The sequence below is a fragment of the Emydura macquarii genome, unplaced genomic scaffold, assembly GCF_026122565.2.
Source record: "Emydura macquarii macquarii isolate MOO-44397 ecotype Brisbane River unplaced genomic scaffold, CSIRO-AGI_Emac_v2 contig_719, whole genome shotgun sequence".
In the NCBI taxonomy this organism is placed as follows: Eukaryota; Metazoa; Chordata; order Testudines; family Chelidae; genus Emydura; species Emydura macquarii.
This window is the reverse complement of record NW_027130856.1, coordinates 6,917,674-7,061,852: the sequence shown is the minus strand read 5'-3', so window position 1 is coordinate 7,061,852 and position 144,179 is coordinate 6,917,674.

Below are 144,179 nucleotides of genomic sequence, written 5' to 3'. Positions count from 1 at the left end.
AGGAAGGACGGGCTCCACCTAAACCAAAATAGAACCAGATTGCTGACATGTAAAATTAAAAAAGGTTGTAGAGGAGTTTTTAAACTAAGGGCAGGAGAAAAGCCAACAGGTGCAGAGAAGCATGCTGTTTGGACAGAATATCACTTAGGGGAGGGTTTATTAAAGGGGATACTCTATATCCTTGTAAAAAGGAGAGGATAGAAGTTCCTAAAAATATTGGCAGGAATTGAAGAGAAACAGTCAAACAAAAAAGTCCAATTCAATTGAATTACATGAAGGGAGACAACTAAATATTGACAAATTTTATAAGTGCTTGTATACAAATTCTAGAAGTCTAATACTAATATGGGTGAACTTGAGTGCCTTTTATTAAATGAGGATACTGATACAACAGGCATCAAAGAAACTTGGTGGAACAATGATAATCAATGGGACACAGTAATACCAGGGTACATAATATATAGGAAAGACAGTAGTTTATGCTGTTAAGAAGTGACGCTATATGTGAAGGAAAGCACAGAGTCAAATATAGTTTGATTCATTTACAGTATTTACTGTCTCTGTGGATAGAAGTTCCATGCTAGAATAATAAGAGTATAGCAGCAGGAATATACTGGGGATTTCAACTATCCCTATATTGGCTGGGTACACGTCACCTCAGGACAGAATGCAGAAATACCATTTCTAAACACAATAATTACTGTTTCATGGAGCAGCTAGTCCTGGAACCAACAAGGTGAGAGGCAATTCTTGATTTAGTCCTAAGTGCAGCACAGGATCTGTACATCTGTACATAGCTGTATTCCTCAGTAATAGCAACCTTATTGTGGTGGAGAGACTTGAGTGTCCCAATTACCCTCTGAACTATGTTGTCTTGTACCCCTGGTAGGTTCACCTTTGGCAAACAGTTCTGAGGTGAGGTTCCAGACAAAGTGCGGTCCAAATTTCTGAAGATCCTAACAGCAAAACAGGTACATTTGAGGACTTGTCAGTTCTCTGCAGTTGTGAAGGTAGATGAGGGCTGTAGCAGGAAAGAGACCTCCAGTTGTCTCAAATTTCCCTGCTACTGAGTCCAAGGCTCCTTTCTGTCAAGTTTCATGAGGTTGCCGCCTGCACACTGGCTCCCCCATGTTAAAAGATTTCACATGTAGGCCTCTGCCAAGGGTGTTAACATCTCCCATTGAGTGGTGGTAGGGACAGGAGCAGTGATCTATGTGGGTCCCTAGCCACAAATATGCACACAGGTGTCGGCTGTGTGTTGGTTATCTTGCACTTGGACTTGTGAGACAGAAGCACAATTTGGCAGCTGTGGCTGTGACTGAGCTGTCCTTTTCAGATCCCCCTCTGCTCACCCTGAAAGGCACCCTAAATATAGGCTGTCTCAACTCCCTCTGTCCCACTCTCGGCTGGATGGCTGTGTCCAGAGGGATCATTCTATCTATTGTCAGAACATATGAAGCAACGTAATGAAGTTCACCACTTGGAATGTTCTCATTCTCATAAATTCCCCAAGAAGTGACTGTCCTGAAAGAAGAAGTGCCATAATATCTGGAGAACTTGTAAGATGTGACATGGATATTGCTGCCCTAAATGAGACCTGTCGGGCAGATGAAGGCCAACTGAAAGAAGATGGAGGTGGCTATACCTTCTTTTGGAAAGGAAAGCCATCTGAAGAGCGGCATATTCATGGTGTTGGTTTTGCCATCAAGAACAAAATTGCTAGCCAGCTTTTAGAACTTGTTATGAGTATTAATGAATGTCTCATGACTCTTTGTCTTAAGCTTAGTAACAACTAGTATGCCATGGTCATTAATGCATAAGCTCCCACACTTGATGATGATGAAGACAACAACAAGCAGTTCTACTGTGTTCTTGATGCCGTTCTCACTGCCACAGCCAAGGAAGAAAGCTTATTCTCATAAGTGACTTTAGTGCAAGAGTTGGGCGAGATCCCAAACTCTGGAGAGTCACCATTGGGAAAGAAAGGGTGGAGAAATTTAACTCTAATGGCATTCTTCTCCTCAGCAAATGTGAGGAGCATGATTTGCTTATCACAAACACGAATCTTTAGACAGAGGGACAAATAGAATACCACTTGGAAACATCCACGTTCCAAACACTGACATCTTCTTGGCTATGTCATTGTCAGAGTCTATGATCATACTGATGTCCATATTACATGATCCATGAGAGGTACGGATGACTGCTGGACAGACCATTGTTTAGTCAGATCTATCATGAACATGTGACTTGCACCACAATACCGTAAACAACCAAAAGGATTGTAGAAGAGATTTAATATCAAGGCACTTCAAAATTATGCTAGTCATGAGATTCCTAAGCAATGCCTCACTGAGAGGTTCTTTGACCTATCTGACAACATCAATGACATCCAAACAGGAGTTCAAGACCATTATTCACCAGACGTGCTGAATTGATTAGATATTCCGCTTACCGCTATCAGGGTTGGTTTGGTGAGAACAATGAGGAAATCCTGGCACATATTCATCAGAAGAGAAGCACATATTGCACTGGGCAAAATGAACCCTCTAATCAGAAAAAACTAGAGACTTATCAGCTAAAACCCGTAGTTCAAAGGAGGCTGCGTGACATCAAGAAACAGTGGTGGCAAGCAAAGAGTATGGAGATCCAGAAATTCACCGATTAACATGACATAAGCTTTTTTCAAGCAATGAAAGTCATCTATGGCTTTCAGCTCAAGCGGCACAACCCCTCTGTGATCCCAGGACAACACCCTTCTTAAGGACAATGTAGCCCCCAAGCACCATTGAAAGGAGCATTTTGAGACTCTATTGAACTGCGAGTTTGAAGTCTCAGCTGCCACCATCAAGTCCATTCTCAGAATCCAGCAATAGAACCTCTTGCTGACCGCCCCATCTTCTGAGGAAGGTTGGCACGCCATTACTCAGAATAGAAACAATAAGGCATCAGGTCCAGATAGCATCCGTGTGGAGATCTTTAATGCTGGTGGAATGACACTTACGCAAAAACTTCATCAACTTCTTGTTAGAATTTGGGTTAATGAGGAAATTCCACCTAATCTAAAAAATGTCAGTATTGTGACCATTTTAAAGAAAGGAGACAAGTCAATGTGTGTGGGAATTACCGAGGTATTGCCTTCTTCTCTGTTGCTGGGAAGATTCTTGGTTACATCCTTTTGAACCGTCTCCTCCCTGTTGCCGAAGACATCCTTCTGGAATCCCAATATGGTTTCAGACTGTCTTGGGGTACTACCTACATGATTTTTGTTGCATGACAGATCCAAAAGAAGTGTAGATAACAACACCAGTCATTGTTTATGGTATTTATTGACCTAACTAAGGCCTTTCATTCCATCAGTCATGAAGCATTATGGAAGGTGCTCTCTAGGTTGGGTGGTCCAATGAAGTTCATTTGTGTTCCCAGGCTACTTCATGATTGAATGACTGCTACCATCATCTGTAATGGGTTGGAGACGTATTAATTATCTGTATTGATGTTAAGCAGGACTGTGTTATTGCCCCAACGCTCTTTTCCATCTATTTTGCCATAATCTTGATTCTTGTTCATTATTGCCTTTCTTTTGGAATTGGGATTGAGAATCGCATGGATGACCAGCTCTTAAATCTGCAGCATCTTCATTCCAAAACTATAGTCACCAGGACTGTTATTATCAACCTTCAGTATGCTGAGGACTGTGCTACCCTTGTGCATACTGAGGCTGACTTGAAATCTACCCTATAACTCTTCTCAAGCACCTATCAAAGCCTGAGATTTTACCTCAATACTGGGAAGACTAAGGTGCTCCACCAGCCTTCCCCAGCACAAGTTGCCCCCTTCTCCTACAAATTATTATCGCTGGTGAACCCGTGGAAAACATTGAGCAGTTCCCTTTCCTTGGTAGCCACCTCTCCCAGACAGCCAATCTTCATGTGAAGATTAAACATAGGCTCCATTGTGCCAGCGTATCTTTCAGAAAATTGCTCCATCATGTTTTTATTGATAGAGATCTGCAGATGGAAACTAAGATCCTGGTCTACAATGCAGTAGTGATCCCCACTTTTCTTTATGGGTATGAGCCATCAAAGCCATCTTAAGCATCTGGAGTGGTACCAACAATGCTGCCTTAGAAAGATTTTCCATATCAGATGGGAAGACCATTGCACCAATGCCAGCATTCTCTCTGCAGCTACCATCACGTGTTGAGGTGAAAATGATGAAACATCAACTTCACTGAGCTGGTCATTTTGTGCAGATAGCTGATTCTCGTCTTCCGAAGCAAGTCCTCTTTTCTCAACTTAGTCATGGTAAGAGCAGCCAGGGGGAACAAAGGAAACACTACAAGGACACCCTGACAGTACATTTTAAGAAGCGAGATATTGACCCCACTAACTGGGAAAAGCTGGCTGGCAATGGACTGCAAAAGCGTCACATCATACATCAAGTCTCAGTATCTTGTGAAGATCGCCTTGCTCAAGAGGCTGAGAAATGGCAGAGGAGGAAGGAAAGGGTACATCATCCCGGCCAGCAGTTGTACTCTCTCCAAGGAACCACCTGTCACACGTGGAAAAATCTGTGGAGCATGAATTGGACTCCTCAATCATCTTAATTCCCATCAATGACTTTTCCTCCTGGCAGACATCATCCTGGTATTGAGGGATAGCTGATGATAAGTAATTAAATTTAACATCCTTGTAGGGGGAAAAATACTAAAGAAACCACCTACAGTAGCATTTAACTTTAAAAGGGGAAACTATACAAAAATGAGGAAGCTAGTCAAATGGGAATTAAAAGGAACAGGTGCAAGAATTAAATGCTTGCAAGCTGCATGGAAACTATTTAAAAACACCACAATAAAGGCTCAAACTAAGCCTATTCCCCAAATAAAAACAAATAGTAAGAGAACCAATAAAATGCATCCATGGCTAAACAGCAAAGTAAAAGATGCGAGTAGAGGCAAAAAGATAACCTTTAAAAATTGGAAGTCAAATCCTCCTGTGCAAAAAAAAAAAAAAAAAAAAAAAAAAAAAGAGCATAAACTCTGGCAAGTCAAGTATAATTAGGCAGGACAAAAAAAAATTTGAAGAGCAAATAGAATGAGAGAAAATCTAACAGCAATTTTTTTAATGTGTATCAGGAGCAGGAAGCCTGCCAAACAATCAGAGGGGTTACTGAACAATCAAGGTGCTAAAGAAGCACTCAAGGAAGACAAGTCCATTGTGGAGAAGCTAAATGCATCGGTTTCACTGCAGAGGATGTGAAGGATATTCTCGCACCCGAGGAACTGTCCCAGATTGAGAGATCCAAATATTTTGGAACAAATTGAAAAATTAAACAGTAATAAATCACCAGGACCTAACAATTTTCACCCAAGTGTTCTGAAGGACCTCAGATATGAAAGTGCAGAACTACTAACTGTGGTATCACTTAACCTATCACTTAAATCACCATACTACATGACTGGAGGATAGTTAATATAACGCTGATGTTTAAAAAGACTCCAGAGGTGATTCTGGTAATTACAGGCCAGTAAGTCTAACTTCAGTACCAGGTAAGTTGGTTGAAACTATAGTGAAGAACAGAACTATCAGCTGCATAGATGAACAGAATATGTTGGGGAAGAATCATCATGGCTTTTGTAAAGGGAAATCAGGCCACACCAACCTATGTTCTTATGAACTTGTGATTCCAGAGAATTTATGTATTCCAGATTTAGTCCTAAGATCATAAGCCTTTGAATACAATGGAAATATTCTCCCCATCCTCCAACACCATTACTTACATGAATGAAAAACTCTGTCCATGTGGATATAAAGTTATGGACTGTGACAGAGAAAACTGTCTCATTTGCATAAGACTGTGACCATTAACTGGATCATTAAATTAAAAATTATTCTACTTCTAAAACACTGAGATGAATATCTTTAAGTCCTTTTTCATCAGTGAACTAAGAGCCTAAATTACACTGTCAAATACATTACAAAATGCCATATTATCTCAAATTAGCCAATTTAATTAATCTAACTAAGCTCACAACTGCATTAATCTGAATTTTAAGCACTTTGTTAGGGAAAGGAAATGTCTCTTTTGGGCAGATCTATATTGATGCACATGATAGCATTGACATGTTTATTATTGTGCCAAAAGGTTTTGAATTCAAAGCCACACTTCCTCTATTCCTATTCCTCTATTGTTCGCTATAGAGAGTACACTGAAGAGTTCTCTCTCTCTTTTTCATTCTTGGATGTTATTCTTTGCCCCAAATTGCTTTTTAGGCATCATGCTCAATGAAGGTGAATTTCACGCCATGCACAGGATTAGCAGAAAGTCTATGCCTCATTTAAGCTTCTCATAAGCCTGGTGCAGGACCTCTTCATAGGGATGAGTTTCACATGATATGATGTTTTCCCCCTGTATGACCCTTGTGATGTTGGCCTCTAAGGGAGCCACGCTGAGATTGCTTAATTAGGGCAAAACTGCAAAGAATGGGGCAGGCAAACCTCCAAACACTGGTGGATATTTCTGAAAATAAGACTCAACAGTCCAGCAACAAATAGCTTCTAATTACCTCATGGGTTATCCAGAAGTCCAAAAACAAAGTTCCCTTAAAACCTTCCAGCCCTCTGGCTCCACCCAGACAGCCAAGTCAAATATGATGAGAATTACTGAAAATCTTGTTCATCATATAAAAAAAAAATTCTACCGATCCCAAAGGACCAGACACATTACACACCAGGTCAACGAATATTTCAGAGCTTACCCAAATACACACTTGCAGTCAATACTTATAAACTAATATTTATTAAAAAAGAAGAGAGTATTGGTTAAAACATTATTATACCTACAGATAAGAATAAAGTCCATAGGTCAATTTCATAATACAAATGGTGATCTGAGTTGCAAAAGTTCTTTCAGGATCAGTTTAGAAGCAGTGGTGGACTGAACTATTAATTTGCAAAGTCTCTCTGAAAATTACCCAAACAGTTTGGAGATCATCAGTTCTTGTTTAGAACTTCCTTGTTAGAAATCCAATCCTGAGAAATGAAGCAGGAAATGAAGACAAAATGGAGATGTTTCCAGTGTCTTTTATACCTTCTTCTATGTGGGTGCATGTTCTTAGCCTTAGCTTGTGGAAATTTACAGGCATAGGATGGAGTCCAGGGTCACATAAGCAAGTCACATGCCCTTGCATGCCTTGTGGAGTCATAGGAACAACCATTACGCATATTCTGGCTAAAACATCCAAAGAAAGGCTCACCAGATGAGGACAAGCTTCTTCCACGACCTATTGTGAGAGCTAAGTATGGCCTTTAATGAGACCATGTGAGCTTTAATGGGCCATCAACTTGCATAGTTCATTCACAATCTGTTGGCTTGACTGTATACAAACTACCTTGTGGATGTTACCCCAGGAGCAAACATGTTTGAAATAAAGGTAAAGAGTTAATATTAATAACTTCAGATATAAAGACAATACATGCATAAAATGGGATATTCATATCTGATAGATTGTATCTTCTCCATTGATACCTTACATGACATACATTGTATAAGACTTGTTGCAATTATACTATACATGGTCATATTTTAATCATACAACATCACAACCCTCTTAGACCAGCAGCATCGAACCTAAAAGAGACAATCTTTCCTCTCCTTCTCTGCTTTCATATATTATAAATTAACACTTTGTGAAGGGGGTGGAGGAGAAGACATATCTCATGGTCTAGACCAGAATCCTGAGGCCATTTTGATTTTCTAGAAAATTTGGATGTTTTAACCATCCCTGGTATTATTGAACTGAAGCCTTTATTGCAATATTTTTGACTGGTGGAGACAGAAGGAAGTATTAAAATAAAGTGAAGGGGATTGTTCATGTTTGAAGAATATTGATCAAGATAGAACTCCTTTGTCCTCTCTCGTCTTTGTACCTCTGTGTTTTTCGTTCCCCCCATTGTACTACATGCAGCAGATTATTATTATAATTATAAGCAGATATTGACTTCTGCTGAGGTGATATCAAGACTTACTGAACAATGGAGTAAATATTGACTAAGGTAAAGCTGGGGTCCATAGATATTAGGGGGCACAATAGATCTTGGTATTCATAATACAAGAAAAGGTCTATATGTCTTGTTACTTTCTGTGCATCCTGATCAGCAAAATTCTATTCTTGGCACTGCCATTGACTCAAGGTGTGACATTGGGTCAGTAACCTTTCTGTGCCTCAGTTTCCCAACATGTACAATAGAGATAGCAATGATTACTTTAAAGATGTGAAAAAAGTTACTATTATTCTCTCTCTAGAAATCTCTCCATATGCATTACGGCTGTTGGTTTCTTCAGTATATGTGTGTATCTATCTATATCTATATACACAAACATAAACTAAGGCCAAAATTTTGCAAATTAGGTTCCAAAAGATAGCTTCCCTAGCGTAAATTCTGACTTAGACACGGAGATAAGTGGCCTAATATTCGAGAGTGCTGAGCACTCAGGAGCTCCAATTGATTTCTCATTGTTGGCATACTGACGCTCTTTAACCATGGAACATATCCTTATATATGTTATCTTATAATATATGAATGCAAAGAAGGAGAGGAATGACCATCTCTTTTTGGCCTGGAGACTGTTAGAATCGGAGAGTCCTATTTTGAGATAAACAGCACTGGCTGCACATAATGATTAAAACATAGATCTGGCAGAGAATGGTAATTCCAGTTCACAGAGGACTGAGAGATTGAGATGTGGTTTCATAGCAATTTGGAACACCCTTCCCCACACCTCCCCCAGGTTTTGAAATTCTCCACAAAACAGAATTACCAGTCTTCAACCTGTTCTATTGGGAGCCCTGCCCTGGGGCACTCCCCATGGCAGACTGCCCCAGAGCCAGGAAACCTGCAATTCTTGGGAGGATTCTGAGGAGCTGTGAGTCTGAGAGATTGGGAGCTGGGACTTCCAGGCTCCTGTTTTCCTGTCAGCCCACAAGCCAGTTGCTGAGTAGCCTTCAGGGGAAGTGGCAGGCAGAGAAGCAGGGTCCTAACAGAAGGCTGCCTGGCAGGCAGGCCTTCATTAGAAAACGGCCTGGTTTCGGGAAGAATTTCACTAAAATCTACATGACCTCGTGTAAGGTTAGGATTAGACGAATCAACAAGTTCCAATGAAAAAATGCTTCATTGACATTTTTCCAACCATTTCTATTAAAGAGCAATTAGTTTCAGTGGGAGTTTCTGGGCATTCAGAGCTTTTGAAAAAAGCAGGCCATTCATATAGTTGCCAAAGGTTGGACTTCTGAGCCTACTCTAGGCATCCAAGTTAGAAAACTGGGCCAGATTTGCAAAAAGGGTAATAACCCAAAATAGTTACATTACAGACTACATCGTCTATGATGCTCCTGAGGTCATAACTCCCATAATGTACTAGGTGGCTCAATCAGAAGTATCATGAGAGATGTAGCTGGCCCAGAGTGAAAAATGAGGGTCTGAGGCACTCAAACTATAACTCCCAAAGGGGCTGCAGCATCCTTAAGCAGATGCAGCTTAATGTTAATTAACTCAAAACCAAAACTTTTGTTTAGTTCAATAAACCAATGTGATTTTGGTCAAAACATGAAATGAAATATTTTGTTTTGATTTTTCATTAGAAAAGATCAAAAATCATTTCAGCAAAATTAGAATTTTACTATGAAAAAGAGCTCCTTTGAAGAGACTGATTTCCTTTGACAAATCATTTGGACAAAGTTCCTGACCATCTCTACAAAATACTTTCATTATATTCAGTACAGCCATTTAAGTACTGAAGGATTTGGAAATTATCTCAAAGGTTCCACCAGACACCTGAAATGACATCATCTGTAGCGCATCGTACATTTGGATAGCACATCAAAATGAAAAATAAAGATTTGCTTGTGAAAGAAATCTTAAGTCAATCACCCACAGAAGGAGAATTATTTGAAGCCCTTCCAGATAGGGCCTGATTCTGATCTTGATTGTGCCAAATTTACATTAGTGTAAATCAATGGCCTTTACTGGAGTTACTTCTGACTGAGACTGGAGTAGGTGAGAGAACCATAATGTTCACTGGCATAATTGGTTTTGGCTGATTGTTGGTCTCATTTTCTTGATTTTCAGGGAGTAGATGTGATGATAGGTAGCATAAGGCAATGGTTTTTGCTTTAACTACATGAGCTCCCTCCAACAGTAATGTACTTTTATAACTATGGAAAATGAAAAAGGACCCAAAATACAACATGAGATAGGAGACCTAGTTTTTGTCTGAATCCCTGCTTGGTTGACTCATGCTGGTTGACTAACATGCGGTTTACCCTCTGGCCATCTTCAGGATGGTCAAAAGTTTCTGATTAAATGCTTTCCCCTTGGAAAAGGGGGTTTCACTGAAGTGGATTTTCCCATGGGGCAGAGATAAATTCAGTCAGGAACATCAAAATGAAGAGTGTTTGTTTGAGTCATTAATCTGGCTGCTTGAGGTGTTGTAAGGCCTAATGGAAGCTGTAGTTCTGGGTGCTTCAGGCACCCATCTCCACTATGGGCCCAACTCCCTGGTCAGATTACCTCCCATGATACACTGTAGTCTCTCTGTTGCACATGCTCTCTCTCCCTACACACATATGGCTCAATACTGCTTCCATTGAAGTTAGTATCAAAACTTCCATTGATGTCAAAGGATGGAGGATTGAGCAAATAGTATGTTTAGTGCTTTGGATCTTTGAAGATGAAAGACTCTACCTCATTCTTTTAATTAAAGAAACATTTTGTGACATAATTACTCAATTTATAATCCTTTTACCAATATTTTTATGGTTTACTGCACAAAACAAAGTCAACAAAAGAGGTTTACATTTACAAGATATCTAGATGAAGATATGAAACCTGCACTCTTATTGTAACAGGTGGTTAGTGAAATTGGTTATAAGAAGATAAGATATAAATATGTATGAAATATGACCCTGGCTCTCAAGAGCCTTTTGATGGTAGGGAAAAATATTGAGAGGGTTCTTTAAATTAAATTCATATAAATTATGATATCTTCGGCACCTGTGTAGTAAGATCAGCAGAAAACATGTTCTGTTTGGGATTAAGGCATCGGAAACCAAAGATGCAAAAAAACAACAACAAACAAACAAACCCCAAACAAACAAACAAAAAAGAAAATACACATTTCAGTATTCTCAGCAGCAAAAATATCAGTGACATCTTGAGCCTGAGAGCTGGAGTGTGTTTTTTGTTCATGATAATATCCTGAGGAAATATCTACTTTCCTTCAATTTCCTGCAATAGTCATAGGTAAAACTAATGATGAGTGAACCTGAGAAGATTTAGATTTGGGGTTTTCTTCAGAGGAGTAGCCAAACTATCCAAATTTCCTGAGTCAGTAACATAAGTCTGGAAGTCTCATGACAATAGGCTTTCTTGTGAGTTACCTGTCACTCCTACCTCTGATCACAACTGGAAATACAGGGTATAGTTTGATACCTCTAGTTCCAGGCCCGTCTAACTGAAAATGGGGTTAGAAGCCAAACCTTTGGCTCAGTTTGAGCTTGGTTCTAGAAATGGATGAAGGCCCATGGGGACTGGTTTGTAAAGAATAACAGTTTATCTATCCCTAAGTAAAAGTGGTACCCATGTAGATTATACGTTAACTGGATCCTGCAGTCACCACATGCAAGCCTCCCACTGGCTTCATTAGGAATTTCCCGCACGGAATGGTGATAGCTCCCAGTTGTAGATTTGTACTTTGAGCACCATTAATGAGAAAAAATGGTGTTTTCCTTCTAAAGATATACACAATGTTTGCTCAGTGAACATTATTCAAGGCCCCACTTGGATGACGATGTATTACATTAGAAGCACAGAACAGATTACGGACGTGTTAAGCCATATAAGCTCTGTCCACATTAACACTTTTAAGGAACTAAATATGGGAGGCAATTTGGGCTGTATGATAGTGTACTCGGACTTGGGATAGTTGGATTCTGTCCCCAGCATTGCCACCCTTCTGCCCCGTGAGCTTGGGCGAGTCTCTGGGCCTCAGTTTTCTCCTTCCACCATTTCTCTCTTTAAATTGTAAACCCTTCAGGATAGACAGTCTCTCTCCTTATGGTGTTTGCCCAGCACAGTGGAGTCACTTCTTGGTTGAGGGCTACTGAAAAATAATAATTGTAAATACAAGGTTTAAAAATGGTTGTGGCTGCACTACGTAAATAAAAGTCATGTTAGAATAATTACAGATCTGTATTTGAAACCTATTGGAGAGAGAGACTCAAGCAGCCTCTTTTGACTCTAATACAGGTTAGCACACTGCTCTATTCACTGATCAGTCAATTAAATGTGATAACAATATGAAGCTGAAAAATGGCTTCATATTTCCTTTATGTCTTCATGTCATCAAGGATAGAAAGTTCTGTCACCAAAAAAAGACCTGATCTGTCTTGTCACCTCACACCAGCTGTGCCTTTCTTGTGTTGCATATTCAAGTCAGTAGATTCCATTGTAGATACTGATAATTTAACAGCATTTCTTTCAGATGAGATTATATTAGATAGCTTGGAAAATGCTGTTTGACCCCTCAGAATGAAAGAAGTCATAACAGTTTATCATTGTTTCCTACTGCATCCCAGGTGTGACTGAATTAGGGATCTGGATAAGAACCAGATGTCTAAAACACAATGGTGAATGGTGATGCTAGTAGGCACAGAAGAGCTGTATGGGAAGATAGTAGTAGCCATAACCTAACAAGGATAACTGCCCCCCAGTCATTAAGGTAGAATGCAACCAAGGTTTTCTTCTGGACATCCCACTACTTGTAACAACTAAATATGGAAAATTTCACATTGGAAAGTTACAGAATAACCTAAAAATAGAAATTTCTTCCTGCCACCCATCATTAACTGATGTGCTGATTAACTCATTAACAGTTAATGCTTTGGGTATGGCCTGAAACATGTTAAGATTAAATAATGCTTTGGTTTAAGGAAGCTGCCTTATCACCTGTGTTAGCCACTGATCACAAACTCCTAAAGGGAAATGTAAAAGGGCTAAATGCACCATTACAGCACCTCCTCATGGCCAGACATGGCATAGCAGTTCTTTCCCCATCTACCACCTGCTGCTGACTGCTGCTCTGGCTCTGTGGTGGTCTCTTTTCTTGTGACATGGTGGTCCAGCCAGGTTACTTTAAAGTCTCTGCCCCCCTCTCCCACCGTGACCCACATGGACAGCATCCAACAAATAAACAGTCCAAAGGTCTTCACCAGATGGGTCTTCATCCCCAACTCTGGGACCTGTGGACCTCACGCCCTTCTTTGGGGCTTTCTGTTGCATCTTATCGCCTTCTCCAGTGCTCCATTCCTCCTTCTCTGGTGGCTGATAGAGGGAAAGCCTGGGTTCTCCTGTACAAGTTTCTAGCCCAGGAACCCTATAATAATGTGACACACTGCGCCCCATGTACACCCTCCTGTGTGATTGTGTATCATTCATGTTCACCCTTATAGTGTGACTGCATATTGTTTAATGCAAAGTATGTCATGTAAGGTGTTTTTGGAATGCTCAGGACAGGTTGAACATTGTTGTTATGGCAGTATGTTTCTTGCAATGTTATATGTATGGTTATGAAACTCTGCTATGTAATATTCCCAAATATGCATCTCACATGGCTTGAAGCAGATCCAGGCAAACACTAAAAGCAGAGAGGTAATTCATGCCTCACTAAGGCATGCATAAAACAACCCAGCTCTTCCAAGGACAATGGACTGGCCTAAGCATCTGGTAAGGGGATGCTCGTTGACTCAGGACGTGGAAAAAACCATGCACGGATACTTTTGTTACCTGACCCTAAAAGGGGAGGGGTGTGGCCCCGGGGGGGGGGGGGGGGTGAGGGAACATGTTAAAAAGGGGGGACACTTTGGCTTTCTGGCTCTCTGTCTTGCAATCCATCTACAACAATATCAGGCAACTGAAAGACTGTTCACAGGGGAAAGGCCTGACTGAAGGAGTCAGCCAGCCTGTGGCGAGCATTATCTAAGATTGGAAAGTTACTGAAAGTATTAAGTTTAGTTTTGAATGCAATTTGCCTTTTATTTACTTTTGATCAAATCTGATTTATATTCCTCTGGTTTATAATAACTGAAAATCTTTCTGTACTTAATAAAATTATTGGTTTGTTTTGTCTAAAGCAGTGCATGCATTTTGGGTGTGTGTAGAGACTTCATTTACAATGAAAGAGCTGGTGCATATCAATTTCTTTGATAAACTGATAGACATGAGCTTGCAGAGTCCACTGGGCAGCACTGAACATTGCAAGATGGCAGTTCCTAGGGTTGTCTCTGGGACTGGGAGTGTTTAGTGAGGTCATTCTATTGCATAATCCCATGAGTGGCTGGCCAGAAGCTGTCAGTCACTTAGGTAAGAGCCCCTTGCTTGCAGGAGGCTGTGCCTGGGCTGACCAGGAATGGGGTCCACACTGTATAGCAAGTGCAAGATAGGCTCCAGGAGTGACACCTATACACCAGTCCAGATTGCAGAGGGGAACATCACAGAAGGTTACTTTAGTCCCGCTCCTTGCTGCTGCTTCCCTGAGCTTCTTCCTTCCCTGAGCTTCTTTGTGCCCAGCCTCTCTCAGGCCCTATGCCTCGCAACCTCTCTAGATTCAGCCTTGTTTGAGGACAGAAACTCTCCAAGCCTTCCCCTGGAATCCCCCAACAAATCCCAGCATAAAAGTATGAACAAAAACCCAGTTTTGCCCTCCCTGGGCTTGACCATCCATCCTTCTCAGTGAAATTCCTCTCAGAGCTCTCTCCCTGGAAGTTCAGTTCTTGCCTGTTTGTTAGGGCTTCCTACCAGAGTCTGCTCCACTCCAATGTCACTCCTGGCTGCTTGCCAGCCTCCTTTATTCAGGTGAGGTTCCCAGGGCTTGCTCTCCCACTGGGCTCTTTTTCTTCTAAACCCAGAGAGTGACTGAAAACTCTGACTGCAGCCCCTTCTACTCTGGGCTTCCTCCCTTTATAGAAACCTCCCAGCTCCTCCCCCAGTTAGGGCTCATCTTTAATTGGGCCCGGCCAGCTGTACAAGTACAACCAGGTGTGTCAATAGGCCTCATTAATCTACATTAACCAATTTACCACCTTTATGGGGTAAACAACCTATCACAGGAAGACTTGCAGATGCTGATCCCAATTGACCTACTGCATAATCACAGTTGATACACAGAATGCTGCAGCCCAGGGCCTGGTCTAAAAGTGGGAGAAATCTCAGATTTCACCCCGGGACAGGTGAAAGCACAAAGCATAACACAGGAGGGAGTGCACTCCAGAACAGGGGACAGACATGCACCTAGCTCTGAACCATGCTATTTAGGCAAGTCACTTAGGACTAGATTTTTAAAAGTATTTAGGTTTGTAAAGATGAATTTATATGTACCTAGTGGGATTTTTAAAAGTCCCTATGAAATTTCTCCAAAAACAATGGGCATTTTTCAACGAGGTCTTTCCGAAACAATATTAGGTATTGATTCCTGAAGAAATTGTCTGTTTCTATGCTCCCCAACACATAAACTGCAATCAGTGGGCAATCCAGGGCAGATGGAATGCAGATTGAAATTTACTGGAGCTAGGGGTAGAGCATTCTCACAGATACTAGTGCATTCAAAACACAGGATCCTCAAAGATTAATGTGGCTCCAAATCTTAGTTATTAGGAAGCCATGCAAAAAAGTGATCTTTTCTACTAAGGCTTCATCTAGAAGATTGGTGGATGGCATTAACCGGAATGGCAGACTCCAGATATGGCTCATCTTTAAGCAGGGTCTTAAACCTATGGTTTCTTTAAATCCTTGTATTTTGCACCCAGTTATCACAGGTGACAAATATAGCATTATCATCATCAGAACATGGCTTTGGAATCACACTCTAAATAATTTTATATGCATGGATGAACACATTTGGAGGAACCCCAGGGGATTGGAAAGAAACTTGTTTTATTTCAATATACAATGTATCTGAAGGGGTGTATGCACTTTAAACCACTGGATCTACAATGATATGGGAAGAAGACACTGAATTATAACAAGCTGGATAGATTTGGATTTGACAGTATTACCACATATACCTTTCTTGAACAAAGCAGACCTTGCTGATTAATTATTTACCCAAAGGGCAATTAGTAAATATTTACCAGTTAAAGCCTAATTAAATTAGAAGCAAGACTACCATATAGTTATGTATCCTATCTTAGAGGTCATTATGAAATTTCTTGGCAAAAGGTTTTATGAGAAAACCATATTTATAAACACATAGCTGAGCACTGGCTATAGCAGATTCTTTTTTATTACAACATGTAAATCATTTAACTCTAATCTTACTAATTGGCTCCAATCAGGCTTATGCTTTTCCGGGAACAAAATGGAATACTGTAATATCTCAGGCCTATGTAAAATTTGATTAGTCACAGAGGAGTGCTGGAAGCAACTCCAGCCTGTTACGTTTATGTGCTGGTTACACAAAGCAGAATTCCAAACTATCACACTTATTTACTGTACATCTTAACATGATACAGAGCACAGAAATATTTTCTAGTCCTCATATCAATAGAAACGGGGCCCCTATTTCTCAGAAAAAAGATTCACTAAAATATATAAATTATTATATTTTATTTTATAATATATATTATATATTTATATATTTTTTCTCTAATTTTCTACAGTATGAGCTAGAGCTGGGATCAAACCAAAATCTTCCATAACAGCAGTCCCAAATGAAGTTAAAATTCAAATAGAATCTAAGCCTGAACTTTGAGGCTGATATTTATTTCTGTAACAGGCCCAAACAAAACCTTGATTCCAAATACCCCTGAGGTTTAAAGAGTTTTTATTTAAACATTTAGAGCCGGTCATAAAATAGTTTTTCTGCCTTGCAAGAATTTGAGATTTTAAAGTTTTTTCCTCATCCTGATTCAGGATTAAAAGTTGTAATCTTGAAAATATTCACATACCAAAATCACCCAGGAGTTTCCTATTGGGTCATTTTGTTTCACTAATTTAAAAATGTTTTGTTTTGATTTCCACCTTTTAAAGTTTTTATTAACATTTTTCTACTTTAAATTAAGTTTTGAAATGAAATATCATTTTGACCTAGAAAACAGATTTTTTTGTTTGTTTTGAAAATGTTAAAAGAGAATGTTTTAAAAAATTCTAAACTTTTTTCCCAAAAAAATTCAAAAATGGAAAGTTTGTCAAAACTGACTCTTTTCTGCAAATAATTTCAGTTTCAATGATCGGGCATTTTCTGATGAAAAAATGTTCAAGGCTGAGAAAATTTGAATAAATTATTCTCTTTCTACTTATGACTTTTCTAAGGCCAACTCTACACTAAAAAGTTATGTTGACCCACCTATGTTGCTTAGGGGAGTGAGAAATCCATAACCCCGAGAGGCATAGTTAAGCTGACTTAACCCATGGTGTAGGCAGTGCTAGGTCGAAGGAAGAATTCTTCTGCCTCTTGGGAAACTGGATTACCCTTCCCGTTGTTGTAGTGAGTGTCTACATTGAAGCACTACAAAGGCACAGCTTCAGTGTTGTAGCTGTGCCACTGCAGTGTTTCTAGTGAAGACATAGGCCAATATACTGATCTCTGGAAGCCTTTTGGAGACTTATTGGCACTATCTATATACATCCCAGTCACAGTTTCAAAAATTTAACTGTGACTACCCCTGTCATCTCAACCCGCAATCTCCTGTCTTACATCAAGCCAAAAATGGTCTCAGGTCTCTGTGTGCAGCTACTCACTTGTATGCGGAAACAAAGAAGTCAAGTGACTAGCTCAAAGTCACACTTATTGAACAAGGGATAGAAACCTTGAAATCCTGGCATCATTGAAGTTAATGGGAGTTTTCCCTGTAAATTCAATAGAGGCACGATTTCATTCTAGGGTTCCGGTTTCCAAACCCCTTCTCTCCCCAATAAATAGGGTTAATTTTTTTTTTTTCAAAGATACAGCAATTTACTTTAGCTGACAATTATTTTAGAGTGAAAGGGAAAAAATGGTTATTAATTAATTGCTCTTCTCTGGACTTCCTCCAGTTTGTCCACATCTTTCCTAAAATGTGGCACCCTGAACTGGACACAATACTCCAGCTAAGCTTAATCAGTGCAAAATAGAGTGGAAGAATTACTTCTCGTGTCTTCCTTACAACACTCCTGCTAATACATCCCAGATCGATGTTTGCTTTTTTTTGCCACAGTGTTATGCTGTTCACTCATATTTAGCTTGTGATCCACTATGGTCCCCAGATTCCTTTCTGTACTTCTCTTTCCTAGGGAATCATTTTCCATTTTGACATGTGCAACTGACTGTTCCTTCCTAAGTGGAGTACTTTCCATTTGTCTTTATTGAATTTCATCCTATTTACTTCAGACCATTTCTCCAGTTTGTCCAGATCATTTTGAATTTTAATCCTCCAAAGCACTTGCAATCCATCCCAGCTTGTTATCTGCTGGAAATTTTATAAGTGTACTCTCTATGCCATTATCTAAATCATAGATGAAGATATCAAACAGAAATGGACCCAGATCTGATTCCTGCAGGACCCCACTCAATATGCCCTGTCAACTTGACTGTGGACCACTGATAACTACTCTCTGGGAACAGTTTTCAAACCAGTTACGCACTCACCTTACAGTAGTTCCATCTAAGTTATATTTCCCTAGTTTGTTAATGAGAAGCCTTACTAAAGTCAAGATACACCACATGTACCACTACCCCCATTCACAAGACTGGTTATCCTGTCAAAGAAAGCTATCAGGTGGTTTGACATGATTTGTTGTTCAGTAACTCTATCCTGTTATGTCAACTGGCTTGCTGCATTGCACTGGTACATGGGAGATGAAAAAATGGTTTCCATAGGAACTGGAAGCATTAATCTCCCATCTTGATAATACATGAACACTGTTGCATCGGCTCATGAGTCATTAATACATAATGCCTGGGTTGTCCCCATTACTGCAGGTACAATATAGCAGTCACTGAAGGGAAAAAAAAATCCCAAAAAAACAGGTAAGGATTTTTTTTAATGGAAAAAGCTGAATAAACAGTAATATAAGGCATACTTAAATTGTTAGGGCATAAGATGTTGCTGAGCCCTTAAGGCATGTCTTGTATTTGACGTAAATGTAGATCTCCTGGGTAATTGCTGAAAACAGACTGCATTCCTTGACCAGCCCTATTACCTCATAGACATACTTGGTCCTGTGGGGTCTGAAGGAGAGGACAATGGAACGATAAGTTACAGACAATGGTCCAAGTGAGAACACATGAAGAAGCTTTGCTTTACTGCATTTATTTTCTCATTTTAAATAGATTCACAGATTCTGCAAAAAATAGCCCAGGAACATGGAGTTCCATGTAGCTCTATTTCTCTTGGAATGCAGTGTTGTCACTTCACAACAAGCACTGGTGCCATTTCAGTATCCTATTACACTTAAAACAATAGTCCATTTCCATACATTTCATGAGAAGGAGGATCTGTTGTTTATTAGAGGTATTCAAATTAATTGGCGGCTGTCACCACCTCTCCAGTTGGTGAAGTGCTAATGTGTCATTAGCTGAGTGTCTGAACATTACATAACTATTGTAAATAGACTTTGTATAAATGATTGTTGCTCATAATGCCAATATTAAGACTGAAAAAATATTAAAATTGAAAAAAATTCCTCTAATGAAGGAGTCTAATAGACTCTGCATTTGATTGAAAGTGTTTTTTGCAATGGTTTGAGTTCTGGACTAAATAATTGGCAATTTCAGACAAGAACTGCAATGAGGACAATAATGGGCTTAACATTCTGTGACTCAAATTTTAACATCTGGACCAAACCATCACTGGGATTTCCTAATGAGACAGAAGGAAGTCTCTGGATTACATTACATTTTTTGTTCTAAAATCTGAAAAAGGTCACTCTAATGGTCTTTGGCAGCAAAGTGATATTCAAATAGAACTTCAAAATAAAGGAGTCAAACCCTTGGTGAAATCCTCATACTGCCAGTCAGGCTGAATTCCACTTTCTGATAACACAGACTAGGCACTTCTGAAGTATTTTTTCTTAGTAATCATTTAAAAATGACAAGCTATCATAACTGTTATTATTCTTTATAGTATGGTAGTGCCTTCTTGTACTGAAAACCTAGTGATCTGAGCAGACAACATGGACAGACAAGTATTCCCAATTTTACAGATAGGGAGCTGAAAGATTAAAAGTTTGGTTTTTACTAGACTTTTTTGCATCAAGTTAATTGATTGCCAGCTAATTCAATGTTGTTAACATGTTTGTAAAGGTTAATCTGGATGTTCGCCAAATGTTGAGTCCAGGATACCAAAGTGTTTTGTTTACCTAGGGTAAATCTAGTTCTGGATCTTAATTTTGCAGTCTAGGACTATCTCCAAAATAAAATTTAAACTGGAAACATTTATCTAAATTGTTATGAACTTTGGGGAATTTAGTTAAATAAGATCCATCTCCAAATTACTCTACTTTTGGTTTTTCATGTCCAAACCTAGGCAAAAAAGACTGTTGTGATAATAAAGCCACCCTCAGTTTTGCCAGCCTCATTTGCACAGAGATAGCCCCAATCCCCAAACGCTTTATCCAAATCTTCCTCTCCTTCCCTAACACCTGCAAACTTTGGGGACTCAAATGAACAGGGTGATTATTTGACCAAGCCCAAGTTATCCCCATCTTTAATCGGGACAAGATTTTCATGTAAAACCTACTGCTAGCACCTCCAAAGTGAAAACCAAGAAAATGACCTCTTAAGATCATGCTTTGGTGAACAACCACAACCAAAACCAAACAACCCCCCGCCCAATGCATACAAACTGGGCTTAGTGTAAGTTTTCTGGTTTGTGTTAGTCTGCCTCATAACTTAATTTCATTGAAATGCAAAGTTTTCTATGACCACTTCCTTGAGTTTATCTCACTGGTTTTAGGACAAAAGCCATATTTCCTATGGAACCATTGCAAAGAGGAAAATCACTTTCAGAAAGGGAATGCCCCTTTGAAAAAAAAAACCCAATAAAACCAATTTTTCCCACACTGCCAAGTACACAGAGAAATGCCTCTTTAAAATATTTTCAATCACTTAGGAGGATTCAATGATCTCAGCACTAAATGGGCGGGGGGGGGGGGGAGGGGAGAAGAACCTATTTCAGCAGAAGCCAGGAACAACCTTTGCCTACTCTCCCTGACTCCTTAGAGAGTTTCTAACATTTCCAGGAAGGAAGCTCTCCTTAGAAAGCTTGTGACATTGTCCAACACAGTGGCCACTTCAATAATAAATACTTTTCTATAAAGTATTTCATGTGAGGATCATAAAGCATTTTACAAACATTAATGAGCTAAGTCATGCAAAAGGTAGGTGAGGTATGTGTGGTAAGTGAATGGTAATAAACATCCTTCTAGAAGAAAAAGGCAGACACAATCTGCTCCTGTGTTGGCAAGGCAGTTTAGGATCATTTGGGAGGAAAGGTGCTATTGTACATGAAAATTACCACAGACTTTTCTTCCCAACACTAACAGATTCTGTTCTTGTTTATGCTACCAGAAATCTAGGGGAACGCCAGTTTTTTCAAGAGTTCTTGTTTTTTATTTATTTATACCAGCCTAAAGCCTAAATCTGGCCCTTTAGTCGTTCCCCTATATTTCCTTCCTTCTTCCTGTCCATAGACTCTCTTAGGGACCAGACCAGAGAGCCTGAGACTCCCACTGAAATCAATAAGAATGGAAGGTAAGCACCTAGCTAAGCATCTTGCAGTGTCATAGCCTTAGGGTATGTCTATATTGACGGCACACCGTTGGCACCACCGGATCAATTCTGCATTGATCCACCCCCACAAAAAGAGTAACGCTGCGTTGACGGGAGGGCATTTCCCATTGGCACAGCATAGTGGGGACGTTGCAGTAGGTAGAAGTTAGGAAGTCGACTGGAGATACGCGAGCTACTCTATGTAGCTTGCATATCTCCCATCAACTACTGCCAAATTTTGCTGGCAGTGTAGACCAGGCATGTGTCAGGTTATTCAAGGAGTTCCTCCCTTCAGGCAGTTGGAGAGAAGGGACAGGGAGGGAAGAAACCCATCTCATTTAACACTGCAAAGAGGGAAGTAGTTTCTTCCACCAGCCTTCTCCCAGCATTAGAAGGGGAGCTCCTTTATGACATATTGGGGAGCATAGCTTCATATCATGACATGGGCTGTAATAAGTACAAGTTAGTGCTGATCATTGCAGTTTATGATAATTCGTAGTAACCATAAATTCATAATATAATTGATCCTTTTATAAATGAGATTGATGGGTGTGGCCTGAGTATAGTTTTTGGCACAGTTATTCATCCAATCCAGGAGAGCTTTGGGCAACTGTGACCTATGTCTGATTTAGTTTGTAAGCTCTTCTGAAGCCCATTCAGCGGAAGCAGAGGGTGGACTGATGCAATCACAACACAGGGTGTTTGCTCCCCAAGGGACTGAGGGTGCTGCATCTATAGTACTCCCAGCACTGCTAGCCCAGGCTCGGACAGAACTAAAACTCAGACTTGGATTCCCCACCCACATGCACACCCACACACACAGAAGCACGCTGTATGATGTGTTGACAGTGCATTGGTGAGCTGGCCTTAAGAAAGAGATTAGATAAATAGTTTTTATCTTGCACATTTATTTTTTTCTGCTCACCATTTTGTGGTGATTAATCATACTGGAGAAGATTGTTAACACACAACAGCACCTCTTTTTGTAAGAAGTTCTTGTTAATAGACGTTCAGGAAGTTAGACAGGGCCGACTTTTCCTGCATGCTTATGTTATAGACTCTCAAATATCTGCTAGTTCCCTGTCTTGCAAGGCCGCTGATGCAGCTCTTGACTCTTGTGAATCATCCTCACTCCTGGCAAATTAAATACTCAAAACTGAGGCGATAACACCGAATATTATTGCCTTGTCTGTGGGTACTGGAGACAGAAGAGACACCACACATTGACCTTCTGCCCTCTGGGAATATTTAGAAAATGAAACCAGTAGAGAAGCAAAAGAATTTCCAGAATTGGGCAGAATGCCTGGTGCATATGCACTGATACTCTTGCAAACAATTGTTCTTGGTCCAATGTAAAACACACATTGATTTTCACTGGGGTCAGGATTTAACTCAACAGCAAAACTCCCATTGACTTCTATGGAGCTAGAACTTCACCCTAATGAGCAACATCACCTTTGCAAGAAATTGAGTGAAGTACATTCTGCCAAGAAATGTGGAGGCAAAACTGAACTAGTTTCTAGAATGCAGATTTCTCAAAGTAATTAATGCAGATGAGAAGATCAAAATCTTAGTGAATGCTGTTCTTCACTCCCCTACGTGATACTAATCTGAACTGTGCTGCAGTTTGTCCAACAAGTTAGGTACTGTGAAAAAGTCAGACCACATGGCTAAAAGAGGGTGCTAACTATTTGAATTCTGGGGAATGGGGGCAGCCCACTGTTAAAGGCCCTTCCCCCAGCCTAAGGGGAGGAGCCACTGGACCTAGGACTCAACTGATTTCAGGGGACAACAAATGAAAAAAAACAGGAAAGAGCATGAAGACCAAAGGGTAAAATGGAGAGAACTGGAAGGGGACACTGAGCAGAGAACTCCGGACAGTGCCCACTGCTCCTGGAAGGTATCTAGGGAGCCAGCAGTCACTGCCCAGAGGAACTGTGCCCAGATGTGTGAACTGAGGGAGGAACGGAAAGTCCCCACAGTCACAGAACACCCCCTCAGCCAACCTCCTCTCCCTGGTGGTATAGATAGCCACTTTAGCCAGGGCTAGGAGGAGGTTGACAAGGAGGTCCTGCAAGTTTGTGGAGCCCTGGATGGGGTGTGCATAGAGGAACAGGCGTGGGGAGAAGTGCAGCCAGAACCTCAGCAGGAGGTTCTGGAGGTGCTGGAACAGGGGCTGCAGCTTGGCGCACTTGAGGTAGATGTGCGCCAGGGTCTCCCTCATGCCACAGAAATGGCAGATGTTGAGGCAAGGGGTGAACTGCACCAAGTAGACACCCATGCTCACGGCTCCATGAAGGAGCTGCCAGCTAATGTCCCCGGCAGGCCATGGGGTCAGGGTGAAATAGAGACTGGCCCATCGGTACAGGAGGGTGCTAGAAAGCCAGTATGTGAGCCCCAGAATGTTAAAGGCCCTTTTCCCTACAAGCTGGGAGGAGATTACCTTAGGCCAATTAGAAGCACCTGAGCCCAGTCAAAGGCAACTCCTGACCTATTAAAACCCCACCTCTGGTAGAGAGAAGGAGGGAAGAGACAAGCTGTTAGAAGGCTTGTGGCAGGAGGGAAGCAGACCTATCTAACCCAGGAGACAGTGCTTCTCTCCATAGGGAAAGGGGAAAACTGAGCACCAACCCAGGGAAAGGACTGACACCCCCTCTCCAAGTCGCACCGCCGTGACTGCAGGGTCACTGAGGGGGACTAGGGAAAGGTATCCTCCCCCCCGCCCCAGGTCTGGGTTTTATAGACTCAACCCCCTTTCCAATGTGTCGGGGCATTCCTTGGGCCCCAACCAAGGCCCACCCCAAATGCTAGAAGCTGAAGCATTCAGGAGAGAAGCTAAGAGACTCATCCAGGGTGGGGCTGATTTACCCCAGGCCCATTTTGCCAGAGGAGGGAGCTCTAACCCAGCAGGACTGAGGGGGTGCTTTGCCACATGACATACATAATGTCGATGCTTGTAATGCATAGGTGTGGTTTTAAATTAGAATACATTAGAATTAGCGTACCATATATAGTTCCTCATGGAACTGTACCTGTACATGGAGAAATCAGAAGATAAATCAGTGTTTTTTAGGGATCAGGTTTTTTGGGCAATTCAGAGTTGGCTAAATTTTACTAATTGCCTTTTTGAGTTATATGTGTGTAAAATAAAAAAATGTTTTAAGACCTTTTTGTAAGTGGCACTCTCCCACCATTGCATAACTCAAACTGGATTTTCCTCAATATCTGGGGGAAATTTTTTAAACATTTGTAAATTTTAAAGGCGGTGATTCTTAATTGGACAGAGTCCAGTAATGATTTTTATTCTAAATGAATCATGTCATGTCACCAAATAGTTAAAAATGTGGTTTAAAAGTCTGAGAATATCTGGGGTGTGTTGAAGGTTTACCTTTATTGGCAGCATGTATGTTTTGTCAGTGGAAAATAGCAAACCTTTAGGTAAACATGACAGATATAATCCCTTGCTTAGATGAATCATACTGTATATTTTGTGTCACTGACAAGGGAACACCCAGAGCCCTGGCTGATTAGGCATTAACTAGAATGTAAATTCATAATTAAATACAAATTCCATTTCTATTTTAGTTCTAAAGAGAACACAACATCAAGTATCTGTTAATCTTTTATTTTTGTACAACACAGAATAGCACTTACTGTAGGTGCAGTAAACATTCACAGTAGACAATGGGAACATAGGAATTGCCATACTGGATCATACCAGTGGGTCATCTAGTCTACTAGCTTGTCTGTGATAGTGCCCAGTTCCAAATGATTCAGAGGAAGATACAAAAAACCCCTGCAATAGGACGTTATGGGATAACCTACCCTCAGAACATTCCCTCCTAACCCGCATAATTAGAATCTGTTGTATGCCCTGAAATATGATTTTACATCCCTTATGAAATTTTTGTTTAAAGATCTTTACTATTATAACTCTAAATATTGCTATGCATATAAATCCAATACTTAGGGGAGCCCAACATTCAGATCTGGATTTTGAACATGCTAAAGTTTGAGGCCTGTTAGCTCCAAATTATTCAATGGCCCAGGCTAAAGACACAGCTCCTTTGAGAAATTCAGATTCAGATCCTCCCTAAAATTCAGGAGATGTTTGGGCCCATCACTAAGGTAAAGGCTTTACATTCTGTGACCTTCTAATTCATGATTTTTTATTCTTCTCATATGTTTCTCAGCATCCTTTCTCCAATGGTCAAAAAGTACTTGGGAGTTTTGCTCCTGCGATGCAGGCAGACCTTCCTCCATCAGGCAGTGGAAGATTTTTCTTTTGGTCCCTGAGTGTAAACTTACCTCACTGATACACAGTCTCTCTCTCTGCTCTCTAATGGTGATTGAAAGAGTTTTCTCTCACATGAGCAAGTTTTGCCTCTGAAAAATATTGGGCTGCATCGTTAGTCCCAATTTACTATAAACAGTTTAGTGATGTCACATGATAATGTAAAAGGCCTTAAAAAAACAAATACATTCAAAGTTTTACTTTATCAACAAAAATCAGATTAGATGGAAGAGGCTGTGTACTTTTCAATTTTACAAGTGTCCTAAAAAACTCTCTACCACTTAACTATTGCTTAGTTTGATAGCCATGGGGGAAAATCTGAAATAGTCATTTTCCTGACAAGAAGAAATTGATAATGCGATTTAAAAAATAAAGTACATTTGAAGTTTAGTCATTTAATTAAAGCCCAGGACTGTATTTTACCTAAGTGAGATACAGAAAGTATCCTCTGAATTAACTATAGTACATTGGCTGAACTTAATACTATGCAAATTTCATAGAATCATAGAATCATAGAATATTAGAGTTGGAAGGGACCTCAGGAGGTCATCTAGTCCAACCCCCTGCTCAAAGCAGGACTAACCTCAGCTATATCATCCCAACCAGGGCTTTGTCAAGCCTCAGCTTAAAAACCTGTAAACCTTTAAACCTTGTTCAGGAACAAGTAGTAAATAAGTACAGAAATAACCAGGTAGCTCTGATATCTAATGTAAAAACACACTTTTGGACGCCTCAAAGGTTCAAGAACTCTACCCCTCCCTCCAAAAATATGAATGTGTGATGGCTTACAAAAGCCAATATTCATGAATTATGAAAATCAAGGTATTTGTTTGTATTTTCAATTTAAATAGGTTTTTTTGGTTTGGATTTAAACATTCCCCATTAGTATTTACAATCCAGACAATGAAGCCCTGCTAGTGCATAAAATTGAAAGTGAAATTGATTAGAAACATAGTGGAACTGACTAATATAGGATTTGTTCAAGCTGCATAAAATGCAAACAGTAAACAGTGTAAATGCTCAACACTGTACTGCCAATACCAATTACTCAAAAACCATGAGTTTCCCAATGGAAACAACAAACAATTGAAAATTCTATTTGGCAGAAACTGTATTTTATATTTAAAAAGTTGATGGAAAAGTCCTGACCAGTTCTAATAATCACAGGAGTCTAAGAAATGGGTCTTTAAGAAAAAGATTAAATATCATGAGATCCATGATAAAATTGTGAGAGTTGGCAACAGTTTGAATAGTAAATTAGATTTTATATAATCTTTCAGTTTTAGCAGTCTAAGAGAGTTGCTTCAGGTCTATTTTTTTTTAAAGCATTCCAGCACAAGATTGGGCTTTTAAAAATGTATCTCACTTTCTTATACTTGAGTAACCAGGACAAATGACATTCTCATTCCTCCAATATTTTACTTTCAAATTGACATTAGGATTTCATTTGAATATGCTTTTTAAAATGTCCACCAAATCCTGAGGACACAATCTTGTGACATGTCTTAGACCCTCCTGCAAAACATTTGGAATTATGAATCCTCATTATGTCATAGAAAGCACTCAGCACCTTGTACAACTGGGACCTAAGGCACCCAAAGAAGAAAAGGTGGCCTAATTTGTCAAGAGTGTGTGATAGACCTGCTCATGGGTCCAAATTCTGAGAGGTGCTGAACCACTGCAATTCCCATTGAAGCACAGGAGTTCTGCACCTTTTAGGATTTGACCCATAATGAAGTTAATTTTTCCCTCAAAGAACTGCATACATTTCACCATGTGTGGATGATACCTGAAACTGCACTCTGTACATTAAAATACATTGGGGTTCCTCTATCAACCTTACCTTCAACAGAGTTCAATTACAACTGAGTGCACTTGTACATGGGTTCCACAATAACTAGTTTGCATAACCTAGAGTTACTACCCAGTCACCTTACTAACGTTGTGAGCATCTCACAGAAATTATGCTATTATTCATCTCTGAATCACTTAAAAATGAGGAAGAACAAATGGCACTATTATGTTTACTCAGCGGATTCATAAACTCCACATTGCACAACTATCTTCAGTATCTCAGGTGCAATCTTGTAGCAAGGATGACCAAGATATTGTTCAGTGGGCGGAATCTGCGTGTCCTTATGTGTATGAATCAATACTCTGGATTATAGGAAGACCTTGATCCTAATAACAGGTAAGGCTCTGAGAGGTTGGGAAATATATCTGTCTTTGTTCCCAAAGTAATGAGTGAGATCATCATCTGCAAAAAGAGCGAAAAACCCGAAACCAAAACAGAAGAGGATAAAAAGTAGGTGTGCTAGAAATTCCACTTAAATGAAGTGCTTTGGAAAAGTACTGACAAATGATCACAGCTAGGGGAATGCATGGAGGATTTATTGTTTCAGCCAGATGAGTAAGACAGCAAAGAAGTGGGTGTGTGGTTAAAAAAAAAAAACTAAACAAAAAATATACTAATTATATGAACCACATTAAGCATGTTTGATGGTCTCAGCTAAGGTATACTTAATTTGATTAACTAAAAAAGCCTGCATAAATCTGATTGGTTCTTCAGGGAAACTTCTGCCAAACAGGGACAGAGAAGCTCACAAAACTACTCAACTGTACAAAACCTACTGAACTTTTTCACATTTTAAGAATTTCCAAAGCATTGTTAAAATGCATTTTCCTCTTTTAACCCTAATTGGAAATGTGCATAGAAAAATTTGAGGTTAGAATTTAAATTATGGGGTTTTGGATGTTCCCTTCTTAATAATAAATCAATATGAATCAGAACTACTGTGGTTAGCCAATTGAAACAGGCAGAGTCCTTTTAAAAAATTGTTACAAGATGACTAAAAGTGACTAAATCATTTATAGAAAAACAGCACATACAAAATCTGACCATGCTAAAACATTGCTGATCTTTTCCATGCTGAATTTTGAAAGCCCCAAGTTCACAGGGGTAAAGATGCTTGTTTGTCTGTTCTTGCAAACATGCAAGGAGGAATAAAACTGATCATTGCTAACAAGCTAAACTCTTGTTTTGTGGTGAGACAGACAATCCATTAACAGAGATGGAGGAAAGTAGGTATAGCAATGCTGAGTAAATAATTACTAACAAGTGAATGGATTGACAAGTGTAGGGTTCTTTTCTTCTCGTGGAATGTCTGCAATCAGATTGCAGCTTCCTTGAACTTATTCATTATCTGAATTTATACTATAGATTTTTTGTAATTTTTTTTCCAACTCTGTCATGAACACCTCATTGACAGTTATAATGTTGAATATCTGAGCTGTGTTGCTGAGTTGTGATTGGTCACATATCGTTTCTATTCTCTGATTGAATAAGCCTAACTCTTAAAATCAGGATAGAGGGTTTTAAGAAGCCATTGGGGGCACGGAATTGCTTAGAGAGAAGTAGCATTGTAGGGAGGAGTAGTAGATAAACAGGAGTAAGGAATTTTAGAACATTTAAATCTCTTCCTTTCGAGGGCACATAAGACTTGCCTTAGGCATTGTTCCTAGAAAAGTTAGGCTATTGTAAGATTGCACAGATGCAGTCATTATATGTGAAAGTGTGGTCCTAGCTGTAAAGAGCACAGAAAGATCCAAGGGTCTTACATTGAGTATTGGGAACTCTGTACCCCTGCTGGGTTAAGCAGTGTCCCTTATCAAACATACTGACCTCCTTCAGTGGTCACCAGTACTCCATGGAGACATTTCCCTAGTAGAGACAGGAGAAATTTAGGGGTAAATTTTCAAAGGCACAATTACAGTCCCACCGATAGCAATTCCTGGCCCCAGGGCAGAACACTCAATGCCTCCCCTCCCCCTCCCCCCCAGGAAGGGATGGCTGAGGTCCGAGTGGGCTTCCGCCAGAAGTTTTTACTTATTTATTACGTGCCATGCAGGTTCCCGGGCAGCTGAGGAGGTGTATCTGCTACTCAGCTTCCCCGATCCCTTGGACTTTCCAGGGAGATTACTAATGAACCTGGGAAGAGGAGAAGCAGATACTGTCTCCTAAGCTGCCTGGGAACCTGCATGATGCATAATAAATAAGTTTTGTTCAGCATAGATTTGTGACTGCAGCATGGTACTCCTTCCTTCCAATATGTGAATGAAAAAGTTTGAAGCTACTTTTGGTGAATGTTTGTGTAAGCAAAATGTCAAATGTTCCCAGGAAGTGCACACCAAAAGAAGTATGAAGATGTTTGTATCAAATTCATTTTCACAAATACTCACAGAACAGTTGGGAGTTTTGTTTTTGTTTGTCACCTTGCTCTGGATTATAATTAGCAACCAAACTCTTTTTAATGTACACCACCTTTAAAATCCTAGCTCTAGTCCATATCCAGGAAAGCAGCACTACAAATGACACAGGGTTTCGTATTTGCAGCTCAATCCTGCTGCAATTGAAACCACTTAGCTGGGAGCAGGATAGGATCCTTATCAACATCAGATGTGCTTTGCTTGCACCTAAAAGATTATTTTCTGCCTGGAATCCCCATGCTAAGTCTGCAGTCTAAAAATCTAACTGTTTTTGGTGTATATAGCTAATAGCTGCTAATAAGCAGCAAGACTATATTTTCATTGAAATTGGCATGCTGCAAGGATCAGGCGTGATTTCACTAGAAGGAGTGTTCTGATTGCACCTGCGTTTTAAATCAGCATCCTGGTCCTGATTTTCATAAGAAAAATCCACATTTAAAAAGAAAAGCCATTTAGATTTCATCACATAAGAAAATACCTCTGTCTGTATCAGACTAAAATTGTTTTTTAAATGCAGAAGTAGCGATGAAATGATATAAGTGCCCTTCAGTGTAATACAATTTATTCCAATGGTTTTTGAAATCATCTCACAGAAACAGCAGCAGAAATTAAAATGTGAGGATCAGTGAGAACGAACTCTAATGAAAACTCTGGGCCTGATTTTTCTCACACTGATGATGGTGGCATTCCCATGGTTTTAGGGGAGATCAGAATCCCATCTACTGTATGCATGATACTACTTCTGGTGGTTTTGCCTTTTTTGCCCACATTCAAGCACAAAATCTCTTTGTGGCACTTTGGGTGTTGAGATTGCAGCTTCCATCTTTAAATGTTACCTAAAACCAGTCAGCCCTTCATATCACAGCTACCTGTCTCTAGCAACATGAGGTAAGATTCTCTTTGAAAGCTTCTGACAATAACTTTCCCCAAAATAAATGAATCAATGGAGTGGTCACTTTAGGTTTTGCTAAAAATAAACACTGCGGGACAGAAAGTGTCTAGTTTGTGTGCATGAGTTGGGGCAAGGGGGCATCAGGACATTTGTGTCAGGAGTATGGTCCTGCAGCTGCACCTGCTCAGTCTCCAGACAGCCTAATGAGTCAGCGAGGCTGACAGAGGAAGCTAGCGGGCAAGTTCTTAAGCCCATCAGCAGCTTGCTGGCTACTCACTGCACATGCCCAGGGATTCTCTTGTGCTCATCTTACTCCAAGCCCTACTCCTGCTTTGCTCCTCCACTGCTCTAGCCTAGACCCCGCCCTGCAGCCAGCCTTGTTCCAATCCTGTGCCAGCCTTGCTCCTGCTTCAGAACCAGCCCTGCTTCTCCCTTCCTTGACTCCTGGTAAGCCAGTTCTGACTCTTGGCTCAGATTCCTAGCTCCAACTCTGTCTTGACCTTTGACACTGGCATTTGGACTCCAACCACTAGGCCTGATTGCCTATGACCTGGTTCCCTCATGCTTTCTCCTATTTTCATCTCTGCAGGGTCACACTCTGTGTCCTCAGGGAATTCAAGGAACTCCCAATATGAGTTCTCAGGCCTGGGTTAAAGCAACCTGAAGGCCTAGACAGGATGCCCCATAGAGCCAATATAGCGACATCCCCATGCCAGGCTCCCACTTTCCACCTAGAGTTATGCAATGGGAGGCAAACACCAGAGGGCTCCCAGCAAGATTTAGGAGCAGAGGGCTGGCATTCCTTAGAGCAATAAGTTTTGGAGTCGATACGCCATTGAGATGCCTGGTGAATTTTACACCTCTCAGGAGCTATTGTTTCAGGCTACCTGCAGACTCAGGCAAATGCCACTGCACTGGTTACACATTTTCAGGCTTATTTTCATAACAGCTAAAATGTACTTTTCTCATTAACCGAAGCTGAGATTTTGATCTCACCATGTGACTCCAGGAGTTAGGGCTCTAGGCACAAGCCTATAATGCCCATTCCATAATCCAGTCCTGCCAGTTCCTACAATGGTACTAGTCTCCTCAATAAGGGTAGGACAAGGCCATTGCCAGGTTTCCCCTCCACACCAGCCAGCAGACGGCCCTTGGTAAATAGGAGCATGGTCTGTACTTTATAAAAGTGTGGAGCAGGTGACATTGTAACCCACGCTGCTCCAGAGCAGTGCTATGTTGTGCTGAGGTGCAGGCAGGAGCAAGGAGCACAGAGCACGTGTGGCTACACAGCATTTAAGGATTTACTAGTGATAACTCAGAAGTGACGCAGATGATCAGAATTACTTCCAAGTAAGAGTAGGACCTACAGTATTAATTCTCTGATGCCCGGATTCTAATATCCTTACTCTGGTTGCGACTAATCCCACTGAAATGAATGAGGCTACAAGAAAGATTTTATTCCATTCCACATGAGTAAAGGTGGTATGCGAATTGAATTTGACCCCCACTGTTCCTTTTTGTACAGCTCCCTTCTTTTAACCTCAGAAACACCCTTCCGGAATTGAAACCACTTTCTTTAAACCACTACTTTACCAAAAAACAAACAAAAAAAAGTCTTTGAACATACATTAATCGCATCATTAGAAAGGTAGTTAATCATCAAGGTTACAAAACCTGTTCATGCTAGTCCTGAAACAAGAAAGTGTTCAGTTAACATTTGCTAACATATCTTAACAGCTCCACATCACACTGTCAAATCACATTAACTGACTGCCTCTCAGAGGAAACTTCCCTGTCTTTCCAGCACATAACGCACATCTTTACCGAATCACATTCTGACATAAACTTTAACTCTGACCTCAGCAAAATTACCATGTCCACCAGTGGTTAAGTGTGCACTGGGATAGAAGAATGACATCAAACTTAAGGTTTTGTGTTGGAATGGGATTTAAAGGAATTTGGTGTGTCCATTGTAGGAAGAATCAAATATTTTTGGTCAAGAGGATAAACAAAAATAGCTTGTGAATCCCTCCTTCATGTTCCTATATAAAGTGGGAAGCATTTGAAAAAGCTGTATAAGAAAAATCACATCTTCAGAATGAAATTACTCCCTATTCCAATACATGCAAACCATTGCTAAACCAAAAAGCCTCAGTCAAATTAATTTTATTAATGTTTCCATCACCTTTTCCTGCCCAAGCACTAAAAAATTGAGTCTGACATTCATTCACCATTTCATGCTCAGATGTAGAGTCCTTATTCAGTCTATATTTCTATTTTAAAAGATTCAGTACACTCAGATTAATATATTTAATAACACACCACCACAACTGAAATCCTGAGTAGCAATTTTCCCTTTGGAGATAGGAAATTATATTTTCTAAACTAAAAAGATAGTGTATTTATTTTAGAGAGCTCGACGGGGTGTAAGCACTGTAAAGTGAGTTGCCAATAAATGTAGGATTTAGCAAGCATGACAGAAAAATAACCATTGTATTAAAAATAGCACTTTTGACAGCAGTCAAGGATCTTCATTCTTTGTGAAATTACACCCTGTTACCAGGAGCAGAAAACAATGGAAGTTTTATTAAACTGGTTAATACACACGCATGCACGCACATGCACACTTTATTACTGGTTGGAGAATAGTAGCTTTCATAAACTATACTAGAATTGCATGATTGCCCTAAACACTTTGAGTGAAATCCTTGCCCCACTGAAGTCAATGGGTGTTTTGCCATTGACTTCATTGGGGGTCAGGATTTTACCCTTAAACCATTCCACTTTGGCTCCAGTACATGATAGATACCTAGAAGCCATAATGCATTCCCAGGTACCTTAAAGCCATAAATCCATATTTAATTAGAAGTGGATGAAATGCTCAAGATAAGATCTCTGTTCCAAAAAGGAAATAAAAACTGGTCCTTTGGCTTTGTTCTCTGACTCCCGGCCATAATTTAATTAAAACTGCATATCATATTCTAAAAAAAAAATCTCATTGACAAGTCTTAGTTGAGGAATTCAGATATCCTTGTGGTACCTGCATCTGTGCTTTCTGTTTCACTGTTATATTGTTTCATATTCTCCTTCCCCTCCTCCTGTATCTTACACTCCTTACTGTCCTGTTTCTCATTAAGAAAGTGAATTCCTTGGTGATTTAATGCTGTAATGCTGAAGTCTGAGTACCAGCATCCTTCTATCTTAATGGATATCTTACTTGACAGCTTTGTGAATTTTAGCTTTCTTCTTTAACAGCATATATTTGTGGGAAAAGGCTGGCATTGAATTTAAGTGCAGGGAGCTCAGGCAGGCTTGAAATGGAAACCTAAGTAAAACAACAATGATTTTTTTCTTATTGCATTAGAGAGTGAAGTGAGGTTTGAACCATTAAAAAGAAAATGGAATATCAATGATGTAACTGGAAAATATGTATGACCTGCATCATACCCCAGACTTTGAATACTCATGTTTTGTTATACCAGTTTGTTAACCACTTTGTTATGCTTCTTTTCTAGTGAAGTCATAGCTCACGACAATGAGATCTTGATTTTCAGCCCAAAGGATTTGAGTGTTTTACAAACTATGGGCAAATGTCTCCTCTTGAATCCATTATACAAATCTCCCATAAGACTGTAGAGTTATGAATTTGAGAGGTAGACACAGGCACAAACAAGTATGTTCAGAGGTCATCATTAAAAACCATCAGTATTTACTAAGAATGTCAGAGAAACAGCAGAATTTCCTTACACTTAGAATAGAAAGTAATGATTGTATCTCTGAAAGCCCATTCTGATCACAGGGGTATACGGGAGTATCTGTAGATAACAGTGTAGTGACTATTTGTAACGATAAGCTATTTATGGCAGCCACTGCGTATGTGTGAGTGAGTGAATGTATGAACATTAGCAGAGGTGTACAGAGAAGCGTGTAAACAGCTGCCTGCAATATGCAAGCTAGTGTTCTTTTGTGAGCACTAAAATTCCATCTAAAATTTTAAGAGAATATCTCATACATAAAATAGAGGTTGTCGCAACTTGTGTTTTCTCTGAGTTGGCCAATTCTGTGGTATGTTACATATGAAGTCAATTCACGTGGTTTTACCAAATAGCTACATATGTCGTTGCAAAGCCGAACTGCAAAGTCCACAAACACTGGACCTAGTTTTTTACTTGCATATGTGCAGCTGAATGGAAGTAAACTACAGAAGATCTTCATTTACACAGGCATCTTCAAAAGCAGTGCCCACATGGTATATCCCTAACAGAAGATATTTACTTTCGGAGAGTATAAATTCTCCTTTCCAATCAGCACGATTAAACTTTTCAGGGTTACTGGACCTGACCCGGGGGCTTCAAATCAAGGGCACCGTGAGCTCTCTGTATGTGCAGAATATCCACTGATGCTAGTAGGTGCATCATACAGCTAAGGAGAGCCCAAGAAAATTGAAGAGATCCACTGTCCAGATTAGACAGGAGCATTTAAGCTATAATTTGAGTTTGAAGTTAGCCACAGAATAACATGATGTGCATGGTAGAGAGCTACATTCTGTGTTCTTATGCCTGTAGGCTGGCCAGTTAGAGTTGCATATACTATACATATCTGAGATCAGAATTAGTGCTTTCAAGGCCTAATCTTGCTTCAGTGAAATCAATGACAACCCTCCCTCCCCCCAGCCTCATTCTCCCCTTGCTTACACTTCGGTGAATCATGAGTAACTCCATTGAAATCTATAGAATCTATAGAGGAGAAACAAGTGCAAGGGAGAGCAGAATCAGTCCATGTTGACTGCAATGGGAGTAGCATCCGGGCTTTGATAAACATGTGGATTTGTGTGTACAAATAAAATGAACGCTCAATATTTGCATGGGAGGACATCAGGAAAGGAATGTAGCAATTAAAGGCTAGATTTTAATAGTATTTAGGTGGTTAAAGATGCAGATAGATACACAGTGGGCTTTTAAAAAGCACAAGGGGAATTCAGGTGCCCAGGCATAGGTCCATGATAACAAGCCAATCAGCCATAGACCCAGCCCTTTGTGTTGCTGTTTTCATCAGCAAAATGTCAGCTAATCAATTCATTTTATACTGGCAATTGTAGTTTTATTTTGCTCTCTTTTTTCCTGCAATAAAACCCATCAGGTAGCAAATAAAAAACTTTTTTTGATACGAATAATTATAACAGAGTAACTATCCCAAAAATCTTTCTGCCAGGATGGTTTAAATAATTCTACCTTAAAAAAAATCTCCAACCCTTCATTTTTATATGGTATGTGATTCTAGTGTTTTGCCACTGCTGTCAGTACATTCTAGCTCAGTGATATTTTCCCTCATGTTTTATTTTTAGTTTTATGGAATTGTCAGCAATTAGCTACTCATGAGTCTCTCTATTTTCTGCTGCTGTTAGTTTCCTTTCATGTAATGCAGCCTCTTCACCTTCATTTGATGCATATTAAATCTTCTTTACAACTGAGGTTGAAATGTCTGTTATTGACTTGACGTCCTTTGTTCTGGGCCAGTATTTTCTTCTTCAGAATTTGATTAAGAGATGTTGTTAGAGTGCAGGTTCCACTTAATAAATAGTTCTGAGAGAGTGCCATAAATATAAGGCCCAATATTGTGAGATGGGGAGTTCCCCCGGAAGCCTCCAATGGACTCACTGGGAGATGAGGGCATCCCACTCTTCAGAGAAATCACTTAGCCCCCCCCACAGGCTTAGGGCCATAGTTTGCATAGACAAATTCTCAAGCAGCAACCATAGAAATACGTAACACTTCTGTAAAGGACTGGGACCTATCGTATAGCATCCCCCTCCTATTAGGTCAGGTTTTGTTCTTCCTGAACCAGCTCACTCTCTGGGGTGATTCTGTCAAGCTCCCACAGAATCCAGGGAAGCAGTTTCCATTAGGTTCATTTGTTTTGTTAAGATGACTTAAAATAAAAACAATCAAAACCTCACAGACTCTTCCCTCTAGGTCTGTGCAGGTTTAGTCATCCCTGCCCCAAATCTTCCCCTCACACTAGTACTTTCAGCAACCTAAAAATTCCTGGCTCTTACCTCATAGCCTCAGTTACAAAGGATATCACATGGTCTCCCTTCTGTCCATTTGGTTTCTGGAGCAATTGCTTTCTGCAGTAGCTTTAGCAACAGTCCATTCAGAGCACAATCCCTAGTCCCTGCCTCTTCCCTGTTGGAGTCACAGTCTCCCTTTCTAGTTCCTGCTGCCCTCTTTTATAAGGATCAGCTAATTAAGTTCCAGATCTTTTCTCAGATGCAGTGGGTGGGGCTAATTAGTTAGCCAGCTGCAGCCCTCTAATCCCAGAGAAATGGTATCCCTTATACCTTCACAATTTCCAACATTGAGTGAGTTAGGGCATTAGCTAGGGACTTGGGAAATCAGAGTTCAGTTCCGTGATTCACCACAGACTTCCTATGTGACATGGACAAGTCATTTACCTTCTCTGTGCTTCAGTTCCCCATCTGTAAAATGGGATAATGGCACTTCCCTACCTCTCAGGAGGAGGTAATTCTGAGGATAAATACATTAAAGGTTGAAGGTGCTGAGATATTACAGTAATGGGGCCATGTAAGTACCTAGAATAGATTTTGGATCAGATTTCTTTTAGCAATAGCACTGGCCATGCAAATTTGCCTTGATTTCTGCAGTTCATGAATATATCATTTATTTCACTTCCTGGTCTACCTCCAGATAAATGGATGCTGACTTGAATTCGGTTTCTAAAAAACCCCAAAACTTAATTTTATTTACATGTTGTCTTCAAAGCTTTACAAGCTTTTTACAGACTCTAGTTATTTCATCCTCACAATGTCCCCAAGAGGTGGGCGATGCTGAACTAAATTATGTTCTTATATACCAGCCCCTAGAACCACATTGACGTCAGTAGGAACAGAATTTGGCCACATATCTGCATTTTACAGATTGTGAAACTTATGCCAGGACAGTTCAGTGACAGCTTGAGGTTGCAGAAGGGATCAGTGTCAGTAAAGAGAATAGAATTAAGGAGTTTCTGGACCTTTGTTCAGACAACATACCTCTATCAAGAGATACTTCTATGGCTAACATTGATTAGCACTCTTTGACAAATAATGTGACTCTGTAGTGATAGATTTATTTGTAGTGTATTATTCAGCCACTTGATATCTCTGTGTGACAGACTTCCACTTGAGGTGTGGTTAACAAGAGAGACAAACTGGAACTCAAATTTTGTGGAAGGCTGTTTGCATCTATAGTTTGTACTTGTTTTCTTTAATAAATGTCTCCTATTTAAGATGGATTGTGGTCTTATTTATCATGTCAGACATCACCGGAGAGGCGATATTTAGTAGGAATAATGAAAAAACATGGCAATTCCTCAGTTCTATTTTTTTATGCATATATATTTGGGTATTCGGTGGCTAGCCCCTATCCTTACTCTGTCTTGACCTATTGATTTATTTTAATTTCAAATTGTAGTATTATGCTGAAAATAATACTTTGTTGTGAACTCATTTGAAAAATTCATTTGCAACCCTAGTACTTTGTGTTTCAAGTAATTGCCTTCTTAATAACTATTTCAAAACCCTGGGGTTTTTTGGCCTGTCCTCACAGCTCTTTTGTTGCTTTTACTATTTACCAACTCCCCTTCTCTCCACATTTTTAAAAAACCTATGCTTTATTATCTTGTAAGCAGGACTGAACACAATATTATAAGTGAAGTCTGGCCAGAGATTTCATTCCTACTTCCTTATATTTATATTCTACATTTATAGCACTATATTGGCTTTTAAATTTATCTTTAAAATTGTCTAGACATTAAGGGACAGAAGTCCACTACTATATCAAGGTCCCTTTCAATGTTCTCTTGCTCTGCTTCATTTCTATATTTTCTACTTTTTTTAAAATTATTTCTAATTGTGCTAGATTTTTCTTTTTGTCTAAGATAAAATTACTTTTCCACTTACCTATCTACTTACAAAGAATTCAACAGGTTCATTATGAGTTTTTTTCCCCATTTTGCTCTCAAGCATTAATTATGGATGCTGGACTAGAAAGACTAGAGTCTGATCTGTTATGCATATGTTATGTTCTATATGGAGAACCTGATCACTCAAGTGCACAAAGTATTTGAGTGACCAGATGATTAATGATCTTCCGGTTAAGTCCCTGGACTGGAACTCAAGAGATCTTTCTTCAGTTTATGGCTCTATCACAGACCTCTTGGGTGACTTTGAACAAAACATTTAATCTTTCTATGCCTCCATTTCTATTCTGTAAAATAGGAATAATACTTCCTTTCCTTTGTCTGTGTTGTCTGTTTTGATTGTATGCTGGTCAGGGTAGGGACTGTCTCTTGTGGAGTGATTATAGAGTTTCTGGTCCTGACCACAGTTACCAGAGAGGACAAGAATGTGTTGTAGTGGAAGCTTAATAAAGAAAGGAACGCCAGTCTGGAGTTCTCTAATTACTGCTTAAAGCATGGCTCTTCGTGTTTGTCCTCACACTATGTGGTATGAGAACTGAGTGAATTCCTCTCTCTAAAGAAGGAATAAGGGAAATAAAAGAGTCACCAGACTGCCAGGGACATGAACGAGTGGGGAAAGTGGAAAATCAGGGAACAGACTAAGTGCAGCAATGGAGCCCATAATGCAAATTATCCTGTTAGGAAAGTCTGATTTTGAAAATTTGGGGAGTTGGTTTTACTAGATCTGGAGATTTGAGTGATTCTGGATGGTTTCTGGTTTAATAGAGAAAGCACAGGAATAGCAGGTAAATGCCCTGATATTTGGCATGAGTGATGCTGCTGATGTTATCCAGTGTGCCCTACACCTTACTGATGAGTAAAGAGAGAATATATCAAAGTATAAGAGGCTTTTGGTGCTCATTTCAAAGGAAGACAGACTATTATATATGAAAGGGCCAAATTTAATATGAGGTACCAGGAACAAGGGGAAAAAAACTGAGGCTTTTATTAATATAGTTTATAGTCTTGCTGAATATTGCAAATATGAAATGTTAAAAGAAGAACTGATAACAGACAGGATAGCTGTTGGTATAAGAGACACCAATTTATCAGCACAGTTTCAGTTAGCTCCAGATCTCACACTGGCAAAAGCTATAACAAAAGTGAGAATGCAAGAAATCATAAAGACACAGCAATATGACCTACATGCTAGTAGCATAGAGGAGAAAATATTGACACAGTAACGAGAAAAGACACAGATGAGAAAGTGGGAGAGTGGGAGCCAAAGAACTTCAATAGGAGGGAAAGTTGGAAAAGCTACGAAAGACATACCAAGACACCAACCCATAACTGGCAACAATGTCCAATAAAAAAGGGAAGAATGTAGGAGATGTCACAAAATGGGATATTTCACAATAGCACGCAGGTCCCCAAGAGTGGTGGAAACAATCCTGGAGGGAATGTTATCATCTGATGGCAATGAGTCTACACTTCTAGAACAAATAACATCTTGGTATACAAGCATTAATCTGAATTCTCGAAAACTTAAATTTAAAATTGATATTAAGGCTGTAGTAACTGCAATTCCAAAAAAAGGTTTTATATATAATCAATCTCTTGATGGAGATCTGCAGAGACCAGATGAGATTCTTCATGGGTCTAGTAATATTACACTGAGTATTTTGTGGCTAGTTACTTTGGAAATTGGAGAAAGGGTGAAAAGTTAACAATTAATATACAAAGACTGACAACTCCCCTATTAACATTGCCAATAATGCAAGGACTACACTTAGAGAAAATGGAATACATTACTGGGAGAACAAAACGAAAACTGGAGATTTATCCATGTCTGCATGTCTTTGCTCTCACAGTCTCTTGCTGCATCCCTATACCTTTGTTAGGGAAAGAAGAAGGATTAAGAGAAAGTTATGGGGTTTATTTCCCAGATAGAAGAACCCACTAACAGGTAAGCAGGGTTCTTTGCGATATCAAAGCCCAATGGCAAAATCTGGATTTGTGTGGATTCTACACAGTTTAGGCCTGGTCTACGCTATGCAGTTAGATTGATGTAAGACACCTTGCATCAACTTACTTGTGCACGTCTAAGTTAAATTTGTCTCCCACCAAAGTAAGTGCCCCGTTACAGTGCCACTCCACCTCCCCAAGTCCATGTATGCTCTTGTATGTATGGTCCATGTATGTAGGTCATGTATGGTCCATGTATGTAGGTCGATGCAGCACAAGTATAGATACTATGTTACCTAAGTCGACCCTAACTGTCATCCAGCTGCTGTCCCACAGTGACTGACACTGACTGCTGTGGTCACACTTGTTAACGCCACTGACTGGGGGGTCACGTAGACCGGAAGCTCCCTGTCACGGGGTCCACTCACTGTGAGCAGCGCCTTCTGCTGCCCATCCTGGAGATTAGCTCTGCCAGCTTGTGCTCTCCCTCCGGTGTTGTCTTTTCCCATCTTGTCTCGCTGTTCTGCCCCACTCACTTCTGGGTTTGCAGCTTCCTCTGTGTGGCTTGGCCTTCCAGCCAGGTCACTAAAGTCCTCCCCTTCTGGGGAATTCACAGTCTTTCCAGATCTGCTGTCTGTCTGGGGCCTCCAACACTACTTGGCTTTCTACAGGCTCCACCTGTACCCTCAATAGGTAAACCTGTGTCTCTAATTAGGGCTTTCTTCTCAACCTCCAATCAACTAGGTTAATTAGCCCATCTGGCTTCCATTAACCCCTTCCACTCCTTTAAAGCCCCATCGATTTTTGAAGTGCCTTTTCCTGATTATCCGGCTGAGTAAGCACTCCTACCAACTCGCCACTGTTGTATGCACCTTCCCAGCTGACCATGCCAGCGACACGCTCGAGACGCACTCCTGTCTAGAGTAGACAGGAGATATCAGATCCCCTGGGCCTGTGGGGAGAAGAGGCGGTGCAGGCACAACTCGGAACCAGCCATAGAAACATGGACAGCTACAAGCAGATTGCTCAGAAGATGCAGGACAGTGACCAGCAGCAGAGCTATAGGAGTAGTGAAGTTCTGGAATAGCCTTCCAAGGCAAGCAGTGGGGGCAAAAAACCTAGCTGGCTTCAAAACTGAGCTTGATAAATGTATGGAGTGGATGGTATGATGGGACAGCCTAGTTTGGCTTTTGACTGATCTTTGACTATTGGTGGTAGATATGCCAATGGCCTGTGAAAGGATGTTAGATGGGGTGGGTTCTGAGTTAGTACAGAAATTCTTTCTTGGATGTCTGGCTGGTGAGTCTTGCCCACATGCTCGGGGTTTAACTGATCACCGTATTTGGGGTCGTGAAGGAATTTTCCCCAAGGGCAGATTGACAAAGGCTCTGGGGGTTTTTCGCCTTCCTCTGTAGCATGGGGCATGGGTCACTTGCTGGTGGATTCTCTGTACCTTAAAGTCTTTAAACTGTGATTGGAGGACTATATGTCAGGGGTCTATTACAGGAGTGGGTGGGTGAGGTTCTTTGGCCTGCATTGTGCAAGAGGTCAGACTAGATGATCATATTGGTCCCTTCTGACCTTAGAGTCTATGAAAAACAAGGAACTGAGGCAGGCATACCAGAAGGCCAGGGAGGTCAACCATCGATCGGGTGCCAAGCCACAGACCTGCTGCTTTTACAAAGAGCTGTGTGCCATACTTGGCGGAGATGCCAGCTTGTTCCTGCCCACCACAGTGGTTACCTCTGAGGACCCCAAGTCACTGGCCCCTGCCATGAACAGAGAGGAGGAGCAGGAGGTGAATGAGGAAGAGGAAGAGGAGTATAGGGAACAGGCAACCAGGGGGGACCAGTTGTGCTATGAGCCAGGACCTGTTTTTGACTCCCCCACAGTTCCGTCAGTCCCTGCAGTCGAGCATGGGTGAGACCAGAGCAGGGGAAGGAACCTCGGATATGTGTATAAATAAAATTCCCATTACACTTATAACTCCTCAAACTTATCAGGACAAAGCTATCGAATTTTTATTAATTTACTTCTTCTAGAAGAGGCAGTGATACAACAAAGAGAGGTAGAGTTGTTATCTGCTTCTTGTTTCCCTCGAGCGTTAGGAGGGGGAAGAGGAGAAATAAAGGCTGTATGGAACCGTTCGTTTAGGTACACAGGGATGTCCCGTAAATCCTCCTGAGAGATCTCGATGAAACTTCCATGAAGGTCCACTGCAATCCATTCCTGAAGCTGTCTCAGGATTGCAGCCTTACTTCTTCCTCCACAGTAGGACACTTTGCCATACTGTGTGGCAATAACTTTGGCAGGCACCATTGCTTTAAACAGATTAGCAGCATATGGTCTTGGGCAACTTTGGGATGCGAGCAGCAGCTATACTCTTTGTTCCTTTGTTACCCTCAGGAATGAGATATCAGCTAAAACCATCACCATTTGTGGAAAATGTAGCTGGTATTCAGTGTCAGTGCCCTATACTCATAGTTTCATACAACCAAGCAATTCCCTCCTCCTTTCCCTCAACCCATCAGGTCATACTCAGCATGACTGGTGCTGTTAGTGGTGCTAGGAACGAGCACTCTGAAGCAGAAAGGCCAATAAGCACATCCTGTTTAACACTGAAGGGGAGCAAGGAAAGGGAGGAGTTCTGAATCTTAAGTTTCACTTTCTGTACATACTATACTGATAATGGAGTACACCTCTGTATACTTTATTTGTAGCTGCTGCTGTTGCAGCCATGGAGGATACCCCCTCCGCACCAGGATAATGACTGACACAGATAAGGAAGAGAAAAAAAGAGGATGCAAGAGGACATGTTCTGTGAGATCTTGCAAGCCAGCGCTGCATCAGACCTTGAACAGAGGAGCTGGAGGATGAATATTGCCGCCTGTATGGAGAAGGAAAGAACAGAGAAGAGAAAGGCACAGGAAAAGGAGGGAGATGCACCAAGACATAGTGGAGCTTCTCCATCAGCAAACACAGATGCTGCAGACTCTTGTGGACCTTAAGGATCAACAATTCTGAGATCAACTGACTTTGCAGTCAGTGGAGACCTGCAGCATAGCACTTCCCTACACGCCCCCCTCTTAGCCACATGGCCTCAGGGCCCGCACACCGACCCTACCACTCCACACTGGGGAAAAGCATAGACAACCACAGCTTCACATATACTGACCTCTTAACGCCATGATTGATGTCCGTGTATCTACAATGGACATCAGGTTCTTTTCCCTTATTTATTAAGGATTCCCAAGTTTTCTGAAGTTAAAAAGTATTAACTATTTGTTCTTCAGATTTTTTGTTAGGTGCTATTTTCGTTACTGAATAATAGTTTTATTTTGAAAATTATTCCAATTATTATTGTTACTAGTATTAGTTTATAACATTTGGGTTTCATTCCTGTGGGCAGTGAAAGTAATGGTCTTGTACACTCACAGCCCATAGGATCAGTGACAAACATAGTGTAATAATCACAAAGGTACAGCAATCACCACAAAATAAATAGGTGCACAGACAGTTATATTCATACATGTACACCAAGCACCACACAATTCCAAACAGGCCCCCAAACAACAGAGCCAAATAGAGCCCAGTACACCACAATGCATTACTGTGGCTCACTGTTAAAGTGCTCTTTCAAAGCCTCCCTGAGCCAAATAGTGCCGCGCTGAACTATTCATATAGCTCTTTTGTCTGACTGTTCAAACTGAGCAGACAGCCACTCCACGTCTGCCCTCCACCCCTGCAACATGTTTTCTTTTTTTGCTTCACAAACATTATGGGGGACAGAGCAGTCAGCTATAACAGTCGAGATATTTTTCACACTGAGATCCAATCTGGTGAGTAAACAACCCCAGCACCCTTTCAGTCTACCAAAAACACTGTCAGTTATCATTCTGTACATGCTGAGCCTCTAGTTAAATCTTTGCTTGGTGCTAACAAGGTGGCTGGGGTACAGCTTCATGAGCCAGGGGAGCAAGGGGGTAGGATGGATCCCCCAACATCAACATTGCCAATGATAATCTCCTGGTCGGGAAAGATGGTGCCTGCTTGTAGCTTTCTGAACAGTCCTGTGTTCTTAAAGATGTGAGCATCATGAACCTTTCCTGACCAACCAACATCGATGTCACTGAAGTGTCCCTGGGGATCCACCAAGACACGAATAATCTTGGAAAAATAGGCCTTTATGTTTATGTACTCTGTGGCAAAAGTGTAGTGGGGCCAAAATAGGGGTGTGTGTGCCATCCACTGCTCTACTGCAGTTCAGGAACACTATATCCACAAAGCCATCCATTGTGTCCTTCACATTGCTGAGATTCACACTCTATATTAGGAGATGATTAATGGCCCTGCACACTTGCGTAACAACAGGCCCCCAGTGGATTTTCCCACTCCTGAATCATTTCTCACTGACCAGTACCAATCCAGCATTGCAAGTTTCCAGAATGTGATAGCCATGCTCTTCTCCCCTGTCAGTGCAGCTCTCAGTTTGATGTCCTTGTGTTGGATGGCTGAAGAGAGCTCAGCATCCAGATCCAGGAACACTGTCTTGTGCACCCAAAAGTTCTTCACCCACTGCTCATCATCCCAAACCTGCATTACTCTATGATCCCACCAGGCTGTGCTCGTTTCTCTTCTTTCAGAAGTGGCACTCCGCCATCTGCAGCTGCTTTGGGAATGCCACCAACAACCGTGAATTGGATCAGACTATGTTCCACAGCAATCTGTCCTGCAAGAAATTGTTATGTTCCCCATGGTTCTTCTGGCAGCTCTGCAAATACTGGAGGATCATATGTTCTGTGCTTGCGGTGCTCATGACAATAGAGCAGAGCTGTGCAGGCTCCATGCTTTGGTCAGAGATTGTGGACAGTGACAAGTCCAGTGAGGGTTCATGGGAAACTCAAAAAAAGTGCAAAAATTATGGGATAGATATAATATTATGGGATGGAGAATATTGCATGATAGGAATTATCACAGTCACCCCACATGACTCGTTTCTGCCCCTCCACGCATTGCCAAAACTATGCAAAAGACAGCGCAGAGAATGGTGGTGCATTGCTCACTGTGCATCTACACAAGCACTGATGGTGAGTGTGTACAGCGCTGTCACAAGGAACCAAGAATACATGTGCACAAGCAATGTACTACCTGCAACAGCTCTATGCCAGCGTAATTTGTGCAGCAAACTTTGTAGTGTAGACATATGTTTAATAAAAGCACGTGCAGAGAAATGATTCCCACAGTTGACCAGACATTAGCTCGGTTATCAGAGGCCAAATTGTTCTCAAAGTTAATTGCTACAGGAGCCTTCTGGTAAATCCCTGTATAGCTTTAATTACATTCATCAACTTTTTTGGAAAGTACTGTTTCAATTGGCTTCCATTCAGCATATCTTCAGCACCAGAACATTTCCAAAAGAGGGTCTCTCAGATTGTGTCAGGTTTAGCTGGCATAGTGTATTGGTATATGGCAGAGATAAAAATGAACATGATGAGATGATGCATACAGTTTTGAGGCACTTCTAAGAAGCCAGCTTCACTTTGAATGAGAAATGTGAATTTGGAAAAGAGCAGATAATATTTGTAGTACACAACGAGCTAACAGGGAATTCAGACATACTGAAAGCATTATTTGCCTTACCTGAACTACAAGACATTTCTGCTGTAAGAAGATTCCTGGGTGTGACACATCATTTTGGGAAATTCTTACCAAATTTATCTCATCTAGCAAAACTTTTAAAAGAGCTACTTAATTGTCTCAAGATGTGGATCTGGGGGAGCACACAACAAAACACATGTAATAAAATAAAAGAACTACTGACATCTCCACTCTGTTTGGCACAATACTCAGTGTACTATCCAAAAACAGTAACAGCAGACACATCTTCTGGTGGTTTAGGGGAATATTCACAGTAAAGCAACCAAAAGGAAACCAGAGACCTGTTGCATTCTATCAAGAAGCCTCACAGAAACGATGTATCAGTACGCTCAAGTGGAAAAGGAACCTCTAGCAGTCACTTGGGCTCAGTTCATATCTGTTAGGCTCAGATTTTATCACAGAAATAGATTACAAGTCCTTAATGGCATTACTGGGTTCACAGCCAATGGATGAACTTCTACCTAGGATCCAAAGATTTCAACTACAGTTGATGCAATTTTCTTTTAACATTGAATACATACCAGGGAAATTACTCACAGCAACAGACACTCTATCTAGCACCCCAATTACACAGCCATCAATGGAATTAAGCAGCCATCAATGGAATAAGAAGAACAGGCTTTAGAAAGATGTCAAAGACTACATGGACCCTGTCCTGGAAGCATTCCAGCATCTGCCAGCCGACTTCAGCAAAGGATCAGATTTGCTAGAAATTTATTCTATTCTGCCAAAACGGGTGGGGTTAAAGGAGACAACTTCCAACAGAACTAGTATCATATTGGCAGGCTAATGGCTTGTTTCTGAAAGGACAGCACATTCTTATCCCTATGGCACTTCAGAAAGAAATGCTGTCCAAAATCCATGAAGGACACTAAGGTATAAAAAAGTCCATGGCATGAGCATAACAATCTATAAGGTGGCACTGTAGTGGTAGGCAAATTCATTCCTTAGTAATGGGCTGCTAGATATGTAACAAGAAAAAAAAATCACCAGAACATTACTCTCTACAAATCTATGTGACAGACCTTGGCAGAAGGTGGCAACAGATTTGTTTTTCTGGAAAGGACACACATACATTATTGCAGTTGATTAATTATCCAGATATATTGACTTGGTGATACTTAGCACAGATTTCATTGACACAGGTTATCCAGAAACTAAAGTCAATATTTGCTATATATGGAGTTCCTAAAGTCCTCATATCAGATAATGGGTCACAATTTACCTCTGAAACATTCCTAGTGTTTGCATAGGACTTTGATTTTAAACACTGAACTAGTACTCTACATTACCCTCAGAACAATGCATAAGTGGAGAAAGTAGTGCAGACTTTAAAAAAAAATCTGCAAAAATCAGTGGACTTGTATACAGTACTCCTGGAATATCAGTCAACACTGCTTCCATCTGGATTTTCTCCAGCAGAACGTCTGACAGGAAGAACACTCAGGGCGCCTCTACCTGTGGCACCAATACAGCTTAAACCCAAATAGCTCAACCTGAAGGAATTTCAAAAACGGGATGCTGAAATAAAAATTCAGTGGCAACAAAATGACAATGCTCAGCACAAAACAAAAGCACTACCTGAATTGAGACCAAGGAACAAGGTTTGGCTCAAAAGCTCCCACACATTTGGTACTGTTCTGAATTGGTCAGAAACTCCCAGATCCTACCTAACGGAGAATTCAGAAGGACTTCTCTGGAGACACTGGGTCCATCGTCAGTATTTTCCAGCACAACAAAGAAAGAATCTGGGACCTGATCTTTAGAATACTGTTCACCACTATTTAAATGGAATAGATAAGCAAACATAGTAGTGTACATAGTTTTAATGAATTTGAAGTTTATTTTCTATTGTTATATAGATACATTGGTTTAGGTAGACTGTATAGATACACTGGTTTATAACTTAAGTTTTAATATTTTATTATAAAGAAAAGGAGAGATGGACTGGCTATAAAGTCCTCCATAGTTACTAAAGAGGGACAGGATGGGTGTTGCAGATGGAAGCTAAAAGGAAACAAGGACTTATGAGCAAGGGAATTCTCTAGTTATTGCTTATGGCAAGACTCATTGCCTTTGCCTTCACATTATACTCTTACTGTACATACGAATAGGGCCTTGCACAGCAGGACCCTGTGTGACAGTATCTAGATTAGGGTGACCATTTATAATATTATTGATATCAATATTGCAAAATGACAACAAATCTTGCAAAATATGCCATGTAAGGTATCATTGGAAAAGTTATGATTTACTGAATATGATAAACTCATCTACATGTGTGTATCATCTTTGTATTGCAAGCTATAAATATGTGTGAGATTTTTATATCTAAAACTTGTGCTGTACTCCTGGGTGACACCCCAACAGATTAGCATCAGCACTGTCTAGCCTGATTGAGGGCCAATCAAGGGCCATCAGCTATACAGTGAGCCCAGGGAGCAAAGCCAGGAGCTGTGTCTATAAGTCATTAGGACATGGACATGTCACTGGACAGGAACTCTAGGAGTTTTTCTCTGCACATGTGCTATGAGCTTGTGTTTGAAACACAGGATGTACAAGCCACATGGCAGAAGTTATAAAATGCAGCTGCGCTATCTCCACTTTGTCTTCATTCCTGTTTCTTGCCTCTGGAACAACATCTCTACAATTGAAGCTTTGAAACAATGGACTGATAGATCCATCCAGGTACTGGATGTACTCCAGAGGAACTGTACACGCCTGCAAACTCCACAATACTAAGAATTTGATATATATGGACTTTGAAGTAATTTGTATGTATCTCATTGCTTTGATCATTTAACATCTCTCATCTTGTTGTTTTTTTCCTTTTATAATAAACCCTTAGATTTAGATAAGAAAGGATTGGCTGGCAGTGAGATATTTTGGGTAAGATCCAAACCTATATTAATCTGGTAATGTGGCTGACCCTTTGGGTCAGTGAGCAGAATTTTAAGTAACTTCTCACTTTACTGGATCTAGTTGCTGACTGAAATGCAATAAAGGGAGCTGTGTAACTTCTTGTTTTACCTTCTTGATAACCAATGTGGGGAATCGGGAGCACTGTTTGTGACAGATTGGGGAATCTAACTTCAATGTTAGCCACCAGTTTTTGGAGAATATGCTCTCTTTTTGCAGCCTGCCCTGATGTTGGCATTTTCAGGTGGCTACCCTAAGCATGTACAGGTCATACCCTGATCTTGATGGTGGCCTCTAAATGTTATTATCAAACAAGTAATAAATAATAAATAAATAATAATAATATATTACTTGGAGGCTGGAGGGTACATTTAGTGAGTGAGAATTGTACCATTGGTGTGCTAGGACAGACACTATCTAAAAAAACAATTAATGATCTACTAGATTTGGAGTCCCTGTAGGAATAAATTAGGGCTGTCAATTAATTTCAGTTAATTTCAAGTGATTAACGCAAAACAAATTAACTAGATTAAAAAAATAGTTGTGATTAATCGCAGTTTTAATCACACTGTTAAATAGCAATAGAATAACAATTTAAATTTATTATAAATATTTGTTAATGTTTTCTCATATTCAAATATATTAATTTCAATTATAATGAAGAATACAAAGTATACAGTGCTTGCTTTATATTATTATTTTTATTACAAATATTTGAAAAAGATAAACAACAGAAAGAGTATTTTTCAATTAACCTTATACACATACTGTACTGCAATCTCTTTATCATGAAAGTGCAATTTACAAATGTAGAATTTTTTTAACTTAACTGCACTCAAAAACAAAACAATGTAAAACTTTAGAGCCTACAAGTCCACTCAGTCCTACTCCTTATTCAGCCAGTTGCTAAGACAAACAAGTTTGTTTACATTTACAGGAGATAATGCTGCCTGCTTCTTATTTACAATGTCACCTGAAAGTGAAAACCGGCAGTTGCATGGCACTGTGGTAGCTGGCATTGCAAGTATTTACGTGCAAGATATGCTAAATATTTGTATGCCTTCTTGCTTTGACTTGTAGATTGCATTATCTTTTTTAATTGTTTTTACAGTGCAAATATTTGTAATAAAAATAATAATATAAATTGAGCACTGTGCACTTTGTATTCTGTGTTGTAATTGAATTCAATGTATTTGAAAATGTAGAAAACATCCAAAAATAATTATAATAAATTTAAATTGATATTTGATTATTGTTTAACAGTGTGATTAAAACTGTGATTAATTGTGACTATTTTTTAAATCTCAAAATCAATTGTGATTATATTTTTTAATCATTTGACAGCCCTAGAATAAATGTTTATTTACTTGAATGGTTTTAGAAATACAGATAATGAACATCTAGATATATAAGATGCATAAGTGCATCATCGGTAATGAACCATCATCACATTCCTCACTATCTGCTCCGGAAGAACACATTCAGTGTCTTGTTTGCAGTATGAAGCAATCTGTGGCTCAAAATTAGCCTCATCCCTTTATAACAATTTTGTATTTCTGTAGCACTGATCAGATTCAGGTAAACCCCCAAAAGCTTTGCAAGATTCCTAACTACATACTATAACTAGGACTCATTACATCCACCACTGAAGTGCAACCACCTTTGGTGAATGCTGCACTTGCTGGTAAAACACATTCAGCTTGAAGTGAAGCATGGCAGTCTTATCCAACTGATTGTATATGCACATGAGAATTGGATCAGCACATCACCGCTCCAGGAAGCCATCAACCTAAACAATAATCTACATTTTAGAAAATACCGTGGGATTCTAAATAACCATTCATAGTCAGAATATAGGATTTATGAGGCAAATCTTCAGCTGATTTAAACTGTCATAGCTCCACTGACTTATACCAGGTGAGGATCTGCCTCTCTGTTTCATTTAAGAAGAGACAGAATCTCCAACAACACTGCACCCCTTGAGCAATACTTGGGGTCCTGAGGCTCTGGTGCAAAATTAACTGAGGAAAGCATGTCACCTACTGAGTCACTCATACTACTTCTTTCAGTACAGGGGTATTTAGGTTTTTTTTACTGGGAATCTCCTACCCAAGTACAAACCCAGTCCAATGCTTTATATTGTATGAGCTCTGAGTATCGCAGCTGAACATGGCATGGCTTTTACTATTTCCCCCAGAAGTGGTCTTTATTTGTTAGTCTTAACTTGGTTTCTTTGTGCTCTTAGACTGATAGCTAAGGTTAAGATTTAGTCATGGGTATTTTTAGTAAAAGTCTTGGACAGGTCATGGGTAGTACACAAAAATTCATGGCCTGATCCGACCATGATTTTTAATATAAATACCCATGACTAAATCTTAGCTGCTCCCAGGGTGCCAATGCCCTGGGGGGCACCAGGGAACCGCTGCTCTGGGGAGGCCACAGGGGCTGACAGCAGGCCTCTGCTCCGGTGGTGGAGGCTGACTGCCTCTGGCTGCCCGCTACTCCAAGGTCCCTGGGGACCACATTCCAACGGCCTCTGGGGTCGCCCCAGGGGCCACTGCTCTGGCCACTGCTTAGGCCTCCCCTGGGACTGCTGCTGCCCCAGCAGTCCCCGGGGCTGCCCCTAGGACTGCTGCTTGGGTGGTCTGTGGGACCAGCCACACCAGCAGCAGCCAGTGAGGCTGGCCAAAGGTCTGCTTCAGCAGCAGCCGGTGCAGCTGCAGAAGTCACGGAGGTCGCGGAATCCATGACTTCCACAACTTCCATAACAGATTCTCAGCCTTAACTATAGAACATCTTAAAATCTATATAAATGTGCCTTTTTCTGCAATAAACACTGAAATTTAGAAAAACTTCCTATGATGATAAGGGAAGAAAAAGTTTGTTACTAAGAGGCAGAAGTTAAAAAAGGAAAGTCCTTTCTGATGCCTTGAACCTGTTTCTCCCTGATCTACTCTGCATCCAGATGAGCAATTACACCATAAACCACCTCACCCAGCTACAAGAGGCATTTGGAACAACAGTAATTGATGACAGGTGTTTCTGTAAGTGAGAAATATTGGGAAACTTCACCACATTCGATAATCCTTAAACCCACACTCGGCACCCGTAGGGCAGTGCATGAGTCTGTTCACTGTTGGAATGGTAAGAGGATTGTAACATAAAAACTGTTGGAATAATGACTAGCTTATGACCTGCTAGAAGTGTTTCCTCCACCTCCACCCCAAGACTATGGCTATGTCTACCCTATGACTTAGGGGTGTGAGTTCCCTGCTCACATACACACTCGTGGTAGCTTTCACTGAGCTAGCACATGTATAAATAGCAGTGAAGTTGCAGTTCCACTGCCACTACCTATCTTACTGTGGCTATACGGGTCTCTATACTCACGGCAGCTCACTGAGAGCTAGTGCAAGTATGTGTATACTAGCAGGGGAACCACAGCTCTAGGTCTTATCATAACCTATGTGTGTAACATCCCCGGCCTTTCCTTCCTGGTTTACTCAAGAGCAGGCCACATTCACTTGTATGCCTGGGTGCCTGATGCTGTTGACAGTAAAGGAGATCCTGAGTCCTTGTGGTAATGTTGGGTAGGTGAGAATCCTCTATCCACCCTTCTGCTGCAGTCCTTTTACTTGTAAATGAATTAATCTTGGTGGTGCCTCAACCTGGCTGGGCCAGTACACACTCACTGGAGTGTCTTGGGAGCCTCCAGGAATAAACCTGAGTTAATCTATGCAATAGGTCTAGCTCAAAAGTACCAGTTATAAACAATATACAACCAATATACTTTAACAATTTAGAAAAACGTTATATAACAGATATAGATTAATTAATACGGCACTACCACTTTGTATCAGTAAGGGGCACGTCAATAAATCAATTAATAAATGCAGTACACGAAACTTAACCAATCTGCATTTACAGTGTCACCATTTACCCCACCCGTGAGTGTGCACTCCTCTGAATTTCGGAGTTCTAGACATTTGCGTGGGTGCGCTTGAAGATGCTGAAGCTGGGGTCAGTGCTCTGTTGGACCAGCAAAAGAGTCCAGCCTAGGCAACAAGGGGCAGAGAGATTCTAACTTGGAATCATTCCAAGCTGCACAACCCTTCTGAATATGGGAGTTCTTACAACCCTAGGTCAGTAACCCTGGATCCCGGTTAGACAATAAGACCACTTCACTTCTTCTCAGAGTCAAGGAAACCCCTTAAAGTCTCTCTTCTCTATCCCCCTTCTCTTGCAAGCAGTTTCCCAAAGAAGAAAGGCAGTAGTAACTCGCACTGCAGGCCAACTTCAGTCAGTGCTGGGCACTGCCATAGTCTCTGGCCTGGCTCCAGTGAAGCCCAGCAATGGACTCCATGACTCCTTGCTTGGTCAAAGCCCCTGCAGCTTCTCAGCAGCAGCTCCTGGTTCGGACAGATATCCACCAAGCAATTTCCACAATCCACTGCCCTGACCAGGATCATGCTCCCACTGCATCCCCTGGAAGTGGAAGTCTCTCTCTTTCTCTTCCCTAAGGCATCATGGGAGTTGTAGTCTCTACGACTGGATTGCACACTAAGGATTCCGCTGACTGGAATGCTCCCAATTAAGTTCAGAGGCCCTTCCTGTAGAGTGTGCCTACATGTGCAGCTTTGTTTATCAAACTGCATTGCTTTGTTCGCTAAATGGAAACTCACCATATTTATAAAGAGGCAGACATATATTTTAGTTCTGTAGAAATTAGAGCCAATGAATGAAAGATATTGACTGCAGAAATGAACTGGCTGAAGGGAACATGAGAATTTCAAGACTGCTCGGGGAAAAATGAAGTGATAAGAAAACAGTTAGGGCAAGAAATAATTCAGAAGATTCAATAAAGATGATTGTGTTGATTTGGACATGTGTCAAGAATGAACCTGGAAAGGATACCTTACAGGGCAATATATACCAGAGTATAAGGAACTAGAAATAGAGGAAGATCGGGGATAATTTGGGTAGACATGGGGAGAATGACATAGAACAAAAAAGTTTAAATATGAATGAAGCTGTGAAGCTGGTACAAGATAAAAAGTGTTGGAAAGACTTCATTCATCCCTGTCATCGGTACTGAGATGACAAACAGGAATCAAAGAAAGAAAAGAAGAAATGAGTGACTATCTGGTCATTTAGTCCATTTCCCTGCAGCATCGCTCCCTACAGTATGCATTATAGTGCTTTGTCCAGTCTCCTGGGCAGGACTGCTTTAACTCAGAGCAACTCCCTCGGGTGCCTAAGTTAGTCTAGGGTCTTTTTTGAATCCCAACCAGTCTAGAATCTTGAGGGCATAAAGGTGTCTTAAAGCCACCTTTGTCTTTCCTTTCCTGGTGCTGTCTCAGTGTATGTTGTGCCTTCTGGGAAGCAGTACAGAATCTCACCCAAAACTGGGTGACCTAGAGGATGGTTCTGCCTGTCTAACAGTGTTGCTTTGTTGATGGTTCATTTTTAGTATAATTGGTAGGTGGATGGCAGATAACCAACTGAGTTAGCATTGGACTTTGTAGAAAAAATGAGATTTGAATCTATTTGAATTTGACATGGGGCACATTGGGCTGGGGAAGGGTTTTTGGTTGAAGGAGGAAGCATGGAAGAAAGTGTGAAAGCAAGAGTGGGAGACAGGAGCAATAAGTGTGATGAGATAGGGGCTGATCCAGTTCCGGCTGAAATCAATGGGAGTTTCTCTGTTAATTTCAATGGCCATTTGACAAGGCTCTAGGGAGCAAATGTTATGAGATTGGAAATATTAAGAAGTAAGAGCAGAATGCGGGAACAAAGTTATGCACAGCCTTGAAGTTCAGAACGAGAAACTTGAACTTGATGCAGAATGTAAGATGAAGTCAATGAAGGCATTTGAAGGGGAGGATGAAACATTTTGAGCAGTGGGAGAGGAAAATTATTTTCACTGGTGTGTTTGGGAATATGTGTCAGTGAAAGTTACAAGTGGTCAGTGAAGCATTCACTGAAAGAATAGGGCTAGGAGAAGGAACATACCAAAGATGTATTTTAAAAAGAATAAATATTATTGTTTTCATGAGATTTCATGTCACTGCTTATTCAGGTGTTTGCTTTTTAGCATGTGATTAGGATATTATTTGTGTATTTGACATAATGATATTAGATTTTTTTTTATTATTTATTATTTTATTTGTATCATGGTCATAGGCCAGGGCCGCATTCTGCTAGAAGCTGTATAAACGCAGAACAAAAAGATCGTCCCTGTCCCAAAAAGCTTACAATCTAACATTGTTGTGTATGGACTGAGATAATTTGCATCTAGATTTATATCTGCTGAGTGTCTGGCCCCATGATTATAAACTACATTGTGTTTTAGGCTCCTTGTTAGAAGCTGGTGTGGCGGGAAGAGTGTTTAAATCAAGTTTAAATACTTTTCCAAAATATATTTGTGAGAGTAGAGAAGAACTTCAGTTATTCCTTTCATTCCATATTGGAAAATAAATTCTGGTATCCTTGGATCTCTGCATCCCTGTCAATCTTCTACTTCCCCATGCTTTCATATGTTCTCTGTTGAGATCTGATAATGTGGTCAACAATCCTTCTGGCCTGGAAGCGTGTGGAACTCCCTTTAAGACCTGTTACGTTTGTTGCTCTTACATGTTAAGGTCTTTATGTTGTTTTAACTTTACTGATGCATGGAGATCCTATGCAAAAAATCTTGTTACATTCATCTCTCTGCTATTGTGTGTGAGTTTGCAAAAAGCTCTTGGTCAAAAAATTTCAGATCTGCTTTTAGAAAACTGATGCACAAGTTATTTCATTGATCTATCTCCCTAAATTCTTATTATTATGGAGTTAGGGAACTGTCCTGATTTACTGAAATTAAATATAGACAGATAGCTCTTTGGAATTCCCGTGTCTGATGCCAACAAATGAATTTAGTCACTATGGCTGCAAAAACAAATATCCGCTAAAAAATGTGGGTGACAAGAGTAAAGGAATTAAGAGAAGTGGAATGATTTACAGCCTGTATTAGATTAACAGCTAGAGTCATCTATATGAGGAACGATGGGACAAGTGGTTAAAAATAAATCATTTATATAACTTTTATAAAAGTCATATATAGACTTACTATAATCCATAACTTAGTGTCTTGACTCCGCAGTATACCTTTATCTTGTATATCTGTCACTCTCTCCGTTACTGCTTATGTAAAGAAACAACTTGTGTTGCCAGCAATTCTATTTATCTTTTGGGGGGGGGGGGGGGGGGGGGAGTAACCAAAAACTCAGTTTTCATCAAGATGCTTTAATTAACAATAGTAAAACTGGAGATCATTCCACTGGGAAAAATTTCTGATAAATGTATTTTTCTGCTCAAAGAGAGAATACATTACAAAGAAACTTTCTCCAAAAATTCTAGCATGTTCAGCTTTATCAGATAGTGTCGTATATGAAAACACAGAAAAGTCTAATTTGTTTATTAAGAATGTATGGACCTTTTCAACACAATGGACCAAAACTTCAATGTTGGCATGATTAAATCAACTGCAGTCAGTGGAATTAGGCCTGAGATAAATTTGGCCCATCAATATTTCGCCTTCTCATTCCCTTAATTATATTATCCTTATTATTTCTGTTTGGCTCCAGTAGAACTTAGAGGCCCTGGCCATAATCAGCACCCCATAGTGCTAGGCACAGGACAGAGTAAGAGACACTCCTTATCCCCACAAGCTTACAATCTAAATAGAAAAGACAAAGGAGGGAAGAAAGGCTGTAGTATCGTCCCAATTTACAAATGGGAACTGAGACATAGGATACATCTATACAGCAAAAAACCCCAAAACCCATGGACGTGAGTCTCAGAGCTCGGGTCAATTGACTCAGGCTTGCAGGGCTTGTACTACGGGACTAAAAATAGCCATGTAGACATTCAGGCTTGGGCTGCAGCCGGGGCTCTGAGACCCTTTCTCCTCACCTGGTCTCATAGCCTAGGCTCCAGCCTGTGCCCAAATGTCTATTTAGTTCTTTAGTTGTTTAGCACAAGCCCTGCAAGCCTGAGTCAATTGACCTGGGTTCTGACACTTACTGCTGCAGGGTTTTTGGGTTTTTTTGCTGTGCAGATGCACCCTGGAGGCCCCAATCAAATAAAATCCATATTCAGGACACTTAAGCATGTACTTAAGATCCATGGAAATTTAAGGGCCAGACAGATTAAGATCCCAATTCAGCAACGTTAGCACTTCTGTAACTTTAGTTATGTCAACCACTGATTTATATGCTTAAATCCTTTGTAGAATTGGGGCCTAACTAACTTGCCCAAGGACAGACAGGAAGTCTGTGGCAGATCCAGAAACTGAACCCAGTTTTTCTGGATCCCACTCTTGTATCTCAACCAGAAGAACATTCTTCCTCCTGGACCATCCTGCCTCACTCATGGACTCACTCATTCTACTAAGACAAGTCAAGTGGTTAGATCCTGTTTTTATATCCTGGTCTCTTCACACTTGTACAATACAGATCTGGAATTATGCTACATAATGTATGTTCAAGCGGATTGATGGGTGTGTGCTCTGCACAGCCAGTACTGGAGAAGCAAACTATTTTCTGGATGGCAAAATGCTAATTTTGTGTAACTTAATCAAGAGACTTGTGTTGCGGCCATTCTCATTAAAATTATATCAAAATCAGAGACACAGCACATGACGCATAACTAATTGCAGAATGAGGCCCTTAGTCTTTTACTTTGCACTTGCTTGGAAAGACTGTTATTGTTCTGCGTGTGTGTGTGTATTTAAATTAAATGTCATGCTTTGTTACATAATAACAACGTTTATAACAACTTGTTTGACAGAGAAGGTTTTGGAGATTTTTTTGCAAAGTTGTAGGAGAGTATAATTAGTAAGAATAGCTGTACAATCCTTATTTCAGAAATAAAATAAAAAATATTTTATGCACAAGGTTAGGCCTTCAATAATTACCAAGTGGCAGAAAATTCTGAAAATAGGTCTACACAGATCCTCTGCTCTTGGAAAGTTTGAAGTGAACAGTTATAATAATCACAGCAGGGAAATTGGTTTCTTTTACATTTGGAGGAGAGTTTTCTTCCTACAGGCGCAAAACCAAGACACTCTGAGACAGCACTATTTGCTTTGGGTCCAATGATGCAGTCTTTGCTCAGTCCAACTGTTGCCTCAGGCAATACTCCCACTGATTTGAGTATAGTACTATTAGAGCCATTTGATTTGTGAAGAAGCATATCAATGGACTATGATTAAGGAATAGGCCAGATTTGAAGTAGTTTAGTTTTTCTATTTTTGCAAAGTTCTGAGTTAACCCACCTCAGATTTTGCACTTTACCAAAAAAGATGAGAAAAATCTTCAAATGGGTAGACTGGCCATGTCTTATTCATTCAGAGTAAAGTTCTAGGACTAATCCCGTGCCAACTGAAGTTGATAGGAATTTTTTCACTGACTTCAGTATGCTTTGGGCTGGACCCTATGCAAGGTGCTGAGTATTTCTTGGGAGGTACTGAGTGCCATCCACTGAGGTTAAGAGCCTCTCAAAGGATTAGAACTGGGTGAGTTTGTTTTGTTGTTGTTGTTTGGTGAATAAGCTATTTGCTGAAAAATGCAGTTTCAGGTTGACCTAAACTCTTCACGAATTTATGTCAGGTCCACCAAATACTTTTGACTGAACTGAAAAAATCATAACATTTCAGTAATGTCAAAATGAAATGTTTTGTTTTGACCCAACTCAAAAGAAACGTTTCGATTTCAGGAACTGAGACAAAAGCAAAGGAAATGAGCACAAAGTGGACAGAGAGGGAAGTTCCCATATAACTTTTAGACTAGAGGTTTGGGCACACACCTGATATGCAGGATACCTTGTTCTATTCCTTCTTCTATCTGATGAAGAGAAGGAATTTGAACATGAGCCTCTCACATTGCAGGAGAGTGCTATGAGATATCCTACTATACAGCTTTCTCCATGTTTCTTGTTGAAGCTCTTCCACTTTGTTTAAATAATTAAATAGTCATTGGAACAGGGATTCAGGTCTCCCATATCCTAGAAGAGCATCCTAGCCCCCAGACTACAGACTTATTCTCATTGTCTTTCCCTGGTCCAATGATTATTCATTATCATCACCAATTACCACTTTTAACTGACACACTGGGGACTGAACACACACTGGATTATTTAGAGATAAAAGCACAAGCACACTTTAGGAAAGATGTGGACAAGTTGGAGAGACTCCAGAGGAGACAACACAAATAATAAAAGGTTTAGAAAACCTGACCGAAGTTTAAAAAACTGGGCATGTGTAGTCTTGAGAAAAGAAGACTGAGGGGAATAACAGTCTTGAAATGTGATAAGGGCTGTTATAAAGAGCAGGGGGATCAATTGTTCTCCATGTTCACTAAAGGTAGGAGAAGCAGTAATGAGCTTAATCTTCAGCCAGGGAGATGTAGGTTAGCTATTAGAAAAAAAAAAACTTTCTAACTATAAGAATAGCTAAGCACTGAAATAGGCTTTCAAGTAAGGATGTGATTGATACACAAACACCTTTCAGGGATGGCCTATGTATACTTGGTCCTGCCTCAGTGTAGAGGGTGGATTAGATCACCTCCTGAGATCCCTTCCAGTTCTACATTTCTGTGCTCATTGAATTTAACTTTCACAGTCTATGTGGGTATTAAGAGAGTTTAAGAACCTTGGCAACAATTTCTATCACACCCTTTCAAGTCAGGCATGTATATCAGATACGGTATGTGTAACTGAAAAAAAATATGCTACATACTTTTTGTACCATGATTATCTCATACTATCATCATAAGACCTTCAGGACCTTAGAGCTTGATTATTGCAGTTGCCTCCAGCAGTGCTTCCTCATTACTTGCAACCTGTTCAAAATGCAACAGCAGTGGAGCTATGCCAATTTACTCAAGCTAACGATTTGACCCCATATAAGGAGAGATTAAAAAGACTGGAACTGTTCAGCTTGGAAAAGAGATGACTGAGGGGGAATATGATAGAGATCTATACAATTATAAATGACGTGGAGAAAGTGAATAAGGAAAAAGGCAGTGTTATTTATCTCTTCATATAACAGAAGAACTAGGGGTCACCAAATGAAATTAATAAGCAGCAGGTTTAAAACCAACATAAGGATGTACTTCTTCATATAACACACAGACAGCCTGTGGAACTCATTGTTAGAAGATGTTGTGAAGGCCAAAAGTATAACTGGGTTCAAAAATTAATTAGAGAAGTTCATGGAGAATAAGTCCATCAATGGCTATTAGCCAAGATGGTGAGGGATGCTACCTGATGCTCTAGGTGTCCCTTAATCTCTGATTGCTAGAAGCTGGGACTAGATGGCAGGGGATGGATCACTCAATAAATTGCCCTATTCTGTTCATTCCCTCTGAAGCATCTGGCACTGGCCACTGCCAGAAGACAGGATACTGGGCTAGAAGGACCATTGGTCTGACCCCATGATGGCTGTTCTTTTGTTATGTTCTTATAGTATTGTCTTAGGAAAATTCTCTTTCATGAAAAGCTTTCTGGTTTAAATTTATTCTGCTGTATCTTTAAATAGCATTAATGCTCAGATACGTTTCCTGTGATATACTATTAAAGAATGCATAAATGAGGAGGTTCCACTACACCACGGCTTCTCCTGTGTTTCCTTACTATCATGGCTGAATTTTCTTCTCAAGGATTATCTTATGTATAAATACCTAGATTCATCCACTTTTTTTACTGTTTTCAAGTAGTTTTTATGGAGAGAAAAATCAGACTAATTTAAGGTAACTAAGGAAAAGGATTGAGTTTCTGTCTTTCTTTTTTTCTAACAAAGAATATGACTCCAAAAGAGACTCTGACTCAAAGCAGTCACTAAGAGTCAGATTATCAAAGTTATATACCTGCATACATATTTGCAGAATCAGGGCCTAGAAAAGGATGTAATTAACCCAATTATCATATACAACTTTACCATAGCAACTCAGTGTGCTCCTCACATGAAAACAATTCCTGTAAGGAATGGATTCACTTTCAGATTGCAAAACAGATTTTCTGGTCAACTGGAATAATATTTTAAAAGAGATAATAATAGATAGAAATAAAAATCACCACATTTGTCCTTTAAATATTCTATTAACTGAAAGGATAGTTACCAGACCAAATCCAATAAAATGAACTAGATAGATTAGCTCAGTTCATTGCCTTTAATTAAATAGATCATGAGCTATCCTCTCAATGAATTAACAAAGAACAGTTTTCTTTCATTTACACCGTTGCTAAGATGGAGGCTGTGGCAACTGTATGCTGGCTATGTTTCCAGAAGGAACAGTACCTAAGAAGATAGGTGCAAGGGGTGCATAGCAAAAACAAAAAAACAAAACAAAAACAAAGATAATCCAAGTTTCAGTCCAAAACCACAGTATATCAATTGACATGTGATCTAGAATGTACTCCTGAATCCCTCTGAAGGGCCAGCTTTCCTAAGAAAATATTATCCTGACCTTTCTCTTACTGTTGCTATGGAAAGGCATGTTTCCTGGCTTCTGGCAGAGGGCCAGAAGTTGTATTTAAATGGAGTGTTGAACAACCATAATATGTGCAGAGTACTATTATTTCTTTGTGGGAGGTTTATTATAGGCTTCTTGTATATAATCCAAATTAGATGTCTGAGGAAAAATAATGCTTTTAAGTTTAGAAATTTTATTCTGTCTTTAAAATTCCCTGATTTTCTGGTTAGACTTTGAAGTCCTTCAAAAGCTATAAATGTTATCTATATTCCTTAATCAAACCATCCTTTCAAACAGCTGCAACTGAATGTCTCTCTTTTATGTTATAGGAACTTGGATGCAATTATTTTACAGAGATGGACATATTATAAACAACCCTATCATTTCTAGACTTTCAAATTTCATTATCTTAAGCACAAATCAACATTGACTCTGCTCCAGTCTGGCTCTGAAATGGTTTTTAAAATTAACATGGGTGGGTGATCTTTTATTCAATTGCATTACATTAGCGAGTAAATTTAGCAAGTAAATTAGCACAGGTTGGGGGACTGCAATTTTTCAAGCCCTTACTAATGCTTATATGTTAGCAGAGCAGCCTTCTTTGAAATATGGAATGTGCCATTTCATCCTACCCTGCAGTGGGTGGCTGGAAATGAATAATTCTCAGAGTAGGATTGTGCTGGTCCTGTGAAGATAACTGAGATAACTGTTGCTGGGATTTCATCTTATGTCTATAGTATCACAAAAACTAACACTGCATATTTGAGTCATCGTTACAGTTTGTAAACCATTCTCGGGTGCTTTGAGGTTAAAGGTACTATATAAATGCATGTTTTCATTTCTGGGTGTATTTGAATGCGTAGTGTCCAAAAATGATAGTGATTTCCTTCACTGACATAAGGATCACCAAAAACTGTGCCAGTGGTGTAACTTAGAGCTGCTCAGAAGCATCTCTTAGCAGTATCAGGGTTGGAGCTGGTCCTCAGAGTCCGGGAACTATAATCTGAATGTCCCCGCCCCCTCTCTCCTGCAAGAGAATTTGGTGCATTAGCTATAGATAGTTCAGATAGAAATTCAAAACCTGTAGACCAGATTATGATACCTACCCTCAAATCAACTACTTATGATGTAAGAATAGTATAAGGTAGTTCTACTCTTTAAGTTGATTCTTCTAAAATGGCATCATAATGGTTAATATTCTGCAATTATTTCCAAATCAAATTTTACAAGTAAATACGTTATTTTTTCTATCTGCCAGCTTGCACACTTACCTGGGAATCTGGAAGAAAAGCTGGATTCTAACCAGCAACAAAGATTTTGCATCAGTGTGTTGTTAATAATTCTGTTGATATTGCCTGAGACAGAATAAAATCTAGTTCACCCTCCAATTGCTGTTATTGACTAACAGGAGTAAAAAAGCAGTGAACATTTAGTTTATCATTAAAGTAAGCTGATCTGACTTTTAATGCATAGAGAGAATAGATCTGTTGAATAACAATATGCACTGTTACCTAGTCACAACAACTTGTAGGTGTATTTAATGTTCAAAAAGTTTTTTAAGTGCCTCATATAAACCTATAACTAGCTTTGGGTGAATAATTATTTTTTTGGTTCGGTGGCAATTTTGAAAAATAAAAAAAAAAGTTTAATTTTGGGTTGAACTGAAAATGATTTTTTTCTATATATGTAGCAAATTGAAAAATAAAAAAAATAATCAGGCATTTTGACAAAAGCGAAGGAAGACTAGATTTATGACAACTGGGGGAGGAGGTGAGGAGACAAAGGGAACATCTGTAGCTCAGGGAAATCAGCTCAAATGTGGGAGACCCAAGCTCAATTAACGCCCCCCCCCACACACACACCTGATGTGGGGAGGGATTTGAACACATCTCCCACACTGCAGGAATATGTCCTTGCAACTGGAATGTGAACTATTGTGATGGGGGAGGGGGCTGCTCTCCCAATCTCTTCTGTTGAAGCTGTTCCACTTTTTATAAATAATTAAATAGACATTGGAACAGGGACTTGAATTTGAGTCTCTCACATCCTAGGTAAGTGCCCTAATCACCAAGCTATCCAGTCATTCTCATTCTCTTCCCCAATGACTATTGATTAACATTATGAATGACAATGAATAGTCTTTGGGCCAGGGAAAAAGTGTGAGAACAATTCTCTAGTCTGGTGACTATGACACTCACCTATAATGTAGGGTACTCAAGTTCCAGAGGGGTAGCCGTGTTAGTCTGTATACAGCAAAAACAACGAGAGTTCTGTGGCACTTTAAAGACTAACAAATTTAATATTTGTAGACATAAGCTTTCGAGAGACTTCAGCTCTCCTCTTCAGATGCAGTAATACAGGTTACCTATTTTCTGTATTTTCTGTATTACTGCATCTGAAGAAGAGAGCTGAAGTCTCTCGAAAGCTTATGTCTACAAATATTAAATTTGTTAGTCTTTAAAGTGCCACAGAACTCTCGTTGTTTTTGTAGGGTACTCAAGTTCACAACTCTGCACAAGGCTATAATGGAGTCCCCCCACACCAGCCATTTTGTGAATCTAGTCCTCCTTTGCTTTTGTCAAAATGCTCCAAATCAAAAGGAAAAAATTCAAGTTGGGTCAAAACAAACAAATATTTTGTATTTTGATTTTTTCAATTCAGTTAAAACTATTTGGAAAATCTGACATATGTTACAAGTAGTTTGGGGCCAGTCAAAACTGCATTTTTTGTTGAATATACTAGCTCTATTTATAACTTATTGTTAGAACTAGCTAAGTAGTAGCTGAAGCTATACGTATTTTTGTCTTTCACGTGGTACTAATAGGGCATGGGGAAAAATGGAAGAACATTGACAAGTTGTATTCAACTGGCTGTTACAAGGTTTTTGTACATCAGGTAAGTAATTGACATCACTCACTTCAATGTATGGTCTGAAGCAACCAGACTAAAAAAATCTGAAGATAAGAGTAGGAAAGCAGCTGGGGGACTGGAGTAAGTGAAGCAAAACATATCAATCTGTGGAAGGTGCCTGACTGTTTCCAATTGTACTGTCATGATCTTCTGATTTATCCTCCAGAGAGGAAGGATTAAAATTATACTCTATCAACAGGTACAAAAATAGCAGGAAAAATACATCTGGAGTATAGTTAAAGATTTGTCAGTTTTATACAAAATCTCCTTTGGGGCCCTTTTAAGCCAGTGATACAATAAAAAAAATTCAACAGCAGTTGTTTTCAATGGTTCACAAACACATAAAGGAACTGAGTTTGTAAGGATTTAGGGTCCCATGAACATATGGATGAATTTGCACTGCCCAGGGCTGGGAAATTAAGAACATCATAATCACTAACAATAATTGTGAGGCACAGAAGTGAACTAAATATTAATAAAATCTACACAGTAGTTACTATTTTATAGGCCTGATTCTTACCTCAGTTACTCCTGATTTACACTAAAGTAACTCCACCTAATTGAATGAAATTACATCTGTTTTATGCTGGTATGAGAAGATAATCAGTCTCTAAATGTTTCAAGTATCTTATAGATATTACACACTACACTTCTGTGCGGTTGGTAGGTTTCTCGCTATTTTATTGATGAGACTAATAAGCCTCAGAATAGTTAAGTTATTTGTACAAGTAAGGCTAGTGTGTCAGTGGTAGGAGTCAATAACAAAACCTCAGTTTCTCAATCCTAGCTCTGTAAGTAGAGCTGGTCAAAAATCTATTCTGGGAAAAGCTGTCCCGCCAAAAAGTATGGCTTTGTGAGAACTAAAATTTTTAGCGTAATAATGTAAATTCTGAGGAAACACTTTGATTTTTCCATGAGAAATGTCAAAATGAATAATTTCATTTCATTCTGACTTAAAATGTCATTGTTTTTTCCTAGTACAAAAAATTGAAACAAAGCCATATGGTAAGTCAAAATGTGAATTCAAACCAAAAATGTTGGTTTAAAAACTAAAACAAAATGACATTTCAAGTCAAAGTAAAATGAAAAAAAATCATTTCATTTAAAAAGTTCTGTTTAAAACAAAATTTTCATTTTGAATTGATTTGAAAATTACAGCAAGTTAAATGAAAATTTTCAAACCGAAAATTCCTTTTGTTCAAAAAAATCACGGGAAATATCGTGGTATTCCAAGCAGCTCTACCTGTGAGCAACTCACTAGATCACATTTATCTGGCATGGAAATACTTATTTGTTCCTCTCCACCACCAATATTTTCATTACACTATTATCAGTTCACTTCACTCTCTTCTTCTGTATACATTTTGGGCCTGGTCTTCAGCTCATCTCTAGTGCCTTTGAATCAGTCTCACAGATCTCACCCTAAGGTGATGTAAAGCTTTAAAGGCACAATTGCACCCTCACTTTTTACTCAGTCATTACCTATTTTGTACTTAATGGGTATAAATTGAGTAAATACCCAGGATTTTTACAATAATTTTGGGGGTGAGATCGGGTGTGTCAGATACTTTCTAGCCCTAAGAGGATGTCACCCCCATCTTCTCAACAGACACAAGTGAAGTTGGTAGGAGTGACCACCTGGTAATGGATAAAGAGGTGTCCTGAGTTATCCCGTCAACATATATACCATCAGAATACCAGAGGAGAGGACCCCTCAGAAGAAAGTGAGATGAAAGTAACAAATCTTGCATTGGATACTAAGAATCAATTATTACACTAATACTTTATTTGAAACCCAGCATAGCCATGAATTGAAATACAGTAAGAGATTGATTAGAATGACTTTATTTATTGCTTAATTACTTTTTTTCTTAGTATAGAACATTCAGAATAAAACCATCCAAACGACCCTTTCAGCTTTCACTGTCATCACCTGAAAATGTGATTCCTTCAAAGTGTTTTTGTAGCTGCTTGAGATGAAAGTAGTGTAATCATGTCAACAGATAACACTCCCGTGATGAATCTCTGTTGCCATTTGGGCCAGAAGAAGTGCTCTTCTCCCCAAGCTTTCATTGATTGTCTGCAAACTGATTGATTAAACAGGCTTGTGCCTTGCTTCCAAATGCAGCCAGCTCTGCATATCATCTGGTTTAACAATGAATCCAATACTAAATGTCCTATTTATGATAGGAGCCATGTGAAAAGTTGTGCTTTTAAAATAATGACTGGTATTTGGTGCATCATTCTACTAAGCAGGTGTTATTCAAATGGAGCAGGACTACCATTGTAAGGCTTGGTTTTATTATTTTTAAGCATATTAAACATATTGCATAAGTTCATCAGTGGGATGTCAAGTTAAAAAGCAAATGCTTCGTGCAGGACAAATTAAACCTACGAGCATGGATGTAAGCAGCAATAAAAGTTTAATAGAGTTGTCATGAATGGGAATGATATAAATTTTATCTGATTTTGTACAATGAGGAATTAAAATCCTCAATATCAGTAGGGCTTTAATGCTACTAAAATAATAGGTTCACCCATGCTTAAAAATGTAGCTTCATCTTAAGTAGGTTTGGTGACCCAGTGGCCTCTGTGTGGTAATCTGAAAATCAATGAAGAACTGAGCCAAATTCTGCTGAGTTACACCCAGCCAGCCTCAGTGAATTTGGAAGAGAATTTAGCCTGCTGTTTTTAGTGAATGATGGAAACAGGTCAGCGTTAGTGTACACACCTAATCAGTTATATGACAGGGCTATAGATAATGAAAGGACTAATATTTTTCTGCCTACAGAGAGCCCAGTTCTTCTCCTTGCAGGCAAGGGAGTGGAAGAAGAAGGTCTAGATTAAACAGGAAAGAAGTAAATCTACTAACATAAATGAAAAAGGCAAAGGATTATGTCCTCATCTGGTGTACATTAGCACAGCTCCATTACTTCAATAAAGGTATACCAGTTTATACCAGCTGAGGATCTAGACCAACATGTTTAGCATATATGTCAAGGTGGCCATTGTGTCCTTAGTTCTTTACACATGAACATGAAGAAACTATATGGGCAAATAACCATGTTTACTAATTATAGATAAATGTGCAAGCCTAGCTAAAGACACACTGCTGCTCTGACTGGTTTCTGGCAACTTCCAAACATAAAACACTGTGTGAACCAGTAGAGGACCCACAAACTATTTAAAGGGATACTACACTATTCCTCTGCACTACAGTGGCTCATTAAAGATTGGCTTTGAGATGCTCTAGGTAGCCCCATTATTACTTTTGTAACCGGGTGCCTGGGCAACCCACAGGTAGGATGGGTAGTTTCTATTCACCTCATCACTTATGTGTGAGGGGAAACTTGCATGCCATTAATGAAAGAAAGTGTATGGCATATTGATAAATTCTCTAGTGTTGTCATGGATTAGTTGAGTGGTTTGAATCACATTCTCTAAAAGCTTCTATTTAGTTACTTAAGAAGCTGCAGAGCCTTTCTGAAACTGCATGTGATGTTTCCCAAGCTTTCACTCTCACAATGATTATGTTAAATGCTGGAAGTAGTGAGCTTCCACTGAAGAGATATTATCTACAAGAATAATGAGGGCTTCCACTATTATGCGGATGACACTCAAATGCATTTTATCAAATCCTGGCATGTCACTCTCCTTGGTTTCTTGTTCAAAGGTTGGAATTCATTCTTGGGTGAACAGAAAGTCAATAGGATTTGCCTAAATCTCTCTCCACCTGAATTGCTGTTGATTGGTAGAAGGCACAAATACAGAAGGGTGATTTTCCTGCGCTTGCATTTTGATGAGCTAGATCTTGAAACATTTGGGCATGTTGTTCCCTCAAGCTTGGTATTTTATCATTTGAAGAATGTAGCAAATGAGGTGTTCATTAGCTGCAAATGACTGGAGATCTTTATTTGTGCTTTAATTACAAGTAGGCTTGATTAGGAGTTTTTATGTTGGCCTTTCTGTCACTAATGTATCCTCTGCACTACGTTGAAATTCACTAGGCAGACTAAAATTGCTGATCATATCACTCCTGGTCCTGTGCTACAGCCACTGCTGTAGCTCTCCGTTAGGCAATGACAAGTTGCTATGGAAATAATTGTGGTGTCACAAATTCAGTGTTATGATTTTAATGGAGGCGCATGCAGAGTGGAAAACATAGGCTGTGAAAGAGCTACATCGTTGATAGCTAGCAAACATGGCAAAGAAAACAGTGAAAAACCCATCCGATAGGAAAATGTTCTCTAGTAGGTCTTTTTAAGGATTTTCTATATAGACCTTCAGTTAGCTTTTAAGGTCCGATTCCAGGTTTTCTGCAATATCCCTGTCATCCAAAATGCCTCATCCACTGCCACAGGCACTCACGAAAGCTCTCTCTATTAATCTTCTAGCTGCTTAGTGCTGTTACCACTTCAGTGAAGTGACAGCAACATTCTATAGCATTCTATAAACATCATTCACAACTACCTAGGACTCTACCAAGTACACCAGGCAGTATTAAAAATGCATTTGGCCCACATACTGTACCTGATACACTGAGTAGCATGACATGGGTGCATTTTTAAGAGTGAACATACAAGTATTGTGCCTAATCCACTGTTAATCCAGTTTTACATCAGTGTAAATCTACTGGCAGACAACTGGAATAATCCAGTTATACGTCAGGCACATCGTTTATAACCAGGCTATGCTTTTTTTCCTTTTGTTTTAATTCAAAGGCACCTTGATAGGGTATTCTACAATTTGTATTTTATTGCATAAAACTGGGCTTGGCAGAATTCAATATTTTAAATAATTTTGAAAGATAATATCAATGTACATTTTAAGCATTTTTTTATTTTTATCAATTTAAATGTTTACAGTTGCAAGAAATTATGGAGGAGAGTCGGACAATAATTGTTTAATGACAGTAGATATTGAACTTCAAATAGCTAAAGCTTTAAAAACACAAATTGTGAACATTACATGTCAAAATATGCAAAGTAAATACCCTTAAATCAAACTATAATAAGCTCTCAAGCAGCATTTGTCTTGCCTTGCCTATCTGCAAATGTCCATTATTATGGATGGAAATATATTGTATTGGTTTGTGTGTGTATGGTGAAATCAATGTTTACTGACATTTTCTGACAAAAATCGAATCCTTCCAAGCCTACATAAGACCTACCTTCTCAGACATGATCTTTTGTGGTGCCAGAAGTACTAGCTGAGAAATACTGAAACATTGTTTACATAAAGTATTGATACTTAGTGATAATAATTATGCAATTAAACTTCAGCACAGCAGCCAAGTGGATATGAAACCATGTGAGGAAACTGGAAATCCATGAACAGGTGTTTTTCTGCCAGCCATTGCACCTGACCCACTCATTTCATCAGGGGTATTTCTCTTTCTTTGGGAGTGTTTGTTGTAAAAACACAATATGCAAAATACAAGCACAGAGAAGTTCTGCCTGATCACTGCTTCTTTATCTAGTTGTGTTCCACTATGAACAACATCCTGATGTGGGTCACTCAGTGTACCAGAAAATTAGATAAGAGCCATAGATATGAGGAAGACTCTCTGATGCTTGAAATAAAAATACTTTAAAACTTTTATGTGTGTCATATATGACAGTATATTTGGGAGGCAAGATGGTCTCGTGGTAAAGGCACTGGGTGGGGAGTTAGGTTTCAATTCCTGCTCTACCACAGACTTTATCCAGGTATGTCTGCACTGCAAGTGAAGGTGTGATTTTAGCATGTGGTGGCACAAGCTTCAGCACAGGCTAGCAACCAAAGTACATGCCTAGGGTTCCCCGCAGTTGCTAACTTGTGTTGAAATCCATGACACCATAGAATCATAGAATATTACAGTTGGAAGGGACCTCAGGAGGTCATCTAGTCCAACCCCCTGCTCAAGGCAGGACTAACCTCAGCTAAATCATCCCAGCCAGGGCTTTGTCAAGCCGCATGTTTAGCCTAATATTGTTATGCATGCTAGCTGGATTAAAGCTAACCCAGGTATGCTTACCTGTGCTGTGCTCACACCTTCACCTGCAGTGTAAACATGCCCTGAGTGACTTAGGACCAGTCACTCTATGTCTTAGTTTCCCATCTGTAATATGGGGGTGATAATGCTCCTGTATCTCACCAGGGTGTTGTGAGGATAAACATAGTAATGATTGTGATGTACTATGCTTATGAGGACAACATAAGTGTCAGGCTGTACGAAGTATGGTTGACCACTTATAATATTATTGATAGCAATATCACAAGATTGCAAGGAACCTTACAAGATATGTCATGTAAAGTATCAATGAAAAAGTTATAATTTGCTAATGATGATAGTATTGTTTATGTGTATGTATCATCTTTGTATTGTGAGTATAAATATGTGTGATACATTTGTATCTCAAACTGGTGCTGTGTTTTTGGGTGACATACCTAGACAAATTGGCAACAGCACTACCTAGCCAGTGTGATGGCCCATCCAGGGCAATCAGCTATATAATGCTCCCAGGGAGAGAAGCCAGAGGCTACACCTATGAGCCATCAGGACATGTAGGGACTTGCCTATGCACAGGAAATTCCAAGTGCTTTTCCATGCTCATGTGCTGTAAGCTTATGTTTTGAACAAGCCACATGGCAAAGGATATAAAAGGCAACTGCAATATCTCCATCTTGCCTTCATTCCTGCTTCTTATCTTTCAATCACCTTCTCTGTAACTGAAGCTTTGAAACAAAAGACTGACAGACCCATCCAGGTACTGGATGTACTCCAGAGGAAATTTACAAGCCAGCAAACTCACCAATACTGTTAAGAACCTGATAAATGGACAGTAAAGTCATATGTATGTATCTGATTGCTTTGATCATTTAATATCTCTCTTCTTGTTTGTTTCTTTTCTTTTATAATAAACCTTTAGTTTTAGATACTAAAGGATTGGTTGGCTGTGTGGTATTTTGGGTAAAATCAAAACATATTAATCTGGTAATGTGGCTGATCCTTTAGGGATCAGGAAAACGTTTTGTAAAGGGAATAGAGTTTTAAATAACTTATCTCTTTAATGGTCCTCATTGCTGATTGGGAGCCAGAGACTGAAAATCAACAAAGGCTGTGTGATTTCTTTTTGGGCTTCTTGATAACCAGTGTGGGGAATCAGAAGCACTGTCTATGACCAGTTGGTGAATCTAACTTCAGTGTTGGCCACCAGTTTTGGGAGAATCTGCTCTCCTTTTTGCATTTTTAGGTGGGCTATCTCTAGGCCCATTGGGTCACAATAAGTACTTAGCTTTCATTTGTTTTAATGGGTCTAATTCATCCCTGGTGTAATTCCATAGATTTCATTAGAGTTGCCCCAGTGTGAATTTCATTAGTTTCAAAGACACAGTCTCTGAAGGCTCCTAATGGCTGACCCTGATATCTCAAAGCCAGGGTTTTAAGTGTCATTGGAAATGTGCCCACAAGATGTCTACCACATACCAGCATGTATTTGGGACAGAGCCATGCTCTCCATAGTTGTGGATCTATATAGAATAATCCTCTTTGTGAGTATTTGCACGCAACAATCAGTTTTCTCTCCTACAGTGACTGCCTTTCATTTTTTAAGGAGAATTCAAGGAAAGAATGAAAAATGTTTCACTTTGTACAAAGCTGCTAAAATGTTTTTAGGTGTTTGTTAGCACTGAGAATTTTTCCACATAGTTACTAGAGCTGTAAGAATCATATATACCCACCGTGAGCCAGATGAGCTGCTTTTAGGCCTTGTCTACGGAAGACTAGTGAGCCTTGATTGATTCTGGGCAAAATTATGGAATGACTGATATGAGATGCAATCCATAAAGACTTAAAAGACGGTACCATAATTAAGACCAATCAACATGGGCATTGTCAAACAAACTAGATATAATTTTTTATATTATAAATTTGGTTGACAAAGGTAACTGTGTTGATATGATACAATTATACTTCTAGAAGACATTTGACTCAGTCCCACATAACATTCTGATTTTTTTTTTTAAAAAAGCACTATACAAAATCAATGTAGCTTGTATTAAATAGTATAAAAACTAGTTAACGGATAGCTCTCAAAAGTAATTGTACATAGGGATTCATCATCCTATGGGGGTGTTTCAAGTGGAGTTCCTATAGGATCTGTTCTTGGCTGAAAGCTAACCAATATCTTTATTGGTGATCTGCAAGAACATGTAATCATTGCTGGTAAAATTTTCTGATGATCCAAAACTTAATGGACTGATAAATAATGATGGGGATACATCAGTTATACAGACTGACCTGGATTGCTTGGTAAAGTGGGCGTGAAGGGACATGTCCTCATCCTGGTATGAAGGAGGCCTGGAGGGGAAGGAGCTTAAAAGGGGAAACTTACCACAGGAAGGGGCAGTGAACAGGAAGAAGGGAACTCCACCCAGGGACTGCTGGCAACAGAGGGAGTCCAGCTGAGGAGGAGACAGCTGCAAATGCACGACTCCCAAAGCCACCCTGACTGATGGTAAAGCAGTTTGCCCCAAGAAGAGGCGTACAAAGTAAACCCCACAAAGGGGCAATAGACTCTGAGAAACTGAGTCTTAGAGCTGACTTTCTAGGGGCTGCCTGAAAGGCTGACACTTGTTCCAGCTAGACCTTCCCTCTTGGAAAGGGAAGGAAAGAGCAGGAGAAGAAGAGGTGAAAAATAGGTTTTCCCCAATGTAGGATGGGTCCCTCCCTGTCAGTTTCTGAGGGAGGCCACACCCACTCCCTACCCTGCTCCAGCAGGGGTTGACCCAACCCGGGGCAGGGGAACAGTCTCCAGGCTCAGGCTGGGCAGCCCAAAGGCAATAGCCCAAGTTCCAATGGTCATTAAATAGTTCAGAGGCCCTAGGCAGGGCAGCAAACAGTCTAGCACCTCAAACAGGGCAGCACATGGTTCAGAGGCCCCAGGCAGGGCAGCAAACAGTTCAGAGGCCACCAGGGTGGTTAGGGAAGTGGGAGAGGGACACAGGCCCACCTGACTCCACTGCATCCCAGCCCACGTCCCTAGCCGTGGCAGAGGGGCATGCCACAGAGTCAGCGGGGTTCCCACCGCAACACACTGACTCACTGTCCAATTCCCCAGTTCCCGGACTGGGTAGCCCCTCCCCTGGGCTACTTCCTGTCCCCTTTCCCTTGGGTACCTGGTGTGCCACCATCCAGCCGACCTCACCGGGGTAGAAGCCCAGGGGCAGGTTGCAGAACCTCTCAATATCGTTAGGGGGTAGTAGGTTGGGCAGCTTGTCGGGGAGGTCGGCAGGGGGCAGTTCTTCCACATCCGGCCCTGTCAGGGCCCACGCCTCATCGTCATCCTCTGGCAACTCCAAGAGCAACCCCTCCGAGTCTGGCACCGGCATGGTCACCTCTTCCTCATCTGCATCCAGCAGCTTTTCCAGGTCCTGGACCCTCTGGATCACCGGGTCTGGTGGGGTGGTCGGATACGGGGGTACCTCTGAGTCCCAGGCCACGTGCTACTCATTCACTGGCACCCAGATGCAGGCCCTGGTCCGCTTGCCCGGGTACCAGGCCACAGGCAGCTCTGGAAGGCAGGGAGGGACATCCTTCCCCTCCAGGAGCTGGCTGCCGACTGAGCTCCTGGGCCTCTCTTTTATACTTCCTGTCCTGACCCCTCACTTCCGGGTGGGTGGACAGGCAGTCTCTGGCTCCACCCCCACAGACCGGGCCTGTTTCTCCCTGTCAGTTTCTGAGGGAGGCCACACCCACTCACTACACCCAGATACAAGGTAAGAAATGTGTATTTCTCTGCTGGGATTTAAATTAAGCATTGCATGCTAACACAATACATATGAAGTCAAATGTTAATAAAGGGATGTAAGTTCAACAGGAAAGGAGCACACAGGAAAATCAAGCTTTGTGTGGTTATCCTGTCTCTGAGTATAGACGAATTTTGGGGGTATATGTAGGAGGAAAAGAAGAGAACCCCTCATCCTGCACTAGCAAGTAAACAGGAAAAATGTTTACATTCATGAAAACGGGATCTCAGCCAGCCTTGATTGAAAATGCTGAAAAGGACTTTTTCCTGAAAAGGAGATAAGCTTCTTTAGATAGGAGAATAACCTGTTATTTAAGTTTAATATCTAGAAAGTAAGTTATGATTTTGTTTTATAGATAGCCATTTGTTTCCAATATCCTTACTTACTACCTCCTGAACCCCTAGATTTTGATCAATTTATTCATGTTTTCACTATAAATATATCTCAATACTGTGTGGTGAGCAAAGTGCTGGTGCTGAGTGATTCTTATAAGCTGCTGTGTATACCGTTCTTTAGGGACAGAAGATCTGGTATTTCTGTGAGTAGTCAATGTCAGGGGCTGGATATCACAAGGGAATGCTTCAAAGGGACTCAGGTATTGGGGTACATCTACTGTTAACCTTCAAGGCAAACTAAGGCCTGACATACCCCAGAGGACCGTGCATGAGTGGCTAACAGGCTGATGGTATTAGGGAGCTGACACAAAGCTAAGTACAACTAAGACTCCCTTACACTGGTAGCAGGGGCTAACAAGGTAACTCACAGTCCTTGGTACCTCAAGACCATGACAGTGGTATAATGTCTGTATATAGCTTTAGCAAGACTATCACTGGAATATTGTGTCCAGTTGTCCCCCGCTTCAAAAAATGTTGGAAAATTGGAAAGGGTTTAATAAAGAGTTACAAGAATGCTTCACGATTTGGAGAACCTGCCTTACAGTGAGAGACTGAAGAAGCTCAATTTATTGGGTTTATCTGAGAGAAGGTAGAGGTGAATTGATTACAGAATACAAGTACCTATATGGGGAAGAGATTTCTGATAGCTGCTGGCGCTTTAATCTAGCAGAAAAAGGCATAACAAGATCCAGTGTGGAAAGCTGCATCTAGACATTTTCAGATTAGAAATAAGGGGCAAGTGTTTATCACTGAAGATTGAACCACTGGAACAATTTATCTAGGAACACGGTGGATCCTCCATCAACTAGTCAAGACTGAATGTCATATAAAAATATGCTATTTTTCAAATAGAAGTTATGGCCATGATGTATGGTCTATGGCCTTTGTGATGCAGGAGATCAGTTAAGATGATCATAATGGTCTCTTTTGGCCTTAAATTCTATGAAAGGTCTGATTTTTAAATTGATTTAATTAAATCAACACCTGCCCCTGTGAATGCACTCTGATTTCAGTGTAAGAGTGGCTTATTTTGATTTATTTTAGTCGATTAGGAATTCAAAATGTTAACACAAAGGTTTACACTGGTTTAGCTAATTGGTTTTAAAACAGGTTTAAGTTGAACCAGTGCAACTTTCTCTCGAGACAAAGTCTTAGATTTTTAACCCTTTCAGGTGAACCAGGGCTGATTCATGGATTTGGATGGAAACGATAAAAATGCTGTGGTTTTGTAGTTTTAATGCAAAACCAGGTGAATCCTGGAGATTTTGGTGAATTTTTGTGCTTTGAGTTTTTGGATTCATTAGAACTAAAGGGGGGGTGACTTGCAGAAGGCATTTAGAAAAAAAATAAGTGACTCACTAGTATAATATACTGTATAATATAACATTTTATTATTGCAAACTCAACAAAATCCTATTCAGAACAAGTTGCTAGAAAGAAATAATTAACAAAAAAACCCACCCCATTTTCTTTTGACATATGGGTTCAGCTTCAGAATCCCACATCCATGGACTGTGCAGTCCATCTTCATTAGCTGGCCCTACCCCAGCCATCTGTTCAGATGCTGTAGGTCATTCCATAATGCCATGAATTGTTAAAGCCACACTATTGCACTCTCATTTTGTGGACTTGTCTCCCGCATAGAGGATGAAATTCTAGCCCCATTTAAGCAAATGAATGGCAAGACTTCTATTGCAGCCAGGATCTCACCCATATTTGAGTAAAATTTCCTAACTTGAACACCTGCTGTTTTCCCCATCCAGCATAATAAAAAAGCAATAGAAGAAGGAAGAGATAGCAGCCAGAGAAACTTCCTGAAGAAATTAGATTAATTCAGGTCTCACCATCTTTAAGGCATATTAGAAAACATATTGACAATACCCATACCCAGAATGACATACACAGCACCAACTTCTCCTCTTTCCGTTCCAATCCCACAAAGAGAGACCCTATCCCAAGGAGAGAGTCCTTACTTTAACCTAATCAAGGATAACTGCACCTCTGACCTCTCCTGTGCTCCCCAAACACACCTCTCTCTACGTCTCAGTCCTCTAGCCATCACCTGCTTGTCAGGGTGAAATCATGCATCATCCTTCCACTCACAGGCCAGGCCCTGGGGTGCAGTCCCCTGTGTATTAACCATGATTTACTTCAACAGATCTGACTTATGCCCAGACCCTGCAATTCTGTTCCCTCCAGAGCAAAAAGCGTGGATCAAATAACCTCATTAAAGCAAAATATCATTTATGTAGGACAAAAGAATTTCAGAGAAAACATACATGTATAGTCTGTTTTAAGGTATCTGCCTTTTCCCGACGGCTGACAATTCCCTGGGTCAGAGAAGGCCCTACTGCTTACACTACCTCCGCAGAATCTCTCTGAGTCTCCCTAGATAGCCACTGACCAGTGACTCCCCCTCATCCTGCTGAGAAAGGATTTTTAATTCTTATGTGTTCTTTTGATCTCTGTTCTTGTGGCACTGGCAAAAACAAGGCTTGCAACCCATTCATTGTGCATATGACTCTTGAAGCTAACAGCATGACCCATTGTCTTTTAGTGGATGTTGGGGTGTCCTTATCTGGATCTGTTGTATGACTGTCCTGTTTGCGCTTCCCCTATTAAGCTAGGATTTGTACAGGAAATTCTAATAATTCTCCCTAGTTACAGAGCAGCTTTACCTCACTGACCAGTTCCTGTGCAGCATTCATACCCTTATTACCAATCATTTCATTATTCATAGATTAATACATAGCAGCTCCATGACTGTCACAGGGAGAAGAGTCAAATACACCATAAAAATCAGTACAGACTTTGTTATTTTGCCAATCCATTTTATGTGAAACATGCCCACATACTACAGTGGTGGGCAACAGTTCAAAACCTTGACATAGATAAAACTGGTAGATAGGCAACAGAGAAAAGAAAGGAAAAGAGGCATATTCAGACAGGATGAATTACTCTGCACTTTTGTTAACACTATAAAAATATCAAACACAAGCTTTTTCCCACTGGGGCAGCTCTTGCCACCTCCATGAAGAGCATGGAGGAGAAGGAGCTCCCATTTTTTTGCAGCAGCTTCCTTTTCCATGATTCTGAAATCCACAGATCACTAACAGTCTCATCCAAAACCCATGAACATCAGTAATCTTTCCACTGACTTCCATGGGCTTTCGATCAGGCTTGAGTCCCTGAAAGGTTACTGATCCACGTCATACCATTACATTCTTAACTGGCAAAAAGGATTATAACACAACCCACTTGAAGTGAAAGCAGAGAAAAGTATTTAATTAATTAGGTTTGTCTCTTGGTCTGTTATGGGCACATCATCCTGTTAGCACTACTATCTTTATTATCTACTGCTGATAATAGTATGAAAACATATGGGACATACATTCAGGATCATATCCTCAGCTGCTGTAAATCAGTTTAACTCCACTTAAGCTAATAGAGATACAGTGATATATGTTAGTTTAGGGTCTAGCAATCTGTGCTGCCATGCCATTTTTTGTGTTTAATGTGATGTGCCATTGTGACTGCACTGCAACCACCTTCAAATGTTTAAAATCTTCAGATTAAATTGGAAATACGTGTGACTACATATACCCAAGTATTTACTTGCATTTTGTAAGCCACAAAGCTTCCACAAATATAGAAGTAGTCATAAGGATGCCTTCCACAAAGGAGTGGGTCTAAAACTGTGGCTGGGATATCCTTAGATCTTGACAGATCTGGAGAACCCTTCAGTTTGCTTTTCAGGTCCAGCACACTTTTCAAATTACAGTACTGTGCAATTGAATCAGAAACAGAAAAAAGTGACTCATTCATATAATCTGGAATTAAATCCATCAATATTATTTAAAATGACAATTATAGATTACATGTGCAGTAAATCAGCCAGCACAGCATGATAAATTGTGCTTTCCTCTATGCCAAAGGTTTTTGGAATCACAATTGAAACATATTCCCTTTATTCAAGTCTAGATTTCCAAAGATCTGGGTCCTAACAGAAAAACCAAGGCCTAGTGTACACACTGCTTGAACTAAAGGTGTGATTTTTAAAATGACTAAGGACTTGTCTACATGGGAATTTATTATAGAATGAGGTAGGGTATGAATTCAAAGAGTTATAGCTATTCTAGGAATAACTCCCCGTGTGGATATTCTTATACAAGTTGTATCAGTTTAACTTGTCTCATTAAATTTACAGATGCAACTGACATAACCAGTTTTAAACTGATATTAATATGTCCACACTGGAATTTGCCAATTTTAGGGCTTGACTATATGCACAATTTCACTATTTTTAATTTAAGATGGGGGATATGGATCAATTCACGTCGCACTGCCCAGCCCAAGCCGGGGAAGCTAATGATCCAACCAGTGGACCAAATTCAGTGACGAATCCTGGTCACATGCCACCTGAGGTACGTTGCGCATACAAGAAGAAGAATTTAAGGTATAATCTTAAATTTAAGGTGCCAGTGCAAGAGACTGTGCAGAACCTCTTATTTTTGGTTAAAGCAAACATCAGCTGATTATGAGCAGGTTTAAGCCACTTTTAATCCAAAATAAGATTTGTCATACAGGGATTTATATCAATGTAAGTAAACCTGCATGTTTGTGTGTAGACGATCCCTCAGTTAAACTGGTACAATTTCTGTGTGTAGACTAGGCCCAAGTCTATGTCCACTACATCCTCCCTGTTTAAAGCGTAGATCTGCAACTAATTGTATGTATCAATAATATATGTCATCAGCACACAAACCATTCCCCTTGGTTTCAATGCCATCGGAAAACAGCCCATATTATGGTCTGGTCTGCCCAAATATATCACTGATGTTATCTGTGCTTGATGCTATAGCTTTCTGTAAAAATATATTCTTTACATTTTCAGTGTGTCAGATACGAACCTCCTTGAAGAATAATATCCTCCTACCTGACATCCTTACACATGCCATATGAAATCAACATAAAGCATTCTTTTAATCCTCTGATTACAGTGCAGATATGCACACACAATATAATATTCTGCTCATTTCTCTGTTGTGTGAAGGAAGTTCTAAAAGAATCTTCTCCCACTGCTAAAAAAAGATAATGACAATTACAATAGATTGGGGGAGGAGAGGGAATATAAATGAGCGGAAAGATGCCAAGATATTAAGTCTAAACCATCTGGCGTAGTGATGGCTCTAAAGTGAATCTCTAATGTGATTTTTTTTTCTTTTTGGTCCTGATTTGAATAGGATCTGTTTTCATGTCCTGTGCAGTATGAACCTCATTCAGAAAGGTCAAGTCAGAGTAAATGAAACATTGTTAAGAGAGACTCTATATTTCACTTCATTGCCACTGCTTTGCTTATCACAAATTCTTGCAAAATCAGATAGCTTGTTAAGAGAGAAAGAAAGGACACTACTTTCCTTGCACACTTGGGCCTTAGCTTTTGTTTTATAATGAATTCCCCTTCATTTCTGCAGTTGTACTCAGGAGAATGCTGGAAGGTTACTTGTCATATGGAACAAAATTTGATAAGTGAAGGGCACATCTGAAAATGTTACTATGAATCTTAAAAGGTGAAACCCAAGTAAGAAGCAGGGTGGGGGTGGAATGGAGAGAAGGGGATGGGAATGGGTTAGTAAGCATGAAGCACAGCTAAGAAAAAATTGGCAGGATAGTGACTTCTTCTGTGAAAGATGAATTACTTTGTTTTAAAGAAAGGTTTTGTAGTGCATATTGATTGACTGTGTGGAGGTTCTTCTTGTCATTACTGCTTGCTTTCTCAGGGAGCTACAGTCTTGCTTCTGCTGGGAATTTCTTACAGTTCTGTATTTCAGCAAGACAGTCTTCAATATTGTTGAGGGTCAACATTTAACAGAGTTGTTGGGGTGGGGTGAGAGGAGAATCACAGCAATAAAAGAATGCCACTCTTGTACAGATCTTGATGCAACAGGTAAAGTAGAGCTTTTTTGACATGTCCTGTCTGGCAAAAGGAAATGAGGGATCTGTGAGTTTAGAATTATAATCACTTTCCCTAGCTCTGTAGTAGTATGTGACTCAAAAAAATCTCTTCAGGGTTTGGGCAGTATAATATCTTGGGTAAAGCTGGGCATGATAGGTCACTTGAATAAAACACTGAATTTTCTTTGCTTGTATTTTTGCTGATCTACTCAGGGTATGCCTACACTGCGGAGTGAAGTCGATGTGTTTTAAATTGACTTTCACCCGCCAAATTTTAGAAGTCACAGGAGCATGATCACACTACACTCATTGTGTAGCAGTATCGTGTCCCCACTAGCTGCACTTGGGTTGACAATCAACATAGCAATCAGCATAGTGGACGAGTTTGCCGCAGTGGGGTTCCCAAACTGTAGAGGGGCGATAGATGGCATGTGTATCCCTATCTTAGCACCGGACTGCCTTGCCACAGAGTACATAAACCGGAAGGGATACTTCTCAATGTTGTTGCAGGCCCTTGTGGATCACAGGGAACATTTCACCGACACCAGTGTGGGGTGGTCTGGAAAGGTGCATGACATGCGCATCTTTAGGAAATCAGGTCTGTTCAAAAAGATGCAGGCGGACACTTTCTTCCCTGACCAAAAAATAAATATTGGTGATGTTGAAATGCCAATAGCAATCCTGGGGGATCCTGCCTACCCCTTGCTCCTCTGGCTAATGAAGCCATTCACTGGGCACTTGGACAGTGAGAAGGAGCATTTCAGTAATAGGCTCAGTAAGTGCAGAATGGTGGTGGAATGTGCATTTGGCCACTTAAAGGGAAGATGGTGCTGCTTGCTCACCAGGTTAGACCTCAGTGAATGCAACATCCCAACTGTTATCTCTGCCTGCTGTGTGCTCCATAATGCTTGTGAAACAAAGGGTGATAAGCTCCCCCAGGATTGGGTCATGCTAATTTTAAGCAGCCAGATTCCGGTACTACACTAAGAGCCAACCGTGGAGCGCTGTGCCTCAGGGAAGCATTGAACACTTGTTTTTGGAACGAACCACAGTAATGTATGTCTCTGTCAGTGCTGTGCCTTTCATTCCCATCCCCCATGCTCGCACCATTGGCCTTCTCCCCTTCTTTCTGCGCCAGCAATCCCCAAGCCCTCCATGAATAAAGAGAAATATTTTTTAAAGTCGTAAAGTTTTATTGGTGATCAGCTACAGGGGAGGAAAAGAAGATAATTTAACAGTCTCATAAGGCTGCTTGGGCAGCCAGTGAAAAGTGTGGCTGTGCAAACAGCAAATCATGCACATTCCTAGTTCTTAAAGTGGCCATTGTCTCTTTCTGCTCACCTCCACTGGCTTGGAGTGCAGCACATATTGCACCCTGCTCAACCTCCTCTTAGAGCGCTTGGGGTGGGGGCTGGGAAACAGCTTGTTGGCTGAGCATTTTGCAGGACCTGCAGAGGGAGTCTGCCCTGCCGCTGCTCTTCCTGAAGCTCTATCAGATGCCTCAGCATGTCAGACTGATCCCTCATAATATGCAACATCTCCTGCTGCATTGCACACTTCTGCTCCTGTGCTGATTTTCTGTGTTCCATGTCCATGTTTAATTTTTCTGACAAGGATATCCTCCACGCACTGAGCTCTGTGTCAGCAGCCGTGGAGGTGTTCATTAGTTCGTTGAACATATCATCCCGAGTTTTTTTTCCTGCTTCCTAATCTGGGAAAGGCATTCTGTGGGACTGGAAGATGGGGTGAAGGCTGAGATGTCCACTGTAAGGCAAGCAAAGCATAAAGTTAGCATTGTTAACTGACCCCATGGAGTAAAAGAAATGTTACAATGTAAAACTAACTCCCTTACATATTCACGAGCAAAGCCAGACCCACATATCAATCTGTACCTATCGCCTGGGTCGGAGTGCCGTTCCAGACCTGGTAAGTAAGGGGCCCTTGCATCCAGTACAGGGAAGCCTGTATAGCACTAATTTCCCCAGTCCACACATAATCAAGGAGAAGGATCATTGGGCTCTCCTTTATCAAAGTCCAGTTTGGGAGGAGTTGATCAAAAGGGATAGGAGGAGGGTGTGGGTGACATGTCGCTGGAGAAAAAAAAAGGGGCACTCGTTCCTGGACCCATAACGCCTGTGCCAACAATATCATGGCTAGGAATTGTCTGTGTAGGGGCCCAGGGACACCATCCGCAGCAGGGGAATAACACACAGTGACTATATTGGTTGGGCACTGTAAACTTGCACCATCTTCCCTAGATGAACATGTGTGATATCAGTCTCCTGAGGGTAACATAGGCAGAAAGGGAAGATTTCCTGCAAGCATCGGGGTACAGGCTTGGCCCTTATCCTGCTATGCTGTGTTCCGCAATGATGCCTGCTCATTTAATAGAGTGTCCTACTGTGGTGGAAAAAATAAGGGTGCCCTCCCCACAAACCTTCTGCAAAGGATTGCAGAGTACCTACATGAAAGTTTCCTGGAGATATCCAAGGAGGATTCTTGGAGAATCCCTGTGCACATAAATAGTCTGTTTAAGTGGTAACCCTCTGCTAAAGTTTACCAACCACCAGGAAGCCCATCCCCACAAAAACACAAACTCCTTTTTCCCCAAAAATAAGAAGCTGGACTGGGGACATGACCACAGAAATGCGATTTATTATACACACTCACCAGATGTGCCTTCCACAGCATCTCGGTCTGTAACGCTGTTCTGTTCCCGGCTGTGCTGCTCTGGGATAAAAAACAGATCCTGGCTCTCTGGGAGAATGGATATCTCGCTCTCCTGCTCTCTTTTCTCCACATCCTCTTCCTCCTCATCCACAGAGTCCTCCTCATTCATCCTGGACTGGGATTCTTCAGAGGTATCAATGCTGCGCGTTGGCACAGTGGTGGGGTCTCTGCCGAGAATTGCATGCAGCTCCTCATAAAAGTGGCACGTCTTTGGTGATGAGCCGGAACAACTGTTCACTTCCCTAGTTTTCTGATATGCCTGCCTCAGCTCTTTGATTTTAACGTGGCATTGATGTACGTCCTTGTTGTGGCCCTTCTCCACCATACTACGCGACATCTTCTCATATATATCCACATTTCTCAGAGCTGAGCCAGAATAGATTCTTCACCCCACAGGCTGATGAAATCCAAGACCTCAGGTTGACTCCAGGCTGAAGCGTGTTTGGGGCGTACAGTCACCATGAGCAGTTCAGTTACAAAGCTCTCTCCAAGCTTACCAAACAGGAAATGGGTATTCAACATTTCCCAGGGCGTGAGGGGAGGAGCTATTTTCTCTTTACTTGGCCACGGTGCAGCAGAGTGAGAATGTCCAGAGCAGTCACAACAGAGCATTATGGGATACCTCCCGGAGGCAAATTACATTGATTTACGTTGTGCTCTGCCTACACTGATGCCCATTCGACCCACAGAATTTGATTTCAATGCTACACCACTTGTGGGGGGTGGTTTTATGAAGTCAAATTTTACCACGATTTAGGTCAGTGGAACTGACGTGCCAGTAGAGAGGCATATTTTAGGTGGCCAACATAAGCCGCGTTATGTTGACAACCATTGTCAGTGTAGATCAGGCCCCAGGCTGTTGTATTGCCACCAACCATTAAGGTATCTGAGTATCTCCACCTTACCTGAACACCCTCTTTGCATTTGTGGTTCCCCAAATATTCTGTCACATGATCTTTCTAGCAGCAAGATCCATAAAAAACAGTGATTGTTAAGCAAATACCACATAATGTTCACCAAAATCAAATTGTGAACTCAGACATGAGGATTTCTTTTCCACCAGAAATGTGATTTTAAGAGTTACTCATCCAACTTAAGAAAAGAAATAATACCATGTGATTTATGTGGCCAGTCAAAACTAATTAACACAGTTCAAATTTCAGATGTTGTATACTTATAAAAACTGTTCATGAGCAAACTAACCAAGAATTATTTGCCAAAACTCCTAAGAGAATAATTAAGATTAACAAACATATTAGAGAAAGTCATAAAGTCACTCCTCAGGGAAAATTAATGAAAAATCTGCTAAATTGTCCTTTGACTATGAGTTATTTACTCAGCTCCAGTGCTGAATCTATACATTAGCTGCAAGTGGAGTAGATTCTCTATATTAGAAATAGTAGGTTGCCGTAGGTAGCCGTTTGACCATCCTCCTGTAACCTCTATAAATTTATCACTTGAAGAACTGCAGGTTTTTTGCATTAAAATGCTCTGTAAACTTTGATATTTCAAAAAAATAGCAATCAAATTCCATAAAAAATGTCATATCAGCTTCTGAATTTAAGAGCAGCCACAGAATATTAGATCAGTAGCTACAGATATTGAGAAACCATGTCTTTTCTGGTGAAGCCTTTTTTTCCAAATTGATGCTTTTTTTGTAATTCATTCTGTTTTCCTGAAGTAAAATCTATAAAAATAATGTCTCAGAGCAGCAAAGGTGAACTGCCCTCTGCAGTTCCTTCTGATGTAACATACCTGAAAACAATGTGAAGGGGAGATACCTACTAAAATATTCTCTAATTTAGGGGGCATTCTTTAACTAAGGGTGAAATCCTGGCCCCACTGACGTCAACGGCAAAACATTCATTGACTTCAGTGGAGCCAGGATTTCATCCTATCATTGAAAATTGCCACTGTGTAGAGGGCCAGCCTTAGGCCTATGTACCTCTGAAGTCTCACATAAGCTTCCAAAAGAGACTTCAGTGGGGCATAGGCCTGTGTGAGCTAGAAAGTGAGGGACCTTTGTGGTTTCAGATGTTTGTTGTTTTGTTTGATCTGTACTTTCCTGTGCTTTACGTGAATAAGTATAAAAGAGCATAAAGGTGTTAGACTGTACAAAGTGTGTGTGTGTTGACAGCTTCACAACTAAAGCATGCCCTGAGATAGTTTAAACTGTAAACCAGAGGCTTCACACCTATGGATGGAGTTCTGGGAAAGATATATGTTTTGAGTAACAGGGTATCTTGGGGGATCGGTGCTGGTCCTGGGGACTAGGGAACATGGGCTAAGGAGCTCCATTTCTGAGAAGGGGTAACAGACTGAGAGTCAGTGCCCAGGAAGTTTCAAAGAGGCCAAGTAAGGAATCTATCTATAATGTATAAGAAAGAAAGATGCTTAATCATGTGGAACTTCAGCTTGAGTGACATATGCTGGAATTTCTAAACATTAATGATGATAATTTCCTAACTCAAAAAACGTTGTATCCAATATGGGGGAATTCTTTGTTAGATCTTGTCCTGCCAAATAAAGAAGAACTTATCACAGAACTAAAAATTAATAGTAACTTAAGTACTTTACAATGTGCAAGCAGAATAAACTCCAGATCAATAATATATATTTCTGATATTTTAATAGGGCCAGTTTCACAAAGCTGAAAACAATTCTGAGCCAAATGAGCTGGAAGGAAGAATTTAATTAGAAAACAGTGAATGATATTTGGGAATCATTTAAGAACACTTTACTAAATGCCCCAAAACCCCACAATCCCACTGCTGAAGAAGTTAAAAAAATGACTTAGTTTAGAGGCAGTGTGAAGGCAGCTATATATATATTTTTAAATATGTATATAACTGATGGAAAAAAGGGGAAGTTGATAGTAATGAATATAAATCAGAAGTTAGGAATTGTAGAAAATTAATGAGGGAAGCAAAGGGACACAAGGCGAAATGTATGGCCAACAGAGCTAAGGACAACAAGAAGGAGTTTCTAAATATATATATATATTAGGAACAAAAAGAATCCTGACAGTAGAATTGGTCTATTACTAGACGGAAATTATAGCATTATCTAGAATGAAGAATTCTCAGCTGGAATACTCTGTCCAGTTCTGGTGTCCACAGTTCAAGAAGGATGTAGATAAATTAGAGAGGGTTCAGAGAAGAGCCATGAAAATGATTAAAGGATTAGAAATTATGCCTTATAGTGATAGACTGAAGGAGCTCAATCTATTTATTTTAACAGAGAGAAAGTTAAGGGGTGACTTGATTATAATCTGTAAGTATCTACCTGCGGAAAAAATATATAATAATTGACTCTTCAGTTTAGCCAAGAAAGATGTAACACAATCCAATAGGAAACAGAAGCTACACAAATTCAGACTGGAAATACAGTGTAAATTTTGACAGTGAGAGTAATTATCCCTTGGAACAGTTTACTAAAGGTCTTGCTGGATTCTCTACCACTGATGTTTTTTATGTTTTTCTAAAAGATCTGCTTTTGGAGTTATTTGGGGGAAGTTCTATGGCTTGTGTTATACAGGAGGTTAGGCTAGATGTTCACAATAGTCCCTTATGGCCTTGTAATCCTTGTGGGATTGGTTAGGTTATTTTGCAGGAACCAATCCCTGTGCAGCATGCTCTGTCCAAGAGCTGTCCATGTTCAACTTTACTCTTTACCTCATCTTTACCTTCTGACTTCTCTTGGCCATTATTATCTTGTTCTTAGTAAATAGTTCTCCGGATGTTCCGCCTTTTAGCTTAGCTAGATCAGACATTCTGTCTTTTAGCTCACTGACCCATTTACTTATCTTAATACAAACATTCTTTTTCAGCCTGCTGATTTAGCTACCCACCTAATCCTGTTTTCCAAGAAATCAGGCATCCCCCATGTTTAATTACTCATGTCAAGCAAAGCTTACATTCCGCTGTCTTTTCTTCCCCCCTCTCCCCCCCACACACAATCATTTGGTTTATTTGCATTATATTCATGTTTGCCTGTGCCTTCTTTTTTAAACTTTATTATCCAGCAACACATTTTGAAGACTGCAATAGCTGTAACTATTTGAACCTTCATAAATACTAGGCTCAAAGTATGAACCAGGGAGTGCAAGTTTACCTCCTATGATATAGCCCATCAAGGTGTAATCCCATATTATAAGATTGCTCTACCTTTAAAGCATTTTTTTTATTTTAACTTCACTTTTATTTTAATTACATTATAATAAATTGGTACAAAATACAAAAATCTTTTCATTTATTACCACAGGAAATTTAGATGTGAAACAGAATGTAGATCAATTAAAATAATATTCCCTGGCTCCATACCAGTAGTGTTCCTTTTTCAGACTCCACACAATAAACTGATCACTCTGTATCTGACCTATCAATCCTCATTCTCAAAGGAAACCTGCACAACAGTTTCAAAAGATGAGCCCGGGAGCTTAAATTCATAATGTTGCTAGACACTAAAAATCATGGACTGAATAGAGACAGTGGATTTATGGTTTATTACAACAATCTATAAACCACCACTAACCCCCACCTTCTTCCAGCTGCTTCCCCCACACCTTCCTTTCCTTCCTAATGACTGGAGGCGGGAAGTGTTAACAGGCCACTTGAATGATCCTGTAATGAGATGTGGTCATCCCTCAGAGTAGGCCTCTGAGGGACGCAATGCCTCCTCATAGTCTGCGTGGTAGGGAAAGTCTCCAGAGACAATAGCAGAGGGTTAGCGACAGGGTGGGGCAACAAACAGTTAGGGTTCTCAGATAGGAGTGAGCACCAACACAGTCCAGGGACTCAGGCAGGGGTGAATAGGCCATACCAGCAGTGGGATGGCAGGGGATAGAGGGACCCGTCCCCACTCTACTCCACCAGGAATCATCCCAGGACCCTCACAGTGGTGGAATGTTCCATCACTGAGTCAGCAGGGCATCAGCCAAAACACGCCAACCGGTGTTCAGGCATGAACACAGCCGGACTATAGGCGGCTATCTCTGGGCTCCTTCCTGTACCCCCTTTGTAGTGTACCTGCAGCAATGGGGTGTCCTCCATCTCTCCTGGGTACATTGTGAGCAGCAGTCCCGGCAGCTCCTCAGTGTCTGTGTGGCCGAGCACCTCCGACGGCTCCAGACAGTCCACGAAGCAGCAAGAGTCTGCTCCGGCTTCCCACTCCTGCAGTGGGTGAGAGACCTCCTCCTCCTCCACTGATTCTCTCCTGACTGAGCTGTGGGGTCTGGCTTTTATACTTCCCCTTTCTGTCTGGCCCCTCAGCTTCCAACATGCAGGTCATGATGCACCCAGTTCTGCCCAGAAGGTGGCATGTGTCAGTCAGGCCATGCCTCCTCATTATAGTCTCTTGAAATATGTGTTTACTTATGCTAAACAATCGGTTCCACCTTGTATTTAGCTGTGGCACTCTGAGTAAATTTCCCAGATCTGCAGAAGAGCTCTGTGTAAGCTCGAAATCTTGTCTCTCTCACCACAGAAGTTGGTCCAATAAAAGATATTACTTCACCCACCTTGTCTCTCTAATTACCAGCAAAGGCAGTTTTTACTTTACCAACATAGAATCATAGAATCATAGAATATTAGAGTTGGAAGGGACCTCAGGAGGTCATCTAGTCCAACCCCCTGCTCAAAGCAGGACTCACCTCAGCTATATCATCCCAACCAGGGCTTTGTCAAGCCTCAGCTTAAAAACCTCTAAGGATGGAGATTCCACCACTTCCCTAGGTAACCTATTCCAGTGCTTCACCACCCTCCTAGTAAAAAACTTTTTCCTAATGTCCAACCTAGACCTCCCGCCCTGCAACTTGAGACCGTTGCTCCTTGTTCTGTCATCTGCCACCACCGAGAACAGCCTAGCCCCATCCTCCCTGGAACCCCCTTTCAGATAGTTAAAGGCCGCTATCAAATCCCCCCTCACTCTTCTCTTTTGCAGACTAAACAAGCCCAGTTGCCTTAGCCTCTCCTCATAAGTCCTGTGCTCCAGCCCCCTAATCATTTTTGTTGCCCTCCGCTGCACTCTCTCCAACTTGTCCACATCCTTTTTGTAGTGGGGGGCCCAAAACTGGGCACAATATTCTAAACATCCCAGCATCCCAACCATATCATACAATTTGGAGACTATTCCCCCAAAGTGAATTAACATGCTGGCAATTCAATCAGTAACACATTACTCCTGCACATGTAAGGTGCAAACAGCAGTACATGTTGGGCTTTCCAGACCTTGCGTTGTCTTCCAAAAGTATTTGAGAAGGGAAAACAATTTTTTTCCCACCGTATGGACTGCAGTGGTTTCACATTTACCTTTACACTATTGGACCCTTGCTAATTTTTTTTTACCCTGTACCAACTGGTGTCATCTCTCTTGTATTAAATTTTTAACTTTTCTGAGGTCATAAAAAAGGGCAAGTTTTCTTGCTCAATAATGCTTAAGGCCATTTTTACTTCATATAGCAAGTATTTGCCCATATATTGCACATGATATTATTATTATCTTAATATTAATAAAATACACTGACTTAATACCATACTTCTTTAAAAGCAATTACAACACCATGTACGTTATATAAAGTTAACAAAGCTTTATTAATGAGTCCTTGGTTTTGCTCATTCAATGGACACAGTACTTTTGCTGCTATCTTCCGTTAAAATGCTTGGTCATGTATCCACAGCATATCAATGTCAGCTTGGTTTCAGAATAACATTCCAATTTTAAACAGTTCAGTTTTCATGCCAGTCCTATTAACTTTCTTTCAGTGTAGTTTCCTCCCACCTTGGCAGTGTTATTCATTTTAAAGTAGGTGAGGTAATATCTTTTATTGGACCAACTTCTGTTGGTGAGAGAGACAAGCTTTCGAACCACACAGAGCTCTTCAAGTTACAACTACAATGCATACATTTTAAAGTATACATTTTTGCCTAGAAAGTTTTTTCAACAATTAGTAACCATATTTCACCAAATTTTTGGGGGCACAATCTTTTAGGTAACTGAAGATTGGTAAAATTCAGTAACACTAATATAAATAAATGTTTATACAATATTTTAATAGGTCTAACTCTACACTATTTGGACCTATTTCCAGTTTAGAACATTTTAATTTCCCAAACTCCACCATATACTTTTTGTTTTTACTGTCTTAGTAACATTTATTTTATACCATAGCTAAACAGAACTTTGAATAGGATTTTAGTGCTTGGACTTTACTTCTTATATTTACAGATTTTCCTTAATGCTGGGTTGATGTCTTCCTTCAAAGCCCACAGACATCTGAAAAAGAAAACCAAACCTATTGCGGCTTCTCTTTGAAGCTGTTATAGGATTTTAATTAAGTAGCATGTCTTATTACTTTTTTAACCCCTTTTTAATGTATACACTGCATGTTTCATTAGCATGCACACTCCTTTCATAATTTAACTTCCACTTTTATTTGCTATAACATTATATTAGCCATATCAATTTAATTATATATTATATATTATACATATAATATGTTATTATTTTATTAATGAGTAGCATGTGATGGTTAGCCGCACATCAGTACACAGGTGTCATAGATGGTTATAAGTAACTTACTGACATATTGGATAGTATAACAATCTATAAGTATTGATTAACCACTTATTAAAATATCTGCTAATAATTTATTAATCCAAATGAAACCTTAACAGCTAGTGTGACCTAACTAATATCAGTGCAGTAATTTCTGCAACAACACCAAGGGTTCTGGGTAGGTGTTTTCTACTAATTATTATTGCATAGGGTTACAGGGAGAGATATATAAGGATTGCTCTTACACGGGGATCCAAGAATATTCTTATTACGGGATCCCAACTCTCTCTTGCTCTCTCTCTCTCTCTCTCTCTCTGAATTAAATTCTTCACTCTAGCCTTGTCCCCCTCCTCCATATGATTTCTACTCCAATAGTTTATGTCTATTAGAAATGCTTCTGAAACAGCCCCCTCCAGGTGAAATAAAGGAAACTTCAATGTTATTATATACACAATTGTAGCACAATGGTAGAGGAGTTAATAGTGCTAAACAAAATCAAATCATTTCCTCCCCTACCCCATATTGAACATAGTTTGGTTTCTAAACCATGTGAATTTCAGATGGACGAAAGTTCTACTTATGGATGTTTTCATTAGCTTTGTCACCATAAATTATTTGTAGCTAGCACTGAACATCTGAACTGCTCTCTCATGAAAGGTGATTGCATTGCAGTTGAGTAAAATCAGCATTTGTTCCAATCTTCTATTTTTAAAATAAATGATTTGTTAAGAATACATTTCTCTAAAGAGATTGTTTAAATATTGGAAGGATCTGGTTGTGTCTTCTGCTGTGGTTGGCTGCCTTTTTAAATAGACTTTTTCCAAGAATGAAAATCTCATTTCTACTATAGAGAAAAATATTTTTCCACGCAAAAATACCACCCTCTGTCGTCTTTCTCTCAAGGATCTTTTTTGTGAGGTCCTGTGTCAGTTTGTGAGCTGACATTACACCATGTCATCCATTAACCTAATGCCCTGGCATAATAGCAGTGCTGTAAATCTGAAAACAAACACTTAAGCAGTAGCTGTTGCTTGCTTTTATTCAGCTATTGATGGCAAAACTTCGTGTGAGACATGCTGCTATGGGTGGGTTTTGGGTTTTATGGTAATGAGATACATCCTGCACAAACCAAAAGCCAGTGTTTGTGCATATGGCCCTTGAATCTATCTCAGAGGGCTTTTCTAAGGCGGTTAAGTGCCATTTTACATAGGGGAAAACAGAGGCACAGATTAAAACCTAACTTGTCAAGTATATAGTCAAGATGGGTGTTTGATTGTCCAGTTTAAGACATCTACGGCTTGCATCCACAGTTCACATTGATTTCAACTAGAGTTGTTGGTTTGAAAATCAAATTAGTCACCAAAATTGAGTAAAGCAAAATTACTATATTCCTAAAAACTTACTGAATAGCCCACAGCAATTCAGTGGCAGAGCCAAGAATCCTGACCCCCTGATCCTGTGCCCTATCCACTGTTTTATCCTGTCTCTTATTTGGGTACCAGAAGCCTTATCAGATCTGCGGATATTATACATTGCTCTCACCCACAGCTGATGGTGGTTTTACAAAGGGGGCATTTTCTACTGATTACAGTATTACACTAGGAGTCAAATTTTGGATTCCACTGTTGGTTGTCACTTTGTGACCCTAAGTATGTCGTTATCTCCTGAGCCTGTCTTGACAGGCAAAAAGGGTAATTTTTTCAACCAAGTTAATGCTATACAATTGCATTAATGCTCTTAATGCTTGTTAATACACAGGCTGACATGTGAATTTGTGTTAGCTGGCTGTGTCAGAGCCTAGGTAGAAGGATTTTTTTCAGTCATGTTAAAAGATCTCAACTGAAAAACATACCCCTGTCTGTCAGGGAAGGACTTTTGTGTGTCAGTTTCCATACTGGTAAAATGAGGATAATACCTACAGTAGCTATCTCAGAGTGGCGTTGTGGAACATGTTTGTAAAGCACTTCAAAATCCTCAGAAATAGGTACAATGAATTTAAAGAAGATGAGGTTAATTTCCTGCCTCTTACACTGCTGTTAGCCGGAAAAGTTGCACCAGTGCCCCATAATTAGGAGACTGCAGAAGGGAAAAAGCAACAGAAGTTCTGAGAGAACCTTTATTGTTCACTAATACTGTGACAACCACTGTCAAGGAGTGAGGTTCACATGCAAAAGTACCCTTCATTAATGTGTGCTCTTAAGGCCTAATCCAGAGCCCAATGGACTCTGTGGTAATTTTCCCATTGACATCAGTGGGCTTTGGAGACGATCTTTAGAGTAAGGGAATGTTTCAGTACCTTTTGACAAACCCACCACAGCCCTTAGCAAAACAGTCTTTTCACATACTGTATGGATTTCTGCATAAGGTGAGAGAGCCCCCCCTATTTTACATTAGCTTCACTATGATCCAGAAGCTAGTCTCAGTCACTGGTGTTGATTTTAAATATCATTAACATTAGTCATGTTTGGAGACACTTTAAATATACTTTTTACTATGACTTTAATTTAAAAGAATATGCAATACAGCTAATGACAAATAAAACCAATTTGTAGAAAAGATATTATCTTTCTTTCCTTAGGAAGTAGGCTCCTAATCATGTAATCATTTTTAAGTTTAAAGTGTGTGGGGAGGGAGGAGAGAGAGTCAAATAAATAAGCCTGCATTAACACAAACATGTTTCCACCTACATCTGTTAGCTGTGAAAATGGCATCTAGATGCTATGAAATAGCTTTTGCTCATCTGTGTATTGTCTTTGCTGGCATCAGATACACCTCACCTCCCCTTCATCTCAGCTTAACATTACTTGCTTATGCATGCATAGCATGTGCAAGTGTGGAAAAAAATAACTTCTTTTGTAGGAGCTTAAGGTGGATAAATCTTTGATGTACCCTAGTAAGCTATTCTAATCTTTGCAGGTACTGTATGAGATATCAACTCTTTAATATTCATTCCTCTTGGAAAGCTACACAATTGATCTTGTGAAGATCTAAGTAAATCTAGGATTTACTGCTGGAATAAATTGATACACATGGAATGCCACTGTAATAGGGTTAGCTATATTATGCCATGTAGCTGATTTTTCACCAAATGGTTTAAAATTAGAGTAGAGGACGGGGTTGTTTCCCCCCTGTTCCTTCTACTTAAAAAACACAAAGAAGCTAAAAACCCTGGGTCAGATGTTCAGCTGGAGAAAGCTGGCATAGTTCCATTGACCTTAATGCAGTTATGCTGATTTATATCAGCTAAAGTTCTGTCCATAGTTTATTTTTAAACGCCCACCCACACATTTCTCTTTCCTTGTTACTAATAACTTTTTTGATTATTAAGATGAACAACATGAAATTCGAATGTAACATCCCCATTTCTTATCTGGTCAATTTTGCCTTTGCTTCTAGGGTGTTTCAGTTTGGGATTTTCATGTATGTACACAATTATGTAATAGTTGCATTGTAAACTCTGCAGTTACATTAAAACACCATGAAAACATGCTTAATTTTTGGGACAGTTTTACTCCCGTCCCCCAAAGCTGTTTTTACAAAGGTATTTAGGCATCTAATTCTTATTGGAGAAGGGTTCCCAAACTCCTGTGAGAATCTGGGCTACGCAACCTGACAAACCTTTAAGACAGGCATCAAAACACTACAAAATGTTGCTACACAAATATTGAAACATTACCAAACCACTACTTACTGTGTTTTTCAACTGCCATACACAGATGATTATCCACGTGATGGCACCACTAACTGTAAACTGGGTGTTTACTTAAACACCCATATTTGTTTTCTTCCCCTTTCGAGCCTCTTTTGACTTCTAGGTTATAAACTGTCTGGGACAGGATTGTTCCTTTGTTACATGTCTGTGCAGTGCCTAACACAAAGAGGCCTTGATCCCTGATGGGGGTTACTAGATGCTATTATAATAACTAACCATATAACAACAACACATCAATAAATAGTAACATTAATTATTATTATTAATGCAGAATCTGGCCCATCAACATTAATTCACCGCTCTCATCTCCTCTGATTTCAGGTTCTTCTTTGCCATTCTTCCTTCCTTCATCAATTTGGTTAAAATTCACTGTGGATTGTGAACTGCAACACTTCCCACATCATCTAACTGATTTCTCCCCTTCTCATTTAATGTTTTATACACTCTTGGAGAGAGAATTGAAATCCGTGTGTCTGGTCCCATGGCCTTTACAAGTACAGTAGTAATTCATATAGCTAGTCATTAAAAGTACAGCAGCAGACCTCAAAGGCTTATTCTGACCAAGAAAGAAAGGCATTGAATAATTGTGGATATATAATGAGTTCAATTTTACTGTTGCAATATGAATGTAAATATCATTTTTTTCTCTCCTGTATTCCTCCTGACTTTGCTTTGCTCGACTGCACTATTTACACGGCACATATCTGCCACAGTGGGGCAGGGGGAACATCCCACATTTCTGCCATAGTGGGGCTGAGGGAACTGGGCTTGTTTAGTCTGCAGAAGAGAAAAATGAGGGTTGATTTGATAGCAGCCTTCAACTACCTTAGAAGGGGTTCCAGGGAGGATGGAGCTAGGCTGTTCTCGGTGGTGGCAGATGACAGAACAAGGAGCAACGGTCTCAAATTGCAGTTGGGGAGGTCTAGGTTGAACATTAGGAAAAAGTTTTTCACTAGGAGGGTGGTGAAGCACTGGAATGGGTTACCTAGGGAGGTGGTGGAATCTCCATCTTTAGAGGATTTTAAGCTGCAGTTTGACAAAACCCTGGCTGGGATTATTTAGCTGAGGTTAGTCCTGCTTTGAGCAGGGGGTTGGACTAGATGACTTCCTGAGGTCCCTTCCAACTCTATGATTCTATGATTTGCAAAAGGTTCCCCAGCAAGGCAGGAAGAATGGGCATCCTGTTCTGAACCACATCCCTGCTGACGCTGTTCAGGTTGAAACTTCTAGGCATTCTGATTCATTACCATTTACACTTTCTCCCCGGCAAGCGCCGCATTCTTGGTGGTCGAGCCAGATTGTACACCCTATGATTTTGTTTGCATTCCTGGCTGGCTCAAGCTGGTCTTACTGAGAACATTCAAGAACATCATTTCCTTATTTACAGTAGGATTTGCATTTCTCAGGCTTCTTTGACAGCCTCTCTTTTGGACCCTACTTTTAAAGATTAGTCCTGACATTCCTACTCGGCAAGTGTACAAAAAGCTTTGTGGACTCCAAATGTGCTTCTCTGTGTTATCCTGTTGGAGAGCATTATTATGTGTGGGGTAACAAAAAGTTAACAGAGATAGCATGGCCCTGAAGACAGGGTGTATTACGCTCGGTGGAACAGCTCTACTGTAAAGTCTCAGTGACAAGCCTGGGTTATTGTTACAATCGAATAACTACAGTGAATTACTGATTATGTCCATTTGAAATGCAGTAGTGACAAAGCTAAACAAACAAACAATCAACTTGTTCATGTATTTGCACAACCCCATGGTATTCTTAGGCTCTATCTCCATAACATCTTCTGCTATGGGATTTTGTCCTGAATTCAGTATTTGTTCCATAAAAGCCTTTTTAATACGGGCTTGATCCAAAGTCAACATAGGGTACTGGCCCTTCAAATAAGGGGAAGTTTACTAGTTTAAATAAAACTTCAAGTTTTGAGAAGAAGAGAATAACTGTAAAGAGCCACAGTTAAATTAATGTTGCCTTCAACAGAGCTACCCTGATTTATACCAGCTGAGTTTCTGTAACAAAGAATTTAGGATAATTTTTTATACTGAGTGGCAGGGGTTGACCTAATCCACAGAAACTTGGCCACTTCAGTATCTGAGTATTTGGAGCACTGTGATTAATTCAGATTTTGTCTAATTGCCCTAACTATGAACCATTTTTGTATCTCATGTGCCAGGTGTGTTCCACTGTTGCTCTCCCCAAAGAGATATGCCTGGGAATTATGTCTAGCTATTAGACAATGCCAGTTAACTGACAGATCATTTTATTACTAGGGATGTGTGAATCAATTTGGATTGGGAGGTGTGGGGAGGAGAGCCTAACCTCAACACAGAGATTCAAAATAGTTAAAACTATTTGTCCATATTGTCAGATATCTTTGCATTTTCTAGTTTCACCCAGTTCAGAGACCAACATACTGAAAAACTGGCAATCTAGTGTTCCCAATCTTGCTGAATATGAGGTATTTTATGAGAAATCTTCTTCTGAGAATTCCTGTCCAATTTATAGGCTTGTTTGGATCGGCTTCAGATAAACAATCAAAGACATAGATTTTTCACCAAAAGCCAACCTGAAAACACATTGGGGAGTCACCAGAAATATTGTACCACTTTCTAGACAGAGGTGTTGCTACTTTCACCGAAGATTCCTACAGCAATCATATGCCACTGGATAAGCAGTGAAATAAATATGCACAGTCACTGAGACCAAATCCCATTCCTGAATGGTGCTCTGTATCAATAGGTGTTGAGGGAGTTCAGCATCTCACAGGATTGTTCCTCAATTAGGAAGTTTTATACCTAACTGAAGATCATTAATAGAGCTGGTCAGGAAATGTTTTTTCTTCCTGTGAAAAATAAAATTGACAAAAATAGAAAAAATAAATAACATAAAAACCCCTGTGGGCCTGTTTGCACAGGAGCTAAACAGAGCTGGCATCGCTGTGTATAGTACAGAAATTTGCCAAGTACTCTACCAGCACATACACTCACAAAACATTAAATAACAACTCTATCAAATTTACCAATCTGAAGTCAGTGTCTGACACACCGAACCTACGTTCCCATAAATAAAGGGGTCATGCACTTCCTTATTTAAATAGGCACATGTAGTGTTCTTACTGAAAAGCTGCTTAGAATCTAAAGCAGTAGAAAGCAACTCTGACTAGAGGGAACCAATTTGTAATCATTGGTTTCACAGCAGGATATTATCCTACCGCCACTATTTATTTGCTTGTTTTCTGGTTCAGTAAGAACTCCGTTCTACTCTTATGACTTAATGGCATTGTAATCTTTATAAACCTGCTATATTTTTCTGGAATATATTTAAAAAACTAACCTTTACTCACTGCTGCTTTCTTGGTAATTAAGATTCACTGTGTGTATTTGTGTGAGTGTTGGAATCCAAACTGATTCACACTTCCTACTCAAAAATAAGACTTCAGTTGGATGTAAGAAGCTGATGATAAAATTTCCTAACACACCACCTCCCTGTATTTTAATACAGTCATTGACTAAGTTGGAGGTATTTCAACACAAAATTAAAAACTGAGCCGACGGTCTCAGTCCAATGACTAGTGACAAGGGTGCACATCACAAAAACTGCCCTGACAATTGACTTTGGCTGCCAGTCTTGTTGGCAGTCTCAGCAGAGCAAGATACCTTCATTGGCACCCTCCAGGTCAGAATTATAGGCACACTGGTAGAGAAATGTGGGGGAAGCTTGCTCTGCCGCTGCCCTAACTTTTCCCGTGCTGTCAGTCTGGCACTGAGGAGGGAAAAAAGTATCAATATCGCAAAATATTTCATGAGCAACTTTGCAATCCCACTAGCTTGTGAGATGCATTTTATTGTGTCTGTGTTTATAGCACAGCCCACTTTTCCAGAACTGTTTGTGAAATCGCACAGATCACTTTGACTTATTGCACAGTAAATCAGTGGCAAGGCATTGCTTACATACCATTCATTGCATACTTTAAAATGTCAGCCTAATTTTCTCTATGAGACAAACAACACAACAGTCTCCGAAAATGTCAAGTTTAGCTTGTTTTTGTCCCTGTGTCTTTGCAGTGAATGGACAAGCAACCTGATGATACAAAAGTTCGTCCTCTCAGAATGTCCTGAAACTGTCAGTAATTTTCACAGAAATTAAGTTAAAAGCATCTTGATGCTATTGATCTACTTGGTGAATGCCAAAAGTGATAAACATTCATAAAAAAGAAAAAAAGCCGTAGTACAGAAGGGCTAAAAGAATGGGAGGGAATCTACAGATTGGTCTCTGTAAGCTTTATACTCAAACATGCAGAAAATTTTTGAGGGGTGATATCAACCTTTGGTCTTCATCATTTTGTGTGGCATTCACCCCTCTGTAGAAAGCCAATACAAAGCCTCTTCACCACCTAAATCCCATTAAGCCCAGTTTTCACTGGGGTGAATTTCACCCATTTTATGAGCAACTAGTGAACAGCAAAAAACCAACAACAACATCCTTTTATTTACACTCTTATCAATTTCTTTCTTGTTACTAGAAAGCAAGTTTACAGGTCTAACAACTGTCTTAGACAGCGGCATGCCCCAAAAATATCCCATATGTGCAAGTTTACGAAAACAGTTTTGAAGACAGTTTCTGGTTACAAATGGTTACAATATTAGAAAATGGTAAAACATGGCAAGGAACACAGTGGGGAATAGAAAAATATTGTTGAGAAGACTATTGATTCTTACTGGTAGTCAGCAATGCTTTATGCCCAGTGACAGCTCTGAGAGGACTTTCACTTCAAGGAGAAGTTATCCAGCTAAAAGGCCCTGCATGCCAGGACAACTTACCTGTGAAGGCAGGACAGCTAGCTACATTACATGTTCCTTGACCTTCCTGCTGAGCTACCAGGCTCACCATGGTACTGATTCTAAGCTCCAAAACTCCTTATATGCATGCATTAGAAAAGCATGTAGTCTGATTGTCATCATACTACTCAGCCATACAGGCAAAGCGCAGCAAAACACATTGTACACTAAGAGTCCCATAACAAAACTTAGGGCTCAGGACATGTGGTTCTCAGTCCATAGAGAAATAATACCATTCTTTCTATTGGTTAGTTAAAATACTGTGTTGAAGCAGTGGAGTTTTTGTTAATTCATAACATAAAATTCATCGGCTACTGAAGAAATGCTAAAAATTCCTTCTAGCTGTAAATCATGTTCTGTTAATGAAGAGATTTTTTTTTTTTAATGGGAAACCTTGACCCCCAATTCTCTAGTGATTTCACATAAGCTCTGTCACTCTGCCTGCGACTTTCTACCAGCCATTCTGGTTTTGCTCCTTCCCTTTCCTCATTTACCTTTCAGTGTGTACATCTATTCTTCGTAAAATATGTTAACCTCGAATAAGCCTGTTCCTGTTGCCAAAATTTCTTCTATTCTAAAAACTATTTAAGTGGTGACTTACAGCATTTCTCTTAATTTTTTTTGCAATTAACTTTACAAACCTACCTATACTAAAGATACAGAAATAATTAAAGAGGACATTTACATTATTCTTCACTTTGCTTATTTTCTTCTTCCCTGTTATCTTGGGCGAGATGTTCCAGCACTGAGAATATTTTTTCCAAACTTTAGGAAAAAATATTAAAGGAAATTAACACTGGCAAAGTTAACATGCTCAGGTTGTGAATCTCAATTATGCTAAGTTCCCTTAATGTTACTCTGATGCCTTTACAATGCCAAAGATTTACTGTAACTGAGAATCAGCCTGAGGTCTCCCATTTAGTTAATTAATTCTTATTTGAATTGAGGTACCACCTATAGGTCCAAGCCATCTACTCCATTATGCTAGGTGCTGTACAAAGATGGAATATGGGTAAGTGCCCATGTACATAGCTTTTCAAGACTGCTGATTTACGTATCATTTTGCAAGCCTTATTTAGGGGACAATGAGACTGTTTGTGAAAATAATTGCTGCTCATTGGGTCTGATTTTGCTGTCTTTTATGTGAAAGTGCTGTGGATGCAGCCTCTCTAATGCTATGTGGAGCCTGCATAAGGTCCTGGATGAATTTCACCCCAGCACTCTCAGAAGCATGGGGATTGTTTGGTCCCCGCTCTCCTAGATGTGCCCAGCAGCTCAGAGAGGGCTGGAAGGGGCAGAGATTGGGCAGGGTCATGGCTCCAGTCCCCCTTCTGACCTGTCAGTGGATCTGGTTGGCTGTGGAAGGAGAAGTAAGCTCCATCAAAGTGTTGTAGCAGGGGCACAGTCTGTGTGTGCCTGAGAGCTCCAGGAAGCATTCTGTACCTTTGAGGCAGAACATCTGACACGTCTCCCTCAGGCCCAGTGCAGCTCTACAATGCCCCCTAGTATGAGCTGCACCTGTAAGGTGCACTCTAGTTAATAGGGGTGGCAGATTTCTTCCTATGCTTGTGTTCGCATTTAACCTTAATCACCTCAGCATGAATCAATTGCGAATATGTGACACATCTTTTGATGGGAGACTATATCCCTACCTTGTAATAGGATAGACTTGATGATTAGTGTGCCCTTACTGCCAAGAAGGCTAACGACATATTGGGCTGCATTAGTAGGAGCATTGCCAGCAGATCACGGGAAGTGATAATTCCCCTCTATTCGGCATTGATGAGGCCGCATTTGGAGTATTGTGTCCAGTTTTGGGCCCTCCACTACAGAAAGGATGTGGACAAATTGGAAAGGGTCCAGTGGAGGGCAATGAAAATGATTAGGGGGCTGGAGCACATGACTTATGAGGAGAGGCTGAGGGAATTAAGGTTGTTTAGTCTGCAGAAGAGAAGAGTAAGAAGGGATTTAAAAGTGGACTTCAACTACCTGAAGGGGGGCTCCAGGGAGGATGGAGCTAGGCTGTCCTCTATGGTGGCAGATGACAGAATAAGGAGAAAAGGTCTGAAGTTGCAGTGGGGGAGGTATAGGTTGGATATTAAGAAGAACTCTTTCACTAGGACGGTGGTGAAGCACTGAAATAGGTTACCCAGGGAGGTGATGGAATCTCCATCTTTAGCAGTTTTTAAGGCCTGGCTCGACAAAACCCTGGCAGCTGGCTGGGATGGTTTAGTTGGGGCTGGTTATGCTTTGAGCAGAGTGTTGGACCAGATGACCTCCTGAGCTCCCTTCCAACCCTAATCTTCTATGATTCTATGATCTAATCACTGTTCTCCATCTCTAACATCTGTGATCCTTACCCAGCCACCAATCCCTCCCAATGTGGTAAGTCATTTATAGTCCACAGAAAGAAGAAGGGGAGTCTCAGTTGAAAGCATTTTCAGTCAAAGTGAATTAGATTTCTCAGAATATTAACACCCTTCATAGAGGAGATGTCTTCTGGAGGTTGTAATTCTGGGAACTATAGCATAGACCTTCTGGGTAAGGTAACAAAAAACCTTGTCTAGACTCACATTTGGAGGTTGCCCAGACTTTTGTAGGCTCACACAGAACATTTCTACTATTTATCCCATTGAGATTAATCTGTATGAATACATTAAAAATTAAATAAAAAACAGATCTCCATTGCAACCTGTTTGAAAGGCTCATCTCCCCATCTCTATCAATGTCAGCAGCAAATCCATGAAAAGTAATGATATATGAGAAGTGTCATAGATTTGGCTCCAGCAGTTTAATTAATTTAGTCCATTTGAAGGTAAATGACAAGGCTTTTTCTTCAGAAACCTTCATTGATTCCTTTTAAATAGTGCTGACACAAGTGGAAGTAATTCAGATGAATGGCAGATAAAGTTGTACATTGGGTCAAGATTCTTAATCAGTTCAGGCTATAATCAACATTAATCCACTCAGATTTAAAAACCCACACATGCATTAGCAACAAACAAATCTAAAAAGTGCTTTTTGTGGGGAATTCAAATAATGAGGAGAAACCTTTTTCCTTCCATATTTTAACATCTAATTATTAACGAGTTTATGATTGGCCCCCTCATGAAGAGAGGGAGAAAGTGGAACATGACAGTCCCAGGTCATCGGAAGTGACAATCAAGACATAAAAATAAAATGATAAAATCTAAAATATTTTTGTGTCTGGAATATAGATGGATGGACCCATTCAGAGAAAATAAAGATCCTTTTCTATTATTAATATTATTTATTATTGGTATTGCAATAGCATCTAGGTGCCCCAATCATGGGCCAGGACCACATTGTACTAGGCACTATATACAAACAGAACAAAAAAAAGTTTTTCCATGCCCCAAATCAGTCTAAGTAAATCTCAGGCCTTTGTCCAATCTTGTGCTCACAGCCTAACTGGATGTATTAGGAAATTCTGAAATATTCCATTTATTTAGCTCAGGACAAGAAGAACATGAGCACATCAGCTACAGCATTGGCCAGAGCTAAACCATCCTCAAGAAAAAAAGCTTTTTCTTCTTTTTTGATCAAAGGATGGAGAAGACTAGTGGTGGCTCAGTTCTCTCCTCCTACCCAGCCCTCTTCCAGGCAGGGAGTGAAACTGAGTTGGAGGGTCGACCTAGTCACAGAGAGAAGGAAAGACAGAACAGCACTGCAGGGTTCAGTCACGTACAACTGCACGTTTAATTTCAATTTATGGGATTGGGGAAGAGGCCAACTCCACTATAGCTTAGCCTACTCTCCCACCCCCACACACTGAGCCCAACAATAAAGGACAGGCACAAAATGGTCAACATTGAAATAGTTAAGAGCTTTGACATATAAATGGTCACACTCAGGGATCAGAGTGAGCACTTCATTGAGATGAACTGGACAGATCACAATTCACTCAGTTCTGTTTCTTCTGTCTGTCTATAGGGTCAGTAAGAGAGAACTACAGTTGATCACAATTTGAATGTTACCTTCACAACCAAAAGAAATGGAGTTTTGCATGTAGCAATGGAAAGTTTAAATTCTGCAGACATTTACATGGGAGGGAGTGGATTTAAAACTTTGCAGAGGGAGACTTAAAATCCCCTCTGTGTCCCAGCACAGAATTGCCATTTTAAAATGAAAACTCTTATAAATTTAAATACTGCCCTTGTCCATCAGAGAAATACCATTTACAGGTGAGATAAATTGTTCTACAGATCAGAGCAAAGGTCACTTTCATGGTGAGTTAGACAAGTCTGAATGAGAATTAGACTTGCCTTTGGTTTTTCAGTTCCGACTGTACCTACCTGTTTCTCCACTTTCATAATGGGAAAATTTCCTTACAAGACTATTGCATTAAGAAAACATGCTTGGAAAGGTGATGGCAGCCCAGTGAGCACACAGCACTGTAGGAAACACTCAGGGTTCAAAGAGCCTCAAGGAAATCTTGGCTGCATGCCAAGGACAATGATATCACTGGGGTACATTCCTGGGCTCTCTTTCCAGGGGGGACAGTCATTCTCCATTACACACTTGGGCCCAAATTTCTAAAGTAGTAACTGATTTTGGTTGCATATATTTCTCAGTCACTTTGGGTTGCATTAGTTTTCAGAGGTGCTGAGCACCCAGAACTCCAACTGAACTTAAAGGGAGTGGCACGTCTGAAAATCGGGCCCAAAGGTGTCTCAAGGTGATCACCCCAAAACAGAGGCCCTCTGAATTAGTAGCCAGTTTTGAAAATGTGCCCGTTAGAGCTCTAGCAGCCAAGTCAGTGTCACTGCCCATCTTTATTGTCATTTCAGCCAGGAATAGCACAATTGTCTCTCTTGCAAAAGTTTAAAACATGTCTCTGTCTATGGTTTTTCTTTAATTGGAAACTCAGTATTAGGCTAAAACTTGGGACCGTCCACGGTATGTCTTTAGCACAGTTCAGATACTGGTGTACCTCTCTATCAGCTCCTGTAGGCCAGGGCTATTCTTGAGGGTCAGGGAGAAGAAAACACCCTCCTGACATAAGTTTGGCCGACATAAGTGTTAGTAGTGTACACAGTGCTATGTCGCCATGAGAGCTTCTCCCTCTGACATAACTACAGCTGCTCGAGGAGGTGGTTTTATCATGTCAACGGAAGAGCTGTCTCCTGTCAGCATAGAGCAAGCAATCTTAAAGCGGTGCAGCCGAATCGGTATAGCTGTGCCACTGTAAGATCACTAGTGTAGACATGGCCTCACTGCTTGCAAGACGGGAAGTATTGCCTTTTAGAGGCACCCAGGAAAGGTATTTAATTTTCCCAGATTATTGGGTGGTGACTGGAGCCAATTCTGTGTTGTATTGTTAAGAGGAACATCTAGATATTGAACCCGGCCCTTGTTGCTGCCAAGCCTATCTAGCAGAAGGGTAACATATAGTTTTAAAAATGACGAAAGTTACCTTGGCAGGGGTCCTTTTAAAGCTGCAAGGTTTATGGAAATATAAAATAAGCGTTTAGCATTTCAGATTTATCTTCTAGAAGAAGTTGAGCACATGACATTAACAAGATCCCCATGCAGCGAAACTCACCTTAAAGCTGGGAAAGAGTTAACAATATGCATTTTGTAATTCCTTTGTACTAGGAGATGATGGTAAGGATCAGTATTAAAAAATAATTAAAACTGGGACATCGGAGTACAGAGGAGTTCAACTGCAATTAAAAGCCTATTCTCATTACTGAGTACATTGTGTAATAGGCAAGGTTTCATATATTAAATAATATTGGAGATGAGGGAACGAACAACGTCTGTGAATTGGAGTTAATTGAAGGTTACCCTATTGTTCTATCATTGTAAATCCAAAACTCACCTGCAGAAGGCTTCCTTCCTTTTTATTCCCACTCAAACTCACACTTTCCTTTGTAAACAAATTGGAGCAATAAGGTGTGGGAGGGGACAGAATGGGAGAACTATCTTTTTCTAAAAATGTATATAAAACCGTTAATTAAGTAAAATGTGTGCTGTAATGTTGAAGAAAAGAGAAGCTTAACAGATTCAATGTATAAATGGAATGGAATTTAACCACATGCCATTATAGTCAGTATTAGAGCTTTTTTTCTCCCCCATTCCAAAACAAATATCATAAATAGAGCCAAACAGTAAGGGATAATTTTGGGTTGTAGTTCCGAAGTCCTCTATTCAATGTCAAGAGAATGCATGAACAGTGATGCATGCTATCTGGCTGAGAAAAGGGAATTCTGAAGTAGGCTCCGTTCTTCATGGCCAAACAATTTCTTTTTTGTGCTCTGCCAGAACTCTGATTGTAAAGCTCTTTTCAATCATGCCAATCACCCATGTCTTTCAAGTTGTCTCCCCCCAATCTATTATTCAGCTGACAAGCAGTTATAAAAAGAGAGTTTTTTTCACATAAGCACAAGCTATAGGAAGAAAAGTGACCCAGGCTACATTCATACTTTTAAAACCAGATTCTTTAATAAAATTGTTACTGCCATTCACCTATTTTTTTTTTAATCAACTGGCAATAGAACACTCTCTTCCCTGAAATGGAAATAAAAAGAGATAAGCTAGTGAAATACTTCTGTGTAGGAACGGAGACAAAACATAACGCCAGGGGGGAATAGATAAATTTCAGCTGGTATAAGAGGATCGTGAAACATTTTATGCTACATTAAAATATTACTGTCCAGCTTTTGAGAAGAAGACATCACTTGTTGTGCAAGTGCACAAGAGCTGCAGTACGAGATGATATTGTAGCTAAATCATGACACACTATTCACACCTGGAAAAAGGAATCCAGTCTAGGTGTGAAAATCAATCAATCAATCCTGGGAGGATCATGTGTATTTTCCTGGGCTGGAGTTGTATCTTTCCTGTTACAAAGGTCTCTTAACTTCCTGAGCCCAAATTCTGCCACTCTTATCCTCAATTAATAACTTAGGTCTTGTCTACACTACAGAGTTAGGATGTTGTAAGGCAGCTAACATTGACCTAACTCTACACTACACCATTGCTCCCACTGATATAAGTCATCCACTCCACCTCCACAAGAAGCATAGTGTTTAGGTCGATGTAGTTACTTACATCGCCTGGTGGCTGTTAGTCCTGCGCAGGGATCACAGCTAAAGCCCCCTCCCCACTCTGCTGCTCCAGAGCTCACAGCTGGAGGCCCCAGTGTGGGGCTGCCAGCTCAGGCTGTCGGCCTTGGAGGATGGGAGAATGGGGGGAAACTCCAACTTTCAGTGCCCCACAATGCCAGGTGAGGATGCATACAACTGACAGAAGGGGTGTAGTGTAGACATAAACCACAGCAATAATTACTGCAGTGGCGGTACGTCAACCTAACTTAGGTCAGCTTAATTTTTTAGTGTATACTTGTCCTCACTCAACTCACCTCAATAGCCCTGCTCAAGAAGTTAAGTACTACTCAAAATGAATAAAGGGAGGCAGAATTTGGCCTGATAAGCAAGTAGGGTATCTTAGTGGCATCCTTCCAGCTAATGCTATTGTGGGCCCTGTTGGGTTCTGGGAAGCTTGAATGGTTCTGTTAGGTACCATCCCTATAAAACAGGACAAAAGGAAATAGTCTGCTATTCCCACATCTCCCATACAATATCAGCTCCTTCAACCACACCTTTGGCCTCTTGAAGGTGGCTAATTTTGGGACTGAGTGGGTATGTTAAAGAAATTGTATAAAGAGCTGGGTTTTCAGCATGGATTTGATGGAGGAGAAGGAAGGAAGTTGTGTGGCAACTGGAATGAAGGAGGATATTCCATGTGATGGGAGTAGCATCAGAAAAGGCTTGGAGGTGTTTGCAGGAGACAGAATTAAAGAGACATTAAAGAAAATGTCATTGGTAGAGCACAGAGCCCGAGAAGGATATAGGTGGGAAATAAGATACTAAATAAAGACAGAGAGATGGTTGTATACAGCCTTGAGGGAAGATAATGTATTTGGATTTGATCTGAGAGAGGGTTTGGGTAGAATGTAACTGGAGGATGCAGCTATCCATCATCAACCCATTCATTACAGTTACACAGTAGATTCAAAATGAATTAGCCCACTAACTTCAATTGTTTCTGACTCTTACTGGAAATCCCAAAGCACAGGGAAAAAAATCTGGACATTTCAATAAATTTAGATCTTAAACATTAAAGACACACCGCTCCTCAAAACACCACAATACAACATGAAATTTCCTATAGAAATAGGTAATACATTGGTTAAGATAATGCCAAGCCATAAATGAAACTGAGAGGCAATGTTACAGTCCTGCATTTCTGTGGGTAGAAGCTGATTAAAAAATGGTTTATAGAAGGGTAAACTGAAGCACAGAGAAGTTGAATGAATTTCCCATGGTTGCCAAATGAGTGAATGGCAGAGCCAGGAGAAGAATCCAAGAGTCTTGATTCCTGCTCTAACTAGTAGATGGCACTCCCTCTAGAGAACCATCCCTATCGAACTGGCCATTTAAGCATTATTGGTTTACTGTTTATTAAAACTTGGCTTCAAATGTCAACTTGTAGACTGTCTTCTCTCATCAGCTGAGGAAGGCATTGTCTATACTAGAAAGTGTTGTCGACACAAGCTACAGCGGTGATCAAAAGCCTCTGTAATTACAACAATTGTGCCTTTCCGCACATCACTCTTGTTGCTGAAGCATGTCTACAGTTGATGCTCTAGCATCAACATTGAGAGCAGTACACTTTGGGCAGCAAGCCCACTGTGCAACTTGCTATCTTGTGCCACTAGGAGTTGTGGGAAGGTGGAGAGGAATTCAGTGCACCATGGGTGTGGGCTCAACATCCCATCATGCAATGATTTCCATCCCATTATACCATAGGTTTCCGATTGCGTTTTGTGGCATTTTTCAATGGCCCCTGTATCTTGAGCAGCTGCCGTCTCCATCTGAAAGAATGGATCCTGCACTGCTCTCACAGTTGTTGTCAGTGTTCCGAATGCATTGCAGCTGGTCATGCAGTGTAGCATGAGCTCCCAATCAGAACTGGAATCCAAGGCACCTGACCTGCTGTGTGCCATGCAAACAAACAACGCCGGATTACTGTTTGCATTCCTGGAGCATCTGCACATGGTACTCTGCCGCTTTTGGGCACATAAAACAAGCACTGAGTGGTGGGATCGCATTGTTATGCAGGTCTGGGATGATGAGCAGTAGCTGCAGAACTTTTGAGTGCACAAAACCAACTTCAAGGAACTCTGTGCAGAGCTTGATCCTGGCCTGCAGCACAAGGCCACCAGAATGAAAGCTGCCCTCTAGTGGAGAAGTGCATGGAAGTTTGGAAGCTGGCAACTCCAGACTGCTGCCAGTCAGTTGCTAATCAGTTTGGGGTGGGGAAGTCCACCATTGGAGCTGTGTTATCGCAAGTGTGCAGGACCATTAATCACATTCTTCTACGAAGGACTGTGAGTCCTGGAAATGTTTTTGAAATAGCGGATGGCTTTGCAGCGATGGGATTCCCTAACTAGGGCAGGGCAATAGATGGCATGCATATCCCAATTTTGGTGCTAGACCATCTTGTGATGGAGTACACATCAATAGAAAGGGGTACTTCTCTCTGGTACTACAGGCACTTGTGGATCACTGTGGGTGTTTCACTGACATCAGTGCAGGTTGGTCAGGGAAGGTGCATAATGCACGCATCTTCAGGAACACTGGCCTGTTCAGAAAGCTGCAAGCAGGGACTTTTTTCCAGACCAAAAGATTCCAATGAGGAATGATGAAATGCCCATAGTGGTCGTGGGAGACCCAGCCTATCCCTTACTCCCTTGGCTCATAAAGCTTTATACAGGCAACCTGGATAGCAGCAAGGAGTGCTTCAATAACAGGCTGAGCACATACTGAATGACCATTGAATGTGTATTTGGCATATTAAAAGCTTGCTGGCAATGCCTTTATGGCAGGTTAGACCTAAATGAGGAAAATATGCCCAGGGTTGTAGCCACCTGCTGTGTGTTCCATACTATTTGTGAAGCTAAGGATGAAAAGCTTCCCCTTGGGTGGAACGCAGAGGTAGATCACCTTGCAGCTGAATATGAACAACCAGATGTCAGGACTACTAAAGGGGCACAAGAGGGCTCCATTCAAATCAGGGAGGCCTTGAGGAACTATTTTGACAATGAGCACCAATGAGATGTCTTTGTAAATAGCACTGTGCCATGCTATGACGGATATCCAGCTTGCACTGCGTATCAATGTGAGGTGCAACCATTGTGTACAAGAGACAAATAAAGATTGCTTATTCTTCACAGAGTATTAAATAACAATTATTCACAACACATAGAAAAAGCTGGACTGGAGGGGAGAAAGCAGTGAGGGGCAGCGTGAACTATGACAGATGGGTGTAAGTCCTGCCATCGTTCTGGTATCTGTCTGAAGGGGCGGAGTGAATGGGGTACCGAGAAGGGCTGGGAGTTTGGTAGGAATCTGTAAATGGAGTTTGGGGAGGGCATGAAGAGCAGATCTGTATTGGCTGCAAAGGGGGCGCGCATGCATGAATTCAGTCTGCAGCATTATAGGTGACTTTAGCAGCTCCGTTTGCTCCTCTATGGCTTTTATCATGCTCTCGTGACCTGCTATCATTCACTCCTGGTTTTCCCTCCTCTCTTGCTTATCAATTTTCTGATTTTCAGACACAGTGTGTCTCCGTGCCCTTTTTTCTTTTTTTTTTCTGCCTCAGAGGACTGGAGGAGTTCTTGGAACATCTCTTTGCTTCTCCGGGGTCATTTTCTTATCATCCGAAGGTGCTCAGCAGGTGTGGAGGGTTTCTCTTCAAGGGCACATCTGTAGAAGCCCAATAGACAATGAACAGAAGCATGATTGTGAGTGCAATAACAGCATTGATGCATTACTGTCAAATACACTTTTCACACTGTCCCCTGGCAAGCACACAGCTCGACCATCAACCAGGGCACAGTGAGTTGTGCCAGGGAGGAGGGGGCAATCAAATTGAGGAACAGGCTCTGAGTGGGTTGTTGTTTGGGGTATTGATAGGGACAAAATTTCAAATTGTGCCACCATTTTCCACAGACGAGAGCCATAGAAGCTGATATCTCACTCTTGAGAGTAAGCAGGGATGCTACAGTGCATCTCCTCCATGCGAGCAGCTTCAAACCAGGTCCCTATACTACTCACGTGTGTGCCACTTTGGTCCTGGCACAAGTGATTGCTGATTGGCGTGGGAAAGTTTCCTACAAATGAGGGAAAAAACAAAACAGCTCTGCTGATGAATCAATGGCAGAGGATTGGCAAGTACCTCCAGGAAAGTTTCCTAGAGATCTCTCTGGAGGATTCCAGTGAAATCTCGGTGTGCATTAACACACTTTTCTGCCACACTGCCTAGCTGAACAGAGGAATGGGATGCACATGCAAACCCAGCTACTCTTGTGCATTTCTATCCCTTCAAACACCTGTATAATTCAACAAACGGCAAAGGACAGCTGTACCTCAGGTAACTGAACAGCATCAGCTCCAAAAAATCACTTACCCGAACTCCCCTTTCCTGCATTCTGCATGCCAGAGCTGTAGGGCTGGGACTGGCTTGAGCCCTCCAAGGTTGAGAAGAGATCCTGACTCCCCACGTCATCAGATGACTCAGTCCCCTGCTCTGCATCATCCTCCAGCTCGATCTCCTCATCCACAACGCCTTAATTGGGGTTAAGTCTGGTGTCCACTGCCCCCAGGCTTGCAGAGGTATCCACGGTTCTCTTGGCAGTGGATGTGGGGTCGCTGCTGAGGATGGCTTCCAGCTCCTTATAGAAGTGACAGGGTCTTTGGCTCTGCACCACAGTGATGGTTTGACTCCCTAGCCTTTTGGTACCCCTGTTGCAGCTCCTTGATTTTCGCACAACACTGCAACGTGTCCTGTTCATAGCCCTTCTCGGCTATGAGAAATCTGACCGTAGGTTTCATAGTTCCTTTGGCTGGTGTGGAGTTGTGACTGCACAGCTGCCTCTCCCCAAATACCAATCAGATCCAGAAGCTCTGGTGTGCTCCAAGCGGGAGAGCGTTTGGTTTGTGGAGCTGCCCTGGTCAGCTGAGAATATGAGATGTGAGCTCTCCATGTCAACCAAACAGGAAGCAGAATTTCAAAAATTCCCGGGACTTTGAAAGGGGAGAGGTGGGTGACTGCAGGGCAGCAGAGTTCACACTGATGTCCAGAGTGGTCAGGATGGGCATTGTGGGACTCTTTCTTCAGGCCATTTACCATGACATAACCAAGCACGGTGTCTACACTGATGCTTTGTCACTAAAAGTTTGGAGCAAAAAGCTCTACGTCTCTCATCAAGGTGGTTTTATTTTGTCACAAAATCAGGGGAGATGGGTCTGCGGAGGTGTGTGTGTGTGATTGCAGTGTATAAACCACCATTATTTTGACGCAAAAAGGTGACTTTGGTCAACGAAAGTTTCTAGTATAGGCCAGGTCTAACTGAAAAGCTTTGTCAATCATAGAAGGTGGGCAACTCAGTAAAAGAATTAGAGGAATTGCATTAAAATTGCACTGGAGAGACAGAGAATTCAAATCAGATATAAAGATTTAGAAATTCTGTAATGACTGATCCACTGGTTGCTCATCTGATCCCACTAGAAAATACTATGTCACTTCAGAATTCTCTCTTGGTTCAGGAGAGCCACCATTGTCTGATGTTAGCCCACGTCCGGGTTTCGTATTGTCTTTGAAGGCAAGTTTTTCTAATTTTGAATTGAGCTTCTGGGCTAAAATCTCATCTAGACTAACTCAACATAGCTCCATAGATTTCAAAGGAGGCCAATTTACACCCTGCCAAAGAGGCCAGATTAGAACTGACCCTGAATTTTTTTTTTTTACTTTTTTTGCATTGCCAAGTAAGTGTTCACAACCTCTTTGACCAAAAACTCAACAAAACACATTATCTGCTCACGTTACCTTAGCTGGCCAATTCAAATCTCCTTGACCCTCTGGAGATAATGTATTACAGTTGAAGGGAATTCACTCCTGGGGGAAAGTAGGTGGTGTTTCAACTTTGACTCTCTCTTGGGCTCTATGGAAAGAGGAGTCACTTTGAATTGTGGCAGGCATATCATAGGAGCCTGGTCAGTGGCAGCTGCCACGGGGATGTGCTGAATCACTCTGGCCACACAACCTTCAAAGCCAGTTCCATGCACATCTGGGGTTATAGTGGCTGCAGGCCTCCAACCGAACAAGAGTTGCCAGTGCCTTCTTCCCTCTATTACACTGCCCCTATCTATTTTATGTTCTTATGTGGTCCCCATTAGCATAGTATCTGAGCACCCCATAATCTAATGTGTTTATCCTAAGGCTTTTGTGAAGTAGGGTAGTACTATTATCCCATCTTTACAGATGGGAAACTGAGGAACAGAGCGATTAGGTGACTTGCCCAAGGTCACACAGGAAGCCTGAATCAGAGCAGGGAATTGAAATCACATCTCCTGAGTCGCAAGCTAACACCCTAACCACAGAACCATTGTTCCCCTAAAACCTGTGGTGGGTTTTACCTGTACCTTGGGTTATGCCAACTTCCACCAGCAAGCCCTATGTTCAAATGCACTTGATTTTATTCCGAGAGCTGAGAGCCACCTGGAATAATCTAAAGGGACTGACATATATCAGTGAAAAATTAAGCAAAATAAACTAAATTTTTTTTTGTCAAGAAATCCAGAATGGCACGAGTGGTCATTTTTTTGTTTTAGGTGAGCATCCCTCCAGTTGGTCACCTTGTTCAGCAGAGCAGCAGCATTTCAATGCTTGTCATATTCCCCAGGGTTTAATGAGGTTATAAAATGTGTTCCTTTGCACATGTGGTTTCATGCACTAGTGCCAGTTTGGAATTCAGTGTATGCAACATCATGACATATAACTTAACATGCCTGCTGAAAAACAAAGAGAACATAATGGTATTGGATCTTGTAATTACTCTAGCTGGGATACGCTTGGCATCTTACCCAAAATGACAGACATGTAACGTTTAACTGAGTGATGTTCGTGACAAAGTTATTTAGTAAAAAAACCTCTTCCAATTACAGTAAGACAGGCCAGAAACACAAAAGTTCAGAAGATGGATAGCAACTTCTTACAAATCCATTTTATAATGTACCTCAAAATAAAACTTTCCTTTTTTAAATAATATTTGGCATTTCTAGTTCACGTGGCATTTCTAGACTGCTTTTAGCAGCCATCTTACTGAGAAAAGGAAGGAACATAGAAAACTCAATACCAGATCAAAGCAGTGGTCTATCCAGTCCAATACACTGTCTCTGACAATGACCAGGAACAGATACTCAAGAAGAAGACACAAGAAACCCTGCATAAGGCAGATATGGAATAAACTGTCCACAGGGAAAGTTTCATCCTAACCCTCATTGGTTAAAGGTTGGCTTATTGCCTGGTTTATAAGGATTTATCTCCTTTCCAAAATTTGGACTTTTTAAAATCATAATTATTATGACTTTGGATATTGTTGTTATCCATAGAAGTGTCCAATTCTTTTTTAGAATCCTGCTAATTTCTTGGTAGCAATGATAACTTGTGGCAACGAGTTCCACTGACAAGTTAAGAGTTGCATGAAAAAGTATTTTCTTTAACCTGTTTTAAATTTGCCACCTTTCAATGTCATTGAAATTCTTGTAGTCTGAAAAAAAAGGGTGTGTAGAAGTTCCTACTCTAGACTGTTCATTATTTTGTATGTCTTTATTTTGTCCCCTTTTCTTCATCTTGTCTCTTACACCTCTAAGGCTCTGCTTTGATGGGCAAAAAGTTTTTCAGTCACATTAGCTTAATCAAGTTATCATAACAAGACAGAAAAAGCCCTCTTGATGCTCTTAAAGATGCAGACTAACATGTTTGAAGATGTGTTGCAGCTTAGAGGCATCAAGACAAACCAACAGGGATATCATTTGTGACACTGGTGCCCCAATTCCCCCCCAGGTTATAAGTAATTCACATGGGAGGGGAGAATCAGGCCCTGGCAATGTGGGAGCCCAGTATCAGGGTTTCTCAGCACTGGGAAAATAAGTGATGTTTGGAAATATATTATAACCTGATGTAAGTTAACATGCTTCTAAATATCACTTAGCACCTCAGAGCTGGATGAAATTGTTTACCCAAAATATTTTTTTTTCTTTTTGACCAATAATTTTTTTTTAGTAAAATATTTTGATCTTTTGTATAAAAAAAATCAGTTAGAAAAACACTTTCCCCTTAAAATCAAACATTTCTGCAAGAAATTAAAACACAGTTTTTTTCTAAATTTGCTGCAAAAATAATTGGCATTTTTCAATCAGCTCTAACAGTCTTGTTTAAAGATGTACTTGCTGGTCATGGTTACCCCCAGGTTAAATATAATTATCTTTTCTCAATAAGGTCCTAAGTGGTATTTATAAACATGACAGCAGATTTAACAGGAGCTTCTTCCACTGACGTCAACGGGAACAGAATGAGGCCAATGCTGAGTGCTTTTGAAAAATTCCACCTGGCAGGTGTATGCACTTACTATGGCGTGGGGGCATCACTGGTTTAATGTATCAGCACTGCATTACTGAATCTGACCTGTGCAATCAAATGAAAGTTTAATAAAACAATAACTTTGTTCACGAGAAGCAGCAGTACAGCAAATACTTTGTGGTTACTTGCACAATCATGAAGAGTTGAGAGAGACATATCTGGAACAAACTGTTCTGTATGTTTCAATTATTTCTTCCTTTGTTTCTGCAGTCTCACTCAAACATTGTAAATATATATATATATATATATATATAAAACAATTTCACAACAGTACATCTTTCATTTCTGTTTGCTGGCCACAGTTTAAAAACTGTTACCGTGTGCAGTACTAATATGGAAATACTGGTCATTGTGTAACAGACTAGTCACATGACTAATTTATGAACAGTGAGAAATTTAGTTACTAGTCATCTGTTTTATTTTATTAAAAATGCTACCACAAACATCTATATAAATTCCACAAAAAGAGAAATTGCACAATAATGTGAATCTGATCCAAAGTCCATCCAATTGAAGTCAGTGGAAAAGCTCCCATTAGATTCAGAGGGCTCTGGATCAGGCTTTAAATGTCATACTTAACAATGAAGAGAAAAATCTTTATGTGGAAACATTTAAAGATACAATTGGGTCCAAAATGTTGGTTATTTTTGAAAGAGAAAAAGAACAAAATCTTAAGTGTTTGCCACTTTGGAAAGTAGGTTAATGTTTTTATGTGGATTTCCACAAAGATCAGTTCTCTTTCCAGTCTTTTTCAATTTCTACATGCTACTGCTATGTGCACTAGTCATTCAGGATGGAGGCAAGTGACAGCAATATGCAGATGCTACATGGCTTTACCTATTCTTAACTACCCATGACCACATTACTGCCACCAAGATGGCTCCATGCTTGGATGAGACCAGCTCTTGGATAAAGAACAGTAGGCCGAAGCCAAACCCGAGTATGACAGAGGTAACGGTGATGATCCGAAGAAAGTATTTTGAAGAGCTTGCAGCTACGGTGCAGTCTCCAATAGTTGAAAATACACCACTCCAACTGGTTGATTCAGTCTGTGGTCTAGGAGTACTCTTGGATTCCTTCCTGATGCTGAGCTCTCACACTGCAAAGTCCACAAGTTATGTTTTCCACCACTTCCACTGAGCAAGGAAACTATATCCCATTCTGACAGACAAAAACCTGGCCTCAATTATTCATGACTTTGTCCCCTTTCGGCTAGACCACAGCAATGCATGGAGCCTTCCACACTTAGGAAAGCCCAGCTAATAAGAATACTTCCCCACATCTCCTCAGCAATATAGGCAACTGTGAACATCTCAGACGTGTCCTCCACTCTCTACAGTGACTTCCGATAGAATTTCAAATCAAGTTTAAGGTCTCATTTCTTATCCTCAAAGTGCTCAATGATCTAGGCCCTGCATACCTAGAATATCATCTAAAGCTCTGGGACAAAGACCATGTTCAATAACTGCTCCTCTGGCATAATGGAGCTCTCAACAATAAGAGTAAAGCTCATCTGTGCAGGAGACAGAACTTTCCCCGGGGGTGCTCTGAGATTGTGGAATGAACTCCCCAGGAACTAAGGACCACTTTCCATTCCAAGTGCAAGACACATTTCTTTGACCTTGCCTTCTCTAACATAAACACATAGTAGCGAGCATATTTTTTAAAAGACACACTGTCAAAACAAGACACTCCACTGCACATGCTTCTCCCTCTGGGGAGCAGATGAGAGAATAAACAACACGTGACAGATGTGTAGTCATGTTGCTTACTGCACTAATGGAAGGTGCTCAGTTACTACAGGGACTAGTGCAGTATAAAAATCTATGTAGAATAGAAAATGTTAATTTATATCTTATCAGTTTCTATAAAATGAAAACTAAAAAGAAGGCAAAGTAAGTGGAATATACAGAAGAGATTGAGACACAGAAAGGAAAGAAAGTGAGAGAAGAGAATGAGGCAGAGATATAGGAGGAAGGGAATACCTGGTAATGAGTCACTAACTGATCAGATGTGGCCTTACAATAAGATGTGACACTGAATGTCACATGGTGCAGGCTTTTATTATCTCCTAGACTAGGAGAAAGTCCAATAGAATGGATTTTTTTTTTCTTTTATGAAGGTACATGGTATTTCTAGTTTCCACTCTGAGACTAGGAGTAGATGCAGATCTTTCCAGTGTCACACTAAAACTCTTTTGTAGACCATAGCTGTGAGGACAGAGGACATATTAAGATATGATGGTGTGACATCATTTTCATCAAGGCTGAGGACACAGAGTTTAAGAGGACAATGGGGTCATGTACTGCTACTGAGATGTGAGTGGAGACGGATGTTGTCATAGGAGTATCATGTGGCAGAACCAAAGGATGTGTGTTGATTGCAAATGTTCAATGAACCAACTCTGGTTCTGAATTCTCCATTTGACTGACCCTCTTTTATGCTACTCTGGCACCACGTTCAGGTCAACTGGAAAAAAGAAAGTTTAAATACCAGGCTGGAGCTAGGATGAAATGATATTCTTACCTTCAATCTTCAGGTATTTACAGGATAACTTCATTTAAGTCAGCCAAGGAAGATGTGATTGTATTATGGAACAATGCCTTGAGACTAACTCTACCAGATACTGCAGCAAAGGAACATAATTCTCCTCTTATTCACCAAGTGGACACTGGGAATAACTTGAGTTAAATCAATGGGGTTACACCAGTGTAAGTGAGAAGAGAAGGAGGCCCTATGCTTTGAGTGCACTGTAAGTGGATCTTAGGAATGCAACTAAATTATGGCTACTAAATTCAAACTCACTAGTTTAATAAATACAGCTATGGACTCAGGATTCACCATAGTAAACATTAAATGTTTTATAAGGTCTATGGCTATTAAGGTGCCCATGACCAAATATTTAGTGAGACACTGAAAGGGCCAGAGTGAAACACGGGACTGACTTAAATCAATGACAAGGGAAACACTTTGTGAAAAATCCTTTGTGTATCCCTTTTTCTTTTTGCTCTGGATCACTGGAGTTGCCATTTGTTTACTGCTGTAATTAGGACTGGCCAGAAAACAAGAACTTCATTTCACAAAAGATGTTGAGGATTTACAAAAAAGAGAGAAAGAACCACATCCCGGAAGAGCCAATAGCTGCAGTACTTACCTGAGATATGGGGCACCAGGTTCAAGTCCCTACTCTGAATGAGGCAGTATAGGAATTTGAAACTGGGTCTCTAACATCCTAGATCAATGGCATGATGAGTGGGCTATTGGTTATCCTAGAGTAGGTAAGTCTCTCTCTTCAGAAATTCCATCCAGGACCTGAGACCCCTTCCGGATAGAAGCTTTGTCAAAGCCAAAATGTTTCTGCAAAAAGTTTTGGTTTCAATAAATCACATTTTTCAACATCAACAAAAATATTAGTAAAAAATTCCCAGCCAGCTATACTTGTGATCTAGCTCATAGGGTAGTATATCATGAGGTACACATGTGTGTATGTGAGGGAGTGGTGGTGGATGTGTGTGTGCATGTGTAAGTGTATGCAGGTGTACATGGGGGATGCAGTGCACATGCAGAGGTATAAGAAGCAATATTCACAGAGGAAAATAATTGTCCCCACAAAATACTAGTAAGAATTTTCCTTTCAGTAATTGACAGAAAATGTAATTTCCACCAAAATGTTGCCAATTTTTTTTATTTTCCATTAGGAAAATCAAAACAAAATACTTAATTTTGGGTCAGTTTAGCCCAAATCTAAACATTACGGTTTATTGGACTGAACCAAAACATTTCATTCTGAGTCAGTTTTAACATTAAACTGTATCTGCAGAAGGTGCCAAATATTTCATGGGAGCTGTAGGTCAGGTGCCTCAAGCCCCCATTCTCTCCTATGGGCTTCTTGTTAAGACTATTTCTTCCATGATGCATTGTGGTCTACCCTCTGACTGAGCTGCGTAGTGCATTGTGGGAGATGTGCTGCCCAGGCACCCAGACTATAGGGAAAAATGAGGATACGAAACACCCAGCCTACAACTCCCAGGTGGCATCATGGCAACTTAGGCAGATGCAGTTTAATGTTGAACTGGCTCGATACAAAACTTTTTGATTCAGTTCAGCACATTGAAACAAACTATTTCCAAATAAAATATTTTCAGAAATTTTAGTTCCACAAAAGATTTTGATACTTTGACTTTTCTTCCTGAGTCAGACTAAAACAAATGTTGAGATATCAGAATTTCCCATGGAACAGAAATTATGATTTTCACTCTGTGCTCTATATGTTACAGACATTTTTGAGTCCGTTTTTAGAGAGGAATCATCCTCTTATTTAAACATGAAATATACTAAAAATCGATAGCCACTATGATATCCTGATTGGCAGCCCCCACGAGGTCAGAAATTTGCAAAACATTTTACATAAACATAGTACAGGCACACTGTGATGACTATAATTTGGGGCGGAGTACACAGGTTTAAATGGATGACTGAGTCCCCCATTGCACAAGACTTGCAGTTTGATAGTAGTCAGGTAAACAAGCAGACAGACCTTTTCTGAGTTGGCTACACTTGCCCCATAATTCACCACTAATGCTGTAGACAGGCCTCTCCTTCAATGTCTAATCCTGCTCAAAGCCTGAGCCCACTGGTGCTCTGTTTACATTACAGCTTCCGTTACTACTTCCACCAGTGGAGCAGTGCCAGTGATTAATTATAACTCTCATTTCTGATAGTGGATGCAGCCATTACCATTTGTTTATGGGCTTTTTGCCTGTTTTCAAACCTAGATAGAGCAGTACAGGGCTTCCCTGCCATGGCCATACAGTACCTATTACATGGATAATGAAAGCAGTGGCTCAGATCCTTTTTTCATCCATGACTCACAAAATGGCTGAAAAGTTGTCCTGCAGCCTCAGCATCTATATATATACACAAAGACAGACACATCCCATAGCCTTATGCCATATTTACTTCAGTTGTTCTTTTTTCATTCATTTTTTACCATACCAAGAACCTTCTGTGATGAATATGCCAGGAATGACAGAAACATTTCCCCCCACCCTTGATAGTACAGGGTGATTTGCATGCCACATCCTTCCCCTTTTGCACTATTAACACCTTGCCTGACCAGCACAAAGGCCAAGGGAAGTCTTTTGTAGAATTAGGAAATCAGAAATGTGGTAATTTAATCAAGCAGGAAGCGGTTTCAAGTAAGAAATCAGTCCTGGAAATGAGTCTTACGAAAGGTGTTTCAAAGATATTTCACAGAGTGATTGCCTGCAGCTGGTAGGATTTCAGAAAGTTACTGCTACAGTCAAGAGTTGTTTTTTTAATGTGTGAAATCTAGTGATTTATGTATTTATTTATTTTTGTGGTAACATTCTACATGCTCCAGTGATAAAATGTTGCAGGCTTATGGAGGATGTAACCCAGAGGGAATCCAGTTGAAAGCTGAAGGAATGGAAAGGCTCACGCTGGACTGGAATCGTTAGACAAGTCAGTGACAGAGGAAAAAATAGAACAGAGAGCTCATGATTCCGCAGCCTGTTCTTTAAATAATGTCTATGTTGTTACCCAAGAAATTTCTTCTGTTCTCTGTTCTGCTGCTAACTGGCTTGGACAAGACAGATAACCTCTTCATGGCTCAGTTTCCCCATCTGTAAAATGGGAGGAATGATACTTATGTATCACAGAGCTACTGTGCAACTGAATGTATTGAGATCTGTAGGTGGATGCTACTTTAGAAATGAAAATGAAGATGAGCTAGATCATGACTAGCCCTACTGCAGTCATCTATGTAGTAAAGCCCTCCACTCCCTTGTGAGTCTGTGTTAGATTACCTGAAACTCAAATCTGAGTCCTGTGCAGAGCACAGGGGCTGTGCTCTAAATTCTCCTCCCAGAGAACAAATATCAAGGCGGTAAAAGGGAAAGTAATGCATGTGTTTTTCAAGGGGTGTGTTTTTCAAGGGATAATTACCACCTGGAGAAGGAGGGATAAATTTTGGCTCTCAAAGTCACAGTTCCTCTTGGGATTGCTCTCTGGGGACACAGATATGTACCACCTCTTACCTAGGATTAGAATTGGGTGACATTTTTCAGCAAAACCATTTTTCCTCCCTACCAATGAAAAACAGATTTGGATCAAATGAAACATTTTGCTATTGAGTCATTCTCACCCTCTCTCACTGCCCCAAAGACTATATAGGTATGTTCTACAAAGTGGAACAGCTTCAGCAGAAGAGGTGAGAGACTTTCTCCACCAACTCAGACTACTTTATCCCCGGGTGGTTAGAACACTTATCTGAAAGGGGAGAGATCCAAGTGCAAGTCCCTGCTCTAATGACTATTTACTAATATGCAGCAAAAGAACTTCAAGGTGAAAGACTGAAAGAGATCTGCCCCAGAACAGCCCACAGCCGAGGGACTAAGAAAATCTCTTGCAGTGTGGGAGTACCACATTCAAACCTTTCCTTCAAATAAAGCAGAAGGGGAATTAAATCCAGGCCTCCCACGTCCCAGGTGAGTGTTCTAACTACTGGGCTTAATAGTTAAAAGGAAAAGGAGGCTTTTCCTCAGCTGTCTTGCAGTTCCAGACCTCAATTTCCTTCAATTTTTGTTTTAAAAAATACCTGAAAATGAAACAAAACATTTCATGTTGGGTCAACCATTTTGTTCAATCCAAACTGAAAATTTTGTCAACTTTTACAATTCACTAACATTTTTTGCAATTTTCTGTATTGGTTCCAGGACCTGGTAAACCCCTGAGAACTTAAAGTGACAACTTGAAATTTTAACACAGTTTTCCATACACCGTGAAGTTTATTGTCTAAACAGGAAACATGAATGCAGTGAGAGACCCAGAGAACAGATTCTCTGAGGCTATATCTTCACTGCAAAATAGGTGTGTTCTGACACTGAATTAGCTCTCATTATAAAATCCTTGTGGAAGCAAGGCAATGTAATTTTTACCTCAATGTAGCTAGTTGAGGTAAATCCCAGATGGGGGCATAGGGCACCTAGACTAGCTATATCAAGGTAAGAACCACACAGTTCCTTGTTTCCACTAGGATTTTACATTGAGATGTTTTCAACCATTCGTTCCTTCTTTCACTCTCTCCAGTACATAAATAACAACAAGGCTAACTTGGTTGTTCATCTTGAATTCAGAACCTCCATATATGGTTCTAGGAATTCTGACAAAGGGACCCAGATTCTCACTAAACAATGTCTAATTTATCTGAAAAATAATTAACACCCCTGATGTGGCTGTTTTTATATATCTCAGATGTTGAAATAACTTTAGATGGGTCACTGGGCTGCTGTACCAGCCAAGCTGTGCACTACTGACCACATGAAGTGAACTCAAGTTATATTTTTCCCAGGCCACAAAGCAAGTTGAAAAATATGGGGAAAAGATTCATGAAAATATTGGCCAAAAATGGTGTGTGTTTTTAAACTCATCAACATTTCAAATTGATGTTTTTGTCCCCTCTTCTCTCCCCCTCCACCCGAAAATCTAATTTTGGAAAATTTCCATCATCAGGAAGCTGGAACCATGCTAAAGCTCAGAACCCTCTGAACAGGATGAGTTTATGCCATTACAGCAGCAGTCTGCTAGCTGTTAGAGGATGTGGGATGATCCTTCAGGGAGCAGGAGTAGGCTGCAGTGGCGAGGCGTTTGAAGGCGTGGGAGATGAGTAGTGGTGCAGGTAGAATGAGATCACCCTGTCAAGCTGAAGTGCAGGAGTCTATAGTAGCGGGACAGGGATACAGGGAAATAAATATTTAGGTGATGTATGACTACTTGGATTTAAAGGGCCAGATCCTCAGCTGGTGTAGGTTGGTGTAGCTCTGTTGAACTGGCCTAAAGTCTCTAACCCCTTTTATCATGTCCTCAAAAGCTCATGTTCCCTTTGAACACTGACCATCTTAGAAGCAGCCCCATAGTATTGTGGGCAACCACAGGATGCCAGCCGATGAAATGGGGAAAGCTCAAACTGAAGAGAGGTGGCTGAACAATCATTAGTCAAACATTTAACATGGTTAAAATTATATGTATTTAGGATTAAAATGAAATGGAGTCTACAGTTGTTACCCAGTTGGTACATTCCTGCTCTTTCTGGTTCACTGCAAAGCAAAAGCTTTTCCAGTTGTACAGCAGCTGCCACCATTGAAAGGAACTGCTCCAGTTGGCCAGGGAATGACACTGCTAGACTCTGGGCCTGATTCCCCTCTTCTTTACACTGGAAAAAATGGGTACCATCAGTGAAAGCAACGGAGTTACACCAATGTAAGCAGAATCAAACCCTTTAAATCTATTACCCTACTGGCCTGACAAACCTGATCCTGTCTGGGACTGCTGCCACAGCTGGCATTACAAAAACAGTTCTTGCTTTCACTGGTCCACAGACCATGAGGGATCAGCTCTAACTTTTGGGTCAAATAAGAAAGAGCTATGGCCGAGGTCCCCAGCTGAAGTAGACTAGCATAGCTCAAGTGATGTCAGTGGAGCTATGCCAATTTACACCAGCTGAGGATCTGGCCCTTACTATTTTAAAATGCCTTTATTACAACTACATTTCATGAACACTTGGGAACCTCACTTTAAACATTCCACACAATGGACTGTTAAAATGAGAAAAAATAATCCATTCAGTTTTCACCAGTCTAAAGTGACTGTTCCACCAGTCAGATGTGTGGCCAAGTTTTCAAATAAGTGTGATCCATTTCATGCCTGCCAAGTTGTTCATTTCATCTCTGTTGAAAACCATTTTTTTCAAGCACCGCAACGCCAACATGAGCTCTAGGAAAGGGAAGAATGTATTTTGCGTTCCTCGTTAGAATACATCTGTTGATGCCAACCTGAGAAAGGCAGGCTTTTGTTAAAGCTTTCTTGATTATTTATAATCCTGCTGCATACCTTTGCTTTAGAGACACCAGTCATGCCAGAACTGACTGCGGGAGCAGAGGCACCTTGCCAGCTGCGCTAATTGCCTAGTTTGCCTTTTTCATGGAGGGGGGACTTATATAAGCTCTTTATTATTAAAACATCTCTGTTGAGTCAGCTCAGTGAATTTGGTTTGAAATATTTACAGGAGAAACAAGCTATCTGTAGTACACAATTACACTGCAGTAGCCTAAATAGATGAGCATTTTAAATAGGAATGGCTATCTATTGCGGGAGCAGAGCTTTCATGAAAAGCATATCTGTGCTGCTAAAACCGAAATGCTAAACTGTTACATAGAAAAAAAGCATATTTCCTGGTGCTCACTTTTGGTAAACTGGGATTTTTATTTTTTATTTTTACTTTTTACATCCGACTGTATGAAAGAATTTAAATGTTTTTCCATTATTAAGCAACAGCAAGCAAAGCAACTTTCAAAGCACCTGATTCTGGTTTACATGATGCCCAGTTAGCATACAGGCAGGGGCTGCAGAATGCCTTTTTTGGTTGGGGGGCCAAACAAACCAACCAACCCCCAGCCCTCCCCCAGCTCCCACTGCCGATTTCTTACTTTACATTAGTAATTAGTATGAATGGCTGCAGGATTTTTTTGCTTAAATTGAGCAGCAACACCAGGTATGTGACCGGACATATTAGCTGCACCATCATATGCCTGCCCCCTGCATAGACCCAGTGGCATGTTGCAGCGTATCAAAATGTTGTTTAGCATACTACAGATGATAGAGGAGTCAGTTTTAGCTAAGTTAATGAGGCCAATGAAATCTTTGTGCATTGTGTAATTTTCTTCTAGCCAGCGAAATAAAGTGACAAGTTGTTCTTTGTTTGCAATATCCCATGTTTCATCCGCAAGAATAGAGTAAAATCCCATCTCACGCAACTTTGAAAGCAGTCTCCGTAAGATGTCTATTGCAAAGAGATGAATTAACTCGTTGATTACTGTGACCCATCTGTGCCTAGGGTAGCCACCTGAAAATGCTAAGGTCAAGGCAGGCTACAAAAGGAGAGCAGATTCTCCCAGCACTGGTGGGTGACATTGAAGTCAGACTTCCCAAACAGCCACAAACAGTGCTTCTGATTCCCCACACTGGTTATCAAGAAGCCAAAATAAAAAGATACACAGCCACCTTTACTGCATTTCAGTCTCTGGCTCCCAGTCGGCCACTAGGTCCAGTAAAGAGATCAGTTATTTAAAACTCTATGCTCTTTACCAAAAAGGTTTCTCCTGACCCCAAAGGGTCAGTCACAGTACCAGATCAATATAAGTTTAGATCTTAACCAAAATACCACCCTGCCAGCCAATCCTTTAGTAAATAAAACTAAAGGTTTATTATGAAAAGAGAGAAACAAACTATAAGAGAAGTGTTAAAGGATTAAATCAAACAGATACATACAAATGATTTGAAAGTCCATATATATCAGGTTTCTAGAAGAATTGTGGAGTTTGCAGACTTGTATAGTCCCTCTGGTATACATCCAGTACATGGATGGGTCTCAGTCCTTTGTTTCACAACATCAGTTCAGTTGTAAAAGAGTTGATCCAGAGGTAGACTGGAGAGTAAAGACAGACTAAAGACAAAATGGATGTCGTGGAGCTGCCTTTAATGTCCTTTGGTCTTTGCCATGCTGCTTGTGGAATTTTACAGGAATAAGATGAAGTCCAGAGTCACATGAGTAAGTCTTTGTGACTCATCAGGTATATCCCTGGCTTCTCCCCCTGGCCCATTGTACCTGTGAATCTCTTAATGGGCCATTAAGCAGGCTATTGCTGCAGCCATCCTGTCTGGGGTGTTGCCCAGACACAGCACAATTTGAAATACAGATATATTAACCATATCCATAACTTCCATTACTCATATAACACATGAACATAAACATCATCTTACTTAACTCATTATAGACTTTCTAACAGTAACTGACACAGCATATCTCATATGAATTATTATGATTTTGACATATTGATGTTAAATAATATAATAAACGCCTCCTCCCCCAATCCAGCCAGCGTGACAATTACATCATGGGACATGTATTTTTTCTCAGAAAGCCACTGGCTAAGATTAGGACAATCCTCAGCGCAAAGTTGCATGAGCTGATACAGATTTCCATTTTCAGAATCGTGACCCTCTATTGCCAGTCCTTGTCCCATTAGAAAATGAAGGGATGATAGCTGTTTAATTTTCATTTCTCAGTTACATTTTTGTTAAGCCTTCAGTTGCGAGTCAAGCTGAGTAGCAATGCTTGGTTGATGTGACATATATGTTTGCATTTGAGCCATGGCTTCCCAGTGACATTTTGTTTTTTCATGTTCTCGAAAGGATTTGATAGCAAGTTTCCAATTCTGAAAACCACTAACAGCAAATTTACCCTTGGTTTTTTTGGTCAGATTTAGGCCATTAACTATACAGATACGGCATTGTCTGCAGAACAGTTTACATCGTGTTTCACACACAGTTAGCCAGTTAAAGTCTTTGAACCAATTCAACTGAACTGATCAAGTTTACTGTGATGATCCAGTTCCCTGTACCTCTTTAGTGCCCTCCAGCACTGTGGGGTCATCTAGTTGACAGGGCCTGGCAAAATCTGTGCAGCATTCGCTGAAGCAGTGGGTGGCAGCAGCGCAAACCAAGGAGGTAGACACAGCAGATTCTGTTTTCTTGACCTCGTTATGGAGGTCTGTCTTTTCCTTAGTTGATTCTGGTAGTGCTGCTTGTGTTGTATCTTCATCTCTTTTGTTTTGTTTGATTTTGAAGAAGTATGTTATGGGTTTGTTTCATTTCATTTTTATTTTTTTTCCTGATGTCCTGAATGTGTTTTTACAATGTTAGCTGGGACGTATGCACAGGCAATTTACTTAATGACACATGTCGGTCAGAAACGTCACATCAGGCAGAAACAAAGCGAAGTATAGCTTGCTATTTAGCTAGCTGTGCAGTTAAAAAAATAGCTATACAGTTTTAACTGGAACAACAACTGTGCATTTCTGGGTTATATAAATTAACATGCTAAAAGTTGGTCGGGCCATGACCCAGGTAGCACATCCCGTTCCGTGGCCTATGCACTAAATACCCTTTGGAAATGTCCATCTGGGAATCAACCCTAACAGAGAAAGCTTCCCTAGGTGGTAGAGTGATCCACCCAGCCCCAGGGTAGGAGCATGCCAGAAATATGGCCAGAGGAGAGAGAGTGTGTGGCCAGAGCACTCTGTGCTACACCTGTCCTGGGCTGTTGCAATAGCCTATAGGGAGCCCTGACCAGCAGCTTTAAATTGGAGCAGTCACTTGCAATAGGAACTGGATCACTGCCCAGCTCCAGAATCTGAGGGGCTGCAAGGTGATGTAAAGCCAACTTGCCCATCCCCATCCATCCAAGATGCACAGAACTAGCTGAGCCACAGTTGAGAACTGGGGCATGAAACGCAGGCTTAGACAGAAACTTGGCCACAAGGCACTTCATGATTAAATGGTCATACTCTGAAACACAAGGTGCTGTTAGGGTGGGAGAAGAGGAGCAGGCAGATAAAATAAATACAATAAACAAAAAAAGCATTTGAACTACTCAGCTGAGAAGGCAATTAAGAAGTAGGCACTAAACATAGTATTGATTTTTCTATGCACTAAGTATAATGGCAAAACAAATATCTAATTGTATTTAAAGTAGGTTTAAATGGTAAGCTCTAAATATTATTACAATATACACACGTAAAATATTTGCTTATATCAGCAACATTATTCACATCTCTTCTACAGAACTGCTCAGAAGCGATTAGAACAAGCACAAAGCTCTCTGCCTTCAGGACTACATGTAAGACCTATTTTTTGCAACAGCTTTTCCAAAATCACATCCATCTTCCAGACACACAGGGCTAAATCCCCAGGGTACATAACTGTTATAGCAACAGACTGAAGCTATCTCAGGTTGAGAGGAAGTGTCAGTATATGAGCTACCAGGAATTTGTTTTGACTGAGCAATTTTGTTGAAGAGAGGAGGATGGTTCTGTGGTTAGGACAGCTGACTTGGGAAACAGGGGTTCAAATCTCTGCTCTGCCACTGAATTTCTGTGTGACTTTGGACAAGTCACTTGGCCTCTTGTTCTTTGTATTTAAAATGGGGATAATAACACTTCCCTACCCCAAAGGAGTGTTGTAAGAATACATACATTATAGGTCATGAGGTGCTCAGATACTACAGTGATGGGGATCAGATAAGCACCTGAGAAAGAAGATTGTTGCTCCTTTTGGACTTTCTCCCTTTCCCCCAGGAATATTTGGCAACTTACTCAGAGAATTTTTGGTCAGCAGAATTCTGACTGTATCAATCAGCATCACACCCAAAAGTAGGGAGCAGAGATTTACTATCATGCCATTGAACTATCTTTTTTCATGATACTGAAAGATAATCAGGACACACGAGAAGGGGGAATGAGATGACATCACGATGCCACAGCTGTATCCTGAGCAATACCCAATACATGAACCTACAGTTCCTGCTACTCGACCTACTGTATTGATTTTCACCCCCACCTTATTCTTCCTATTTCTTTCTCATCTCTTTGTGTTTTCTGTCTCGTGAGAATCCAGCTTAGACTGACATGACAAATCTGATCTTGAAACACTTGCTGTCACTAGTTTGTCAAGCTAAAAATCAATTCCCAAGTAGCCTGTTCATGGTAAATAAAACAAAAATAACAGCAAAACAAAACAAATGTTGGTTTCCGTAGGCTGGCCGGAGGAAAACAAGAGTAGCCATACCCCTGGGAAGTAAACCTGGGGCATATGCCATGGGCTTTCAGCCAAAGCACTATTAGGAAAATGCAGCTTCCATTACTGAAGTTGCATTTCACTATCTTGTTCTGTCCATTTCTGTCTCTATAGTAACAACATTAGACAGTGGCTTCTTCCACTGAGCTATGCCTGGTTCCCTAGCAAACTAATCAGCTACAATTACATTTAATTCTGTATTTTGTTTATCTGTAAATATAGGGCTAGATCCTCAGGTCTGGCCAAACTCCACTCACCCGATTCCCAAGGGGGCTGGGAAGGAAGTGAAAACCCTGCCATTCACACGCCCCCAGTCCTGGGGCTGGCCAGGGAGCAGTTCGGCCCAAGCACAACTTAGGGCTTGTCTTCACTATGCTGCTCTGTCAGCTCTGCAGCCATCGATGCAGCGACATCGATTGAGCCGGTCTGGTGAAGACACACTCTGATTACCAAGCATTCTCCTGTCGACTCTAGTACTCCACCAGAACGAGAAGTGTAAGCTGTGTCAACAGGAGAGCATCTCCCATTGACATAGTGTGGTGAAGACAGCATGGTTACGCGATGTAAGCTACATTGACTTCATCGTAACGTAACTTGTGTACCTTACATCGACCTGGCCGTGTGGTGAAAACAAGCCCTTAGTATAGCTTCAGGACTGCTTTCATTTCTGCCTGGCTCCATAGCAGCCAAAGGGTCATTCTGGCAGCTAGAGCTCACTGGAGTACACTAGTGCTTCACCCACACCTTTTTCACGACATCCCATCTCTACTAGGGGCTACAAGAAGGTGGGTGGCTTAAGCTGGCTTTCCATCACTGAAGGATATGCCTATGCCAGGGGAATCCTCATGGGCCACCGAAACCAGTTTAAACAGTGGAAAGCAGTGCTGGAACAGTGCAAAGGAGTCTGAACAGGACCAAGGGTCTGTCCCATAGTCTTCGTCTGACCTTCACTTCAAGATTTATTCATTCTTGACCTTTTATCTCTAAAACAGTTCTTGGCCTCCTAACATTTTTAGAGCTGTAGGAAAGGGAATAGACAGTCCTTGGGCACTGTTCAATTTCTGAAGTTGGCAAAAGGAAAGGACAAGAATCAATATAAGGATAATGAAAATGCCTGTTTCACTCACTGTGTATTAGCTAGCGCTCTAAAACCCTGCCCAGTGAGTATGTCAAATGAACTTAGAGTTTTCACATCATATCTGTGAGCTTTCTCCATTTCTCTTCCATGACTGATATTCCAGTATCAATCAATCAGTTTGACCAAAGTTTAGATGTGGTTTTGGTGGTTCAGTATTAAATCAATGCCCCAGCATACTGCTAAGAAGTTCTGAGCTAATGAAGGTGCTTTCTTCAGCTTCAGCCAATGGGATCACTGGGACTAACAGGACCAATAGGAGTAAGATGCTACTCACCATGAGTAAGGGGATCAGAATATGGCCTTTGATAACTATGAATAAATTTCATCCCCAAATATCCAAGTGTTGATTACCAATTAACAAATACAAACTACATCCAGGAACTCTTCCTCCCACTACTGTCACCAGCTCTGGATAGAACAAAACAGCTGCTTAATAAAACACAGTGACACTGCACAACAAAATAGGGCAGGAAGTTTACCTTGTCCAGTTGAAACTGCAGGGGAATTCAGGTATGCTGAATATTTGCAACTCCTGACAATGGGACCATTGTAAAGATGTCAGCATCTGCCCCCAAGAAAATCTCTCTTTTGGAGTATTCCCCCTCCCCCCCCCCCACACACACACACCTTTTTTGGTAGGAACGAATGCTTTTAATTCCTATTCATATTACATATTAATGAAATGTTTAGACAGTTGTAGCATGTGTGTTAATATAACTAGCACATAAATATGTCAAATGAAAAGCCTCTTTAACTGAAAAACAACAACAAAGACATCTCAAAGCTCTTTGTATAGCTTGGCACACCTTCAGTGCCAAATTACAAAGCATCAGGAGTTGTTTAAATTCCAGGCTGTTGTGGAAGAATGCACAGTAGACAGAAGATTAATAAAAGTTAGACTAAAAGAACATAAAAGAGAAAATGCAAAGTCAAAGTGTGCTACTTGCCAGTCTGAATGGAATCAGAGTAATAATTTGGATAGGTTATAGGCCAAAGATAAAAGCACTATAAATTCCCAGAAAACTAGATTATAGAGGGAGCTATTAGAAATTAAAAAGCTACATAAATCACAGTTGTAAGATAAATGGTATTTGGATAGTATCATTTGACTGATTAAATTAAGTTTTAGTTTGTAGAAGAGCATAGTAATGTAAAGGGAAACTGCAACTTTAAAATGAATATTCCCTCAGCCGCAAACAAACTACTCAGTATGTATTTTTATATTAGTTTTCTCTTTCATGATTTTGGGCCCTTCATTATTGTGCTAACACTAACTCTTTTTCTCTAAATGGTCAAGGACTCCACTCTTTCTGAGGGTTGTAGCTCTAACTAAACCAATGTTGTAATTATTTTCCTGTGAAGATTTTGTTGAATGTTAAATTAATTCACTCTACTTTTGTTTTCCTCAGATATGCTCCTAAGGACGTTTCCTGGCAGGAATGTTTGCAGAAAGAGTAGACTTTAATTAAATAACAGAAAATACTCACAGTAAGCAAATTTGGATATCAGAAATGCAAGTATTTGTGCCAGAAACCTAATTTTTAACTTTTCTGTATTAAAACAATATCATGTCACCAAGGAGTTCAAAGTCAACCAACACAACTCAGATTTTGATTATAAACCACACATAAGAAACTACTTTTGAAACACCAACAGTTTGTGTGAATTATTTGCAAATTAATTTCAAAGAATAAATAAATTTGAATTAATTGCACGGTGCTCACAGATAATTCACAAACAGAAATACAGGCTAAGTTTGTCAGATCAATTATTTCCTTCAAGTTGCTCTCTCAGCTCTAGTCATAATAAAGCAATAATAATAAGGAGGAGGCTAGTAGTAATGGCTTTCTGCATGGTTCTGGCTGCAGGCAAAATACAGCAGTTTTCCTTTCACTTTGAATTCACCTCATTGAGCTAGTGACTGAAAGTTGTTGCAATGTTCTCTGTTCAATGGCCTATATGATATAAATTGGGGATCGCTCAGTCCAATTTCTATCAGACAGGTGTCTACATTACAGAATCAGCCATCACTAATTTGCTGCCTGGTTGGGCACTTAAAAAGAAGGATCACCCACGGAGTCTCTGTAACCTGTTAGAGACCTGAGGCTTCTTGATGGAAGGTACCCCAGGACAGACCACATTTACTATAAGTGTTTGTCTCACATAGGAAATGTTATTCTATTTTAACTAGTCTATACTCTTCAGCAATGTGTTATGCAAGATCTTTACCATGGGTGTTTTAAAATCTGCACAGGAGAGGAAGTGGACCCTTTATTGTTGTTTTTATTATATCAATTACTTAATTATATTGCACTCAAGGTACTCTAGATGTTTTACAAAGAAAGAAAGAGACATGGTAATCTACCCCACACAATCTGTCATCTGCAGGCCAGATTGTCCCTGGCTCCAGTATGGGTGCAGAGGGTGGGAAAGCACAAGAAGCTTTCCCCCTCCTGGGCAGGTAAAGTCTCATTGTCAATACCATGTGCTTGTGGAAGTAGAAGGTCTGATATTGCCACGCACTTCCAGAGATGTACATCTCCTCAAAAGGGGCAGGGGTTGGAAGGCAGAAGACAAGGCCCTATCCCTGACCCTCTATACACTGGTTCTGGGTGGGGCTGTTACAGGAGGGCTCCATATCTGCGTATTTGTAGTTAGCTCAATTGCCAGTGTCAAGAGTGTCTAGCATAGTTCCACTGTGTGTTGAGGACCCAATAAAACTTGCACTGCAAATGACTTCTGTTTACATCAACTCTTAACACAGGTCAAGTGCACTGCATGGGTCATAAGAACAGTCATACTTGGTTAGACCAATGGTCCATCTAGCCCAGTATCCTGTCTTCCAACGCTGGCCAGTGCCAGGTGCTTCAGAGGGAGTGAATAAAATAGAGCGATTATCAAGTGATAGATCCCCTTTCATCCAGTCCCAGCATCTCATAGTCAGAGGCTTACAGATACCCGTATCATGGGGCTGTATCCCTGACCATCTTGGCTAATAGCCTTTGATGGACTTATCTAATGAACGTATATAATTATTGTTCTGATTCTAATTCCATGAATTTATCTAATTCTTTTTAAAATCCAGTTTATACTTTTGGCCTTCACAACATCCTCTGGCAACAAGATCCATGGGTTGACTGTATGTTGTGTGAAGAAGTACTTCCTTTTGTTTGTTTTAAACCTCCTGCCTATTAATTTCATTGGGTGACTCCTAGTTCATGAGTTATGTGAAAGGATAAATAACATTTTCTTATTCACTTTCTCCACACTATTCAAACTTTTATAGGCCTCTATCACATCCCCCCTTAGTTCTCTCTTTTCCAAGCTGAACAGTCCCAGTCTTTTTAATCTCTCCTCCTATGGAAGCTTAATCATTTTTGTTGCCTTTTTCTGTATTCTGTCCAATTCTAATATATCTTTTTTGAGATGGGGTGACCAGGATTTATATAGTGGCATTATGATATTTTCTGTCTTTTTATCTATAGCTTTCCTAGTGGTTCCTAACATTTTGTTAGCTTTTTTAACTGCCACTGCACATTGAGTGGATGCTTTCAGAGAACTGTCCACAATGATTCCAAGGTCTTTTTCCTGAGTGGTAATACCTAATTTAGACCCCATCTTTTTGTATGTATAGTTGGGATTATGTTTTCCAATGTGCATTACTTTGCATCTATTAACACTGAATTTCATCTGCCATTTTGTTGCCCAGTTTTGTGAGATCCCTTTGTAACTCTTTGCAGACTATTTTGGACTTCACTATCTTGAATAATTTTGCATTGTCCTCAAACTTTCCACCTCACTGTTTAGCCATTTTTTCCAGAAATGGCTTCCCTAGGTGTGTGCTTCCCCTCCTTGGGGATGGATTGTGGGTGCAAAACTGGAGACCAGAGTTTGGCAGTCCAGCTCATATTGTGCAGCTATCTAATATAAATAAGCTTTTGTCTGGCAACCTGGAAAGTGTTAGGATGTGACCTGGATGGATTAGGAGGCCCTCGGGGTGTATTCAGGAGTTCTGATTACTCCCTTCTACACCAATCTCACGTTAGGGTTGTCACGCTGGCTGGATTGGGGTGAGGGAATAATTATATTATTTAACATCAGTGTGTAAAAATCATAATAATTCATATGAGATATGCCATGTCAAGTACTGTTAGAGAGGCTATAATGTGCTAAGTAAGATGATGTTTATGTTCATGTGTTATATGTGTAATGGAAGTTATGGATATGATTGATATATCTGTATTTCAAATTGTGCTGTGTCTGGGCAACACCCCAGACAGGATGGCTGCAGCAATAGCCTGTTTAATGGCCCATTAAGGAAATTCACAGGTACAATGGGCCAGGGGGAGAAGCCAGGAATATACCTGATGAGTCACCAAGACTTAATCATGTGACTCTGGACTCCATTTTGTTCCTGTAAAATTCCACAAGCAGCATGGCAAAGACCAAAGGACATAAAAGGCAGCTCCACAACATCCATTTTGTCTTTAGTCTGTCTTTGTCTTCAGTCTTCACCTACCTCTGGATCAACTCTTCTACAACTGAACTGAAGTTGTGAAACAAAGGACTGAAACCTATCCAGATACTGGATGTATACCAGAGGGACTATACAAGTCTGCAAACTCCACAATTCTTCTAGAAACCTGATATATATGGACTTTCAAATCATTTGTATGTATCTGAGTGCTTTAATCCTTTAACGCTTCTCTTATAGTTTGTTTCTCTCTTTTCATAATAAACCTTTAGTTTTATTTACTAAAGGATTGGCTGGCAGGGTGATATTTTGGTTAAGATCTAAACTTATATTGATCTGGTACTGTGACTGACCCTTTGGGGTCAGGAGAAACCTTTCTGGTAAAGAGCATAGAGTTTTAAATAACTGATCTCTTTACTGGACCTAGTGGCTGATTGGGATCCAGAGACTGAAATGCAGTAAAGGGGGCTGTGTATGTTTTTATTTTGGCTTCTTGATAACCAGTGTGGGGAATCAGAAGCACTGTTTGTGGCTGGTTGGGAAGTCTGACTTCAGTGTCAACCACCAGTGCTGGGAGAATCTGCTGTCCTTTTACAGTCTGTCCTGACCTTGGCATTTTCAGGTGGCTATCCTAGGCATGGATGGGTCACACAGGACTCTAAGGGTTAAGTAACAGAAAGGTAGAGAAAAATAGCTCTGTGCATAGTGGTGCTTTTGCTTTTCTAATAAGCATTTCCTTCAGCCAGCTACTAATGTTTAAATAAAATAATTGAAAAGATTCAGTTGATCTCCATTCATTCTGCTTTTTTTCTTCATGAAACAGTTCTCTGGAATCTCATTAAGTCACATGAACAGCTGCATCAAGTTGTTATGGCAACTAGATTTTTAAAAGTAAATTAATTTTGCTACAAGGTGTTATTAAGACCAGGTAAGGATGGCCTTGAATAATAATAGCTCCTTATTGTTCAGAGAGGATACTCCATCTCTAACACTGCTGCACTAGGTTTTTGCTTAAAATGCTGCTCTTTTTTTTTTAATAGTATGTCAACAACCCTTGTAAGCAATGAGGCAATAAATTGTTTAATTTTACTATAAATTCTTACATTAGACTTTCTAGCCATCAGTAACATCTTTCAGTAAGGGAGTTTCTTTGCTCAATGCCTTCTTAGTTCCTCATTGCTTAGTAACCATGGACCAGATTCTCTTCTTACACTGGTGTAAATCTAGAGTAACTTCACTGATGATAGCGTAAGACCTGTATGAGAAAAACAAAAACACAGGCCCCTAGTCCTGAAAGTACGATTCCACCCTGCCTCTTATCTGCCATTTAAACCTGTGCAAACAGAACACAAAGTAGGTGTAAAATTCAGATTTGACCATCCTTTGCCAGATAGTGCTTTACACACCCAGTGCTAATTTTGCAGAGGTATAAATAAAAACAAAGTACAAATATGGTTAAGCAGTTAGACTGTTCCTCTAGGCTGGCGGAGACCTGGCATCAATTCCTTGCTCCATCACAGATTTCATGTGTGATGTTGGACAAGTCACTTAGGCCTAGATCCAGTTAGATACATAAGTCCAGTTTTGCAATCCCCCAAACTTCCCCTGAAACCCATAGGTGCCTAAACTCACTCAGTGGCTAAATTTTCAGGGTAAAAGTTCCCCCAGTGCCTAAGTTCTGCCTTTGGGCATATGCACAGCTGCCTCACTCTAGGCATCCTGTCTCCTGCCTAAGCCCCTGATAAATACATGAACCATGGGGAAGATGGACCTTTGTCTGCCTAACTTATGTGAGGGACCCCAATATGGTAGGCATGCATGGAGGCTGCCTACTGGAATAGGCCCCATTCAAAATATGGCCATCAAGGACGAGGTGCCCACCTTATACCTTTTTTATCCTAGTGACGAGAGCACTCACCTGGGAGATCCAGGTTCAATGGGCCCCTCAGGCAGGGGGGGGGGAAGGACTGGAATGGGGTGGGAGGGAGTCACCTACCTCTCAGGAAAATGCTCATACCTCTGAGCTATGGGACATTCTGATATGGGAGTGCTCTCAGTATCTCCTGTTGAAGCTGTTCCACTTTGGATAAATTATTTAAACATTCATTAGCATAGAGAGACCGGGTCCTGGAGTTTCACCTCCCAGCTGAGTGCCTTAACCACTGGATTATAGAGTCATTCTCAAGCTCTCTGGCCCAATGATTTTGAGAATTTACACACAGTGGAAGAGCTTCAACAGGAGAGGCTGAGGGAGCCCCACATCAGAATACCCCATAGCTCAGGGGTTAGAGCACTCTCCTGAGTGGTTGAAGACCACTGTTCAAATCGCCTCTGCCTAAGATGTGGGCACCAGCACCTCCACCTCCTGTTTTGTGTGGATTGAGGAAGGTGCCTAACTCATTCTCACAAGAAATGACTTACGCACCTAACTGCAAAAGAGGTGCTCCTGGTTACAGATTACCAGCAGAGATAGTTGCCTCCTTGCCATCCAGATTTTGCTGAAGTCGCTGAGAGGGTGTTATGCTTTGGGGTTTCACCCAGACCAGTAAGGGATTATGTCACCTCCTGCCCTGTAACCCTGGTGCTTCTGTGCTGTGCTGCTTTGGCTCAGAGCCCTGACACCAAGAGCCTGCTCACAAAACAATGGCCTCACTCTGGCCTCCACCGTCCTGCTTACTCCTTTCAGGCTGACACCAACAGCCACTCCGGTCAGGAGTCTCTCCCAAACCACCTCCCCTGCAGTGTTCAGTCCCTCTCACTGGACCCGCACAGAAGTTATCAAGTCTCCCACATTTAAGAAAGACGAATTCAATCTGGAAGGGATGTAGAGAAGGCTACTCGGATGATTAGACAAATGGAGAACCTATCTTATGAGAGGAGACTTGAGCTTGGCTTGTTCAGCTTGTTTAACAAGGTGAAGGCTGAGGGGGAAATATGATAATTTGTACACCGTAACTACAGTAGAAGGATATACACCAGGGAGGAAGAGGAGTTATTTAAGTTAAGTGCACAAGAACAAATGGGTATAAACTGGCCATCAATAGGCTTAGGCTTAAAGTTAGACAAAGGTTTTTAACCATCAGAGAAGTGAAGTTCTGGAATAGCTTTCCAAGGGGAATAGTGGTGGAAAAAATGTAACTTGTTTCAAGACTGAGCTTGATAAGTTTATGGAGGGTATGGTATGATGAGGTTGATTACAATGGCATATGGCCCACCCATGATGGCTATTAACAAATAGCTTAAACAGCAAGAGATGAGACATTAGATGGAGAGGGCTCTAAGTTACTTCAGAGAATTCTTTCCCAGGTGTCTGGCTGCTGGATCTCACACACATGCTCAGGTCAAGCTGATCGCCATATTTGAGAAGGAATTTTCCCCCAGATCAGATTGGCAGAGGTTTTTCACCTTCTTCTGCAGCACACAGCAAGGGTCACTTGCTAGTTTGAACTAGAGTAAATGGTGGAGTCTCTGTAACTTGAAGTCTTTAAGTCAAGATTTGAGAACTTCAGTAACTCAGTTAGAGACTATGGGCCTATGAAAGGGAACAAGAAGGGTTTCTACAGGCATGTTACCAACAAGAGGAAGATTAGGGAAAGTGTGGGCCCCTAACAGAATGCGGGAGGCAACCTAGTGATAGAGGATGTGGGGAAAGCTGAGGTACTCAATGCTTTTTTAGCCTCTGTCTTCACAGACAAGGTCAGCTCCCACACTGCTGCACTGTGCGGCACAGAATGGGAAGGAGGTGAACATCCTGCAGTGCTAAAGGAACAGGTCCAAGACTATTTAGAAAGACTGGACATACACAAGTGCATGGGGCCGGATGCAATGCAGCTGAGGGAGTTGGCTGATGTGATTTCAGAACCGTTGGCTATTATCTTTGAAAGCTCGTGGCACTTGGGGGAGGTCCCTGATGACTGGAAAAAAGCAAATATAGTGCCCATCTTCAAGAAAGGGAGGAAAGAGGATCCAGGGAACTACAGACTGGTCAGCCTCACCTCAATCCCTGGAAAAATCATGGAGCAGATCCTCAAGGAATCCATTTTAAGGCACTTGGAAGAGAGGAAGGTGATCAGGAACAGTCAACATGGATTCACCAAAGGAAAGTCATGTCTGACCAACCTGATTACTTTCTATGAAGAGGTGACTGGCTCTGTGGATGTGGGGAAAGTGGTGGACGTGATATACCTTGACTTTAGCAAAGCTTTTGATACGGTCTCTCACAGTATTCTTATCAGCAAGTTAAGGAAGTATGGGTTGGATGAATGGACTGTAAAACGGATAGAGAGCTGGCTAGATCATTGGGCTCAACAGGTAATGATCAATGGCTCCATGTCTAGCTGGCAGCTGGTCATAAGCAGAGTGCCCCAGGGGTCGGTCCTGGAGCCGGTTTTGTTCAACATCTTCATCAATGATCTGGAGGATGGGGGTAGATTGCACCCTCAGCAAATTTGCAGATGACACGAAGCTGGGGAGAGTGGTAGACACCCTGGAAGATAGGGATAGGATACAGAAGGACCTAAACAAACTGGAGGATTGGGCCAAAAGAAATCTGATGAGGTTCAACAAGGACAAGTGCAGAGTCCTGCACTTAGGACGGAAGAATCCCATGTACAGCTACACACTGGGAACCGACGAGCTAGGCAGCAGCTCTGCAGAAAAGGACCTGGGGGTTACAGTGGATAAGAAGCTGGATATGAGTCAGCAGTGTGCCCTGGTTGCCAAGAAGTCTAATAGCATATTGGGCTGCATTAGTAGGAGCATTGCCAGCAGATCACGGGAAGTGATCATTCCCCTCTATTCGGCATTGGTGAGGCCACATTTGGAGTATTGTGTCCAGTTTTGGGCCCCCCACTACAACAAGGATGTGGAGAAGTTAGAGAGAGTCCAGCGGAGGGTAACAAAAATGATTAGGGGGCTGGAGCACAAGACTTATGTGGAGAGGCTGAAGGAATTAGGCTTGTTCAGTCTACAGAAGAGAAGAATGAGGGGGGATTTGATAGCAGCCTTTAACTACTTGAAAGGGGGTTCCAGGGAGGATGGAGCTAGGCTGTTCTCAGTGGTGGTAGATGACAGAACAAGGAGCAATGGTCTCAAGTTGCAGGGGGGAGGTCTAGGTTGGACATTAGGAAAAAGTTTTTCACTAGGAGGGTGGTGAAGCACTGGAATGGGTTACCTAGAGAGGTGGTGGAATCTCTATCTTTAGAGCTTTTTAAGCTGCGGCTTGACAAAACCCTCGCTGGGATTATTTAGCTGAGCTTAGTCCTGCTCTGAGCAGGGGGTTGGACTAGATGACCTCCTGATGTCACTTCCAACTCTACGATTCTATGATTACAGGAGTGGATATGTGAGGTTCTGGGGCCTGCAATGTTCAGGAGGTCTGACTAGATGATCATGATTGTTCCTTCTGGAGTTAAAGTCTATAACTATGTTCACTGGTTCTGAAGAGAGAATATACACCCACTGTTAGTTTGACTGAGGACCTACATTTCAGTTTAAAACAATTTGTAATAAAACAAGAATAAGTTTGTTAACAAAGAACATAGGTTTAAGTGTTTACAAGTAAGAGTGAAAGAGATAGGAAAGGTTTGAAACAAAACACTTTCTAGTGACTAAAACTTAATTCTAGTAAGTTACAGACCAGCGGACCCAACTTTCATTGGTTTGAATATGCTGTACCTTTTTGTCCGTTATAGATTCCAAAATGGCTTTTTGCTTCTGCTTATACCTCCCCAAAGTTCACGGACTCTGTTTAAAGAGGCAGGAAGGCTTCTTGGGGGTTGCAGCCTCCATCCCCCTCCAACGTTGTTTAAGTGGTTATCTCCCCCCTATTGCTCCTCTAATAGCTTCGTTTTCCTTTCATGTAGATACCTTTTTCATTGTCTTTGGTCTCATCTTGCTTAATACATACTGGAGAAACAGTCAAGCTGGTGAAACAACATTCTGTTGTTTAGAACAGGGTGAGCTTAGACATTGTCTGCCAAACACATTTTAGGAACATATTTCCACACACTTCTATAATTCTTTATATATCACACAATAATATTAATGACCAGTGTGTTACCAGTTTGCAAATGACACCTTACACAACAACTTCTAGATACAGATTATGACAACAGTGGGTTGGGGGCAATGTGTCAGGCCTGATAAGAATAATGGTATGGTGTGCCCTCTGTCAGTTGCCATTGAGGAGCTCCCTGGGTCACAGAGCGGTGGAACTTAGGACACACCCCTCAGTAGAATTTCCCATTGGCTAGCTTAGGCAGCTCTCTGCCTGGCATGCTGGCTTTTGTGGATCACATCCTAAGGTGCCTATCTCTTCCCATTCATTGTATAGGGAGCCTAGGTGAATAACTCAGGATTTGCATTATCATTAAAATGGGTTTGTTTTTGGACATCTCTCTTTGCCCACTGCTAAGATAGAAAATAGAGAAAAGCAGCAAAGAGAGGCTTTGGCCTATTTTTAATTAAGAAGAATGTTAGCATGATACCCTTCAGTCCTTGCAACACAGTGCTATGGGTTCCTGCCAAAATTCTTTGACATACTACAAGTAACGTTGTCCCCTTTTGAGATTTAACTAGTGACGAGCAAACATCTATGACTATGTCTTAACTGTGTTGGTGCTTCCTCATTAGAAATGTTTAAGCATGGCTTTTGCAAATAAGGTGCTAACAGTTTCCCTGGCCATTGTAGACAGGCCCTTACAGTTTGCTGGTTCATTTTAGTTTAGATCAGCACCTCATAGTTTAGGTGCTTAATCCAAATTGGATTAGTCCAATCCAAATCCAAACTAGAATTTTTTGGGTTTAAAATCAACTGAACTGAATCTAAAATCAACTGAAAATTAATACTTTGACATGAAAAAACCTCTAGTTTCGTGCAGGACTAGGGAAAGAATCTGCATACATGATCAGCTTGGTATTTAATTTAATTCCTATCAATGAATGTTCTATAAGGAAGACAATGAACTCGAGAAGTAAGCCGGACATAAGGTAACCAGATTATTTCAAAAGAAAATTGGGACTTCTTACTCAAGGTCTGATCCAACTCCCATTAAAACTGGTAGAAATATTCCAAATAATAGTTAGATTGGATCCTAGTGGTGTAAATCTAGGGTAAGTGAAATTAGTGGATTTACTTTGGATTTACGCAGCTATAAATGAGAGAAGAATTTGGCCTTTAATGTCTTAGTAAGTCAGAAGGGAGAATATGGAAAAGCAGGTTACAGTTGTGCAGGAACTGGGTAGTAAAATGCCAATTACAGAATTAAGTGGTAGCAGCAGGAATTCTGGTGAGCTCTGTTCAATCCCACTTCAGAGGAAATACTAGAAAAGTTCTACAATAATAGAAAAATTTAATAGAAATCTCTGAATAACATACTTTTAGTGGAAGGGGGGAAAAGTCACATGTCTCCAAAGCTGAAATCCTCAATTATAACTATACCAAACTTAGACGATAACCAGAGAACGGAATCTGGGAGTTAATCAGAATGAAATGGAGAGCACTGTTGCTGACAAAACAATTACTGAACAAAACACAAAAAAGCTAAGGATTGTGCAAGTTTCTTTAGAATTCATCCTATAAGCAGATGGATCATAAATAAAATACTTCAGTGAAACACAAACAAACCTAGAGTACAGAGCTAAACTTGCAGAAAACAGGATTTCTCCCACTGTGGACAAAGGGTACAATTTTTAATAATGGTTAAAGGTCAAATTTTTATAGGTATTTAGGTATCTAAAAATGCAGGAAGTTGCTAAATGGAATTTTCAAAAATGCCTAGCCCCATGGACTTCAATGGGAGTTATGCACTTAGGCACTTTAGAAAATATCTTTAAGTTGCCTATCTGGAACTTTAGGTACCTAAATACCTTTTAAAATCTGGCTTTTAGTAACCTAAGCCTCAGTGGAAATTCAATAGGATTTAGGAGCCTAAGTCATTTAGGTGATTTTGAAAAACTTGCCTAAACTGCTTACCTGTGAAAAAGGTTTAAACGTTTAGTGTGAGTCCTGTAAGCCAGGGGAAATCTGGCAACTTGAAAACATGGCAAGAGGAACAATATTCATGTAGCAGGTGTCCCTGAAAGGGAAGGCATGGAAAAAACGCTTAAGAAACTGGTTATCAAAATAATCCTAGGACAAATTCTTACAATTGAATGGCACACAGAAGCTAGCTGAGTACCTGTAAACAGAATGTTCAGTGTTCAAGCAAAAGAGAGAGAGTGCCAAGAAAATGCAACATTCAGGCCTTATTCCTTCCCCCATGTGTACAGTCCTCTCCCATCAAATGCATCTTGAAAGTAGCGTTTCCTACATTCCTAGACAGTAAGCTGTACAAAAGCATACCCTCATATAATATACATCCTCTCTTGGGATGCTATTTATCATATCACAGAAGCCTCCCTCTCATTCCCTGGCCCTTCCCCAAGGGCAATGATAACAACATTCATCAGGTGTGTGGATAAAAAGCAAATCCTGAAGAAAGTAATTAAAAAACGGTAAGCAAGATACCAGTGGCATGGAAGTGGCACCAATTATAAGCACATGCAGACGTGGGCAGGGAAACAGCACTTAGAATTTGCATACATCTGGCAAATCTGTAGGGAAAAGAATATAAAACATGCTACATTAATTGTTATGGAAGGAAAGACCACAAGAAAATGTGATGATCTGGAGGAAGTGGAAAAGTTCTTGACGGAGATAAAATGACTTTAGAAGACAATACTGGGGCTATTTGAAGAGCTATCTTTCTTTCTTTTTTATTTATTTACAAGTAAAATTTCTGAGCCAAACTCCTGACAGGAATGATATCTTTTTAGTGAATTTTTGGATGTGTTTTTGCTTTTACTATGGTATGCTTTCTAAAGTCAGTGGCACATACTGTAGGCTCGTTAGTAAAGGTCATTGCCTACCCACTGGCTAGGGGACTTTGGACCAAATCCACAACTGGGGAAAATCTATCAAGACTGATTTACATCAGCTTAGGAACTGGCCATTTGGGTGGAAAAGGGAACAACAGAGTAATTAATGGCCACAGCTGTGAGTTCTACATGTTAATTGATGGCCTCTATTCACACCAGGAGACTTTCTCATTCTGGGTGTTCTCAGAATAGCAGACTTTAATTAATTAGAAAATTGGAAAGTAGAATCTTCTGGTTTGCTATCAACTAAATTAATTTAGAAAG